The 144,179-nt window shown below is 42.1% G+C and overlaps 1 protein-coding gene across 2 annotated transcripts; it reads right to left on the bottom strand.

Moving 5' to 3' along the window:
• Positions 1-7,050: 7,050 nt before the first annotated feature.
• Eml4 (EMAP like 4) lies at positions 7,051-116,324 on the bottom strand. 2 transcript variants are annotated; one of them, XM_051162035.1, is made up of 24 exons: positions 116,071-116,324; positions 57,297-57,479; positions 51,975-52,104; positions 47,534-47,707; positions 45,602-45,730; positions 45,145-45,170; positions 44,934-44,966; positions 38,892-39,015; positions 37,520-37,669; positions 34,334-34,403; positions 32,520-32,630; positions 30,533-30,628; positions 28,034-28,168; positions 27,762-27,897; positions 24,818-24,969; positions 23,285-23,410; positions 23,077-23,208; positions 22,406-22,473; positions 18,490-18,578; positions 16,521-16,618; positions 11,884-11,971; positions 11,328-11,426; positions 8,336-8,466; positions 7,051-7,906 (listed from the first exon to the last, which is right to left on the bottom strand). In XM_051162035.1, the coding sequence occupies exons 1-24, from the start codon at positions 116,093-116,095 to the stop codon at positions 7,445-7,447; spliced, it is 2,967 nt and encodes a 988-aa protein (XP_051017992.1). In that variant the 5' UTR covers positions 116,096-116,324; the 3' UTR covers positions 7,051-7,444. The 2 variants fall into 2 exon arrangements, with proteins under 2 accessions (XP_051017992.1, XP_051018054.1); XM_051162097.1 differs by lacking the exon at positions 47,534-47,707.
• Between the last annotated feature and the right edge of the window lie 27,855 nt (positions 116,325-144,179).

Raw genomic sequence — 144,179 nt, forward strand, 5'->3', positions numbered from 1 at the left:
ATCCTCAGGGTCAGGGTGTATCTGTGAACTCTCCTGCGTTTTGTATCTGGCTTCCTGAGGGCCCCTTAGACAAATCCCGCTGTTTAAACTTGTTAATGTTTAATGAAAAAAAAAATGCAATTGACTACTACAATTTAATAAAGAAAGAAGACTCTTGTATCTTAACATGTTTTGGTTTTGCTGACTGAATGGCAGCTTTATGACCACAGCCACCTGCAGGCTCTCCTGGCGTTCCTAACAACCCATCCTGTTGCTTGTGCTTTCCAGAACAGATACTGCTGGGCTCTGAAGATGACAGGCTTTCCTGTGCTATGAGTCAAGATGGCTAATGTCATTCATCCTTGCCCACAGGGACCTGGCACTGCCTGAGCAGATGGGGGCAGATCCCCCAAATTCTCTTTCTCTCTCCTTTCTTGTGTGCCAGAAGCTGGGGCAGCGCAGGCAGGCAACACTCAACTCACCTCCCCCCACCACAGGCAATAATACTTTTACAGGAGCCAACTGGATTACTGCAGCCAGGACTAGGTCCTTTTCACTATGGCCAGCAGGCTTGTACACCACTTACTGATGGAGATCTGGGTGCTTTCTTCCTTCTGTGACCACCAGAGTGATTTCTATGGACAGCAGTGTCACTAGGCAAGCTGACATTATGGGATGGGGGACATGGTGGCATTGTGGTTAGGTTTTCCTGTTAGCCTTCTCATCTGTCCCCCTTCCTTCCAGCAGAGGGCTGGCTACTGGGGGTGTGGTGGAGGGCTCTGGGATTGTGTGACTTCTCCTACCGAGGGGGTTCTGGGCTCTGTTTAGAATTGATTCATCTTTTTAGTGGAAATGTCAAGGCCTAGCCAACATTTTTGCTAATGATTCTGGTGATGAGATGCATGGGGGCAGCAAACAGTCGGCTGCATGAAAATGGATTTTGGCTGCAAAGCACTCAGGAGAGTCTCTTTCCTGTGCCTCAGCAGCCTTATGAGGCAGCCCAGCCTTTCCGCTTCACGCTGAACAAAGGAAGATGGCTCGGCCGGGGTACTCAGGAAAGCTGGGCTGTGGTTGCTTCAGGACACAGTCACAAGAACAAGAAGTGCCAGTGCCTCTTGGAGAAACCAGGTTTGTGGAAGAGAGAGGACGGCGTATCCCACCAGTGGGGCACAGCGAAGGCCTGTCCTATTTGCCACAGGAAGGAACTGCTACAGGTAGGGAAAATCTGAACTGTCCCAAAATGTACAACTTTTTGAATAGCAAGATGATGCCACTAGGGGAAGACTCCATGCCTGACCTCACGAGACAGGCCATACTTAGGGTGCAGAGGCACTTAATATGTAAAACTTATCTTTCAGCTGTGTGTATAGATATATTTGAAACCTATACATGGATTTTATGTTGAGAGTCTCACCCATTGATATCTCATTATGTTTATGAATGTGTATGTAGATAAGGAAAAAAAAAAAAAAAAAAAAGAAAACAAAACAAAACAAAAAACCCTAGAGAAGCCGAACCTTCAAATACTTCTAGCCCCAAGCAAGTTAACTTGTACCAACTGGAATGGACCAGACACGGTCAGAGGGCCTAGTCTGCTACCTGTGACAACTCCCTGCCAGTGTCGCACCTCAGAAGTTTATTCCCAGGTCCCTTTGTGATCAATACCACAGCAAGAAGTTCATCCAGACACCGGTGATGCCAGAGCCAGCCAGGAAAGCTACAGATGCCACCCAGTTTCACCAGCTCATCTGGTGGGTAGAGCACTGAAGTGCACAAGGTCAGAGGTGGCACAGAGGGGTTTTGCTGCCAGCGTAGTTCGGCCAGTTGGTATAGAAAGCTTGCCTAGCATATATAACACTCGGTTTTACTCTAACACTGTGTAAGACAGGCATGGTGGGTGTATGCCTCTGAGCGCAGCACTTAGTAGGTAGAGGCAGGAGGATCTTTGTATTATTTTCAACTATACAGCAACTTTGAAAACAACCTGGACGACTTTGGACACTGTCTCCAGGGTTTTGTTTTAAGTCAGCCCCACCAATGCTGCATGTTCTTTTCAGAGATACAAAAGGGAGAAGTTCCCACGTATTATGTTTTAAGTTCGTTTTGAAATGATATTCACACACAGCTTAAAACGTGGACTCCTGTGACCCCTTTTCCTCATATGTAAAGTGGTGAAGCTTTACATACCTGCACATTAACAGGAAGCTGATGGTTACAACAATCCACAGAAATTACCCAACTTACTTCCTTTCACCAGTTCTGGGCCTAGATGCCATGTAATCTACATGCAGGTTTAAGCAGCCACCATCTCTCAAGATAAAGACTCCAGAGTCACCAAGGAGCCACCCTACTGTTTTTGGAGACAGGGTTTCTCTGTGTAGCCCTGGCTGTCCTGGAACTTACTTTGTAGACAAGGCCAGAAAACTCGGAAGTCCGCCTGCCTCTGCCTACCAAGTGCTGGATTAAAGGTGTGCAGCACCACAGTCCAGCTGGTGCTCCTCTATTGTAGCCCCAGATACCACTGCCCAGCCATCACTAGTCTGTCCTCTCACAGGGTCCTCTGTCTCTATCTGGCTAACCCATCTTAGTGTCTCAGGAGCAATGACCCATTTTGTAATCTGGAGGTAGGAGCATAGGGACTGGCTGCATGGACAGAGCCTTCAAATTGTGGCCACTGGCCATCTGTTTAAGTTTCTGAGCTCCTCTATTCCTTGTCTCTCAAACGGTGACAACAGAATTGGGGACTGCTGCAAGGGCTAATGGATTTATGATGCCATTGCCACAAGCTTCTATGGCACTCTCATGCTGTAGTCAACACTTGAGCCCGTTTCAGACCATTTCTTCGTGCGTTTAATTATTTTGAAGAGGGCATTGAGAGAACCAAGTGTTTCTGCTAGTCTCTAGTAAACTTTACACCTGAAGTTCAATAAGTCAGTCTGAAGGCCGTGGCTCATGAAGGGACACTGAAGACACTGTACTCTGTTGTCCTGGGACTATTTGCTTCTCTCTAGGGTCCTCTGGCTGAGACTTTGAAGGCTATGGGGACTGATGGGTGAGGCTACAACAGAACCTGAGGGGTCCTGTGGAGGGTGAACCTGGCAGCTCAGTGCTGCCCCTGCAGGAAGGGCTGCAGCTTGTTCTTGGAAAAGATCCCATGGCTCTTGGGCATGAGTTTGGGGTAATGCTGGACACAACTTCTGCAGAGCATATATGTCTGTGTGCCATGGACCCCCCTCCTTGGTTTCTCTCACTTCTTTCAGAGCCCGGCCCTCCTGGTTTAGAGCCTGCTTGTTCCTGTGTAGTCTTTCTCTGAGTCCCTGAGCCTGTAAGCATGCAGTCCTGGTATGACCCTTACTAAGTGGGTCTGGGCTGGTTATTCAGCCTTCCTGCCTTGCCTTGACTCCTCAGCTAAGACTCTATGGGAGCTGTGTGTGTGTGTGTGTCTGTCTGTCTGTCTGTCTGTCTGATGCTTGCCCTGCAGCAGGGCTTCCTTTGTCCCATAACGGCAGTTTTTGGCAGTGCACCACACATCTGTTCTCAGCTTTTCCTTAGTCCATCTATATTTGCTTTGAGCTGGGTATGGTGGTGCATGCTGAATCCTAGCACTCGGGAGACTGTGATAGACAATGCCAAGGCCAGTCCAGGCTCCATGACACTGTCCAAAAGCAAAACAAACCAACCATATACACACACCAACCCAGCAGTACCCCTCCACTGTGGCCTAAGCTGGGGCGGCTCCAGTAAACATGCTGCCTTAACAAAGCCAGTGTCCCAATTGATTTCCCTTCTAGTGTCTTTTCTAGATTTTCTAAAAATAATCTTTTAGCCATTTTTGATGTTTCAGTGAATTTTCCCCCCTTTTCTTTTCTCAGGCAGGGTCTCACTAATGTAGCCCTGGCTGGCCTTGAACTCACAGGGACTGACTGGGACTACCTCTGCTTCTCCAGTTCTGGGATTAAAGGTATGTGCCACCACACACGATTTAAAAAAAAAAAAAAAAAAAAATCTTACGCAGAAGCCTCTCGTGGCTGAGTCTGCGTGAACGGCTGTGCATGTGCAGTCATCAAAGTTGCAGTCACGAACCCCCCTCATTTCCATGGTTATAAACGCCATGGTCAACTTGTGGTGTGCCACTGCTAAGCCACAGGGGAGCAATGGGGGGATGCCTGGCATTGAGTACAAGGCCTTCAAAAGACTAAAGCCAAAAGGCAGCCAGGTCAGGCGGGTAACTAGGACCACTAGGACGAACCGGTGGTAAACATTAGTGAGAACACAGCTATAAAACAGAGAAGCGGCACTATTTCCTATTAATTGGGGCACCTGTCAGAAGTAATTCCCTCTAGTGGCATGAAGTCTCTTGCTACCAGGAGTTTGTCCACAACAGCAGTTAGCCTGTTGCTATACCTTCTGGTATCTGGATAGTTTAAGCACCAGAGTAAACCAACTTTAGAAACATGAAACAGCAAAATAACCGAGCATGGTGGAGCAACCCTCTGTTAACTTTCCAGGCTGAGGCAAGAGGACTGCCACAAGTTTAAGGGCAGCCTGGGATGCATAGCAAGTCTGTCTTCACAAACACAAAAAGGCAAAGGAAACTGTTATGAGAATTTTGTAAGAACGTTTTTGTTTTAACCCCCGGTGTGCAGATATAGGGCTGCTTTGAGCAGCTGACTATGACTTGCCTCAGGCTCTGGCAGGGGTGTGGTTTTGCCAGCTGCAGATAGTTTCTGTGATTGTGTGATGTTCGGAATTCTGGGGATTTTCCAGATGGCATATAAATGTTGGGGCCCTCAGAGATAGGCTGGGATGTTGTTTGTTTTTGGTTTTTCAAGACAGGGTTTCCCTGTGCAGCCCTGGCTGTCGCTGAACTCAGAGATCTGCCTGCCTCTGCCTCCCAAGTGCTCAATTGGTTGCTGGGAATTAACTCGGGACCCCTGGAAGAGCAGACAATGCTCTTAACCATCTCTCCAGTCCCCAACGTTGGCTGCTGTTGTTGGTTACGGTTTGCAAAGAATACACTGGATATCCTGACAGGGAACATTCAGCTTGCCCCGAGGAACCTGACGCCCCTAATCAGCAGGAAGTAGTCTAATGACAGCATCGCCTGTCCAACCCCTGGCTGTATTCAGGGATCGCTTTCCTTTCCTTGCTATGCTTTTTTTCTCTTATCTAGTGTTAGGGGGTTGAAAGGGTGGAAGAAAGAACCCACAAGGTAGTAAAAAGCAAGCTACAGTTAACGTTTTGATTATCTTATTTTTTAATCTTCAAATTTTTCTGCCATGACATCGGAATGCATGATAGAAATGGCTCATCTTCACATGAAACACTTGGGTTCATTTTCATTCACAAGTTTTTCTAAAAAACATTTACAATTTCATAATCCCACATCCTTCCAACCATTATCACAGATCTGACTGCCATGAAACAGTAGTTGCCAGCCTAGAGCTGACTGCTCTCTGCGCGTTAGTAGTGTCTTTGGAAACGACCACCCAAGAGTATCATGATTACAAATCTCACTGTGCGGCAACCCCAAAGGTGACAGAAACAGCCCCTGCTTGTAGAGAGCTGTGTCCTCCAGGCACGGAAAGAAGTGCACTTTCTTCTCCTTGACCTGTTTGCTCATGTCCTAGGATCCTTCTTTGTAAGGACTTGGTTTCCTCTCCACTGCTAGCTGCTGGGCAGAGATGCCTGAAGCTGAGTTCTCTGACAACTGGGTACAGAATGAACTGAAAAGGTCAGGTGGCTTGGAATCTCCTCTTTGGAAGAGAGCTACTTTGAGGTGAGTTTTTTGTTTTGTTTTTTTCCCCCTTGATTAAAAAAAAAAGTTGTAAACAAAAGGAGAGAGATATACACGGACATACACCTGGACACAAGAGACTTACACTGTGAACATTCTGGTATGTGCATCTTATTTAGAGACGCACAGCTCTTCACTTGTCCCTCCACACACACCCTTCCATACAGCATGTGAACATGAGTGTCCTAAATGTCCTTTGGAGTTCACCGGAGCTGTCATATTTCCAAGCGATGATGAAATACCTGATATGTGTTACTCCTGAGAAGATTTTAGAAGGGAATGACAGTTCTGATGCACTTTGGAATGGCACAGTCACGTAAACGTTTGCATACTTAAGACTTCTGAACTTACAAGTTTCTAAAAATAATTCAACAAAAAAGTATGAAAACAATGTAGCAAGGTAAAAAAAATAAACAGTTTTTGTAATCAAAGTATAAACAAACATAGGAAATGCACACTTATCAGTAATTTAAGTAAGAAACACAACTTAAGAAAAATAGTTAACTGACAAAACTTGGAAAAGCCCAACTTACCCATGTACACCAACACAGGTACTGCCCAAACCAAAGCTAGCCACACGGGTGCAAGGCTCACAGGAGGGGGGTAACGCCCCGACAGCACGTCTGCAAAGGTGCAACCTATAAGCATTGCTGCGACTGTCACACTTCTGTAAGAAAGACATCTTCGCCCTCTGTGGATTGCTTTGTATAAAAGTTACAACTAGACCAATGAATTTCAAGCACCAATTCAACCATTTACCTACTGTGTTTATACTTCTACTGAGGGCACAGACAGTGGGAAGGCTAGCACGGTTAGCAGGTCATCATGACAGTTCATCTTTTAAAGGCATGCGGTTTTTCTTTTCTTCCGTTCCCTGGAATGTTCAACATTAGAGAACGTTTAGGCCAGTAAAGGACTCCTTGGAGAATCGACCATCTCTCAGAATCATGGTTTAATATACATCAAAAGCTCTTCAACAAACCAAGGCTTGCTTCTGGGATAGTCATTTGTACACAAGACACTGAGGACTGTTCCTTGTTATAACTTAAACAAGGCAGCACCTGGAGAGTGGCCGACATAGCACACCTGGATGTCTCCGGGTAGTGTAAGAAAATGCAGAAATCAGGAAAAAGTGCTCTTGTGATACTGTCCCACTCAGCCTCAGCTCACAACCATAAATATAAGAAAATGCAGTATTACATGAAAAGGCAACACCAGTGCACTTGGCAATACTTAAGTTTTCCTTAATTAAAAAGCTCCCGTTAGACATCTGAGTGGGACAGTATCACAAGAGCACTTTTTCCTGATTTCTGCATCAAGAAGAAAATGGGAGTCTGAGCCAGTAGATGATGATGGTGTCTGCGATGCCTCCAGCTGTTCTGAGGAAATCACGTTCAGATAACGGGTTATTTTGATGGGTACAAGTGCAGTTTTGTTTCCAGTATTCATACCACACATGGTGATTTCTTGGACACACTCCCGTCAGTCTGCTCCTGCTTTTTAAGTTGGGTTAATGTTTCAGCATCTACCAAACAATGTTTTGGTTTGCTCCAGCTCACAGATGGCAGGTCAGACTGCTGAAGAACATCCAATCACGTGGGAAACAAATCTCCACCCCCAGGGCTTCCCCATCACGCCCGGCAGTGAGGAAGCACTGGAACCTGGGCTTCAGCACACGGGGGTTGCGCCTTGCTCATCTCCAGGCAGGCTGTCTGATGTCTGCTTCTCACCGAGCTCACTGGCAGGCTCTTCGTCAATCACCACACCTAGGTCTTCACTGCCCCTCTCACTCTGCTCCTCGCTGGGCTCTGCAGTCTGCCCCAGGCTGTTCTCTGCTAGTGTGGGGGAGCTGCTTACTCTGCTTTCTTCTTCCACCATCTCAGTTGAAGGTTGGGAAGCAGGCAGTGGAGGAGGGGTAGACTGCCTGGCATTTTCAGTGGAAGAGGTGGGGACTTTGGCTAAACTGGTGTCTGTTATGACCTCATTTTGAGGCAACGATAGCTTTTCCACAAGCTTCCACTGAATGATGCTCATATCTTTCCCACCAGTTGAAATTAGGTGACTGTCGTTATGAGTAAAACTGACGTTGGTCACATGGCTGCTGTGGGCACTGTATTTGTGACTGGGTGCCTATAAAATAAATCAGACGGGAAAATTAACTCCCCCTTCCATGCCTGCTTAGAGCAGTGGAGATTACATCAGCTATGAAAACAGCTTCATTTACATCACAGCCACAAGGCATCAGATCTGAGGACTAAAACAGGCACCGTTTTCCTTTTATTCTCTCTTTATGAAAAAGGACCGGGAGCCTGGGATGGTAGTGCACTCCTGTAATGGCAGAATCTGGGAGCCAAAGGCAGGAGGGATGCTGTGAATTCAAGGCCAAAAGACCCTGTTTCAGAAAGAAAACAGGAAGAGGATACTAAGAATTACCCATCCTATAGTGTGACTAAGGGAAAGCTGAGCAAGCCTGCGCAGCATACTCTTGAAAGCTGATAACCTACAGATAGCCCCAAGCAGAAGGGATGGTGGCCCTGGTGTCCACTGAGCTAAGCTAACCTTTGCTTTGGAGCAGGGATACTGGAACAGATGAACTTTACAGAAATCATCGGCCACAGCTATCACCCTCCTGTTGTGGGATCGCACCAGTGCGTTGATGTCTGTCCCATCAGACCCTTCTGGCCACACACCTGGAGAAACAGAGGTGTACAAAATTAGCCTGGAAATGTAACTGGTGCTACATAGACCCCAACACCTCAATCAGGAAGCAACAGGTGGTGCTAAGAAACTAGCCTCACCTTGACCTGCTTAAACAGCTCCTTAGGACAAGCTAATAGTTGCTTATAGAGGAGAGGAGGAACGCAGAGCCACTGTCTGCAGAGGGGGACCATATGCTCGCTTTTCAGGGTGGTGGCTTCAAGATAATATTCTGATGGAAGAGCCTAGGCCAGACGGTGGTCTAGTGTGCTATCCCACACACCTGAGTTCCACCAAATGTTCTTAGCTCTGGGCGTGGTCATCATGGTCTAAGTGGACAAGCATCCTTTAGGCCAGACTCAAACTGGAAATTTAGGGCTAAGGTGTTGGCCTCTAGGCTAAATCGTACTCTGAACTATTTTGTGTATTTGCTTCCACATGTGTATGCACCCCACATGTGTGCCAGGTGATCACAGATGTCAGAAGAGGGCATCTGATTCCCTGGAACAGAGCAGCCAATGTGAGCCACAGTGGGTGCTTGGGAATCAAACAGGAGGCGGCCTCTGTAGGAGCAGCCAGTGCTTTCAACTACCACTCCACCTTTCCAGACCTGGGTTTGGGCCCTACTCCTGCATGATGGCTCACAACCATCTCTAACGCCAGTTCCAGAGGATTCAATGTCTTCAGGCTCCCACAGACACAAACATGTATCTAAATATATGCAAGCAAAGAACCCTTTACACAGAGAATAAATCTTTAAAAACAAAACAAAACAAAGGCAGCCAGTCATGGTGTCGCATGCCTGTAATTCCAGCACTCAGGGAAGCAGAAGCAGGCGATCTCTGAGTTTGAGGCCGGCCTGGTTTACAAAGCAAGTCCAGGACAGCCAAGGCTGCACAGAGAAAACCTGTCTTGAAAAAAAACAAACAAAAAAAACCCAGAGCAGTCTTTTATGGAATTGGAAAGCTTACTGTTTTAGCTAGAACAGCTTGCCAGCAAGCTCCCAGAATCTGCCTGTGTTGGCCCCACAAAGCCAGGGTTACAGGCATGCTTATGACCATACCAGCTTTTGATGTAGGTGCTGGAAACTCAAGACTCGGGTCTTCATGCTTGCACACCAAGTGTGTGTACCCGCAAGCCGCCGCCTCGGCTCTGGTTCTTAGTAAAACTAAAGCTGAGATTGAGATAGGCTGGCTGCCAAGTCCTCCAGGGGCCTGTAGCCATTCCAGTGATGGGATCACAGCTTCCTGCTACTACACTTGGTCTTTATATGCTGGCTGCAAGTCTAAACTTGTGGCCTCAGGCTTGTATTGCAGGCACTTTGCCAAATAAGCCATCTTCTTAGCCCTATAACCCCAAATTTTACCTTTAAATACTATCTGCTAAAAACATCTTAATATTTTTTTTAAAAAGGCACTAGGGTGAATACCCATAAAGGGGGGAGAGGGAGAAACAGCACAGGACACAGGAATGCCACTCTGTAGTGTACACCCAAGAGAAATGAAACTTCGTAAAAAAAAAAAAAAAAAAAAATCTGTCCATGTATATAGAGTCATTATTTATAATAGCTGAGAGTGGGAACAGCCTACCTGATGAAAAGATGAACAAAATGCAGTCTATGGCATTCATATAAAAGGGTCAGAACCCATGCTATACCCTGGATGGTTCTTTTTTCCTTTTTCAATTATTTACTTATTTTTATGTATATAGGAGCTTTGCCCATATGGGGGTGTCAGATCCCCTGGAACTGGACTTATAGACAGCTGTGAGGTACCATGTTGGTGCTGGGAATCAAACCCAGGTCTTCTGGAAGAGGAGCCATCTCTTCAGTTACTGGATGATTCTTAACTATTAGGCCTCTGTCAATGGACCAATTTATATAAACTCTCCAGAAGAGGGAGCCTGACAGACAAAGCAGATGTGTCCTGGCTGCTGGGTTTGGGTAGAGCACTGGTTTTCAACCTTCCTAATGCTGTGACTCTTTTGGGGGTTGTGGTGACCCCAACCATAAAGTTACTCTCATTGCTACTTTATAATTTTGCTGTTATAAATCATAATGTAAATATCTGAATGTGACCCCAGTGAAAGGGCTGTTTGATTCCAAAGTGGTCATGACCCACTGGTTGAAAACCATTGGGGTCGAGTGTCTAATGGTAAAGGGTTTCTTTGAGGGTGAGGAAATGTTGCAAGATCTAAGCACAATAAATTTTATGACTGTGGGTATAGAAAATCCATTGATTTAGTTAGGCATGGTGGCACATGCCTGAAATCCCAGCACTCTAGGGGTGAGGGGGGCAGACGCAGGTGGATCTCTGTGAGTTTGAGGCCAGGCTGGTCTACAAATCAAATCTGGGACAGCCAAGGCTACACAGAGAAACCCTGTCTCGAAAACCAGTCACAAACAAAAGCAAAACCAAACATTGATTTGTACACTTTAGGTAGATTGTACAATATGTGAATGATCTCACAATATGTTAAAAAATGTCCTTTCTAATTTGAAAGCTTCAGATCCACTTGTGGGAAATACCAGAAGGTGTTTTTACCCTTTTGTGTCAACCCCTTTCCTTTGAAATCAAAAGTTTAGGGTTCGGCAGAGAACAAGTCTCATATTGGCTCAATCAGTACATTTAAATTTTCTGAATCTGAAATGAAAGATCTTACTATGTAGTCTTGGCTGGCCTCAAAGTCTTAGAGACACACCTACACCTGCACCTACCTATCTGCCTTCCAAAGGCTGAGGTTTAGCCGAGTGTGCCACCAAGCCTGGCTGTTACCTTTCCTTTATCGGTGTACCAGGTAAACATGATGCATAAGAAGCTGCACGCACTCTTGGCACTAGCTGCAGTGTTCTTACCGAAGACTTGGAAGCCTAGCACACAGGTGTATGTTGTCCAATCGATGTCCTTACAATCTGATCGGTTCCTGATTAGTTTGCAGCCATTTTCAATGTCCCCTTTAGAAATTTAGAAACAGGAAGTTTACTTGTATTTATAATCCATACACTGAAAAAACATTTAAGGTATATTTAAGAAGGAAAAGAAGTGTTTAGCAGGAACTTGCAGAATTATAGTGTTTCCCATGGGAGTTTAATCTTTTCTCCTAAAGCATAAAGGCTCACCTGTAACATTCTTCCCTGCCTCCAGGAAAAGTTGTTAAATGAGACCATTCAGGGTGGAATCAGTTTCACAAAAAGATCTCTCGTGGCAACATCTGCTCAGTTCTACACCACTAAATTAATGCATTGCTTTTTGGAGAAGAGCCCACCATATGTGAGACTCATTAGACTGGATAACAGATGCTGCTAAGCCAGAGGCCAGCATGCATGCCTCACAGTGTGCATGCATTCCATGTAGCCTGTTTGGCAGTGCCCAACACACACACCTGAGCCCACACATGACTGCCCAACTTACAGTAGAGTATCTCGTAGTCACCCGAGTTAGACATTATGTGCTTGTTGTCTGGGGACCAGTCAAGGTGTGTGATGTAGCTAGAATGCCCCTAAGGAAAGATTAATAAAGAGAACATTTAGAATTTCCAGTGACAATTTACTATTTTTCTAACAGTGCATCGTACCTGTGTGCCAGGAATCCTAAGGGACCCACAGCAGACTCTTCAGTTCATTTTACCCTGTCCTGCTAGAAGCTGAGGACGCAGGTTGACACAAGAATGTGATGAGAACGAGGGACGCAGGAGTTAGGGCAGGACCCAACGGGCACTACCAAAGTCTTGGAACCTGGGCGACATCTGCACACCAGCAACAAGTACCTATTACCTCTGCTAGGGACTTCAAGAAACACTCTGACACTCCCATCTCAGAAAACACTGTGCACTTACTCCCAGGCCTGCCTTTAACTTACTCATTGCATGTCCCTATTAGTGGGAAAGCAGCCTGTCACAGACTGTGGACATAAGATGTTTTCCTGGGCTGTATATGGTCCCTATAAATAGCCAGAATGGAACTCTCCTAGAGAAATTCTTGTCTCCAAAGAATGTTCTGGGTAGGGGAAAGTGACCCAACACTGCATTCCTGCAGAACAACTGGACCCGAGTTAATCATCTGACTTTTCAAAATTTTCCTTAAATAGGAAAATGGTAATATTTTGCTGCTTGGCTTTTACTAACACTGAGAATTAAACTAACAACAAAAACAACTAAACACCTGTTAGCTTTACATGTAAGCATTTGGTGAATCCCAATAAACCATTTCAGATAAGTCATGCAGATCTTAGGACTTACCAAAGCTGACACACACAAGCTCACTTGTTTGATATAGCCATATTTTGTACTTTTAGAATCAAAAGCTTCCTGCTTACATTGTTCTAAGTTAGTAAAGTCAATGTGTCTCAGATGCAGTTTTTAATAATTCACAGCTTCTTCCTTATCCCACTCTCATCGTAACACTTTTAAGGACTGTAGTGATAAACGCTGCCTGCCTGAGCAGGACAAGTTTCATGCACTTAATCCCAGCATTTCTAAGGCCACTGTGATCATCAAATGTTATAACTGCTGTTTGTCTTCTTAGTGAGTCGCGTGGTAACATACAGTATAGTAACACAGTGAGAACGCCGAGGGTTATAAACACTGCAGCCTGCCCTCTACAACAAATGAAGGAAACAGCATTCTAGATCTGCTATGACGGCAAGTCTAAGTCATTTACTCTCTATTTTCTTCATCTACAAATGGAGGACTGAGCTAATAATCAAGTTACCCCCTCCCCGCAGCCAGCTCTACATGGTAGTGCACATCTGTAATCCCAGTCCGCAGGAGGCTGAGGCAAGCCTGGGCCACACAATAAAATTCTGTCTCAAAACAAGAAAAGAACCCAAAACACAGATGGCTCAGTGGGTATAGAGGTGCTTGCCACATGACTTGTATTCCAGCACTGGAAGGCATGCAAGGCTGTCTCCTAACCTCCATGTGTGCACCATGGCACATGCATCCTCACATACGAATCCTGTACATAATAATAAAACAAGCTGCAGCCGACTAGAGTAAACGTCAGTGATCTAAAAAAGAAATCCTCATGGTGAAGTTTCTTCCTTTTTAAAAATTTGTTTGTGTGTGTGCACATGTTCGTGTGTATGCATATATACATGGGGACCACAAGAGAACCTCACACATCCTCAGTGGTCTGGAACTCACCAAATAGGCTAGGCTGGCTAGCAGTGAATTCCAGTGATCTGCCAGTTTCTGTTTCCCCTGTGCTGGATAATCCAGCACTACTGTGCCCAGCTCTTTTTTTTTTTTTTTTTTTTTCCTTGGCTTTTCAAGACAGGGTTTCTCTGTGTAGTCCTGGCTATCCTGGACTCGCTTTGTAGACCAGGTTGGCCTTGAACTGACAGAGGTCCACCTGCCTCAGCCTCCCCGAGTGCTGGGATTAAAGGTGAGCGCCATCACGGCCAGCTTTTTGTTTTTTAAACAAAGGTTCTGGGCTCCAACTGAGGTCCTCAAGTGTGCAAGGCAAACACTTTCCACCTGAGCTGTCTCTTACCCCTCAGTGGAACTTCTCATCTTATTTTTTGGATACTAATCCATTACAGACATTAAGTTGAAAAATTAATTAAAAGATGTAAATAATGATTTGTGATTGTTTTCAAAGTAAACAAAAACCATTTTTGTTAAGTTCCACAAGTAACTCAGATGCTTGTAGACTGTTTATAAATGGACTGTTTTGAGTGTATGGTACAAAACATGCAGAGCAGCAGTAAACAAATCTCAAAACACTAAGGTTTTGCTCATAGAAATTCAACATTCTGGTTTTCTTTTCTGAGATAGACTCATTATGTAGGCCTGGCTGGTCTCCAACTTGTTACAAACGCTCCTGCCCGTGCCTCCAGAATACTACGATTACAGGCAGTGCCACTAAGCTGAAAACTCCTAGTATGACTATCCAGAATGCTTCAAAATCTAACAATTTATAATCTCGCATGATAGGTGGGTCAAAACACAAGTGTACTAAACACACTGTATAAAATTGCCACTGGGCTAATGTGTATAAGAAACAAGTGAATTAGGGTTTTTACTTCAATCTTGGCCCCAAGATCTTACTGTGACTATACAAATATTCCCAAAGCCAAAAAAACTGAAATCTGAAACACTTCTAGGTCCCAAGCATTTTGAATAAGGAACATTCAATCTGTACATAATAAGTAAACTAAATTTGAACCCTATAGTACGTGTGTTTATAAGGACTAATTCTTTTGTTTATGCCACAGGTGAACAGTTTTATCGAGACTTTCAAGAGGTCTGTGCCACTATACCAACTCATCGTGCCATTTGCTGATTCTGAAGGGTCCCCGAACACACAAGGTAAGTGACTTCATTCTGTTTGAAAATACGCACCCTTACTGAGCATTTAGGTGCCAGGCACCAGCCTCAGTTCTTCATGTGCATTCACACTTTTTGTGTCTTTTGTGTGTGGTGCGTGTGCATGTGTTCCTGGGGGCCAGAGGACGACCCAGTGTCTGCCTTGTCCCTTGAAATAGGGCTGTCATGTAAGGTGGCCCTAGGCTGTAAGCTAGTGAATTCCAGTGGTTCTCCAGTCTCTACCTGACAGTGCTGAGTACCAGGCATGCAAATACCATGCCCAGCTTTTTATGAGGGTGCTGGAAAGTCAAACTCAGTCCTCATGCTTGCACAGTAAACACTTACTGAGCCATGTCCTCAGCCCTGCATTAGTTTCTTTTAATCCTGTGAAGTAGAAACTACTATTACCCTTACTTTATAGGTGAGTAGACTGAAACAGAAGGTTAGAGTAACCTGCTTAAGGCCACACTCGCGTACAAGTGAATAAAGAGCAGGTCAGGGCTCTGATGCAGCCTGTGTCCACACCCACCAAGGCTACACTACCTACTTTTCTTATCCCATGTGGGATTGAACCTGGGGCCTCAGACTTGCTGGCAAGCACTCTCTATTTGAGCTACAGCACCCCCTTCAGCTCTGCTTATTGTTGGTGGTGTGTTTGTTTGTTTCCTTTTTGGCTGTTATTTGTGAATCCCCAGCTGGCCTAGAACTTGTAGTGACCCTTGCATAGTTGTCTCTTGAGTGCTGGAGTTATAAACATGCCACCATGCCTGGCAACTGCACTTCCTGAGGACAAAGGAACACATCTTCCAGATGTTCCTGGTGTCCAAGGCCACTTCTCTAGTTGGAGCTGTTCCTACTGAGCGGTAAGCACATAGTTGGTCTACAGAGTTTAATTTTCATTTTTAAAAATGACCCAATACCTTTAGAATATGGAAATAGGTTTCTCCTGCCTGAAATGCAGACATCTCTTAAGTTATTCTACATTAGTGGCAGATAGGTGACATAGGACATTGCAGGGTATTAGGATGGGCAGAGATATGGGTCATTGAGGTGAAGTTTCCCATAGCTAGCCTGGTCTATACAGAGACCTGTATTAAAGGTTAAACAAACTGCCTTAATACTGGTTAGACAAATGCTGAGCTCACATGTAAAGGAGATAGACAACTTTCCAGCACACATAGGTGACTGTGTTCTACAGTTATGTAATCACAATTTTCTTTCTAAAAATGAATTATTTAATTTATGTATGTGTGTGGGTATGTACACTGCCCACAGAGGTCAGAAACACTGGCTCCCCTGGAGCTGGAGTGATAGGTGCTTGAAAGCAGCTCAATGTGGCGCTGGCAACCACACCCAGGTTCTCTGCAGGAGCACTCCTTCCCACTGAGCCACCTTTCCAGGTCCCCCACTCCACGGTTTTATTTGAGATAGGGTCTCATGTGGCCTAGGTTGGCCTCAAACTTACTATGAAGCTGGGGATGACCGTGAATACTGATCCTCCTGCCTCCGTACGCCAAGAGCTGGGCCCATAGGTGTGCTACCACGCCCAGGTCCTGGGGATTGAGGCAAGGGACTCAGGCATCCTAGTACAGACGACCTCAGTTTCCCCAGCACTAGATTAGAGTTTAAAGCAGTGAGCGGAGAGAACAACAGCTGCATCCCTGGGAACTGAATTCTTCTCTTAAGAGAAAACAATTTCGCAATCAGTGGATAACTTAGGTCACTCTACTTTGCTACTTACACTGCACTTTCCATATCTGCTGTATTTTCTTCCATTTTCTGAGACTGCGTAGAGGTAAATAAAGTTGTCATGAGATCCTACAGCCAGCAGAGTACCATCTAGAAATAAACAGGGAAGGTGCTGATTGGAAAATGTATCTGTTGCTACCTTATATTAAATGATATATTAAAAATGTTAAATTTAACTATTATTTAGTATTTTATAAACAAAGCCAATTACTTAGCATCCACTAAAATTAAATGTCGCCCTAGTCCAACACAAAATCCCTCCTTGGAGATACTTTAGTCTTGTTCCTTGTAGTCAGCTAAAAGCTAGTTTCAGAGAAAATTTCCTGTATTTACTGGTGGAAAGGGACAATGTTCACATAGTAAGTTAAGCTCACAGAGCCCTATAGTTGGGCAAGCACATCTACATTTGCTACTTACAAGGTGGGTTTTCTTAGGAAGGCGTAGATTGTATTCTCTGGTTCTATGGTATCTTTGATTGTACTACCACTATGCTAAGCACCTGATAATTGGTCAGAGTCCACTGATCTTTTTATTTTATTTTATTTTTTTGAGACAGGGTTTCTCTTGTAGTCCTGGCTATCCTTGACTCTTAGACCAGGCTGGCCTTGAACTCACAGAAATTCACCTGCCTCTGCCTCCCAAGTGCTGGGATTAAAGGCATGCACCACCATATCTGGCTGATCTTTTTATTTTTAAATGCTACATTTTGTAGGGGTTATTATTCCATCATTAAAAACAAATTAATACAAATAAAACAGAAAATACTGCTATTCCAAAATGACTCTTTCGTGGCAGGCAAGATGGGTCAGAAGGGAGGCGTTCACGCTGCCAAGCCTGATGGCTGCCCTCCCATCCTAGGAACCATCATGTGGTGGAAGAATAGAATCATTCAACAGAAGCTGCCCTCTGACACATGTGCACACACAAATACATGTTTTAACACATCACCACCACCAACAGAAATCAAACAAACTCTCTCTAGGTTTTGCATCTTGGTGCACATGCACTCCCCCCCCCTTATTCAGAGGATAATAATCTGTGCTTCTTTTGAATTAATGAAGACTCAATTTTTATTTTTAGTCTTCATTCACCAGCTATTAGAGTAGATATTCAGGGCTAAAGTAGTAGCTCAGTGATGAAGTGCTTGCCTTCCATGTACATGGAGACCTGGTTTCAACCCCTAGCATTACAAAAACAAACCCAACCAATCCAAAATGCTCAAATGTAAGAAATTCCAGGTGTGGTGGTACATGCATGCACATAATCTCAGTTCTTCCAAGGTTGAGGCAGAAGAAATGTGAGTTTCAGGCCAGCTCAGGAAAGACTATGCCTCAAAAAAGTCAAATACCTCTAGGAAAGAATGATAGAAATCAAGCCACATAAATAACAGCAAGTGGAATATTATGGAACCGTAACATTTGAATATACATACTCAAAGCTGAAGTTACACAAAATCCTTGTAATGGACTACTAAATATTTTATCTAATAACCAACAATTATGGTTATGTAACTCAAAACAGTGCTAGCTAGACTACAAAGGAGTGCGTGTCTGGATTCCAGTGTGCAGTCTACAATTCTGGGGCAACATCAAGGAGTGAACCCAAGGAATGTGTGGTAGGCAAGTGTTCCACCACTGAATTCCATTCTCCACTGCTTTTATCCTTTACATATACAAAGACAAGGTTGCTAACTAGATACAACATTCAGCTTAATATATAAGAATTCTGCTGTATGTAGTATGATTTGATTGTACTCTGTTTGTAACTGCAACTGCAGTTGTCATAGTTGATTCTAAATTTACACTTGCTTAATGCTGTTTGATTTTTGCAGATATTTAACCTAACATTCAGGGGACACTCCACACCTCATAACTCTTGAAAACAGAGAGGAGTGAATGTCAGCAAGAAAACACGTGATTTCAGTGAATAGTGGTTTCAGGTAGGGAGGGAAGTCTGCCTACCAGCTGAGTAGCGCATCACAGAGAGCTGTTCGTTCCCATCCGTGTGGATCGACACTAGATCTCTCGTTTCTGCATCCAGAACAAACCACCTGTTAGGAAAGAAAGAAGAAACTGCCTTCAGAGATTAACTTTTATAGGAAAATATCCTTGACTTCTCCTACATTTAAAAAATTTTAAACGTCAATATTAATCTTTTAACTATGACTGTGCTGCTTCTACTCAACGCTGAATTTATTTCTCAAAAGAAAGCTGCTAGGTAGACATGGGCCCAGCTGTGTTTTCCTGTCTACTTAGGAATTCAATGAATGTCAACTGCACCTGTGCTAAGCACTGTTCAGACAGAATAAGACGACAGGGTCAAGGGTTTTCAAGGTTTTACTAGAGCTGAAGGAGCAAGTGAGGCAATGGAAAAAGAATGAGTAAATGGTCTTCCCAAGGGTGGCCACAAATAGAACTCACAGGAAGACATGACTGACAGCAGCCATAAAGGAGCCTTTAAGGATGATGCATGATCAAGTGGACTGAGAGGCGAGGAGTATCAGCGCACAGCTAGGGAGGGAGGCGGGAACAGGGACACATTCATGAATGAATGTGAGTACTTGTGTGAGAGGCTGAGGTTTCTAGGTAACTAATTTAACTCATGAACTCTGTTATCTAACAGCCTCCACAGACACTTGAGTTTAAAGGCCAATCAGCAGGAAGCTGGCACACTGAAGCCATGTGGTCCATTTTTACTGAACATAGTTGGCGCAGCTCACAGTGCCCGCAGACGCAGGTTTGTTTGGAGCTGGGATTCCCCGGTCTTCAGGCTCCCACTGGAGTGCTGAGAACTGCGTCATTCAACAAGGGAGCAGGTGGTTACGACAACTAAGATTGCAGAGCTGCAGGGAATATCAGGCTTCCAGTTCCTCATTCGATTATCACAACTTTATCATGTCCTCATCTATTTAAAATTATTGATTTTAAAACTGGCAAACCCCTAATATTTCCTAGAAAAACTACATACAGCCTTTATCTCTTTGGAAGCTACCTTAGCAAGCAGCAAAACCCAGACCACTTTCTCATGTGTGGAAACCCATACTGGCTATGGATAGTAACTACTTAAAAATGAAAGACAAACACTAAATATTTTTCTTTTTTGAATATATAACAGACTAATTCTTCTATTTTTGGAATAGGACTTTTATTTTTTATTTTAATTTTTCCAATTTTTCCTGTGTTGAAGCCTTAAGATGATACACACTGGGTATCCACTGAAATAGGGTCTCTCGCTGGACCCAGGAGGTTGCAGATTCAACTATTCTAGCTAGCTAACTTGTTTCCCTCCTGAGTGCTAGGTTCAGGGGCTGGATGCCATGCCTGCCTAACTCCAGTCATGACCTTACATATCAAGAGCACTACCCACTGAGTCCTTTCCCCAGCCTGGAAGATAGTCAATGAAGTTAAAAGCATGACTTCCCTAAAGAACACAGTGGGAGTTCTCACCCTTGTCACTGCAGGGACTGCATTCTTTCAGAAGTTACCACCACGGCCAGAATCTCTGATCTTACTCATTTTTCACATTGTATTTAATCACTTCTCACTCTAGAGCATGTATGTTAGAACAAAGCTTCCATTTGGGAGTAATTTGTCATCACTATGAGGCTCCATGTGGCCTAAAGGACCTAATGGACTTTTCTCATAGACTAAGCTGACTTGCGAGCCAAGTACCAACAAGTAACACCATCTTTCATCATGATGACTCGTGTGTGTGTGTGTGTGTGTGTGTGTGTGTGTGTGTGTGTGTTTATGCGCGTGTCGCCTTAAACACTAGGATCACAGCAAGTGCCACCGTGCTAATATCTTTTGGATAAAGTGTGTCCTATGGGTCCTGCTTTTTCTTTTTTTAAAATGATCTTCTAGATTAAAACAAACAAACTAACAGGAATGCTGGGGCTTGAGAGACAAGTGGTAAAGGGTATGTGCTACTTTTCTAGAAGACCTATGTTTGGTTGTGCCAAGGCTAGGCAGCTCACAGTCATCTGTTACATAGCCACAGGGTACCTTTTCTGCCCTCCAAGGATGACTACACAAACATGGAATACATGCAGATATAGACATACAGATACGCACACACATGAAAATGAAAAGAAATGTTACTTTTGTAATTAGAAAATATAAAGCCAAGAAGAAGAAAAGCCCAAGTCAACTAATCATTTATCTGATAAGGAATTCCTTACATCTCAGTAATTCAGAAATGAAAATTGGATTTAAATATACATTTCGCTTAATCAATAAACAAAGAGCTAATGCAAATGTAAACCATGCTGATAAGTTACTTCACACTCAGTTGGGCGATGGTAATTAAACCAGGTAAGAAGATGCTGTAAACACAGGGAGAAACTGGAGCCCTTCTAGGTTGCTGGTTGAATTGTAAATGGTACCGTGGATATATAAAAGTTACCCAAAATATCAGACAGAATATATAACCTGGTGAGTCTGCTAGATAGACAGACACCCAAGAGGACTGAAAACATAACCACAACCAAACATTTCATTCCTCTTCCCGTGATGCTTTTCTTTCTTTGCTGTTCAGTACACACAGAGCAAAACCCCGTAGTTAGGGACGGACAAGCTAGGCACAGGCACACAAGAGACTGTTTATAGCTAGGCCAGAACCCAAAAGCTACAGAGAGGAGGAAGACACCAGGAAGAGAAGCAGAGACTCCAACTCAGCTCTCGGTTAAACTACGGGAGTTCTTTGATTTCTTTCCTTAACGCAACACTAATAATGCATATTGGTGACTCTGAGTTAGTCATTTAATGCACTTACACTTGGTGACATGATGCAGAATCTATACATGGACCCAGACACTTACCTAAACATTTTACTTGTCACTTTTCTGGCTCATGCACAATTTGGACATGTTTTACAATAAACTAGTTCCTAGCCCTAAGTGTGATGACCGCGCCCCCCCCCCAAGGTGTAAAAGTGAAGCAACTGTAATCGGAATGGCTAAAGTATTAACTTTTCGGTTTTAAACAGTAAAATTAAGTGTTTACAGACCAAAGAAAAATAAAAACAAATGGAACCAGGTGTGAAACAACATAGTTATGTTTAAAATGAGCAATGACAACTGCCCGAGGGTCTAAGTCATCTCTGTGTCTACACCACACAGAACAGAACAAACTGCCAACACTGCTAACGTGGTTACTATAGCCCTCTCTCTCATTTATGTGTATTCTACTTACAACTCCTTTAGAGTCAGGCACTGAGCCTGAGTGACTTCACAGCCACACAAATGTTAGAAAGTAATTTCAGTGGTTTTCTTTCTTTCTTTCTTTGGTTTTTCGAGACAGGGTTTCTCTGTGTAGCCCTGGCTGTCCTGGACTTGCTTTGTAGACCAGGCTGGCCTCAAACTCACAGAGATCCACCTGCCTCTGCCTCCCGAGTGCTGGGATTAAAGGTGTGCACCACCATGCCTGGCTAATTTCAGTGGTTTTCAACAGATTTTAATTTTTTTAAACATTTGTTTAATGTGAGGGGGTGGGGTGGGGCATGTGCCATGGCATGCATGTGGAGATCAGAGGACAACTTTCAGGAGAAGGTTTGTTTGATTCCAGGAGCTGAACTGTCAGAGTTGGTGGCAAGCACCTTTCCTGCTGAGCCATCTCCTAGCTAATCAATCAGAGCAAGAGCAATAACAAAACAAGGCTGTGTATCTATTTGACACCTTTACTCAAACAGTATGTCTTCATGATCTTCAAACCCCTCTAGACTTACATTTCATTTAGTGCTCAGTACAGGACACCACAAATACACACCACAGTACCAGTGCTATACATGAAATGATTTCCCCAGATGAGCTTGAAAACACTCAACAATAATTCAAACCCATCACTATTTCTGATCATTCGGTTCATTTAAAGACCCTACCTGCCTGAGTGTGTTCCGATGGCTACCACTGTTCCGCTTGGATGAAAGTCTGCACAGTGTCCTGGTTCCTAGAAGAGAAAAGGACACCCATTGGGGCTGAGGATAGAAACATCTTTCAAAATAACTTGTTTTATATAATCATGAAATTCTGGTCAGCTTTACTGTAGCCAATGCTATATGAACACAACTGGAAAAGGAATGCTGGGAGTGACTGGTAAGGGGAAAAAATAATTGGCTTGTGGCCAGGCAGTATAACAAGACAATACAGTACAGAGAACACCAAACATCTTAAGAAATACACAAAGAACGCAGACATTTCTTTCGGGCTAGAAAAGGCAGTATCTGGAATGCCATTCACGAAGAAGACAGTAGAGTCCATTGCAGCGTTTACTGAATCCAAATGCAACACCACAGAGGCCCAAATATTTCATAGTTAATGTTCCACAAATGCATGAAATGTTTATAACTTTATCATTGAAACTGAGAGAAAATTACATGGCTGTCTTCCTTCTTTAATGTGTGTTCACGCTACAACTGAGACCAAACATTTCCCTCTTACTTTCAGCCCCTTCACCAAACCATAAACATGTTTAAATCAATGCTTAATCCTTTTGTCTTCGCTGCTTTCAGCTGCTAGTGGGAGGAGTGTGCAAGGAGAAACTACCACTCACATCCACAAGCCTGGTCCATTCCAGCCTGTGCTCCACTGAGTTCCACATGCACACCTGCCTGTCCTGAGCACATGTCAAGAGCAAATCCTTGAAGGGATGTGTTGCGAGGCCCCACAGTTCATCTGTATGACCCTGGAAATTAGAAACATGTAAGAACCAAGAAATCACGTAGAAATCACATAGAAATCATTGGCATCGGCAGCTTTACCTGTACTTCTATTTGGAAGCCATCAATAAATGTTCCTCGTAAGATAAAGTTTCGAGATGTTCCTACTAAAAACTGTTCTGCCTTTCCTTCTGCAACAGCTCTGATTGTGCCGTACTGATCAGGGACCTGGAACAAAGCACGTGTGACGTTACAGTAAACAAGAGTCATAGGCAATAATTACCACCTGAGCAGTGCTGTGCTCACAGCTGTGCAGTCAGAGAGTAATAAGAGACTCTGGAGTCTGAAACAATGCAGTAGTCTCATCATATTGTAATTTAATGTTCAGTTACACTCTATTGCGCAGAGCCATAATGCATTATCATCACATTCTTTGCCTCGTTTATAGTGATTATCTTTGTAGTACAGCTCTGTCGCTACTACACAGGCTTCTCATAGTGAGCTCACTTGCAGCCCACCTCAGGAAAGTTTAAATTTATATTCTGTATGATTCCGAGAGCTAAAGAAGTGTGGGGGAAGGGAGCAAATTCTATCTGAGCTCATGAAGAACACAGTCTAGGCTTTGTTTCATGATCTTCTGGATGTATGACTCAGCCTAAGGCATTTATCTGTGACATGGGGCAATACATTCATTCCCTAGTCATTCTTGATTGTTACAAGGACCAAAAGATAAAAATCCCAGTAAATCAAAAAACACAACTGGCCCTTTTATCTGTGTAGACTCTGCATGCAAGAAGTACATCAATCATGGATGGAAAATACTGCCATGAAAAAACCCTTTATCACCGTGAGGTTGTAGTGCACACCTTTAATCCCAGCACTTGGGAGGCAGAGGCAGGTGGATCTCTGTGAGTCCAAGGCCAACCTGGTCTACAGAGCTCCAGAACAGCCTGGAAAAACCAACCAACTAACCGCCCTCCCCCCACACCCCATCTGCACTGCGTATGCGTGGACCCCACCCCCCATCATTAGTTCCCATACAATTGAGTAAAGCATTTCCACAGTATTCACACTGAATCAGGTATGGTAGGCGATATACTGATATTTTAAGTGTAGTACACAGAAATACTTGACTTCACAGGGCGAGGGACTTAGAGTACTCATAGATTCTGGCATCTCATGGGCAGATCAGAAACATTTCCCTTAGAGATAGAAGGGACTATTGGAATATAAAGTATTTAAAAGCCATTCGCAGGCCTCCTTATGAGGCCCAGCTCACTTACACACTATGACCGTTACACCAGTTACAAGAGTGACCTCACAGAATGACAGTGAAATGGTGCATCTCGTCTCATGAAGGGCTCCAAATGCCTCCGCCCATACAGTGTGTGCCTAATCTGCATCAGCCCGAGTTCAATTTCTTGCATTACAAAATAAACAATAAAACCCTCAAACTCCAAATTATTTTGTTTAGGACAATTACTCTGTGCCGTGGAAACTCTTCCCTGTGGGGGAGGGGAATGAATGGTAAAAGTGTGTATCAGTTTCCCAGAAACGCTATTTCAAAACGGACAAAATGCATGAGTAAAGGTTTTACTACTTTCAAGATTTTTAGGGTCCCATTTCTAGCCTTACCTCGATTTCTCTTTCAGGGTTCAAATCGTGATCCCACAGAATTATTTTTCTGTCTTTCCCGCCTCCGGTTAATAGCATCCCATTCCTCATCTGACAAAGTGTGAACACACTGCCATCGTGAGCTTTGATTTGTCTGTTGATCTGATACACACCTAATACAGTAAGGAAAATAAAAACACTAGCAATACCACATTTACTAGTGTACTTCTGGAGAACAGCTCCAGCAAACGACAGGGTGAGCACTCAGCGAGTTCAGCTTCATCATCAACAACCTATTCTCCGCATGTTATAGAAGTGTGGCAGGTAGAGAGACTTAGGGCTGAATTGAAGAACGGATAAGCAAAACATAGGTATGGATACTATGTCAAGGAGGAGGTAATGAAACGTGCTCTAACATGATAAACCTTGGAACCATGCTAAGAAGCCAGCTATAGTCAGGCATCATAAGGACATCGTAGTGGACATCCATAATCCCAAGAGAGAACTGCTGACTTTGAGGCCAGCCTGGGCTACACAGTGGGTTTTAAACCAGCCTGGACTATGTATTAAAATGTTGTATAAAATAAACAAAACAAAACAGAACCAAGCAAAAACCTAGTTATATAAAGCCACACATTTTACTCTATATCAATAAACTAGAATAGAGAGACCCAGGGAGATGGACGAGGCTGCTCATTGGTACAGAGTTCCTTTCTGGGAGATGCTGATGAAGTGCACAACTATGCAGATACAGTGAACACTACTGACTGTACTCTTTAAAGGCGCACACTTTATTTCATGTGAACTATGCATCAAACAAGGCTCTTAGTATTTCTAACTCATTTTTCTATTGGAGCTGTCATTAAGTGTGTAAAATTAGCTAAAATGAACAAGGTTTTGACATCCTTAGAATACGGTCAGCCAGTGGACTCCAAGTGCATTATGGTACAAAGATGTAATGGGATGGCACAGCAGGCAGGGAGCAAGGTAAGGACTGACTGACTGCTCAGATCAGCTGCCTCCACCTAAATATACCCCAGCTTTGAGTAACAGAATATGCTCAGTGGATGTCTGTCTACACGATTTATCTATCTTTGATCTGATTGCATCTAGGTGCTTAGGAGAGAACTGCTGACTCCCTTTAGGTCAACACAGAGACCAAGGGAGGAAGAGAGAGTAAACCCTATGAGCACCTGCACATCTTAGGTCTCCCTCCTCACATGTGGTCAAAGTAACCAGTAAGTGCAGTCTGAGAGAACAGGTAAGAAATTACAAAACTAGCCAGATGTGGTGGCGCACACCTTTAATCCCAGCACTGAGTTCAAAGCCAGCCTGGTCTACAGAGCTAGTCTCAGGACAGCCAGGGCTACACAGAGAGACACTTGTCTCAAAACGCATACATACACCAAAAATAAATTAAAAAATAATAAACATTTTTAAAAAAAGAAAGAAAGAAAAGGGAATTACAGAACCAGCCTGGCATACTTTTCCTCCCAGCACTTGGGAGGCAGAGGCTGTGGATCTCTGTGAATTCCAGGTCAGTCAAAGGCTACATAATGAGACCCTGTCTAACAAAAAACCCATTAAAAAGCAGGTGCAGTTTCATAATTTCCCATGAAAAATGCACAGAGTAAAGATTTTCTGTTCTTAATTCAGCCTCCCTATTTCTAAGCATGTCAAAGAGTCTTGTCAAAACGTATCTGACCCTCTCAGAACAGTGGTTGTTAGAAAACAGAAAGCAAGCTTAAAGAACAACTGCTTTGCCAGGAGCCACACTCCACACTGTGACTGAATCAGCCCCACTCCCTTCCTTTCATGCTGGGATGTGGTCACAAAGCCAAATAGTAACTAGGTTAAATTTTTTCCCCAGTGTTTCAAGTTTAAGCAAACTCCAAGTTTCGTTTATAAACCAAGACATTTATAGTTGAAAATCTTTCTCTTATGGACTTGTCTTTCTGTCAGTCTAGTTTAGGTCAAGCATTCTTTGAAATACTTGTTGAGAAAAATTATTGTCTTTGAGTTTAAAAACTTTATGTTGGGCCAGGTGTGGTGGCGCATGCCTTTAATCCCAGCACTCTGAAGGCAGAAGCAGGCGGATCCCTGAGTTCGAGACCAGCCTGGTCTACAAAGCAAGTCCAGGACAGCCAAGACCAACATAGAGAGACCCTGTCTTGAGAAAAACAAACAAACAAACACCAAAACAAAACGTCTAGGTTTAAGTATATGGCTAAGTCTACCCAAGTTTAACAGCAAATCCTTCCATTCTGTCTCATCTCTAACAGGAAGTTTCCATAGAAAGTAAGTTTACCTTGCTTGATGAGTCGAGACACCTGGAGGCTGTCTCTGTCTATTCAAGTACAACTCAAATGTCAGTGAGATACTGAGATTCAGACCACTCTTACCAACTAGGAACAGGGCCTATGCTGGGGACTCAGGTGAGTAGGCCAAGTGGCTGTGTTTCTTAGGCCTACAAATGAACCTGACAAAGATTTAGGAATGGATATTTTAAAAATGTCTTTGTACGTGTGTCTGGTTTGTGCCTGAGTGGGTGCAAATGTATGGAAAGAATGCCAAGGCCTATGAGTAGGGCTGGGAAGAGAGGGAACAGAACTATGGCTTACTCATTTCCCCTTTCCCTCTGTCCTTCTTAAAGGACATGAGATCTGCTCAGATACTTAGTCCCAACCAAGGGCAGAGTGAAACTTTATATATTTTAAGTTAGTATATATCTCTATGTGTGCTTGTGGGTACTCACTCTCTCCCTCTTACATTAAACTTCTGGAGGAAAAGGCTCTATATGATCACATGTAGATTCTATATTCATAATAATTTCATTAGAAAGGGTCTTTATGGAGAACATTAAAACAACAGGTAGGTTGGTAACGCTCTCACAACTCCAGTGCGCTCTGTCTCGTTAAGCATTGGCTGAGAACCATGCAGTGACTTTAACAGGAGAAGAATATACCTTTAGGTCCTTTCCCAGGTGGGGGCTCTACGGTCGTTTTGCTCCAGATAAGCATGACTCCACCTGAGTCTCCAGTGAGAACATCTCCATTCCCCAAGAATGCTAAACATTGAACGAATTTTGGTTTTTCATATTTCTACAATAAATGAGAATTTTTAGTTTTTCCCTTAAAATGGTGATTTTATGCTTACCCCAAAATTAAAAAGATTATTTATATATATATATATATATCTCCCCCAATCCCAATGATATTACAACATTCTGATCCTTACCCCAAAAATTCCCTGTTTTCTTGCTAATGAGTTGCCACTCCAGGTCCAGAAAAAAATATGAGATTTTCCACATGTTATTATAGTATTTGCATCTGTTGGGTGGAATTCCACAGCCAAAACCACTTCATTTGTTGTCTGTGAAAAAAAAAAAAAAAAAAAAAAAAAGACACTTTTAAATTTGATGTCCTTATACTATTATATAAATCTGATGCTATTTATTTATAAGAAACTTAGAAGATATTACAGCTTACTTTTTACCTCTTCAGGAAAGCACGCTATGGCCGTAAGAGGCAAGAGTAATGTGTTGGTTTTAAAATTTATGTTTATTTCCATGTGTATTGTATGTATGCCTGTGTGGAGGTGTCAGATTGCAGGCAGTTGTGAGTGGGTGCTGGGAATTGAACCTGGGTCCTCTAGAAGACCAGCCAGTGCTCTTAACCACTGAGGCATCTCTCCAGTCCCCAATGTATTATCTTAAAGCTCAAAACACCAGAGCTAGAAACAGCCCAGATCCCTTTCTAGTTACCTATCCTCTGCCTGTACTTAAAAAAAATCAAAGCTTGTCTGTTTCCCTTAAATGGAATTGCAAGCAATGTACTCCATTCATGTTTACAGTATTTTTTCAACATTACATTTGTGAGATACATTCATGTTCATTTTAAATGCTGTTAAATATTCCTTGGAAAAGGAAAGACAGACAGAGAGACCACATCTCCTGCTGACTGGGATTAGAGAAGTTGCACTTTTTTTTAGCCAAGTCACTGTAAATGGCACTGTTATCTGCATTCTAGTGAACAGATCACATCAATCAAGCAACAGGGGGTGTGTGTCAGGAAGTAGGCCTACGCTCAGCCTTGGCAGGTCATGCCAAATAGCTTTCCAAAATGGCTACAGCAACTTACCCACACAGCAGTAGTAGCAGCTCCACCCTGAACTTTGAACTTACACACAGTACAAAGTTACTTATCAGGCACTCAAATCTTTATGACTTAAGCAAGGAAAGCCCCTGTTAGAACGGCACACGGGCACCACACAGGGAGGAAGATGGTGCAGAGGAGGCCCCGGATCCAGCCCCAGAGCCACACCATTCTTGGCAAATGCTTTCATTTGTCTACAAATGAAATTAAAAAAAATTTTTTTGCTCCTTTCTACCCTAAACAGGAGCAAATACTTTGAAGTTAAGCTTTAGTTGCTTTACAGTTACCTACTCTGCAAATGGACATCTAAGAGTCTGGGGCGTCTGGATGAGAGAAAGGAGGGAAGAGACAAGAAAGACGACGACCTTGGTCTTGGGTGAACACGGCGTCCACACTGGGAGGCAACACTGGGTGGGACTAGGCGAGACAATCAGGAGACTGCCACACATGAACTGCGGTTTGCAGGAGAGGACATTCATGTACGACGCCTGGGAATCAGGGCTGGAGGTGCATTGTGTGGTGTCGAGTCAGACAGCAGTGCCCTCCCTCAGTGAGGGTCGGCAGCAGGGCGCTGCACAAGCAGCATGGCCGGCGGGAACCCAGACTTCACCTTGGTAGACCTTACTACAAAAGAGAAAACCTTACCTATTTCCTTTCACTGTAACTTCCCTACACAGCATAATTCACAGCAGTGTGAATTACACAGACCAGTAATGGCTGAAAGATCGGGTCTTTGTTTATATTTTTTAAGGTATGAGGTTTCTAACTGCCATATTCAAGTACAGTCAGATGTGCTCTGCTTATTTTAAAGTCGTATATACATAAAACAACAACGAAAACCCATTTTCTTAAGCCAAAAAGCTGAACACTTCCAATTTATCAAAAATAACCCTGACAAAAGAGAGACAAGGAGCAAAAATACACTCTTCCTTTCTTAGTTCTACCTGCTGCACCATCTCTCCAGCCTAGGGAACACATTCTTTTTCAATGTGTACTGTAGCTGTGGCGCTAACTTACAAGTCAGCCTGAGCCACACATGGGCTGGCACTATTATACAGCACTTATAAATTCTAATTCCTCTAAGTGTATGGCACTTTCTATAATCTTATATAAAAACCTCATTTTTGTTGTTGTTGTTGTTTTTTCGAGACAGGGTTTCTCTGTGTAGCCTTGGCTGTTCTGGACTTATTTTGTAGACCAGGCTGGCCTTGAACTCACAGCGATTCGCCTGCCTCTGCCTCCCCAGTACCGAACAAAAACCTCATTCTTTATATATCTTCAGTTATTAAGATTTACAAAGCCTTAAAGACTGAATTACAAACTCATTAAGAGGCAACAACCAAACAGAGACAGTTTTACCAGAGACTGGATGTGATTTTTCCTGAAATATGAAACGCCCCAGTCCACTGCTGCTTTATCTAACTGTGTTAATACCACAGAATCCTGATTAATTTGAAAAAACAAAAACCAACCCGACACATATGACCTGTGAATTTATTCCTATAGCCTGGATAGGCTCTAAGTCCAAATACTTGTCAAATAACGGACTCTAATACAACAGCCAAGGTTTATTTTGATTTACCTTTATCTCTGCTACTTTCGATTTTTTCTGCCAGTCCCATACAGTCAGCATATGTTCATTGGAGTCATCAATAACGCATAAATGAACACCTGAATCCTAAGTAAAAGTAAATTTGAAGAAAAATGCCATTATTAAAACTACTAATAGTAAGATAATGAAAAATTTGTCAAACTCCTTCTTTGAGACACAACTGACTATACTATTTACAAAAACTGCCTTTTCCTACATCCAGGTCTAGGTCTGAACTGGTTCCCACTCACCGGTTGGTCACTGGCTAGCATCTGACAACAGCCCCAGTTTTTGAGGCTCTCCCAGTCCCTTCATCATCTTATGCTTCCTTATTGCTGCTAGAAAATACTCAAGGCATTTCTCCATGCAGAAGCTGCGAAGAAGTACACGTAGTTTCATGCACTTTTGCCTGATGAACTTTGAATAGTTTGATAGAACATGCTAAAATTAAATGCTATTTTAAAGTTCACTGATTTCAGCTTTTGTGACACACTTGGTTTATATTAACATGGGTAAATAAGATATTGAAATAAATATTTTTCTGTCTTATTTTTTTGAAACCACCTTCATTCACATGGACTACACAGGTTTAAGAAAGAACTACGGATGATGTCAAACAATTTATTTCTAGTAGCACCTGTGGTATATGCCTCAAAATGTCTCTGGAACAAAGAAACGCTACAGTGAAGATGGAGGGCAACGGCCGCTTCTCTTCCTGTCCCGTCCCTGTCTCTACTGAAATGGTTATCAAGATGAAGGAAAGCCAGAGTGTGGCTATTCTAGACAGTCTCAGTATTAAACAATGGCACCAAATCCATGGCAGCAGTTCCTGCTATCAATGCTTTTGTTTCTGTATCTTCCCTTCTCTTGACTTGTCAGACCCTTGTCATTCACTGCCTTCAAACTAGCAAAGCTGATAAACGCAACTAGATTTTCTGCTTTTAAAATGTCTCTGCACAGGTTTGTACACGTGCACCACATGTGTGTCTGGTACCCGCTGAGGCCAGAAGAGGGAGCCAGACCCATTGGGACTGGAGTTAGAGATGGTTCTGAACCACCACATGGATCATGGAAACTGAGACCAGGTCCTCTGCAAGAGCAACCAGTGCTCTTAACCACTGAGCCATTTCTCCAAGTCACTACACACAAAATTAAGTTAATACATCATTAATTCAGAAGTAAAATAATTCAGGATTTTTACAGAATACAAAGATCTGATTGTTCCCTTTCTCTCATGTGACATCCAGAAAAGATTATTTTAATATAGAAATGAAGTATCATGTCTGAATTTCCTAGTTAGATGAACATCTCCATGATTAAAATTGAAATGAAAACACATCTTAGTGCTTATCTCAATCTGTACTGCACTCCTGTCTATATTCCTCTACGCATCTTCCCGCTCTACTCTGGCACTCCATCTCAGGACAAGGCCAAGGCAGTGGTCTGAATGAGAACGGCCATACAGCACAGGTTTGAACGCCTGGTCACCAGGGAGCAGCACTATGCGAGAAGTTCAGGAAGTGTGGCCTTGTTGGAGGAAGTGTGTCACTGGAGGTGGGCGTTGAGGTTTTAGAAGCCCATGCCAAGCCCAGAGTCTCTCTCAGCTGCCTGTGGAACCAGAGGTAGAATTCTCAGCTACCATGTCTGCCTGCATGCTGCCATGCTCCACACCAAGAGGACAATGGACTAAACTTCTGTAACTGTAAGCAGGCCCCAATGAAATATTCTCTTTTATAAGCATTTATTAAGTTATGGTCACGGTGTCTCTTCACAGCAATAGAACACTGACTAAGACAAACAAATTAAATATAAGTAAATATAGTATCTTGATCCTATCTAAATCAAATTTAATACTTCATTTTAACACTAGCTATGCTGAAAATAACTAGCATCTCATTTTTGTATGGATACACAATCATGCACATACAAAAAAAACAAGGCTTAGCTTGCTTACTTTAAAAAAATAACTGTAACTTACTGCTTTTGAAAAATCCAGGCATCCTACTCCACGCTCAAAAGTTCCAAGTCCAATAACGTGCAGAGTGGAAAGACTTACTGAATCCCACACTCTGACATGGGGTTGCAGAGGCTGCAAAACACAAGTGAAGACTAGCATATCCAGGTGGGTGCAGGTGTGTACAAGACTCCCATATAGCAGAAATCTGCCATATTTTTTGTTTGTTTGTTTTGAGACCAAGTCTCACTGTTTTGTAGTTCTGGCTGTCCCGGAACCTACTCTGTAGATCAGGCTAGCCTCAAACTCACAGAGACCCACCTGCTTCTGCCTCCTGAGGGCTGGGACTAAAGGCATGAGCCACCATGCCCAGGCCAACTTGCCATCTTAGTAAGACAAAAGCCATTTGACTCAGATATGTCTCCAGAGATTCTTGTATAGGTACTTCCCCCTTTCATACTATCAAAATAAGGACATATGATCATAGCAAATGATTTGCACATTTAATGTTGCACACATGATTCAGTGTATGCCATATGCAAAGTCACTTGATCCTCATAATCTGTGATGTCACTTTGGAGATTTGGAGACTGAGACACAGAGATTGAAACCAGCTTTTACAGCCACTAGAAGGTGGAATTAGAACTCAAAATATGTTCTGTGTACATTGCTATTTTTGAGACAGGATCTTAAAATTTTATCCAGGCTCATCTCAAACTCTTAAACTCAAGCAGTCCTCTTGCTCGAGGCCACCAGGAAGCAGGTACTACAGGTGTGGGTGACCATCCATACCTGATACCTCATTTTTAGTGTAGAACCTTTATTGTTGATATAATGTATCTTTAAAAAAAACCTGATTGTCTACTAAGTGCTATGGAAACAATCCTTGAAAGAATATGAAACTGGCTTGTAATCCTAGCAGAAGCAGGCAGATCTCTGTGAGTTTGAGGCCAGCCTGGTCTACAAAGCGAGTTGAGGACAGCCAGGGCTACACAGAGAAACCCTGTCTTGGAAGGGATCTTTGAAACCATCTAATATAACCCTCGCACTTTGGGCTTTTCTTTATAGAAGCTGATCCCAGAGAACGCCATGTACATATGGTAGTCATCAACACTCACTGCTGATCTCAGAAGTGAGATGTTACCTAAAACAGTTTAGTGAAACCAAACAGTAACTGAAACTCTTCATGGTAACCTAATACATAAAATCAAGAGTTCCCATCAGCTAAGAAGAATTTAGTTTAACAAGTTTACCTATTTTTTTTTTTTTAAATTATGTGTTCTGCCTACATGTACACCTGCATGCCAGAAGAGGGTACCAGATCTCATTATAGATGGTTGTGAGCCATCATGTAGTTGCTGGGAATTGAACTAAGGACCTCTGGAAGAGCATACAGTGTTTTTAGCCTCTGAGCCATCTCTCCAGCCCACAAATTTAACTTTTAACAAGCATGAGCCCCTCCATTTTCACATGTAAAAAGTTTCTCTAGAGAATGCTTATAAAGAAAACAGTAATTTGAATATATATATGGTTTTTTGAGACAGAGTTTCTCTGTGTTACAACCCCAGCCGTTCTAGACTTCATCTGTACCCTAGGCTAGCCTTGAATTCAGAGATCCACCTGCCTCTGCCTCCCCAGTGCTGGGATTAAAGGCGTGCACCACTACAGCCCAGCTTGACTCCTTTAAGACCTTCTAATTCTAATTCTAATATCTTTCCCCTGCTAATACTAGAGAACCTTTTATATAAACTTCCAGGGAATAAGATAACGTGAAGTAGCTAGTGACAGTCAGTCTTTCTAACAGCAGGCAGGTGCAGGGGCATAGAATGGCTGCTTACCCTTCCGTCCTTGTCCACTCCGGCTATCTGTCCAGTTGCGATCCTAATCTTGTCAGGATGTATAGCAAGGCTAAAAAGCAGTATTAACAGTAACTTTAAATACAGAAACATGTAAAACAGCATAAAGGTACCTTTGTATCAACATTTTTAAAGCAAATTGCTTTTAGTCTTAAAAACACCTGACCTATTTATTTTATTAGTAAATTAAGCAAACTTCTCTTTTTCTTTATTAATCTTAATAAATTAATGGTATATTGAATTTATAGAAAAATATTTATTCATAATTTTGTCTAGTTAAGAATGGAAACCATTTTCATCTTTTCAAATTCCTTTTTAATCTCTATACTTGTTTACATGGTTTTATGAAGTTCAGTATGGCCCAGTGTAATTTTCATCTATTAAAATGTAAGTATAGCGCAATCCTTATACAATCCTTATATGTTTACTAAATTAACAATTCTTTAGTATTTGGCATTTCTAACTTTTCTTCAAACAAAAAGCAGCAGTAAACATCTTCTAATATAATTCTACCGACCTGCAACTAGTTCTTAATGTTACGTTTTTGTAAATCTAACCCTGGGCAACAAATTGTAAATGAAAACAAAAAATAGTATAGTAACTGTGCTCTTACTCACCATGGTACACACATAATCAACCACAAAATGTGTGTGTGTGTGTGTGTGTGTGTGTGTGTGTGTGTGTGTGTGTGTGCGCGCGCATGCCTGTGCAGGTGTGTAAACCTACCCTGTGGAGGCTGGGGGACAATGATGTTGGGTGTCTCCCTCTATTATTCTCCATTTCACTAAATATTTGTAACTAAAAATTTTATTACATTTACTTCAGTGTGCAAGTTGACGCATGTGTGTCTAAGCACATGCAACAATGTAGAGATCAGACAAGAGGAGTTGGTGCTCTCCTCCCACCATAAGGTTCACATGGTCAGGTTCTTTGGCAAGATCCTTCTGAGCTATCTCCACAGCCTGATATGTATTTATTTAAAAGATATACTTACTTATGTATATGTGTGAGTGTGAGTGTGTGCGCCATGTGAATTAGGGTAGGGTCTGTCACTGAACCTGGAGCTTGATGTTTGGCTAGACTGGCTGGACAGCCAGCAGGAGGCTGCATGTCCCCATCCCACATCACTGGAGTCACAGGCATGTACTGTGCTCAGCTTTTACATGGGTGCTGGGGATTATAACTCGGGTCCATATCTGCATAGCAAATTTTAACACAGCCATTTCTCTAGCTCCTGTTTATTAAACAAACAAACAAACAAACAAAAACAAACAAGCAAACAAAAAACCCCACTGTCCTGATGCCTCTCTAGAACCCTCCTATATTATTAAACCAATTGGTTATTTATGGGGAGAAGGCATGCAGAGAACAGAGGCAGATGGTAGGAGTTAGTGCGCTCCTATCCTGCAGGTCATAGAGACTGAACTCAGCTTGTCACTTTGGCTCCCTTGCTGAAGCATCAGCTCAACTGAAAGAATTTTTGTTCCTGTTATATATTGCTTATTATTTTCCAGAAGAACAATATTTGTCACATGAGATAAAAATGTTCCAAATTTCTACAACTTCTCTATGTTAAGAATTGTGTCTTCTGAAATGTTTCAACAATCTGGCATAAATGGTATCAGGTTTCCATTTCTTAGAAGGCTAGAGTTTACCAATACTTCTCTGATATGTTTCCTTCTTAAATAATTTATATCCTGCATTGAGAGCAATTATGTTAAAAATAAAACTCTAGGGGCTGGAGATCATTCCTCAGTGATTTAAGAGCATTGGTTGTTCTTGCAGAGGATCCAGGTTCAAATCCCAGCACCCACATGGCAGTTGACAACTGTCTGCAACTCCAGTTCTAGGGATTCCATAGCCTCACACACGCACACATGCAGGCAAAGCACCAATGCACACGAAATATAAATAAATGATAAATAATTTTAAAAAATTGTAGCACATTAACATTTTGCTGCATTTAACTCTGCTCTTTCAAACAAAAAAAATTAAAATTTAAAAAAATAGAGGAAGTCTTTTTCCTACCTTTTCCTTCACATTGACCTCTGGCACCACTTAAAGGAACTACACAGCTTCTTTCATCAGAAACTGTAGGAAATACTTTACATATGTAGAAGCCAAAATAACATTTTGCACCACATTTTCCTCCTACACGCCTGTTTTTTAACACATTCAGTGCTTCTTCCTTCCCTGTTACTGCTGTTTCTAAGACAGAGGCTCAGCAAGCTGAGCTCCACACACACTGCAGCTATGTGCAACACTCACAGCTGCGATGTGAGGTGCTTCTAACTCCTACTCTTGGAGCATTATATGGATCTGTACATGTGTAATTTTGCAAGTATGAAGGGATTTAATCGTTCTGAAGGCTGACTATCATCTATGTACTGTCCTAGCACTCATAAGAAAAATTCTTTTCCAGTTGTGAGAACAGTGTTCAGAAGCTAAGCCTATAACTGTGACAACAGTGACTCTAGTAACACTTAGTGAGTGAACCCAGGCCAAGCCAAGAGTTTAAGAAGAGCATTGCTGGGCTGGGCGGTGGTGGCACACTCCTTTAATCTCAGCACTCAGGGAGGCAGAGGCAGACAGATTCCTGTGAGTTCAAGGCCACCCGGTCTACAAAGCGAGTCCAGAACAGCCAAGGCTAACACAGATAAACCCTGTCTTGGGTGGGTGGGTGGGTGGGTGGGTGGGAACCGCTGCTATTATAGCCTGACACCACACAGGATACTTAGGATCCCATTTGACTTATGGCTTCTCTCTCTCTGAAGGGAAAACCCAAAGCCCACAACTTATCACATAGAACGAGCTCTCAATAAATACTAAGTAAAGTATGAAAAACTACTTTCAGGAATTCATGGAGCCCAGTCTATTCTATGTGCATTTCATACGACAGACCAGAGGAAAGAGACTAAGAAGGACCTGAGGCAGCAGGGGAGAGTACAACTGAGGTTTAGAGCAGTGTATGCTATTGCTATTGATACCACAGTATGTTGAAGAACGTTAATGACTTCTTTACTTTAAAAAAATATATTCCATAGAATACCCATAACATCTTTACTTATATTCTAAGCTTCCCAGTAGTAAATTTCAGTACAACTCAAATAACAACAACTAAATGAAAGTAGGCAAGCACAAAATTGGCACATGGTAACTGATACCAACCATTTCACACAGTCTGTATGACCCAGGTAGTGTCGCTGAGTCCTCTCCTCATAATTAAATAGTACCACTACTGATGCGATGAAATAAACTATCTCCCCTGTAGGAAGCAGGTAAACATTTGCTCGGCAGTCCTTTCCTCGATAACCATATCTTAAATGAAAAGTCAAGGTTTTAAAGCAAATATTCAAGAGTCTTAAGGGGACCACCAGGACACAGTGGAGAGAGAACTGGACTAGAGCCAGGACACTCACTCACATCTGCCTCTCCCGCCCAACCCTAAGTCTCTTACTCTATTTGTCTTAATGCCCACATTCCTTGGACAAATACACCCTGAGCTCCTAGTATGTACCACGCACAGTGCTAAACACACAGCTCTGACAAATCAGCTGTGGGGCTTGTGTGACAGTATGCTAGGAGGACGCATACATGGAGACCCTACTTAAGCAGCAGGAAGCGAGACCTAAGGCGGCCCATCCAGGAAGGTGATGTGTATGCTGGGACTTCAATGATAAGAGCTAGCTAACCAGTTTGCTATACAGAACGGCAACAAAACCTGGGCCAAACTCCAGGACGGCTGAGCTTTTTCAAGCTAATTTATATTTGCCCAATGTAAGGAACTTAAAGAGTGTGGGGGACGGAAGCATAGAACAGAGACAGAGAACTGAGTTTACACAGCTGGTCTCTTTCCGTTTCACTGAGTTCTTCAGCGGCTACAGATGAGATTTTCCAGGTTGAATTAGGAAAGCTCAGTATTAAACTCTCTGAGCCCGGCAGAGAAGTAGTCAGCTTCAGAATTACAACCATCCTTGCCAATCTGAGCTCTTAATGATTCATGATAGTCATGAGGTAGTGCTCGTGAAAAGCTAAGGCAGGAAGACTCTTGTGACGTAGCCACCCTAGGCTACACACTGAGTCCAAGGTTGTGTAGGGAGACACAGCAAAACCACATGTCTCAGAACAAACAAAAGGATTCGCCATATAGAATATATAATTTCATAGGTTACAAAATGCCAAATCAGTGCTTTAAGTTACAGCAGCCCTGTGAGGCAGGTGTTAACCCTTTTTATGAGATCACTGAAGTTCACAAGGACAAGAGCAGAGCCAGCCCTCAGACACTGTCCTCCCAGGTCCAGCCTGGAACCTCTCCTGCCACACCACTGCTACTGGCTGCAGAGCTCATGGAATGCTGCTGTCCCAGATGTATTAATTCTGATGATTTTAAATTTCTATTATTAGCAAAATATATCCAACATGTTTTAGAGATACTGACTCCTTTCAAATTTCTCAAGTGGTTCCTAAGGTAGTAATGTTTTATTCCTCCTGGCTTAGGAAAAAGCAAGCGGACTTGCTCTCTCATGTCTGAGGAGGATACGCCCACTCCAGTCTGAGCTTTTCAGGAGGCAGTTCCGTTCTGATGTCATCATAGTTGTCAACATCCGAAGGAATGAACATTGTGATTGGCCGACCTCGCATGAACATTTTAATATATTCTCCTTCTGTTGAAACATAAGACAAAAATTAAATCACATGCATTTACCATGTAATTGTAGGAAATTATTGATACAATGAAAACATGGTGAGATTAGCTGTTAAAGTTTTCCATTATGTGTTTTTAAAAACATATTATAGAGCACATGTAGAAAAAACAGTGACACTATAAGTATCTAGTCGAAAACAGTGAAAGAAAAAAAACCAAAACAAACAGCAAATCTGTGGCCATTTGTTTAGTTGGGAATAACTGTTTTCATCCAAATATAATTTACCTGTCTAAGCTGACATATTTCTATAAGAATCCAGAAAAACTCAAGTGAAAAATGCAAACCTCTGTAAGCGAGGTTTCTGAACTCACAAGGAAGAGAGAAATTTCTTGGACAGACAACAAGCAGGTCTATCATACCACTTAATCAACCTAAACAGACCTGGCAAAGTAAAGCGCCTCTGCCAAGGAAGCAACCCACGAAGGAAAAACCAACCATGGAGTAGGGACTATATCTGCAAATCATGTATGTAATGAAGTGGTTAATCTCTAAACATATAATGCCAGATCAATAACAAAAAACAAACCAAGGCAACCCCCTTAAAATGTATTTAAAATTGGGTTAAGTACTTTGAAACATTTCCCAAAAAACAAGCAAACAAAACAAACAAAAACCCCAAAATAGTCAAGAAGCAATTAAAAAAAAAACATGCAACATTAATAGTAATAATTCAAGGAGAGGTGATTGAAAACCACACTACGCCATTTGAGACCTTTTAGAATGATTCGCAAAACAAACAACAAAGTATAGACAAAGACATGGAAAAACAGGGTCAGCATAGATGCTGCTGCTAGGGATGCCAACGATGCTGCCGCAACGGAAAAGCAGGGTGGAGGCTCTTCAGGGACAATTCAAACAGAATCCCTGCGTCAGCTGGCAACCCTACTACTGGATATTTTCCAAAAGAATGTAAATCAAGACCTTGAACAGATAACAACACTAACTCTCATGTTCACAGTAGCACTATTCCTAGCTGCCATGATCTGCTAACGGCCCAGACACACACTTACATATAAACACGTAGTACATACATGGAAGCAAGCCAGTCGCAGAAAGACAGCTACCCCTCAATTCACAGGACATATCTAAAGCAGTCAAACCCATGGATGGGAGGAGTGATAGTTACGTAGGGGTTACAGGAAAAGGGAAACGTATGACAAAGTTTCAGTCAAGCAAGAAGAATAAAATCCAGACGTGGTGGGGCACGCCTTTAATCTCAAGCACTTGGGAGGCAGAGGCAGGCGGATCGATGAGAGTTCGAGGCCGGTCTGGTCTACAGAGGACATTCTGGGGCAGTCAGGGCAATCTGGACTACATAACTGAGTTCCAGGCCTGCATACTGAGACCTTGTCTCAAAAACACAAAACAAGAACAGCAGGAAAACCCCACAGATGGGACTGTTGATTCCTCACACAAGTCCCACCTATCTCTGTCCTTAGCAACCTGGAAAGTCACTACTGTGAAATGGGTGCCAAAGCTAAAAGGGAAGGAGGAGGCTGGGCACAACAGCACAAGAGTGTCAAGTGCTTACTAACTTGTCTGGTACTGAGGCTGATCTTAGTATTTGGGTTAATGACCCAAGTTACCTCAGAAAGACAGTGTATAATCCAATATGCAAAGTTCAGTAGTTTATAGAATGTAAACTATGAAGACAAATTTCTTGTGGTCTGTCTGCCTGTAACCATTACTTCAAATTAAAAAGCCATGCTTATTATGGGTGAGAAGTTCAAGTTATTTTTATTATTATTACTCACAGTGTGCTCAGCCTCAGGGTTTGATCTTAGAGCCGGGTAAGACCTCCCACACTATGGTTTTAATACCACATGATACATGTCATTATTACTTCTGAATCTAAGAGTGGGCCTTGCTTCCTGATGATTTTTAGCATAGCTGAACTTTGATAACTAAATAACTACCAGCTGTAAACGTCTTCCTTCTAGAACCATCTTTTGGGAGTGGGGTTATATCTACTCTTAAGGTATTTTAATATTTAAACATATTAGGGGTAGTTCAGCAATACAACACTTGACTGGCAAATGCAAAGCCCTGGGTTTGATCCACAGCATCTCAAAACACAAAAGCCAGACATGGTGGCATATGCCTCCAATCCCAGCACTTGGAAGGCAGAGGCAGCAAGATAGGGCTATGAGTCTGAGACCAGTCTGGTTCACACAGCAGGTTTCAAGCCAGCTAAGGTGACATAGTGAGACCCTACCTCAAAAAGATGCCATCAGTAACTACTGTAAAGACAAGCTTATCAGCTGCACTCATTTCATTTATTTGTGAGATACCTATTTCTCCAGCAGGCAATGTTATGAACACTGTTTATTGTGTACACTGACATGACTGTCCATGGTATGGTTAAGGGGAAGGTTTTTAAATTGTAGACATGAGAGAAAGATCTGAAAAACTCCACAGCACAGAGAGTGGGAAAACAGATTAGACATGATCTTGGCTATCTCTGAGAGAGGGGAGGATAGCAGGGGACAAGCTGCAGAAAAAACACAGTGAGAGAAGCAGAACGGAGCAGAGAGAACATGGTGAGAAGGCTGAGCAGCTGGGAGGAGAGGGGAGGAGCGGAGAGGGCTGTAGAAATGTGTTACCAGCATGCACTTTGATATTCTAATAGGTGGGAGCTGAGGGAAATGACCTGGGTTGGTAGAAGGAAACTAGTTTCACAAGTTCCTGAGGAATGCTGGCTTTCCTCTAACCACCAGAAATCCTCCTAAGGTCTAAGTGGAGCTCATTGGACTGGACTGCCTTTCAGAGTTGGGGAAACTGGGAATTTCATTTGGACTAACACTCAGAATCTCCCAGTTTGCTTAAAACATGTTCCTCAGGGCTGGAAATGCAGCTCAGCGCATGCAGAGCTGTAGTCCACATTAGACAACACAGTGCTTGCCTAGCATAAGAAGCCTGGGGTTTGATCCCAGCACTGCACAACAAAAGAAAACGAACCACAATTACAACCGGCTTTCAGTCAGTAAGTTACAAACTGTAAGAACTGTACCAAAACCTGGCTGCTCCCATAGAACAATAAGCAGCCCATAGGAAAGCTTACGTTCTAACTGCTACAAGCACTTTACCTCTGCTGTGCCTGTAACAAAATCCAGAACAAGAGGCTGCAAGTAAAGAGGGTTTTGTGTGGGGTGAAGAGCGAAGCCAGCAGGAGCTTCTTGTTTCCCACTGCCAATCAGGATGGCTGCCTCCTGTGCTTAGCTGCTGATCAGAACATGTAGCTCCAAGCTCTCCTCTTACTTTTCTGTGCCTAAAGGCACAGGGCTTTACGTAGTTTTTCTGCTATTGCTCACCTACATGTATTAAACAGATTTCTTCCCATGCCAAAACAGATGGGCTAGAACCAGAAATGGTTGTCATTGGCCAAAATCAATCAATCAAGCACTCAATCACAATTAAAAAAAAAAAAAAAAAAAAAAAAGTCCAGCTGGGTGGTGGTGGGACACGCCTTTAATCCCAGCACTTGGGAGGCAGAGGCAGGCAGATCTCTGTGAGTTTGAAGCCAGCCTGGTCTACAAAGTAAGTCCAGGATAGTCAAGGCTACACAGAGAAACCCTGTCTCAAAAAACAAAACAAAACAACAACAACAAAAAACACCCAAAAAGCCCAAAAACTATTTTAGCACTATTAGAATATAAAAAAATATGCTGTAATATATCATGCAAAATGAATATCAAACTTTAAAAATATTTACAACTTATAGCAAATAAAGACTACTTTTTCATATATTTGAGTATAAGGCTTTTATATACTGAGAGAGAGAGAGAGAGAGAGAGAGAGAGAGAGAGAGAGAGAGAGAGAGAGAGAAGGAGGGAAGGAGGGAGGGAGGGAGGGAGGGAGGGAGGGAGGGAGGGAGGGAAGGAGGCTGAGACTGACTTGGAGAAGTGAAGTAATAGGCTCAATGTCAGTTTCTAGACTCCAGAAACCCTGAGTTTAAATATGCTGCACATCTGTATGTGGGTTAAGGGATTTGTTTTATTTTTCTAAGTTTTTTTTTTTTTAATTTTTCTAAGTTTTAAGGACAATTCAAGTGTAACTGCTCAAAACTAAATTCTAGCTCTTCTGCACACGTGCACTTCTCCATGTCTGCTCTCTCAGCAGGTCACTTAACTAATTCTCTCAAGCTAGTCTCCATAATGTCCTACCTCCCACGCTCTACATCTGTTCAACAATTTAGAACCTTTTCTCCAACCCAGGGGGATGGAACTAACTATGTAACTGACTGAACAAGAGTCTTGATGGCCTGGGCTCCATGGTTAAGAGCACTCAGTGTTCCAAAGGTCCTGAGTTCAATTGCCAACACCTACATGGCAACTTACTGCTGCCTGGTGCCGTCTTCTAGTGTGCAGATATACCAAACACATAATAAATAAAGTCTTGCCAGGTCCATTCTAGTGATTATTCTCCAGAAAGAATAAACTAAAGAGCAAAGAAATGTACTCAAATTGTACAATTAATGTTCATGTGGTCAACATTTGATGCCATCAATTCCCATCCTTAAGGAAATAACCTCTTTCTGCCTCCCCCTAAGCAGCCGGTCAGTGCTGCTCCCTGCACCTCTACCACTCATGCAATGACACTATTTCACCTGCTTGCCTGAATGACTCTGAAGTTTGTGGCAACACAACCACTCTTACAGACTAATGTTAAGTTCCCCTCCCCCTCCATACACATTAGACACAGATATACAGCCCTTTCTCAATTGCCCTGGGAGGGTCCTGTTAGGTTTACGTGCTTCTCCAGTGCACTTGGTATAAGCACACATCTCTGGGCACAGCTCTGTGTATACTGATCCACTCTGAACAGTTATGTGAAGAAAGCTTTGCTGTGATTAGTACTCTCAGGTCACGACAGTATTCAGGGACGCTGTCTGTCATGAGGCTACCATACAGACGGGCTTGGGCCCAAGGCTGTCCACATTCATTGCTCTATCTATCAGGGCCTCTATTCAACAAAGTTTGGCTAGAACCAAAATTGTGTTTGTAAATAAATTCATTATTTCTCTTGAGTATGTAGTCTACACTATTGTACTGCAAAAATCTCAGTTCTACTTAAAGAAGATAATTGTCACATTACAATCTTATTTAGTTATAATTTCTGTGTATAAATTTATGACCTGAGAATATAACCAATAAATATCTTTTTCTTACTAGAATGAAAGAAAGTAAAAATCCACAGAAATTAAGTTAATTTGATAACAAAAACGTAAGCACATTTTAGCCAATTAATAGTCCAGAAAACAAAGACAGTTATGACACAATAAATGAGCTGCAGAAGCATGCGCAGAAAAGGCAATGCTTTGTCTTTAACAGCATGCTTCAATTAACTCTGCAAGCAATCTGAGGAGAATGTAAAACTGATACATAAAACTTACTTATTTTGCAATTAAATATACATATACAGAGTTATCTTGTTTTGGTCAGAACAAGCCAACAGCAAGTAGTCAGAAATAACAATTAATAAAAAGGGAAAATTTAACAGGAAATGCTTTGCTAGACTCACTATATGAGTCTTGGCAACAAGAAATAAGTGATTATTTGCAACCAAGCTGGCAAGACAGAAAACTGAGTTAAAATTTATCAATCTTTTAAATGGCTTTTCTAAGTATAATTTTTAGAGGAAATATATTTTTGACCTCATGTTGCTATATTTATTTTTATTGTTCAACTTAATTCTTCAGATCTCACAGAAGATAGTTTTGTTTGTTTGTTTTTTTAAAGCAGTTACACTTACTAGTTCAAATTAGCATGGTATTTCCTTAGTTAAGAGAAAAGTCAGAGTAATGCTGATGAAAAGCCAAATGAAAGATCTGAGAAGGAGTGACTCAGGAGGTGACCCACTGCAGGGTTTATCCTTACCTTGGCTGTTTTTTTCACGGGTTGACATTTTTGCTGGTTGAGACAAAAATGACATATCTTACAATAAAAACCGAACATTTTCTTAAATAACTATAGTAAATATGTCTCTTTGATTACTATGAACTAATAAATTATATTGAATAAAATTAAGTCATATTCTTATGAACAGCAATAGTTTTTAAATACAAGTATTTTTTTAAAATTAATTTACCTTGATTGATGATGACATCTTTGTGCCTAAAAAAAGAAAGCAAAGAATACATTTATTTTATATGGCTCAGCATTAGAATCACCTGAAAGAATTTTAAATTTTTGATGCCTAGCCTATACCCTAGATAAATCTCTACAAGTAAAATTCAGGAAGTATTTTTTTCAGCTTCTCAGTGGTCTCAACTAATAATATATACTATTTTATAAACAACAATGTCTTCAAAACAGTGAAAGCATAAAAAAAGACTACAATACTTAAATCTTAGAATATTGAGATACTGGAAAAAATTAATAGGAAGACAAAGCTTTTCAATAAAGACTTAAAATATATACTGACAAGAAAAAATAATCAACTGAAATAGACTAAAGATTCAAATCAGGCCTGTCATTCATTACACACAACAGAATAGAAACACAACTATTACTTTTTGTACATGACAAAGTATAACTTAACTTACTTGTCTGTATTTTTTATAACTTTTGATATTATTTTTGATGTTGAAACGGTTTTCAATAATTTATTACGAATATCATCTGAATTTTCCCAGGAGTTATGCGACTTTTCAGCTGTTGGAGGACGTTTTATGCTGGAAAAAGCACATTAATTTCTTAGAGGACCGATCTGAGAAGCAGCGACATGTAATTGACAGTTTTAATAGAAAATGAAAGGCATGGTTAACACCCTTACAGCGGATCCACGGTGAGAAGGGTTAGTTGAAAGGATCTGGCTGGATGAGTGGAGGAGGTAAGCAAGGCAATTGGGAAGTCTGTGACACACTGTTGTTCAAAAGATCCACTAGAACAAGCATTATCTGAAAAAAGAAATCTCTACCATCTGCTGTTAATGAAATAAAATGCTTTAATCTGTATGTAATACTGCTCATAATTTGTAGGTATAAAATATAAATTATAAGCCACCAAAAATATGACTGTACCTTTCATTCTGTCTGTAATTATGTTCATGTAGTTAATTTATACATGGTACACATTTCTAAATAAACGGTGACACTAAAACTGAAACACTTGTTACAGTTTTAGAGTCTTTTATCCAGGGTCAGAAATAAGCAATATTTGATACAATAGAAAGTTACTGGCATTATCAGTAAGGATTCTCTGCATTTAAACTGAAATGTTATGGTTTATACATGATTTTCTGGCTGCATTGCTAACCACCCTGAAACTCATCCAGCCTGCAATACTTCTGCAATAGAGCATCCAAAGAGCAATTCAGAAGGGCAAGCACATTTCCAGGAGACCTTAAGCTGAAAAGGAGACTCTGGGACAAAGAAGACACCAAGTCAATCAGAACCTTAAAGAGACCGCGAGCCTTCCCTGCACGCAATAAGAAGTTGCGAAACATTAATAAGCTACATTAAAAACCTTCACAGGAGACCAGGCAGAAGAGCCACAAACTGGTAGACAGCACAAGAATTTAATTTGCATGAGGCGCAGAGACAAAGCATTCTGTAAATGGTAAACATGCATTAGTCAAGTGAAGGACACTTTGGTTTTTCAAACTTGTTACAGACTTGAATCAAAACACTAAGGTACCTAAAGAGAAATATATTGCAATCTTTTAGGGGTGAATGTTATTTACTTTGCTGAAATTCTAACCAGTTCTGAGATGATTTAACAGTTTCCTCAAATTCCTCTGCAGAACTATGATAATAAAATACCTAAGGAATGCTAAAGCTGGAGTTGTGTTTCTAAATAGGCCAATTTAATTAAACTGGTATCAGCATTTGTTACAAAGTAGCCGTAGCAGTGAGCCCCAGCATGCAGGTCTATACCCCCAATTTAGGCTCACACACATTTCTTTGTTAGAATGTTTTTCCATTCTCCCCATCTCATCACTTTAAAGCACTAATTACTATTATGGAAACAGAGAAAAGCTCTCAAATAAGCCTTTTAGCACAGAAAAGACCAGGTGAAATGAATTTATTTCCATATTCAAGCAAGAACATATCCTCCCAAGACCCAAAGCTGAAATTGAGATGCAGCCACAAGAACCATTTATTTAAAGGGGCCTTGCAAGTTGAGGTTGTAATGATGCCAAAATGAGGTGAGGATAACTAATATGACAATTTCTATCCATGGCTGTAAATTTATGTACAACGACATAAAAACTTTAAAAATTCTATAATTTTATTATAAAAAATGTTGTCTGGGTTGTTTATACCTCTTTACAAATTGTCTGTAACTTATTTTCTTTAACAATTGTAACTGAAAAATTATGGCTTTAAATCTTTATTCCCAGATGTTTTAAAACACAGATTATAGCAATGAAGAAGTTTTCTCTTGAAATCCATGGATAGCCAATTCTTTCCATTCACAGAATTTAGGTATCTTTACAACCGTTCCCTAGCTCTGTACTTGGGGACGGTTAAAACCTTTTGGTAGGAGCAGAACTCTTGCTCTCTGGAGTTTGCCTGTTTATTTGGAGAGGCTGTGAGGAGGGCTGGGGAGAAGGTGACGCTCGGATTTGTGGGCTCTGATCATTAGAATGAGATTCCTCTTTTTTTTCTCTCTGTCCTTGTGGCTTTTCTTTCTTTTTTTCTGTACCACTGTAAAATAAAGTATAACATGGAACAACACATATTTAAACAAACTTTAAAATCAAAATAATAAAGTGATTATAATCCAATATCCTAAATCATATAACTAATACAATTTATATTATTTTTATTCAATTTAAAAAAATCTTAAAAAATAAAAATCTTTGGGGCTGGAGAGATGGCTCAGCGGTTAACAGCACTGACTGCTCTTTCAGAGGACCCAGGTTCAAATCCCAGCACCCACATGGCAGGTCACAACTGTCTGTAACTTCAAGATCTGACACCCTCACACAGACATACATAAAGGCAAAACAACAAATGCATATAAAATAGAATAAATAATTAAAAAAAAAAAAAAAACTTTTGCCAGGCAGTGGTAGCACACACCTTTAAGACCAACACTCAGGAGGTAGAGGCAGGTGGATCTCTGTGAGTTCGAGGACAGCCTGGTCTACAGAGAGAGAGAGAGTTCCAGGATAGCCAAGGCCATACAGAGAAATCCTGTCTCGAAAAACAACAATAACAAAAAAATACTTAATAAAGAGTTAAATTTTCAAAATCTAAGGCACTAATGCATCCTATGAAGATTGCCTTTTGGACAGAAGTGACCGCTAATGAATTCTGTAATTTCGGCAGATTTTGATGGGACATAGAAACTCTCTTGACTGACTTCAACTTATCCAAATTAGAGCATTAAGGGCACTTTGCATTACTTGTTGAAACAGTAACAGATGGCACACTAAGTGCTCATGTTTAACAGACTAGTGCCGAGCTCCTCCGCTCTGCCAACTGAGGCTTCTCTCTGGGGGAGAAGAGAAGGGTGGACTGTGGTATTGAGCATCAATTCAGGTCTCACATATGCTAGCTAAGCACTCTCTTGATGAGCTACACCCCAAGTCCCCATCAAGAGTTTTAATCTTCCTGAAAATGTATGGTTATTTTATATCTGTTAACACTAAGTTGTTACTTTAATTATAAAAGGTAAGTATAAAAAAACCTAAACCATACATAAAAAGAAAACTGCAGTTTTGTAAAAACCAAGTTTAATGCTTTGGAATGACTATAAGAAAAGTTACTATAAAGGCTGTGAGGGGCTGGAGAGATGGCTCAGCTGTTAAGAGTGCCTGTTGTTCTTCCAGAGGACCAGAGTTCAATTTTTAGCATCCATATCAGGTGGTTAAAAACACCATTCCAACTCTAGTGGGATTCAACGAACTTGAACACAAATATACACACTCTCTCACATACACGTATGTATACACATAGGTGAAAATATTTTTAAAAGTATACTCTTGGGGCTGGAGAGATGGCTCAGAGGTTAAGAGCACTGCCTGCTCTTCCAAAGGTCTTGAGTTCAATTCCCAGCAACCACATGGTGGCTCACAGCCATATATAATGTGATCTGATCTGGCATGTACATACATACACAGGCAGAGCACTGTATACACAATAAATAAATACATAAATAATCTTTTTTTTAAAAGTAAGCTCTTTTTAAAAAAATGCTACTAAATAAAGGTGAAACAATTTTTAAAGTCACTCTATTGTTTTGTCGGTTTTACATTTCTTATTCTAATTTTAAAACTAAGAATTATGAAGTTACCTATACGTACATTTCCTATAAGACAGTCAACAAATTTGATCAGAGATGCATTCTTTGAAAAGAGGAAGGACTGTTCTGACAAATGACTACATACGAACATATGTGGTGGTGCAGCCTGGTCTACAAAGGGAGTTCCAGGACAGCCAGGGCTGTTATACATTAAAACCCTGTCTCAACCAAACCAAAACCAAGCCCCAGCATACAGTCTCAACTGCATCAGTAACACTGAGCGGTAATAGAGGATGGACTCAAGACTTTTGTTCCAATACTGAAAAGGCCAAAAACTGTAAATGCTCTATAGTTCTTAAGCAAAACACATTTAAATTTTGTAATGTCTGTCACAAATATACATATACAACACATGCACACACACATAGTCGGCATCACTCCACTATCACACCGTAATAGTCAAAAATGCAGCAAGATCATTCTGACTTTGACATTTCTAAATCTGATTCATTTTTGGTATCTTTGTACCTGCCCCTGATTACTGACTCTATGTTCACTTTTTAAAGGAGTGTGTGCTAAAAAACAAATTCTCACCAGCAAAGTATCAGATTAAACCTTAAAATTAAAAATCTGGGCCTGGAGACGGTGAGTGGGTAAAGTGGCTGCTGTGTTCAGTGTGAGGATGTTGAGTTTGGAGCTCTAGCTCCCATGAAAAAGCCATGCACGGCAGTAGTCACCTGTAACACAGCACTGGAGGTGGGGGCAGGGATGGACGGGTCCCAGTGTCTTGGGGGCCATCCAATCTAGGCAAAACTGCAACTACAGGTTCAGTAAGAAGCCCTGCCTCAAAAGCTAAGGCAAGGAATGATAAATACCAACCATCTATCCACATATGCAGATAGAGAAGTGCATACATGTATACATGCATGCATATATACCAAACCAAAAGAAAAAAGAAAAACAGAGGAAGGAAGGAAGGAAGGAAGGAAGGAAGGAAGGAAGGAAGGTAGGTAGATTTTATTTCTTTTGTATTGGTCTTCAAACTATCCTTTATGGGTTTTGGGTTTTCCTTTTGGGTTACTTAGAAGCTAATCCAGTGGCCCTGCAAAATAATAGAATGAAATCAGATGGTCCTAGGTCATTGTTACTATTGTGCTGAGCAGTACAATGTGACAGTACAGCAGCTATTTAAGAAAACCAGCTGAAGCCGGGTGGTGGTGGCACATGCCTTTAGTCCCAGCACTCGGGAGGCAGAGGCAGGAGGATCTCTGTGAGTTCAAAGCCAGCCTGGTCTATCTACAGATAGAGTTCCAGGACAGCCAGGGCTATACAGAGAAACCCTATGTTGAAAAACAAAAACAAAAAAACAAACAAGCAACTCCCCCACCGTTCCCCCCCCCAAACAAAAGAAAAAGAAAAAAAGCCAGCTGAAACTAACTGTTGCTGAATAAAATACGGATGCATGGATGTCAGCTGCATGCGGTGGTATGCAGCTTTAATCCAGCACTCAGGGAGGTGGTGGCGGCAGACAGATTTCTGTGAGTTTGAGGTCAGCCTGGTCTACAGAGTGAGGCAGGACAGCCAAGGCTACACAGAGAAACCATGTCTCAACCCTCCCACCACCAAAAGGAAGATGCTTATTAAAAATTATATAAAAGGGCTAGAGAGACAAGCACTTAAGAGCCCTTGCTGCTCTTGCACATGACCTGGGTTTGGTTTTCAGCACCCACATGGCAACTCACAATCACCAGGAACTCCAGTTACAAGGGGTTCCAAGATCCTCTTCTAGTCGGTACTGCGGATGTACTCACCCAAAGACAAAACATAATTCAACAATTTTGAAAAAACCATATTATAAATTTTTACTATGAATGCTTTATTATAATGTTCTCTCCTGAAAAATGAAGCAGAGGTAATTTTAGCATTCTTTGAAAGGGGAGATAAATCTAGATTCTGTAATGACATTAGCCTCTGGAAGAGATTTTTAAAGAACTGAAGACCTTGTTACTTCACCATTGTGTAGTCAGCTGTGGTTCCACCTCTGCGCTCCACACTATGAGCCACTCCCTCACTGGCGTTAGTTTACATCAGCATACATCGTCTACTTTTTAAACCATTTTCCCTCTATACATCATCAAACAACTGAACCTGTTCTATGTAGCAGATTTCCTATAACCTTTCCAAACTCCATGTGCTAGCATTTTTAAAAAGAAGTTGACAAACATCATTTAAGCACTATCACTGGGACGGTGAATTATGTTGAATTAACTGATGAGCACATGGAATCCAAGTCTATAATGTACTGGAACATGTATAAGTAACTCCAGCATCCTTCTGCCCCTACTAGCCCTCAACATGCAGACAGATGCACACCACTATTAGAATACTCTATTTTGGCCTTTAAAATGTTATATATCAAATATGTTACTTGTTAAGAAAATTTATATACTTTCATGAAATATATCAGTAAATTCTTGCTGAAAAACAAACAACAGTAACAACAAATTTTCAGGAAATAAAATGGCTCTCTCTCTTAAGAGCAAAAAGCTTCTTGAATAAAAATTGGTAAGTGTGATTAATTTAGTAAGCACAGTATACTCAGGCGAGGTGCCTCATGTACACCGACTCCCATAGGCCTCTACTTGTAATTCTTTATATGAGTCGCATAATTTACCACGCACAGTTGTGCACTGTCAGAGCCGCCAACCCATGACAATCAGGTACCTTTTAGCAGCAGAAGAAAGAGTTTCTTTTCTTGCTATTGATACAGGGCTGGTGTGATTCTGTTTTCTATTTATACCACTTCCATTGGTTATACAGGACATGGAAATAGCTTCTCGAAGGCTTGGCTGGCCTAAAATAGTCAAGAAAAAAAAAAAAAAAAACTGTAACAAATTTCAAAATATTCCTTAAAGAGCACAGTTTTAAAAATTGAGTCTATTAGTGTTTAGAAAGAGTGAGTGGATGGCTCCACTCTGAGCATTCATTGACTGGCACTACTGTCTTGAGATTTAATATCATGTATGTAGACCAACAGGAAAGCTATACTGAGTTGCTGGGATGCTAGGACCATACACTTAGCTCATGACACAACCATAGACTTTAAATTCCCAATATCATACATGTCAAATTTTAGAGGGCTATTCTATATAAACAAAGTTTAACTGTATAAAGTAACTTACAGTAAGTGGTATGGAATAAATGTCTGGTGGGTAGGCAGGCAGGCAGTTGTGGTCAGAAGAGTCAAAGCCACAGACTAAATAGGCCTATTTACTACGAGCCAGGTTTATTTAACAACTGAGAATAGAGCACAGCTACGGACTCAAGCAAAATGAACTGTTTAACTAAGACAATCTCATGTTAGTCTTTCTTTACAAAAACATACAATTAAAGTTGTACACGTGTGGACTAAAATATTCAGCATTCAGGAGTATTTCAAACCTGGTGATTTAACAGCTTTTCGTAGTGCCCGGGGACTAACCTGTACCTTAACTACCTAAGGAGTGTCAGTGCCCCAGATCCTACCACAGATGGACAAGCCAGAAGAAAGGGGAGAGCAGCTGCATTCAGTTTTTGAAGCTTCTTGGGAAGGTACTTAGTAAGAGAACTCCCCCCTCAAATTATAGTAATTTTTGCTATAACATCTAGCACTAGTATGCTACACAGGTGACTTCTTGTATGGGCGACATTTTAAAATTACTATGGTGAAATACTTTAGCACTTAAAAATGTTCTGATCACTAGCATTTACCATATTTGCAAGGCTGTGATGGGCAAAATGTTGGTCAGGGGAAAAGGTAAAAATGGCCCGAAGCGGAAAACCTCTGATGGTCAAACTCTTATTTACCTGAGGCTCACTGTCATGTGCTCAATGACTCTACAACCTCTTCCAGCAATACACCCCTATCAAATTTTATCTTCTCTATTTGCAATTATTTTGGAACGTTTCCCTTTTCCTTGCCTCACAGTAAGACATACCATCCGTCCCTTTAACTCCTAGCCACTGTTTCTGGACTCTTACATAGGAACAGCCCCGTTGCTTGGTCTAAGACAATAGCCACCAACGTATTTCTAGACACTGAAGTCTCAGAGCTGCTGTCTGGATAGAAGAAATCCTCTCATTTTCTGACACAATTCTCCCTGACTTTAGTTTAATGCTCCCATAAAGAGATTCACACCTTACCACCTTGACTAATGCAACTTACCTATTAACGACCTATGACAACCCTCGCCATCCCCCACGTTCTAAGGGATAGGAACTAAATGACTGTCTATGGCTTTACAACATCCTAAATTCTACATAACAAGGCCTGAGCTCCTATTACATTTCAATATTTTTTCTGGGTTCTTCTATTTCTCAAGAGGTGACTAGTGTTTTATATCTTTGGTTTGTCAAGTTTCCTTGGTTTGAAAACACTGACTGCTACCTTTAGATGAATGTGGTTTTACTTCTAAACTATTCTGTGCTAATAGCTTATCTTTGTATAATGCCAACAGGCTGCACCGTCAAACAATGTTCACTGGGTCATGCCCTCCCCACGAGGTCCTAATAGGTTTCCCAGGTACTGGCTGTGGCGTAATTTGTCTTCCTGGCAGCTAAAATTGCCCTAGTGTTCTCTGGACTTTCCTTCATGCTCCAAAGTACAGGTAATCTTCTTTTGGCAACAATTCAGCTGTAACTAGTACATATGCTATGAATATATGTGATCAAAAGGAAAGAATCTTTGCTGCAGAAGGTATATGAGAACTTAAATAACTGGCCACCTTAAAAACAAACAAACAAAAACTCTATTGGGTAAACTGCCCACCTTGGTTAAGTGTCTAGAATAAAATACACAAGAAAAATATGGGCTAAGTTTTTTAGTACATGGAATAAGATAAACTAAGAGAAAAGAAGTAAATATGCTTCAGTAGCTAGTTAGCGGTGCTTCTGATTTTGGCATTTAGATGACAGAATTCTGATTAAGTCACTTAGATGTACATACATCATTACTACTTACTGCTAGCAATACTTGAAGCCAAGTTATGCTCACCATATCACTACTCTCTACCCACACAATGTGACAGCTATCCTCAGCAGCAGTGACGGCGGCCCTCTTAACCAGTGTCATAAAAAAGGCTCTTACTCTACTCATCCAGAGGTTTACTCTGATTTCTAAGGAAAAAGTGTCTTAAGAAGAAAATAGTGCAGCATAAGTTGGTCACTGTCCCATCAATAGCTTATGGGAAAGTGACTACAGAAACACTCCTTATCTGACGGCATTCTGCTTTTATCTGAAACCACAATCTTCATGTACTCAAGGCCCCTCCTGCATTAGCTGCAATATTACTTAAAATACCTCACACAATGTAGATGCCATGTAAGTTCAGACTATACTCTATTGTTCAAGGGAATGTAACACAAAAATCTATAGATGTTTAACATATGTGCAGGAAATAGGTTTAACATATTTCCTCCCTGAATATTTCTGAATGCTGGCTGGCTGAATCTACAGATATGAAAACCTACAGATGCAGTACTGACTGTACTTAGTTTTAAAAGAAACTAAAAACTTGACATAGTAGATCAGAGTTGTCCACAGTACAAGAAATAATTTTACTTTTTAATTAAATTTTAATAGTATTTTAACAGCTGTTTTATGAAAAATTTCAATTTGAAAACATTTTGCTTAAAACATTTATTCAGATTTTCATATCATTAATATGTATTAATTCTACTAATTAAAAACTGACACCTGATTTTAGTTGCTGTGATGATATACTATATACAAATCCCAAGAGAAATAGAAACCTGCTTAGAGTTTTTACTAACAGAACTTCTCATCGTGTCTGATTACCAGTATGGGAAAATGTAATTAGACAAAATCTCCCCTAATGAGAAAAAAGTGATTAATCTAACTGAGAAATGTGCCTGGGATCACAGGCGTGTATCACCACTCCTGTGGCTAAGACTTGATTTTTAAATGAGGATTTTGAAAGCTGGGCATGGTGGTGCACAGCTTTAATCCCAGCACTCAGGAGGCAGAGACAGGAGATCTCTGTGAGTTCAAGGCCAGTCTGGTCTACAAAGAGAGTCCAGGGCTCTGTTACACAGAGAAACCCTATCTATCTCGAACCCACCCCCAATCAATTCTTAAGCAAATAATTTGTTGCTGTCTCAACTGCAGCAGTCTTCAAAGTTGATTCTCAAAAGATATAAAATGAAAGAAAAATTTTAAAAAGTAAAAACATTATGCAAAGACGTTCCTACCAGGCCATCCCTCCAGGCCGTCTTTTGGATTTTTAAAGATAGGGCTTCTCCTTGGCTGTCCTGGAACTAGCTCTGTAGACTAGGCTGGCCTAGAACTCACAGAGATTCCTCTGCCTCTGGCTCCTGAGTACTGGGACTATAGGTGTGCGCCACCACGCCTAGTCTATACAGCACCTTAAAACGTAAGAAGTATACAATAGGGCTGGGTTTACATATAGCTTAGCAGTATAATATTTGCTTAGGATGCATGAGGCCTTCAGTTACATCCTTAGCACCATAAATAAATGAATAATATTAAACCTGGCCTTCAATTTAGCATCCTTTTATAGTTACTAGCATCTTTTCCTTTTGAGCAATTTTTTAAAAGTCGCTATTTGTTTGTTTGTTTGTTTTGAGACAGGGTCTTTCTGTATAGCCTTGGCTGTCCTGGACTCTCTTTGTAGACCACGCTGGCCTCAAACTCACAGCGATCTGCCTGCCTCTGCCTCCCAAGTGCTGGGATTAAAGATGTGCGCCACCACTGCCTGACAAAGTCTTTGTTCTTAATTCTACAATTTTCCTCAATTATATTTCTCAAAATACTAGATTTTCAATACTACCGTTCCACTAAAATTGCTTTTATAGAGGTTTCTAGTATTTTCACAGACATCAAACTCCAAGTGTTACTTCTCAATCTATTTTTAGTTGCCCTCTCTATTATAGCTGACAACTTACATCACTGATGCTATGTTGGGCTCTCTTGTTTTATATTCCTTTCTATTACACCAACTTTCATCTATGAGTTAGAGTCCCAAATCTCAATAGCTACCAGCAGCAAGAATACCACACCTGCATTTCAACTACCTCCGAATGCCCACTCATTCAATAGCACGTAGATTATACACCACACACAGATGCCACATACTGGATTCATAATTTTGAACTCCCAGCTGTGCTGTGAATATCTGGAGTAATGTGGCACTTGGATCTATATCTTGCTCTAGTCTTCCTGACTTAGTTATCTGGCTAAAGCAGTACAAACCTCCCTTTTCCAAACACTACTTGATTAATTTGAAATAATTAGAAATTCTTGGTGGCTGAGGAGCAACAACAACAAAAAAGGCTACATCTATTTTAAATGGGCGCAGCAGCCTCCTAAGGACTGTTTTCTTCAACTCTGAAAACAATAACTGATGTTAAAATCCACACTATGCTGAGGTTGACAATAATTTAACTACTGACCACAGAAGGCTTAGGGTGAAGCTAGTTAAATTACAATGATTTTAATCATGTTTCTGTAATAAATACATTGAATACCTAGCTTTATTTAAGAGAGGAAGCTCAAAAAGGTTCAGTTCTTACCCTCGGCAAATTTATTATCTGGTTAGAAATATTATGGTGGAAGAGCCTGTAAGTGAAGTCAGTGGTATTACAGAGTTCGCAATTAAAATAATAAAGAATGGGCTAGACGTGGTGGCACCCGCCTTTAATCCCAGCACTTGGGAGGCAGAGGCAGGTGGATCTCTCTGAGTTCGAGGCCAGCCTGGTCTACTGAGTGAGTCTAGGACAGCCAAGGCTACACAGAGACACCTTGTCTCAAAAACCAACAACCAAACAAACAAATGAATAAGGAAAGACAGGCAGGCAGGCAGGCAGGAAGGAAGGATGAATGAACTTACTTTTAAAATTTGGGAGGATAAAGGAACCTGTTATAGTCACAATTGATCCAAGAAAACAAATTGTTTTGTATTTCTAACTTCAATTTTTAGAAGAAAAGGCCAGAAAATACAAACTCTTCTTTGCCACCCACATAGTTACCTTTACTTGGCACAGACTTTTTCACTGAGGCTACATGATCTTCAGAGATTGCAAGACGCCTCAAAACATCAGCCAAAGCTGCCTTTAGCACAGTGATTTCATCTTCTTGTTGCTGAACTCGGGACTCAAGAGCTGAGAGGCGGTCTTGAACATCAGAGGTACTTGCAGCAGAAATACTATCATCTAAAAAAGAAAATATTGACTATTTTAAAACCTGACTGCTCGAGAAAGAATTTCCTTCTGGTAAGAAAACTATACCAACTTTAATTTAAAAAAAAAAAGGAAAACAAACCAACAATAATTGTGCCTTGTTTGTAATGGCTTTCCCCCTTCCGGTGATAACACCTTAGTTTTCTAACTAAATGTTCCCTACAAACATTATTTTATAGACACAAGAATAGTTTTTAAGAGCAAACTATCCAAGTCCTGCCTTTTATTATCTATCCGTTATCATGATCCGTCCTCTATCTCTAGGAAAACAAGACAGCAAACCCTCAAACCCAGGCCCCACCACTGACCGGAAGGCCTCATTCCCTTATTTTTACCATAGGTAGCACTCTTCTGCCACCAATTAAAAACATGGACTTAACTAAAGAGTTTGCTGTTCTTCCTCTCTCCTAACAGTCCAATTTCTTTTTAAGAGTAACGGCTGGGTGTGGTGGCACATGCTGTCATCTCTGCACTCTAGAGGCAGGAGGATTGGCTCAACTTCAAGCCAGCCTGGGATTTATCACCAGACCTACAGAATAGAAGAGAACCAACTTCCACAAATTTCTTCTGACCTCCACACATACTGTAGCACAGTGCATACTTCTGCCACAAATACATAAATAAATGTAAAATTAAAATAAACAAAGCAGTAGCAACAACAGGAATAAAATAAATCAAAACCAATAAGGAAAAATAAAAGATGCTGTTTGCTCTATAAAGCTGCTATATAGGTATACAACAACAAAGATTATTTTAAATAAGCTTTAACTATAACATTATTAAATGCTTCCAAAGCTACTTAACTTTAGAGCCCACTAATTTGCTGGGTCAGTTAGAATAGAAAGATCAAATGCTACTAATTAATTCCAATATAAGCAGAAAAATGCTGGGAGAAACACTGACTTAATAGACACATTTGACCTACTACTTGGATCAGAGTACAACTTAAACTAAGTAAGCCATCAGACACTAGGGCAGGGTGTGCCATTTTCCACAAGCTGAAACAATATACATGGATTTTCTTAAACAGTTAATTCCAAGACTGAGTTACACACTACCATGACCTCTTCAGCATTTTCAAACCAAACCTATGTAGCACTCAACATTCACCCTGAGACCACATGGACCACCTGACCTCGCAGGGGCAGGTGATCCCTTTGCCTTGAGTGGGATTTCAGTGACAATCTTGAAGAGACAACAGTACTGGGGGAAATGCTGGGTTTTGTCTTTATCTTGGGCTTCAAGTTCTAGTTCTATATTAATTACATTTATTTTAGTTCTATGAAACTTCCTTTCTGAAGAAAGCATAACAATAAAGTACAGAGGGTAAAAATTGAGAGCCTTGTCACATCTGTTACATGAAACAGCAGGTATGTCACAATCTGGGGTGGTTTAACCAAGGATTGGTAAGAATAACTCCTGTCATCTCATAATTTTTATGTCTTCTTAACTTTTTTTCCCTAACATATTACTGTGACCATATTATTGTGACCTTCTCATACAGGCACAGAATGTACTTTGACCACATTTGCACGCACTACCCTCTTATCCTCTCCAGCCCCTGCTGCTTCCTTCCCTCCTTCCCTTGGTGTGTGTGTGTAACTGAGTTTCATTAGGGCTAGTCACAGAAGTGTTTACAGGATCATAGGCACTGTAAATTTTTATTTATACATGCATGTGTATAATTTATATACACACAGCCGGTTGTGGTGGTCCTTACCCTTGGCAAATGTATTATATAGTTAGAAATACCATGGTGAAAAAGCCTGTAAGAGAAGTCAGTGGCATTACACAGAGTTTCCAATTAAAACAATAAATAAAGAATAAGGCACACCTTTAATCCCAGGACTCAGAGAGGCACAGGCAGGTGGATCTGTGAGTTCAAGGTCAACCTGGTCTACAAAGCAAGTCATGGAGGCTATACAGAGAAACCCTATCTCGAAACACCAACCCCTCCTGCAAACACACACACAGAGACATGTGTGGTAGGCTCATCCCTGCCTGCGTATGTACAGTCCAGAGGCTGACATTAAGTACTTTGCTCTGTCACTCTGCATGGTAATTCTTGTTTCTCAACTGACCCTGGACGTCACTGACTGGCCTGGCATCCCCCAGCCCTGCGCCTCCAGCATTGGGCTATACACATACCCCGCTGTACCCCGCTTTCATACAGATACTTGGGATCCGAACTCAGGTCCTCATCCGTGTGCTACAGAGCCATCCCCTAGCTAAGCAGCTTTATACTGCTGTTTCCTTTATTTTTTTACCCATTCCCCAGCACCCCCCTCACCCCTTTTACACCCTATTCCCCTCCCCTAGACCTGTGACAGATCCCGAGGAGACCTGATAATCTGTGGCCATGTGGGGTGGGGGAGGAGGTCCCTGAACTTTCGTGAAATTACCTTTTTAGGTGCGCGTGGGTTTCCCTAGAGCAAAGCCTGGGGAACTATGGAAATCGCAGCAGAGACAATTTTTAAATGAAAATTTAAGAAAGGAAAACAACTCTTAGTATCCCAGCAGTTCAAAAGGAGAATGAGGACTATAAAGAAAAGATAGTGAACTTATCAATAGACACTATTTAACACAAAGGGGAAAGTGTAAACATAGCACCGGGACTAATATTTTGTGTTCCTGGTGTCTCAGTTGGTAAACATTAAAGGTCTTGTGGCTGGGGGAGGGGGAGGGGTAGATCTGACTAGTAGCTAGACTTCCAAAGCTGTTAAGTTAAATTTTACAGTCATTTAAAATGGGTATATTGAAACCCTGCAATCATATGCAAAAATATATAAATAAAGCAGATTAAAATACCAAGGCAAAAATCTAAAAATGTCAGTAACATAAAATGTTTATATACCCAAAGTAGGAACTACTTCATAAGCAAGAAAAAGAAAGGAACAACTACTCATACCAGCTTAACTACATGGAATTCAGAATGCATACACACAATAGACACTCCTAACAGACAGGGCAATCACTAGGAAAGGATCAGCATCGCAGATAAACAATTCCTACAAATCACATTTTTTGTTTTGTTTTGTTTTTTAAGGTGTCGTCGCCCCCAGACTCACACAGGGTTTCTCTGTGCAGCCCTGGCTGTCCTAGACTCACTCTGTAGACAGGCTGGCCTTGAACTCGTAGAGATCCTCCTGCCTTTGCCTCGGGGACTGGGATTCAAGGGGTGAGCCACCACACCCTGCTACAAATCAGTTCTTAAAAGCAGTACAGAGAAAACTGACAAAAGCCTGAATATCTCACGGAAAAGGAAGCATTACAAACGTTGAATAGAAAAACGGGATGAGGCTTTAGTACATCGTTAAACTTGGCAAGGAAAGCTGCAACCACACAGAATGCTGTTTATGCAGGTGTGTCCAGGGTAGGGAAACCTTTTTCTTTTCTATAGAAGTTATTATTTTGTGCATATTTATGCAGGGTGGGAGTGACTTCTCTACAGAAGTTAAGGTGAGATGAATAGATCACACTGATTTACTCACTTTTTGGTGGAAAGCAATGGAACTATTTTTGGAAATTAAATTCCAAAACAGATAAACATGAAGTTGTATTCCCAAAGAGTTGTGAGGTTTTACAGCATGCAAACAAGAAAATTGCAAGGTTTTAATAATATAATCCTAAACTCTATTACATGACAATCTATTTTTTTTTAAAGCCCATCTATAAAAGGTTCCTGATGTAAACAGGCAGGTTGACTTCAAACTCAGAGATCTGGGCCACCATTCCTGACGCTACGAAGTTCTCATCAGACAGAACAGCAATGGCAGATTCCACAGGAACATTAGAAATGTCCAGAGTGAGAAGCCATTACAACACATATTGTTTACAGTTAGAGAACTATACTAACTCAAATGACAGTCAGTAGCAGCTAATCAAATAAGTCACTATACTCTGGCATGTCACACAGATCTTAAAAAAGAGTGCATTTATAATCACAAACGTATGTAATAGGAAGGAACAGACTACAGAGGAAGAACTGCAGCACAGCGTCAATGTCGTAATCGTACCATGGTTCAGTTGTTAAGTACACACACACATGGAAATGCTAAGATCAAGCAAGTCTCTGGGAAATAGGACCTCAGAGAAATTTTCTTTAACTTTAGACTTTTCTAGCCTCCCCCCCAAGACAAAACTGTAAGCAAAAAAAATTTTTTTGTTTGTTTTTGGTGTTTGGACACAGAAACGGTTTCTCTATGTAGCCTTGACTGTCCTGAACTCTGTAGACCAGGCTGGCCTGGAACTCAGAGATCTGCCAATCTCTGCCTCTGGTGCTGGGGCTAAAACTTGAGGGCATGCACACACACTGTTTTGGAGAGGGCATGAGGTCTTCCTGCTCACTGATAAGGACTAGAGAGACCAGGAATGCTAAGCACTTGGGCTGTCTCTACCCACAAGGCTGGGAGTAGAGGATGCTAACAGCCAGGCCACACCTCAATCCCCCAGATCAGTATGTTTATCCCAGACTTTCTTCCACAGACTTTCATCTTAAGCATTGTCTCTTAGCCAATAAAACCCATCCTTGAGTGGGTGGGTGGGGTGGGGGATATGTCACTTTATAGCCTGCTGACCAGTCAGAAACCACACCAGATCCTATGCCCTCAAGCTACAGAACTCATCTTCATGTGAGAAGCCTCAAGTATTTTTCAGAAGGTTTTGATATAGTCTTGATGTATTGTGAACATGGAATTGAGATAATTGTTTGTCAACAAACTTTTTTCCAAAATTGTACTATACTTAAATATGTCTAAAATATGCTCCCTGGTGTCAGACTCTAGAAGTTTGAACCCACATCAGCTAACTGAGTTGTGCTGAGCGAGATTTCCTTCTTGCCTTGAAAGACTCCTTGGTCTGCTGGCAGTGATGCTTGTAGGGACCTCTTAATTTTTTAAATAAGAGAGCAAAGTAAAATTATGCTATAATATAAGCCTATTTAATATCATATCTAAATTTTCAGTTCAAGTTCAGTTAACTTACAGACATTTTAGTCACTAAGTGTAAATATGGTAGTCAAAAGCATTATTACCAGTAATGAGAGGAACAGAATCATTACAAAGTACTCAAAGCTCTTCAAATATTACTTCTTAAAGACACAATAAAATCTACAATTAATTCGTCACATTAGTGAATTAGGTAGCTCTTTTTTTTCTACTTGCTGAGCCATTTCATCAGCCCTCAGCTAAGTAACTTACCCTTATTGTTTGACTATTAATTGGAACTGGTTGTCACTAAATATGACTGCCTGAGTGGAAGCGACTTAAGTCCTTATCGAGACGTCAATGCCACTACATATTCTGCAATAACTAAGATTAATTCTAGGAAATAACTGTAAAACGATGCATATATAAAAACACAAATGCACATATGGAGATATGCATGCTCATGCAGGAATTAACATTTTCTACTATCTTAGTATTCTGCGTCCAAAGTAAAATTCTTCTTAACTAAACCATATATTTAATTTTTAAAAATTCAGGTGCTTTAGATTTGTAATAAAGAGCATTTAAATGTAAATGACCTGTTTAGCAATGTGAAATAATGCTAAATATTTAGCCATATGAAAGCAAGACTCCTTTCTGACTTAGGAAATAAAATAATAAAAGAAATACTTTGTGGTGGTTCCCCCATAGGCTCATATTCATATATTTGAATGCTTAGTTATCAGAGAGTGACACTATTTGAAAAGATTAGGAGGTGTGGTCTTGTTGGGAGGATCAGTTACTTTCCCAGCACCTTACTCCCCACCATGCCTAACATGAACTAAGCCTCTGAAACTGTAAGCCAAGCCCTCATTAAGCGCTTTCTTTCATGAGTGTTGCCATGGTCGTGGTGCCTCTTCACAGCAACAGAACACTGGCTAAGATATGTTTGTTTTCTACTTTTAAAAAGTAAGCTTTTTTTTTTTTCCTTGTAAGCTACTGTCACTAAAAAGTCATCTGGCATATATCACAAGAAACTGTGTTTGGGCTGGAGGAATGGCTCAGAGGTTAAGAGCATCTGCTCTTCTTCCACTGGACCTGGGTTCAATCCCCAACACCCACACGGGAGATCACAACTGCCTGTAACTCGAGTTCCATGGGATCCAGAATCTTCACGTCGGCATACATGCAGGCAAAACATGAATGCACATGAAATTAAAAAATGTTTTTAAAGAAACTGTGTTTAAGAAAATGAAAAAAAAAAAAAAGTCATTTTACTGCTGTATCCAAGGATGTTGCCTAGTTTCAAAAAAGAACTGTATACTCATTAATTTAATACAAAATTTAAAACAGATGTACAGATAATTGTTTCTATGAGGGTTTTTGGTAGGACTTGAATGAAGGATGAATTACACAATCTGATTATTTAGGAGGAAATATTAATTAGTGTCCATTAAAAGCTAGTGCTTTAGCCCTTTCTCCTCAAGAATAATTTATTACAAACCTAACCATATTTCATAGGAGAAGAAAATCAAGTAGTGTAAAACCCACTTTGACCTCTGCACACATCTGTTCTGAGTCCTCAGTCCTTATTTAGATAAACACTTAAGCCATTATTGTCACGTATACTGAAGAGTGGGGAGAAGAATGGATCTCAATCTGTCCCCACCTCCAGCCTCTTACAGACCGCTCTCATCTGCGCACAGGAACCACACACTGAAGCGGACCGGCAAGCTGTCTTCCGCTCTTAACACGTCTGCTGTTTCCTGCCGCCTTCCCAGACACTCCAAGCAAACCCCAGCTCAGAATCTCACGGCATACTTGACATTCTGAGGAAATCCTCTGCACCCAGATGGCCTACCACAAAGCACTTCTATGTTGGCACACATAAAACATGGTTAGGAGAAAGCCATCCTCCAGTCCCTCTGCTCTCCGAGCTAAAGGTTTTCTACTTATTTATAAAGTGACATAGAAAAGCTCAAGGAAGTAAGCAAACGGTGATGTGCGTCCTAAGGCATTTGTTTTATGCTTCAACTGCTCAACTACTGCTTCAAATCCAAAGTTTTTCTCCTCCTGAAACAGCAACATAATACCATTTCTATAAATAAGTTTAGAAGGGCCAAAGTGAGCATTTTTTTTCCTTGTAGGAACTAAAGATAAACAATGTGTGTGCAAAGTGGCAAGTCCTATTTCCTTTTTCCTTTGGCTTTTGTTTAAAATGAAACCCTTTTGAAGTATAAAGAATAATCACTTTTAATTAATTTTAAAACATGAAATATTTACATCATATTTGATATCTTATAACCATAGACATAATCTAAAGCAACCTAAAGTAAACACAAGCAATATGACTATGTAAATACATCCACACTATTTAATAGCTGAAACTTAAACCAAACTGAGCACTAACAGCCAGGAACACAGGAGACTGCATCAGGATAAACGAGGCTGTAAGCAGAAAGAAGAGGAATGGGGGAAGCAGCAAGCATTATGGGAAAGAAAGTGGAGCCCCTAAAACAGACAAGAAGATTCCATTAAATAGTTCTGTTTTGATTAACAACTGTTACAGATCAGAGAACAGGGTTACTAGAGAGACTAACAGGCCTCAAGTGAGATGAGGAGTATGGAGTCTGTCTGAAACATTACAGATGAAGAAGCCTTCACGTTCTTGCTAAGGATTCATGAGGAGCTGGGAAGCAGCTGTGTGATTATACTTTAAGCGCCCCATTTCAGCCTCATTCTACAGTTCTTTATACTAAATGACAACAGCCCCACGAGGTTAAGGCTGTCCTGTTTTATAAGAATTGCTTTCTACCCAGGACAAACGTCTTTCTCTTGTGCTTTATGGCACAACCAACTCTTTTTTCTCCATCACACTTGAGTAGATAGAGCAATTCTTTTTTCTCAGATAAATCTGACTTTAGGCCAAAAAGCTGTGGTTCCTAGTCTTAGCTCAGTTTCCATGTTCAAGAACCATGTACTTAGCTGGGCACAGTGGTGCACACCTGTAATCCCAGCACTTGGGAGGCAGAGGCAGGCAGATCTCTGCGTTCAGGGCCAGCCTGGTCTACAAAGGGAGTCCAGGACAGGCAAGGCTACACAGAGAAACCCTGTCTCCGAAAGCCAGAGCAAACTATCTACTTTATCATTACAGGTGAACATCCCTCCTAAGAGATCTATTCAAACTCTTTCAAGTATTTGAATGCTATATCTAAAAATTGCCTAAGATGCCAAAGAAGGGGGCTGGAGATATGGTTTAGCGGCAGCGAGTACTTGCCTAGCACAAATGTGGCCTTGGATAGATTTCAGGATCAGAAAAAAAAGAAGAGGGGGGAGCAGAGGACAGAGTGGGGAAGGGGAGGAAGGGGAATGGGGGAGAGGGGCAAGAGGAGGGGAGAGCTGGTGGGAGAGGAGGAGGAGAGTGAGAAGGGCAAGACAGGAAACAGAAGAAAGGGGACAAGGAGAGGGAGGGAGGAGAGGTGGAGAAGGTGCAGAAAACAACTGTGACGGTTCATTTTCTTTGTCAAGGTCACTAGATTTAGAACCACCTGGGAGACAAAAGCCTCTGGGAGAGGATGTTTCTAAACTGGGTTGACACAGGAAGACCATCCTTACATGCAGGTGGTGCTTTCATGGGTTAGGGTTCAAGACTGAATAAAATGGAAAAAGTAGACTTTAGTCTGCTTGTCTCTGCTTCCTGACTGTAGATGCAATGAGAGCAGCGGCTTCAAGCACTGCCATCAGGCCTTTCCTACCATGATGAAATGAGGAACCCAAATAAACCCTGTTTCTCAAGCTGCTTGACAGTTATTTTGCCCCAGCAGTGAGAACAGTAACTAACAGAAGAACCTAAGGCACCTCAATCCCCAGCAACCTCTTCACTAGAAATTAGAAATGAACGGCTACTTGACCCTGAAGCAGTAGAAAGGTATGGTCTCTTGTGGGAAGAACTGTAAGCTTTGTCACAGGGGAAAGCAGTCGTGGCGGGCTTTGCCCTTGGACACACCACGGATACTCCCTGAGATTGACCTTGAGATAGGCTGAGTAGAGGCGTCCTGGACCTGGAATTCAGGAAACGGGGAGGCGGTGGGGGGAGGTGAGTATCAGCTAATGAAAGGTCAGCAAAAGAAAAGAATAACACATTTACTTAATTTAATGTAAAAGGGAACCTTCATACTGAAGACTCAAAGGCCCAAAGAAAATTATTTTTTATTGAGGAATACACCATGCCCCAAGCTACTGGATAAAAGCCGGATGAGCTAAATGCAGCACAGCCTGTCATTCAGATTCTTCCCGGCCTCGGTGGCATTCCTTCCTTCCAGGGATATACCAGGATCCATTCTGGAAGGAGAATCTACTATGAAGCATGATTGGTCAGAATTTACTAATGGCCAGCCCTTATACAGAATGGTGGGAAAAGTTAAAGTAATTAGAAGCATTACAGCCTGCTTTGGAGAAAGGGGTTTATCCTAATTTGCTTTTTGTTGCTGTGAGAAAATACTGACCACAACTAACCCAGGGAGGAAAGGTTTTTTTCAGCTCACAAGTTACAGTCCATCAAGGGAAACCAAGGCAAGAACTCACACAGAGAGCATCGAGGATCGCTGCCTACACGTCCCCTGGCTTGCTCAGCTAACCTTTCTCCACAGTCCATGCCCCTCTGCCACGGATGGTGCTTACAATTGGGCTGAGCCCTCCTTCTTCCCTTAGCAATTAAGAAAATGACCGGTACACAAGCTCATCGGATAGAAGCAACCCCTCAATTGAGAGTCCCTCTCGAGTCTGTCAGCTGAAGGTCAACTATGACAAGGGTTCAGTTCCCACCTTGAGGAAGACAAGTTCCTATTTCTCGGACGGACAGTGACAGACAGACAGACAGACAGACAGACACACACACACAGTTTTTTGTTTTGTTTATTTTTGTGGTTTTTCGAGTCAGGGTTTCTCTGTGTAGCCTTGACTGTCCTAGATTCACTTTGTAGACCAGGCTGGCCTTGAACTCAGAGATCCACCCACCTCTGCCTCCCAAGTTCTGGGATTAAAGGTGTGCACTACCACTGCCTGGCCTTCATGTTCTTATATGAAGGGGCATGAGAGGATGATAGAAGGTTAGAGATGTTGGCTGTAAGGTCCCTTTAATGTCTTTTAGTTCAGAGTTCTTAGCATGTCAAAATACTTGAGGGTATCATTTTCTGAACCTCAACTACTCTCTCTCCTTACTTTCAGTATTTTCAGTTTGCAGCTGTTTCTTTTGTTTTTCTAGACAGGATTTCTCTGCATAACAGCCTTGGCTGCCCTGGAACTTACTTTGTAGATCAGGCTGGCTTCAAACTCAAACTCAAAAAGATCCGCTCTGCCTCCTGAGTTCTGGGATTAAAGGTGTGTGCCACCATGCCTGGCTCAGTATGCAGTAGTTTTAATCTACGGATGTGGAATCCACTCACCACTATCTGTGCTTCAACATCTTTCCTTTATTCTTAGATTAAAGTCTCTTTATGGGGCCTCTGCTGCATGCCCTTTCCTGTCAGCACAAACCACTTGTCTGTTCGTTCTCTAACCCTGTAAATATGCTAGTCTCCATCTGAACAAACTTATAATCAGCCTTGCTTAGCACCCTCCACACCCTTACCCACTTTGTTTTGTAGCTGCCCCCGCCCTCGGTTTTTGTTTTCTTACCCATTTTCTTCTTCCTTTCCCATCCTCAGTCAGACTCTGTTAATTCTGCCTTTGTTTCCTAGTCCTCCTTCAGATTGAATTTCTTTTTCGGTATCCTTGTAATCTGTGGTGTTGTTTCTTCTTTCCTATATCTACATTATCTGCTAGTTCCCTGGCCTTCCCTATGGAATAAACTTGGCCCTATTCTGCTGTCATTTAAAGTCCTCCTGACCAAAAAATATAATAATAATAATAATAATAATAATAACAACAACAACAACAACAACAACAACATCATCCTCCTGACTCCAGTTATCAGTGGGGTGCCAATATTATTCCTGAATGTAAGTCTTCAGGTCTTCAGATCTTAAGCCATGATCTAAAGGTACTTCTGCTGCAGTGAACTCAAAGCCCTCATGTCCAAGCCAGCCCGCCCATCATCATTCTGATTCTCTATGCTGTTTCTTATCCTCTCTCCCTTACCTGGAGCATGCCACCTAACCATTTACTTAGCCAACCATGTAGCTAGCCTTTGGGGGGGGGGCGGGTAGGACAGCCTTAAGAGGCTCGTGCTACTTTTTAAAACAGGTAAAATATTCTTGTTCTCTTTTTAAGGGGGAGGGGACCACTGGGGAGACAGCTCGGTTGGCAAGGTGCTTGCTGTGCAAGAATGAAGACCTCAGTTTGCATCTCCAGCAGTCATGACATCTATAAACTGGGGCTGGGAAGATGGAGGGAGAGGATCTCTGAGACTTTCTGGGCAGTCAATCCAGCTAAATGAACAAGCCCTAGGTTCAGTGAGAGACCCTTTCTAAATTTAAAACAAGTAGAGGGCTGGGGAAAGAAGGCTGAGTGGTCAAGAACAACGGCTGCTTTTGCAAGGACCAGGGTTCAATTGCCAGCACCCATGTGGTAGCTGTAACTTTAATCTCAGGGAATATGACTGCCTTTTCTGGCCTCTATGGACTGGGCAGCACGCAAGTGCTGCACAGACACACATACAGGCAAAACACTCATACACATAAAACAAAATAAAGGTTAAAAAAATGTTAAGAAGGCGGTGGAGAATGATAGAAGCCCTTAAAATCAACCTTTGGCTTATGCACACACATAACGTGTATGAACATAAAACCGATAGAAAAATAATCACTTTAGCACAAGGTTCAAGAAAAGCCTGCTTTCTTTTTAAATAGATTCCTTTTCTTGAATTCCATGGAAAATTTTTGGCAATCTGTTAAAAGAATAAATTTTTTTATTTTTTTAATGGTCACATACTTCTTCATCCTCTTAAGATTATTTTAGGTGTATTAACAAGCTTGGATATATAGTGTACAGCATGACATTGATATGCACATATGCTACAAAGTATCAAGGTATGTATATCACTTCACATACATTCTTCAATTAAGACACTTAAATATGTTCTTGGGGATGGCGAGATGGCTCAGCAGATAAATGTGCTTGCCACACAAACCAGGTAACCTGAATGCAGTCCCTGGAACCCACGAAAAGGTAGAAGAAAACCAACTTCATGAAGTTATCTTCTGAGCCCATGCACTTGAACACACACAAATTTGGAAGAAAAACAAAACAAAACAAAAAACCCAAAAATCAAACACTTGTCCTCAGTAAATTTCCGAGTATACAACACACTGTCACTAATTTTACAAACTATGATGTAAATAAAACACAATGAATCTTCCTTGGAACCACCACTTTCTACCTGAAATTGTGTCCTTTAGCCTACATCTCCCCAGTCTCTACCACTATAGCCCGACTTCCAAGTCCTGGGTAAACACCATTTCTCGTGTATGAATTCAATGGTTTTAGGTTCCACATCAAGTGAAATCATATAAAATTGCCTTTATGTGTCTGGCTTTTTTCACTTAACACAATGCCCTCTCCAGGCTCATCCGTGTGCTGAAAATGGCAATACTTTCTGAAGAATGAAGTATCACAGTTTTGTTTTGTTTTGTTTTAAATCCAGTCACCTGTTGGTAGACACTTAAAATTGATCTCATATCTTGTCTACTGTGAATGGCGCTAAAACAAACATGGAAGTGTAGCAAACTTTGACAATACTGAATTTCATATCTTTTGAATATGTACCTAGGGGGACTGCAAGACTATATAGTAATACTATTTTAAAATCTTTAAGGAACTTTCATACTTTTGTCCATAATGGCTTTAAAAGCTATCAGGTTTTTGTTGTCTTTATTATGTGTCTTCTTAAATATATAATGGTAGCCAATCAAAGGTCAAGAAGTATACACATACATATGCATATATATATATACATAATTACATATACACATATAATAAAGATTCAGACCTTAGGAGTATACAGAATAGTCAGTAGATAAAATTTACTTTAATTTTTGTATGGCTATCAGACAAAACAAAATTCGTAAACTGTTTCCAATCCACCCACAAATATGTCCCAAAGCGGCACCACAGCCACAGGAGATAATAGCACATAACTACACAATTCAATTATAGCTCATTTGTTAATGTAACATTATTCTTTAAAAACAAAACAAATTTTTAGACTTTTGCATACTATTTACACATTTTGTATTTGGTAGCTAATTTGCCTATCACCATGTTAAATCTCAGGCTACACGATATCACACATGGCCGGGCATAGTGGCACACACCTTTAATCCCAGCACTCGGGAGGCAGATGGATCGCCGTGAGTTTGAGGCAAGCCTGGTCTACAAAGTGAGTCAAGGACAGCGAAGACTAACATAGAGAGACCCTGTCTCGGGAAAAAAAAAAAAAAAAGGAAGGAAGAAAGAAAGAAAGAGAAAAAAAAAGATATCACACATATAAGAAATATGTAAATACTGCCTATAAACCAACAAAAAATTATCAGCCCAATAGGAAACAAAGAAAAGATGGTAATAGGCCAACTTCTGTATTTATAGGAGGGAAACATGGGTCAGCTCACTGTTAAATAGGCACATAAAATTAAAACAAGATTATAATAAAGCATACTTAAAGGCCCAGTAGCACCAAAACCTGCTGAGATTCGGGCCACCTGCAATTCTCTATCTTCTGAGGGGAAGCACGTATTTACAAACCACTGCAAAGAAGGATCCAGCAAGATTTACTCAATTTAAAGCTACATTTATTCTATAATCCAGCAATTCCACTCATAAAAATGGACCAAGAATTTTAACATGCATTCTCTAAATCAGATAAGCAAATTATAACAAACTCAGGAGTTATGTAACCCATATGGACTGGTATACAACTGTAGAAAATGACAGACACACTCAAAAGTCCTATGAAATTCAGACCATTTTCTCAAGTGAGGAGTGTGGTTGTAATAGCTGATAACAGAGCTTGTACAGTCTAAATGTAGTTCCAGTAATCAAGCAATGTAGTTCACATTAACCGCTCATTCTCGCTGGAGAGACAGCTCAGCCGTTGAGAGCACATGCTGCTTTTGCAACAGGATCCAGGTTCAATTCCCAAAACCCACCTAATGGGTCACAACTACCTACAGCTTCAGTTCCGGGGATATGTTGACCTCGTTTGGCCTCCATCGGCTGCTGCATGCATGCATCTCACACACACTCACATGCACGCACACATTTTTTTGTTTTGTTTTGTTTTGTTTCTTCTTTTTTTTTGAGACAGGGTTCTGTAGGCTTAGATTTTTCAAAAACCTATTTTATTTAAGGTTCTTCAAAGCTTCTACCCCCATCAATCAGAGGTAGAAGAGAACAAAGGTAAATAGGGGTTTGTTTGTTTATTTTTTGCTTTTTAAAAAGATTAAGCAGTTCTCGTTTATTAAGATTCTTGCTTTCTTCAATTGCCCTTTACTTAAAAAGAAACTCTTTAGCTGGCAGTGGTGGCGCACGCCTTTAATCCCAGCACTTGGGAGGCAGAGGCAGTCCAGCTTGAGGCAGGACCTCTGACTGAGCCTGTCTTACACTAACTTAACTAGTCTGACATGCCCCGAGGCTTGTTCTGTCTCCACCCTGTCAGTGCTAGAATTACTGGCTCCTGGGCTCTGGGATCAAACTCAGGTGTGTGCTGGCACAGCAATAATCACTAACTGAACCCCAGGCTCACAGACACAATTTTATACAGTACAGTGCCATCCTAAGACAAATACTGAAAAAATGTTATTAAGATGCAGGAATACATAAAACAATAACCTGCCTGACTGGGGCACTGAATAATATATACTTACAGAAGTAACATTTGTCTTGTGAACACATCTGGTGACTGGATAGAAAGGAGTTCTAAACAGAAAATTTCAAAACAATACTCCGAAAATAACCTCAAATATTAAGATGATACTCTCAATATCTTACGATAAAATATGGATCATACATATAAAATATGTCCTGTATAATCTGTTTAATATATTTCCGCTTCTCTCTTTAAAATGGTAATTCCAGTGAGGCAGGAGAGATGCTCAGTGGTCAAAGCACTGACTGTTCTTGCAGAGGACCTGGGTTTCATTCCCAGCACCCACATGGCAGCTCACAGCTATCTGTAACTGCAGTTCCGTGAGAGCAGACAGCCTCTGCTGGCCTCTGCATGCACAAGATGCTTGTTGTGTACAGACATGGATGCAGGCAAAACACACATACACAATAAATAAATAAATAAATAGTAAACCAGTTACATGAAAATCTTAAATAATTATCAAAAGGGTAGAGTCAAATACTTACTATATCAAACGCCTACTAGCGCAGGTGGGCATGGTGGCACAGGCCTGTTACAGCAACCTGCAAACCACATACCAGAGACAGAAGGTGGGAAATCTAAGCTGCTACTACACAAGGAGTCTTTTGCATGTGCATCTGACTTTCAAGGAGCGTCAAAATAGTGTAGCATGCTTACGAAGGAGGCTTGTGAGTTTGACCTAGGCTATGTGAAGAAAACATATGCACACATGCATGCATGTACACACGTACCACAGGATGGGGAGCACTAAAAGCCAACACCAAAAACAACTCTAGGATAGAGTACCACAATGACTGAAGAAAGCATGCGTATACATACATACATACATACACACACACACACACACACACACACACACACACACACACACACACACACAACTTTACGGTGCATTACTGAGTGTCTGAGAAGAAAAGATTACTGTTTGCCCGTAGCTTAAGTCTCTAGTGTCTACCAAGACCAATGCACAGTTCTCCTAGTAAGAACACCAGCAACCACACTATGCAGCAACAGAAGAAAGTCACACAACTCAAGCTTCAATATTCCGAAGAGAAAGTATGTAGCTTTCCTGGAAGGGGGAAGAGTCCAACTTATTATTTGATCACTTTTAATATCCAAGTCTTGTAATAATCAGAAACAACCTGAAGCACACCGTATTTTATAGGCATATCTTTAGGTCTTAAAATTTGAAGAGACAGAGGGAATTACTGTTAGTTCAGATACTTTTAAACTATTTGTGCACCAACACAAGGATCCACCCGGCAAAGAGAAAACAGAAAGAAGGTGAGCTGCTACCACAAGCAGGCTGTGTGCATGTTCTCCGAGTATGCTGTGGTTAGCAGGCTCGTGCCCAGGCACCGCCATCTTCAGAAGATTCTCTACCAACCTGTACTACAACATTTAAAGGAAAAGTTCCTACAATTAGGAGAACTACTGATCAAGTTAAATAGTCTAGACACAAAACCATTAGGAGATGAATTAGACATCAGGAAAGGAAGTGAAAACATAGCGTTTTGTTTTACATTATGCCCAACTTGGAAAGCCATTTTTAAAAAAACTTCAACTTCTCAGAACTGAGCCAAGCAAGAAAGTGAGCAGAAAAGCTCAAAAAAGTCCAAACTAAAACTGCAAAGCACCAAAGGACAAAACACACTCATTTTCTTTTCTTTCTTTTGTTTTTTTGAGACAGAGTTTCTCTGTGTAACAGCCCTGGCTGTCCTAGACTCACTTTATAGACCAAGCTGGTCTTGAACTCACAGAGATCCAGCTGCCTCTGCCACCATACCTGGCTCAAAACCACTCATGTTCAAGAAGGTGGCTCTGGTCCTTTTAAGTAGCTTCTTAACTAAATGTTGTAGAACTTGACCCACACCGAAGTTTTCTAACTAGCAGCCAAGAACAAATTAGAAAGTGATCCAGGTACAGAAGACAACAAACTTACAACTAACTCACGCATGTGCACGCACATGTGTACACACACACACACAATTTTTATTTGTTTCATGAGACCAGGTCTCATACAGCCCAAGCTGCTGGCCTTGAACTCCTGACGGTCCTGCCTCAACCTATGAGTGCTGAGATGGCCTGGTCTATGTGATGCTGGGGTTAAAGCCAGTGCACATGTGTGCCGGGCAAGCACAGTACTCACTGCGTAGAGAGCATCTTGTGTGTGGATACACTATCTGTCCATTAAAAAGCCAGGGGCCCAGAGCTGAGTCAGGAAATACAAGGTGCGAGATCCAGCAGGAAGAGAGGATTGTGGGATAGAGCTAGGTGCAAAAGATTTGTCCAGGAAGATGTGAGGAGGACAGATACCTGAGCAAAGGTAAGTAGCCACATGGCAAAATGTAGATTAGTGTAAATGGGTTATTTTAAGTTATGAGCTAGTCAGAGAAAAGCCTAGCTATATGGATCATGTACTTGTAAATATAATTTGAATCTCCTGAGTGATTATTTTGGAAGCTTGGGGCTGGGAGGAAAAACACCCACAACACCACTGAGATAAACTCCCAGCCTCAAAGAATTGTAATTCTAAAGACACTGAAGTTCAGGAGCACAGGTCCAAGGCTATTCGGTATACACGCAAACAAAACTAAGACATGTTAATCAGTCTGGAGGTGTTTATTAACTGCCTTTTAAAAGCTACGTATGTGAAAACTAGTCATATGTGATTACAGCACATTATTTTACATTAGAGGATACACATACACACACACAAATTTCATTGCATTTATTTATTAAAAAATTGGCTGTGGGCTGGAGAGATGGCTCAGAGGTTAAGAGCACTGTCGGCTCTTCCAAAGGTCCTGAGTTCAATTCCCAGGAACCATATGGTGGTTCACAACCATCTGTAATGAGACCTGGTGCCCTCTTCTGGCATGTAGGCATACACCCTGAAAGAATACTGCATCCATAATACATAAACAAAAATTTTTATAAAAATTGTCTGTGTCTGAAAACTACTACATAAATTAACACGAGAGAAGGTATTATACATCCACTTAAAAAATGATTGTATTGCCAGGTGATGGTAGTGGCAGTGACCTACAGAGTGAACTCTAGGGAAGCCAGGGCTACACAGAGAAACCTGCCTCAAAAACAAAATAAAAAATAAAAAATAAAAAAAAGAAAGAAAGAAAAGAAAAAAGAAAAAACAAACAAACAAAAACCCCAAAAAGATCTTATTATAAAATGCAACCAAAAATAATGTTGTCACGTTTCTACTATTTTTAAATAACTGTATTGAAAACCAATAGATATATGGTAAATAAGTACTTAATGTTGTATGCATTATCCTACTTCACTTTAAAAATGTGTAAATATTAAATAGAACCATATAAACATGTCAGCAGGAAACTGGTTTCAATCTAAAAAATAAAAAAAATTAACTTATCTGAAACTGCAGATGCAGAAACTTACAGGCTGACTGGGTGTGGCAGTACCATCTATAGTCCTAGTTACTTACAGGCTGACTGGGTGTGGCGGTACCATCTATAGTCATAGTTACTCTTGTGGCTAAAACAGAAGGGAGGAGGGTAGGGAGGAGCTGGTAGGATAAGAAACTAATCACAGTACTACCCAATCTCACAAGCAACCATTACAATCCACTTAAAATTTTTTATAAACCAACAACACATCACAAATATATAGTATACTTACTAAAAATTTGCATATCCTAAATGTAGTTGTGATGAAATACCAAGCAATCTCAAATTCATCCTAAAAAATAAATGGTTGCTAATGTTTAAGTGCCAGTGTCACGGGAAGGGAGGAGTACTCTAAGGGGTTAGTCAGTTTCAGACTGAGTAAGAGAAGAACCTTAACCGGCTACAGAGACGTTAGTTTTGTTTTGTTTTGCTATTCTGATGCATCGTTTACTATTAGACTAGGCTGGGAAAATGCTGTATGATGGATGTATATGTCTGCACAAGTGTATAAATAACTTGTGACATCCATTTTTGTTGTTTGTGTATGTGGTTTCAGGGCTGATCACTTTATATTGTATGCATGTATGTAACATTAATAATAAAAGGCTATTAATTTGAGAGTTAGAGGTATGGAAGAATCGGAGAAAGGGTACCTTTGAGGGGATGGAGGGAGGAAATGATGTAATTTTATTAATTAAACATACAGTAAAGGGCTAGAGAAATGGCTCAGCTGTTAAGAACACTGTTCTTCCAGAAGACTCATGTTCAATTCTCAGCACCTACGTATTAGCTCACAACCACCTGTAACTCTAGTTCCAAGGAATCCGACATCCTCTTCTGGCCTCCATGGACACCGGGATGTGGTATACTGACATACATGCAGGCAAAACTCCCACACACATAAAATAAAAAAAACTCTGCGGCAGGAGAGTGGTTGTGCATAACTGTTCACTTTCTGCCTGTGGTCACAATACTATGGCTGTTTAATTTGGGTCTTTATTCTGTGGAGGCGTCTGTTGGTCAGTTAGCGGTTTACTTAGTTGACTGTTGCAGCTTACTTAAATGGTTCAGTAGAGAAAATGTCACACAGAGACACAATGATATAACAAACACAGCAAAATACTATGAAATATGAATCTGAGCTAAGGATATTTAGAAATTATTTGTACCATTTCAACTTTTCTCTCCATATATACATTTTATATTATTTCAAAATAAAATTAGAACGGGGTAATAACCTTTCCTAGAAAAATTTCCATACACAAACTATAGAATACATGAAGTTTAAAATTTTTCTCTCCAGTTCTAGGACATACCAAATGCTTACCGAAAATCTAATAAAAATACTAAGCCTGATATAAAACAAGGGTAAGATGTAGCGTCTATGCTCAAGGAGTCTGCATTCTAGTTAAGAGTGTATTCTTATGAGGTATGCCACTGAGACCACCCAGGAGAGATTGCCAAACGACTGAAGAGACAGTAAGTGCTGGGAAGTTGAAGTAGGTCAAGACTGTGATATGTAAGGAACGATCCTCCTAAAAGGTAAAAGATCTGACCTGAATCTTGAAGCCTAGAAACTGGCTAGTCAAAAAGGATAAAGACATTCCAAAGTTGTAGGATAACCGAGTAAGTCAATGGAGAGTGAAGACTAAATACACAATCTGCTAACACAGGACAAGGAAACACTTGGCTGGAAAAAAGGGGGCTGGGCTAAGTTACAGAGCCCTCTGTCTGAATACTACCCTCCCTGTCCCCCCAGCCTCGAACCCCACATACACAACAGGATTTCATGCTATAGCTATTAGCCAACTGAGAAATGATTCTACCGTATTACAAGTCAGCTCTCTGTTTCTACGTATAATCTGACCAACTCAGGTATTCTGACAATTCCTTAGAAAACCTTCCTATTGCACTAACAGGTCTACTGGTTTCTCCACTGAGCCACCCTGATGCAGCCCCACTCTGTGCATAGCTGAAAATCAATGCCAGGTTAGGCAAGCCAGGAAGCTGACTCAGCACCAACTGTGTACATATTCCCTACAGAGAATTATTCTACACCTATAATTACTATTAGTCAAACTGAAACTGGTTTACTTTTAGTTATATCTTTTACATACCAAATACAAAAATGTAAACTTTTACTGATAAATGTCCAAGTGTATAAGACAAAGTTATTAGTGTTTACTTGTCAACACTGAAGTTTTCATTAAACATTTTAACTCAGAATCACGTGTCAGTGATCACATCTGGAAGTGGTTTCTCCTTGCTCATAAGCCAAACTTTAACTAAATGCATTCTACAAGCTCAGATTTATGAATGTCAAGATGTAATCTAAGAAGCCAATTTTGTAAATTTAGGATGAGTCATCTTTTAAAAGCTCTTCATTTAATTTTCAATGCCCCTTTCACTTAGCTGAAGAATTAAATTACCTCAGCACCTAATAAACAAAAAGAAAACTGACATTTAAAGTTCTTTTGACAGCCAGGCATGGTGGGACATACCTGTAAGCCACAGTAACTGAAGTCTGAAACAAGAGGGTCACAATTTGAGGCCAACAAGGACTATAGTGAGACCCTGTCTCAAAAATATTTACGTACAGAGCTGGAGCCAAGTTTCCCTGCTCTTACAGAGGGACCAGAGGTCTGGCACTCACTCAGGACAGCTCATAACCACCTGCAACTCCAGCTCCAGGGATCGGACACGCCTCTCTGCTCTCTGTGGGTGCCCAGTATAGATACATAATTTTAAAAATCATGTATAATAAACTGACAACTTCTCACAAATAATGAGGTGAATATTTATGATTTCTAAGAACACATGGACTAGGTCTGGTAGTACCTACCTATAATCCTAGCAGATTATGGCCAGAGATTTTAAGCTAACAGCCAGCCTGAGCTACACTGTGAAATAATCTCTCAACATGTCTGTGCTGTATGTATACATACATACACAGACACACACACACACACACACACACACACACACACAGACTGTAAGAAGTATAAAATTAAAGTCCTATAATCTTAAATTTTTATACGTTCCTGATAAAAATAACATTTACCTGCGTTTGTTTCTAATTTGTAACTACACCAAGTAAAACTAGTTTATTCTTTAAAAGTGTTACAAGAAGTCTACACGTTTATTACCCCAACAGAGGACAGCTACAGCCAGCACTTCGGCTATAAGTAACTGCCCAAAAGCCAACTCTAATCATATCATTTGTTTATATAAACTAAGTATATTTTTTACATTTTTAAGTAAATGAAAAGCATTCAAAGAACAGTATTTAATGACTCAAGAAAATTATGAGAGATTGTTTTGTAAGGACATATACCCATTGTTTTTATTTTTTTATATATAAATTTTTACTTCATTTTAGGTGGGGCTGTTGTGCCTGAATGTATGTCTATGTATAATGTGTCTGCAGAGATCAGAAGAGGGTATTGGATTTTGGAACTGGAGTTAGAAGTGGCTTCAAATCACCATGTAAGTGTTGGGAATTGAACCCAGGTCTTCTGGAAGAACAGACAGTGCTCTGAACCACTAAGCCATCTCTTCAGCCTATTTTAGGTATTTTCTATGGCTGTCTTACATAAATAGCAAAACCCATATGCTCTAATTGGTCCTTTACCAAGAGAGCTGACAAACCCCTGATATACAGTGAGATTAAACCAATGGCAGTAAGATCAAAATTGCCAGGTTCAAAATTGTCTGTGATACCAATTTGGTTATACAGCTAGTCTAAAGTCATCAAGTAGCTATATAAATAATTTCTAGTTTTTAAAAATACTGTTTATAAAGAGATAAATATATGCAAAGTACTTTAGCATAGTACTATCTATATACAGGGTTAAACAGCCCTAATGTTAGATGGTCTTACAATTTCCTTATTACAAGCACTAATCAAATCAAACCAGCTAAACTGTCACCTCACATACTCATCTGTTTGTGTTAACATGAAATAGCTTTTTTCGATGCTTTTAAACACACACTGATGTTATGCTGCTGTCACCACAGCCCGTTCCTATCTTTCCCCGGGAAAACTATCCTCTGACCCGCATCTGCCCTCTTTCCCCACTTACCCACTCCTCCAACAGTCTCTGGCCACTATCACTCTCTCTACTACTGTGACTCAGTCTTCCCTAGATTCCACATGTACGGTCATTCAGTTCTTGTCTCTGAGCCTGGCTTAGTCCACTTAGTGTAGTCTAATGGCCTACAGGACTAGCCCTGTTGCCCCAAATTATAGGCGCCTTCCTCCTTTAAAGCCAAATGATACTTTATTATATACACACATGTTACATTAAAAAAAAATCCACGCATGAATAGGCACCTCACTTATTTCTATGCTTCAACTACTGTGAATAATGCTTCATCAATTTCAATTCTTTTGAACATATATATCAAAAGAATGTGATGTCACACATACTACTTGTTCTTCAACAATTTTTTTAAGGTTTCAGTCTTCAACTTTATGGGCCAATTTTAACTGGGAGCTGGGGAGATGGCTGTGAGTAAAAGTGCTCACTGCTCACCATCAAGCCTGACCACCTGAGTTCAATCCTCAGAGCCCATAGGTGGAGGGAGAGCCTACTCCTCAAACTTGGCCTCTGACCTCCACACATGTACCTTGCACATGCACACATGCAAATACACATAATTAATTAATATAAAAATATACAAGCCATATCCCATTGCCATGTGGCTGCTCTACGCAGCAACAAAGGCTGTGATTTGTTTCATTCACCAAGATGATCCTGAGAAGAGAGCAGGCAGTCTGCAATGCTCAGAGGCCACAGCAAAAAACCTGAATAAATTATGCTTGCCATTTCCCTCTCTTCTCTCTTAGAAATTTTAGTCTGTTATTTTATGTACTATGTTTTTCTCACCAAAAATTCAATGAAAGACATGCCAAGGCTATCATATGAATGTCTGTAAATCAAGCCAAAAAGAAAAAGACTTAAAACATTCCTTCAGATATGAATTTAGAATTGTTATGATGTTTAGAGCCAAACAGCTAAACTTGAGGATTACTGTCTCTACAAAGAAAGTTTATGAGCATGAAATAATTATCAAGCTTTCCGAAACTCTCTCTTCAGCTACAGCAGGAGGGAAGTGAGTCGGGGGAGATTACTTTTGATCATAATGACCAACGGGTAAGAATTTGTTGTATTTGTTGAATAAATTAAACATTTCCCAAACCACAAATCAGCATTTATTTATACAAGCATTCAAATTCAGCCATGTACTATAGCTTATCAGTCATATGCATTGCAAAGGTCAGAAACGGTGACCCCTGAGCTGTACCCACGTCTACTCATTAGTGAGAGCTCTACTTTACATTTCAGCAACCTAATTTACTTAGATGTTGTTCATCTGTTAAAGACTCATACTCTGTTTCATAGTGTCTTTTGAGACTTGCATAAATGGTAATTAGTGCAATACCGCTAGAAAACCAACTGTTTCCCCTTAATGCTCCCAGTCATATATCCACCATCTAGCTGGGAAATAACAGAACAGGGATTACGGTAAAGCACAATTTTGATCTTTTCCTACTTGTCCTCTCTCCCAATAGGACAGATGGCCACTTTCAAACCGTCACTATGGATGCCCTGATCAGTGTTCCTTTACAAAGAAACTTCTTGACAGAACCATGCATTAGAGCAAAGAGACAGTGCTCTAAGAGACATCATTTCCTCTTCTGCTGAGTGAACTGGCAGCTGGTCAGCGGCCACCTTTCACACAGTAGATCTGAAGAGCACTCCACTCCTAGGCTCCTACTTCAGCACACATGGTTACTCTTGGTGTCCTGTTACAGCTTTCCTCCTTGTAATTAGATCTTAACTGACTTAATTATTCATCATTATCCACAAACCAATTTCCCACTGTCCAAATTACAGACAAGAGTTAATGCTAGGCTGGTTACTAACTAGCTTTTCTAGCACCAGCAGCCTGAGCAACTTCAAGGTCCCAGGGAACAGCTAACTCTCTTCTACTTAAGGCACGGGCAGCTGGCCACAATTCCATTTCCACTTACTACCCTCCTGAATAATTCACCTCAGTGACCACTAAGCTAACACACACACACGCACACGCACACACACACAGCTTCTCATCTGAAATGTTTAGCCTTAGTCTGGGAAAACAGATTGCTTTTGTGTCTTTTAACTCCTCCCCACCTCATCACACTTTAGCCTTTTCTCTTTGCCCAGGAAACCTTCATCCCGCCCACAAGCTCCTTCCCTTTCTGGCTCTGGTTTTGCCTAGGGTCTCTGTTACTTGCAGAAGGCAGGTCTACATTCTCTTTCTACTGCTGGCCACACTAAGTGGAATGCTAATTAAAGTTCCCTATAGAAAAGCCTCATGGTCTAGACTTGTTGGTGGCTGCAACAGATTTACCAATTCTATCATCAAAGTTTGAACCTCAGAAAAAGGAGGCATCTTCTTTATGCTGTGTCCACTGTTTGTTAGAGCCTAGTGAGAAGAAGCTAAAATGGCTGAAACTCCTAACTTTAAATATCTATTATGAATGTCATCAATACAAAACTTCAGTGAACTAAATACACAATAAGCGTTAGACACTTTAAAAAAAATATTTATTTATTTATTAAGTATACAGTGTTTTGCTTGAATGTGTGCCTGCATACCAGAAGAGGGCACCAGATCTCATTATAGATGGTTGTGAGCCACCATGTGGTGGCTGGGAATTGAACTCAGGACCTTTGGAAGAGCAGGCAGTGCTCTTAACCTCTGAGCCATCTCTCCAGCCCATGTTAGACACTTTTTTAAAAAAGTCCTTTAGAAACTTGTCCTGAGACTAGGTCTCATGTAACCCAAGCTGGTCTTGAACTTGCTATGTAGTAGAAAATGACATTGAATGTCTGATCTTCCTGCCTCCACCTCCTGAGATCTGGGATGATAGTACCCACACCTGTCTATTCAGTGTGCTGCTGAGGAATCGAACTGAGGGCCTCGGGATGCTGGGCAAGCAAGCACTCCACCTGCTCAGCCCCCCAGGTATAAACAAGTCATTAGGATCCCGCCAATCACTTATATGAATAGTAAGGCTCAGAGGCTTATTTGTCCAGTTTTCCAAAGAAACAAGGAACAACTCTCAGATTCTATGATTCCAAAACTGCTAGCCAACTGTAATATTCACTTCTAATCCATGAAAACAAAATACATCAAGTTTACTTAAAGCATGCTATGGTAGTATAGCCAAATTTAAACAGTTACCAAAGGCACACGTTTGTCTGCCAATAAATAAATGTGACATTTGGTTAATGAAGTACTGGGTTTTACAGAGAAAAACGGTTATTGAAAAATGATTAACTTTAATAGCACCTGGTACAATAAAGACTGGAGAAAAACAAGCCCCAATAACCTGATGCTCCATTTCCATCCAGGCTTCCTGTAGTAAATATGTTATGTTGTAATAAAGCTCCTTGAAAAATGAGTCATCTGGAACCAAACATAATCAACAAGATAATGATTAACCAAAACTGGCACAAACCCTAAAAGAGTAATAAAATTAAAATTCAGCCCTTTTAGAGAACGCTGTTTAAATGCTGCTATCTCAAAAATGCAAGACAACTAGGTTTATGGAATATGCTTACATGTTTATATAATAGTCCTGGCATAAGTATATGCAGAGTTATATTTAAAAATCTTGTCTTAAATCTTATATTTAATCATACCACCACAAAACATAATGAAAGGATTTTCTTTTCAGGTCTATAGTTCTGATTTCTATACAAAATGCTGTAAAAGCTGGGCGTGGTGGCGCACGTCTTTAATCCCAGCACTCGGGAGGCAGAGGCAAGCGGATCGCTGTGAGATCGAGGCCAGCCTGGTCTACAAAGTCAGTCCAGCACAGCCAAGGCTACACAGAGACACCCTGTCTCAAAAAAACAAAAACAAAATGCTGTAAAATTTACAGAGAATCTGGAGACATGGCTCAGGGGTTAAGAGCATTTACTGCTTTTGTTAAAAACTGAGGTTCAGTTCCCAGCACCCACACGGTAGCATACAGCAAGCACCTGTAATTCCAGTCCTGGGGCACCTGGTGCCTTTTTCTGGCCTCCTCGGGTAGCAGGCATGCATACAGTACATACATGCAGACAAAACACTCATACCAATGAAATGAAATAAATCATGAAAGTTTAATAAAATTAATACATTTATGTAATTTTAGCATGGTATAATAACTTAGCATTCTACCTTAGGCACCATATTTCTGTAAGTATTATATCCTTAAAAATATAATACATCACCGGGCACAGTGGTGCACACCTGTAATCCCAACACCCTGGAAGGCAGAGGCAGGTGGATCTCTGTGAGTTTGAGGCCAGCCTGGTCTACAAAGTGAGTCCAAGACAGCGAAAGCTACCCAGAGAAACCCTATCTCAAAAAAAAGAAAGAAAGAAAGAAAGAAAGAAAGGGCGAACGAACATCATCTTTCACACAGCAATACATTAGTGATGACTATGCAGGCCATACCTGCTCATGTCTTGTCTAACAGCATAGCAGAGTGATCATAAACCCTCTTCTGAGCAGAAAGGAATACGTTATTCCAAGGTCACAAAACCAGGTCTATAAATCTGTCATCAAACACACAGTTACTATAGCCAACAATCTTGCTGATCATGTAAGGAGAAAGACTCATGTTCCTGGGAAAGACTGGGTTGAGGATTTAGCTCAGAGGCAGAGTGCTTGTCTAGCACATGCAAGTTTGGAGGGATAAATAGAGGAAGGATCATTTTATAGGAAATAAAGCAAAGTCTTTAATAATAATAAGCTTAACCAAGGATATTGGTAATTAAGACAAAAACAAAAAACTTTAGCCCTTATCATACAGTGAATAAAATGAATACTACTAGCCCTAATGAGTGAACAATAACTTTTACTTCATCAGCCACGCATGCTGATGCACATCTGTAATCCTAGTCTTTCAAGGTCTGAGGCAGGAGGATTGCTTGTTTCAAACAGCCTGAGTTCCACAGCAGAACTGTATCTCAAAAACAATTTTTAAAAAAATTTAAAAATTAGAGTTCATTAAAATTAAAAGTCCCTACTCAATCAAAAGTTATCACAGAGAAAATAACCAGGAAAGTCCCAAGGAGAGGAAATTGCCACAGCACATAGTATACCAAAGAATTTGTCTGTCCCTCAGCACTTGTTCCATAAGTCAGTAATAGTGATATAGTGAGAAGTGTAAGGTAGAAAATAAAAAAAGCTGTATTGAATTTAGTTATTTTGTTTGTGTGCCTCAATATGCCGAGAGAGAGAGAGAGAGAGAGAGAGAGAGAGAGAGAGAAACTAGGGTGGAGGTCAGAGGACACCTGGCGGCAGGGGTAGGTTCTCTTCCTCCCCAGCGTGGTGTCTTAGAATCAGCCTCAGGTTGTCAGGCTTGGCAGCAGGTGCCTTTGCTTACTGAGCCACCTCACCAGCCCAAGAAAGAGATTTCTGTCTTTCTTTTTCTTTTCCTTTCTTTTCTCTTTTTTGTTTTTTTCAAAACAGAGTTTCCCTGTATAGTTCTAACTGCCCTGGACCCACTTCATAGTTCAGACTAGCCTTGAACTCAGAGATCCTCCTGCTGAGGATTCGGTGCTGAGATTAAAGGTGTGTGCCACCAAGCCTGGCTTGAAAGCAGTTTCTAAAACTATGAATGCCATTTGCCTTATTTAAAATGACTTGATTTACTTTATCAAAATTACAACATAAATTCCAGTTTTAAGCAAATCAGTAACATCAGAAATGAAAAGTTTAATAATGATGATTTTGTATATTTATGTGTGTAAAATAAATAATAAATGTAATTTGAAATAAGCAACACACAAATTACATTAAAATGTTAAAATAGAAATTCAACATCTTACAATATATATATAATATGAAAGCATGTGATTCAACAAATAACCAAAGTGAAAACATTATTTAAAGCAAAATATATACATCTCTTTAAGAACTCAAGCCAGGTGCTAGAGAGATGGCTCAGAGATTAAGAGCGCTGTCGTTCTTCCAGAGGTCTTAAATTCAATTCCCAGCAACCACATGGTGGCTCACAACCATCAATAATGAGATGTGGTACCCTCTTCTGGCATGCAGGCCTACATGTAGGTAGAACACTGCATATGTAATAAATAAATAAATCTTTAAAAGAAAAAGAACAAACAACAACAACAACAACAACAAAACAAAAAACAAAAACAACCTCAAGCCAGGCAGTGGTGGTACATGCCTGTAGTCCCAGAACTCGGGAGGTAAAGGCAGGTGGATCTCCGTGAGTTTGAGGCTCACCTGGTCTACACAGCAAGTCTAGGACAGCCAAGACTACACAGAGTAACCCTGTCTCAAACAAACAAACAAACAAACAAACAAAAAACCCAAAATCTCGAAATAGAAAAATGCAACAATTTAATTTAAATCATTTTAGTTCTAATTATGATGTTACACAGGAGCTAAGAAATAAAATTAGAACAGCAATTCCCTTTCTTTCTTTCTTTCTCTTCCTCCTCCTTTTTTGTTTGTTTTTTGTGACAGGGTTTCTCTGTGTAGCCGTAGTTGTCCTGGACTAATTGTACACCAGGCTAGTCTCAAATGCAGAGATCGGCCTGCCTCTGCCCCTGCCCCTCCTGGGATTATAGGCATGTGTCACCATGCCCAGTTACAACAGCAATTTCTTTCTTAAGTTTTTCTAGTCAGTCTAAACAATTACACATCAGATATAATTATGTTCTCCCTTTTTATTCTTCTTCAAACCTATTACTAACTTTCCTTCAGTAAAATAAATTTATTTTATATAATTTATAAGTCAGGATGTAAGGTTTCATCATGACATTTCAAATACATGTCAATGTATTTTGTTTCTGACTCCTTCCCTCCCAAAATACCCTTTCCCACACCTTCTTGGTATTGCCGACAGTGTCCCCTTCTATTTGAGTACAACTAACCGTGCATGTGTTATGTAACATTTATTATGAAGCACACTGCTCTACACAGTGTAGTCAGCCAAGCTAACACGGCAGTTCCCACATCCTCCAAGTTAGTACCTCAGACCCTAAGGGGCCTCCTACAACACCCTCCGTCCGTCAGCATCACCCACCACTATTAGCAAAACCATGACGATGCACCAAGAACAGTAGGGTCTCTAGACAGGAGCAGGAAAGAAAAACTGAAGTTAATAATAGCAGCCAGTGGTTTTCATTTCTGCCAGTCTTTCATTTCTGGGTTTCTGGGTTCTAGTAGAAGCCAATTATTCTACAAAAATATACTCATATCTGAATGTTTGTTTTCAGATGGTCCTCCTAGTTTCCACTGACCTTACAGTTGCTGTAATGACATGAGAAGGCCTCTGACATAAGAACCTAGTACTTAGCCAGGCGTGATGGCGCACACCTGTAATTCCCAGCATTCAGGAGGCAGAGGCAGGTGGATCACTGTGAGTTCAAGGCCAGTCTGGTCTACAAAGCGAGTTCAGGATAGCCAGGGCTATTACACAGAGAAACCCTGTCTCAAAAAACGAAAAGAAAAAACAAAAAGAAAGAGAGAAAAGATAAAAAGAAAGAAAAAGAACCTAGTATTTCAGCATAAAGACTGGTCAAGAAGAGTAACTCTTGCTAACATTCACAAGTAGATAATGAAAAGAATGCAAAATGAAGTTAGTAAGCAGCGTAGACACAACTCCCTTAGGTGGTCATGCCTGCATTATCCTCTCCCTTCAGCTGGGAAACTGCCCACTCATCATCCTTTAAGGGAAGCACCGGCTCCAAATGAGAAAGAACTATTCTTTCCTACATGAACCTGGCCTTTCAATACTGTGAATACTAACAGTGTGGGATGGAGATCTGACAGAAGGAGAACCAAGATCCTGCCCCAGCATTTCTCAAATCCACACTGAAAGGACATTTTAAGGATGTGGTTGCAGGCTGAGCGGTGGTGGCACATACCTTTAAGGCTAGCAGGCAGGTAGATCTCTGTGAGTTCCAAACCAGTCTGGTCTGCAAAGCAAGTCCAGGACAGCCAGGGCTACACAGAGTAACCCACCCTGCCTTGAAAAAAAATGGGGGGGGGGGTAGTTGTAGAGCTACAGTAGCCGAGGACTCTGTTTTGTGTTCTTGTTCGCTGAGCCTCCAGGAGAAGGCTATTTTGAAGAGTAATTTCCAATAATTGTTGTAAAGCTTAAAAGAAACCAATATCAAGAGACTTTGTAAGTTTATCCATCTTATTCAGCAAATGATCACTTTGGTCTTCAGCTAAAAACAATGCATGTTCACACATATAAAGAAGAAAGGAAGGTAATAAAATGCAACATAAGACAGGATTGCAACCATTAAACAAATTTACAAAGCCCGGTCAGCAAACAGTTGCTGCACAGCCCAATCAAACCTGCCAATCACTTTTTTTGTATCTTGTGAGCTTAGAATAGTTTTTGAATTTGGGGGGGTTCCCTCTCTCCCCAAAGAGGGTTTCTCTTTGTAGCCTTGGCTATCCTGAACTCATTGTGTAGACTAGCCTCAAACTCAGAGTTCCACCTGCCTCTGCTTCCCAGAGTGCTGGGATCTGTAGAGTCATGAGCCACCACACCCAGTTGTTGATTTTTTTAAAAATGTCTCGAATCAGTGGATATTATGCAACATGGGAAATTTTATAAATTTCAAGTTTCAATGTTTATAACATTTTATTGGTAAATAAGCACATTCACTTGTTTATGTATTTCCAGGATTACTTTCATAATAAACAGAATGGAGTATCTGCCTTTACAGAGAGTCTGGCAATCACTAAGCACGACCACAAGTATGCACACCTTTATACTGAGAACAGCTGAAGTAGAAAGGGAGAGCCCTGAGTAGTCTGATCTATCTTTTCAGTGTATGAGATGCATTTGCTGTACAGCTACTTTACCTAAGTCTTTCTCAAAGTTATAGATAGTATCATGAAGCTGATGATGCTGAAAACCACAGGTCGCTCATTATCAGCCCTTCCTGCTCATCTGTTTTCTTTGAGGTGAGTACCATGAAGCCCAAGCTAGCCCTGAACTCACTATGCTAGGATCACAGGCATGCAATCCACAGCAGGTTCATGCAATGCTGAGGATCAAACCCAAGGTTTTGTTGCAAGCTAGGCAAGAAGTCTACCGACTGAGCTAAATTTCCCCAGTCCTGTTTAACTTTGTCCGTCGCAGCCATCCATCAAGCACACCGACAGACTCTTCAGAAACGGTTCCAAAGTCTGCAACCACCATTTTTACCACAACTAGCCAAGCCACAGTCACCCTCACCTTGTAGCTGAAGAGAGCTCTCACCATGACTGACTGAACGGAGACAGCTAAGACATGGACTGAAGGGACTTCACAGTTCCGAGGAACAGATGCTTGACAGCAGAACAGAATAAATCTAAATCACACACTTAAATCTAAAATTTAAGTTGTTATTATTTTTCTTTTTTCTTTTTTTTTTTTAGGCAGGGTTTCTCTGTAGCCTTGGCTGATGCCAGCCTAGTCTACAGAATGAGTTCCAGGACAGCCAGAGCCACACAGAGAAACCTTGTCTCAAAATCAAACAAATTAAAACGTAACAGAACTGAAACCTTTATAATACAGCTCTAGTAAGATAAAATTGGTATTTGTTTAAAGATAAACAGAGGTCAATAGACTAGATGCACATATATGTGGCCTATTGGCAATAAAAGTGCCAGGCCACCTCCATAGAAAGTGAGGAGGGTCAATCTTTCCAACAAATGGTGCTGGATCAAAGGTATATCTGTGGGCAAATAAATAAACCTTGACCTTTATTTCATATTACTATAAAAATTTACTACAAAGGAATTACAACTTTAAAAATAAGAGCTAAGTGCTGGGTGTGGTGGCGTTCGCCTTTAATTCCAGCACTCAGGGGGCAGAGGCAGGCGGATCTCTGTGAGTTAGGAGGCCAGCTGGTCTACAAAGCGAGTCCCAGGATAGCCAAGGCTACACAGAGAAACCCTGTCTTGAAAAACAAAAACAAAACAAAACAGAACAAAGCAAAAAAGAGCTAAAACTATATCCCTTCTAGAGAAAAGAATAATAATAAGGAGCTGGGGGAGATCACTCGGTGGGTACACTCACTGCTGTGAAGGCTCACTGGCCAGCCACCTGCCTACAGGGGAGCCCCAGTTCAGTGACAGACCCTGTCTCCAAAAGTAATGGGGAAAATACCCAACACTACCCTGCGCACACAGACACACACACACGAAGACCAGAGACTCGAGAGGTGGGAGGAAGGTTCTTGCAAAGGACCCCAGTTCAATTCCCAGCACCCACAGGTGGCTCACAATTGCCTACAGAGAGAATCAAACGCTTCCAGCCTCCTAGGGCAACTGCCCTCAAAAGTACATGCTCACATACAGACACACAAACAAATCCACAGGGACAAAACAGAGACCACAACTGAGGTGGTTACCGCTTTATTCATAAAAGTTCCAAACTGGTAATAACTAGAGCACACGACAGGAGCATGGGCACACACATACACAAAATACATATCCCTTTACATGGACCTAGGGGTTGAACTCAGGTTGCCAGGCTTGTGAGCTTTCACCAGCTAAGCCATTTTGCCAGCCCTGAGTTTAAATGTTTGAGAGTCAGAATACTCTGCAGTGCTGCTTCTTGTTTTCTTTCTTTTTTAAACTAAAACCAAATATGACAAAGAGATGCCCAAAGGCGTTCTGAAACAAGAGTCTGTACGATACAAGAATTTACTGTTAAGAACATACTTTAAATTGGGCATGGTGGCACATGCCTTTAATCCTAGCACTTGGGAGGCAGAGACAGGCAGATCTCTGTGAGGTCCAGGCCAAGCTGGTCTAGAAAGCAAGTCTAAGGCAACCTGGACTACCCAGTTAAACCCTGTCTCAAAAAACAAAACAAAACAAAAACAAACAAACAAACAAAAACCAAACCAAAAGACAACAAAAAACAGAAAAGAAAGAAAGCACTTTATTAAATACAAACATACCAAATTCCCAAAGCATCAGAATAAATCCAATTTTAAATAAATCAAATGAAATGTGACAGAAACACACAATTGCCTTTTGCAGGTTTACAAAAGATGTCATAACAAGAGGGAGACCAGCTTAAAATACAGGGAAAGGGGAAAAAAAAAAAAAAAGTCTTAAGTATACTTTCACAAAAACTGGTCCTGAGCACCCAAGGGCAACCTGGGCTAAGAAGTCTCAAAAACAATTTTAAAATGTCTCTCTTCTCTGGTATTTTTCAAGTTTGTGCAGATTTAAGGCATTATAAATGTTTCCTACAGGGGAAAAAAGTACACCACAGCCAGTACATCTTTAGCATTACTTTGGTGATTAAACTATTTGAAAACTATAAGCACATAAAAAGAAAGAAAGAAAGAAAGAAAAACAAAAAAAGAAAAGAGAAAAATCAAAGCAACATGATTCCACCAGCAGGGCTGTGGTGGCCCACGCCTTTATCCCAGCCCTGGGGAGGCAGAGGCAGGTGGCTCTCTGAGCTCAATGCCAGCCTGGCCTACAGAGTGAGTTCCAGGACAACCGGGGCTACACAGAGAAACCTTGTCCACAAACAAACAAACAAACAAAAACAAAACCTACAACAACAAACAAACAAAACAAAATATGATTCCACCAAAAGTTACAAACTCTGGAAACTGACCTGAAAAACACTAAAGTAAATGTAATTTTTGACAAAGAATTCGGAAGAATGATGAATTGAAAGAGAGAACATAAGTAAGCAGCCGAGTGAACTACAGGAGGCAGAGCACGAAGACTACAATGAGAAACTAAACAAAGAAACAGAGGTTCTGAAAGTAAGTCACATAACTGTTACACACTACTAGTGTGGACGACAAAACAGATGGGAGAATGTGGTCTGTACAAACAGGAGCCCTGCAGGGTCTACAACTGCACAGGCATCACCCTGCCCCCTCTGTGGAAGTCCTCTTTATGCCCCATCTCCTAACCTTGAAAGCCCAGGATGCCAACAGAACAGTAAGCAAACCAGCATCTTATGCCTCTTCCTACAAGGTCTCTTTTCCCATTGTCCCAACATTGCTGGAGCAACCCAAGTGCCCGAAATCTCTCCAGCTCCCTCCCCAAGGAGACTTCCCGTCTCACTCTTCCTTTCTGCCAACTGAGTGGGTCTTCACCCAAGCCTCAGAATCCACCTTATACAGAAGATGGGTAACATAAAGTAAGTGACTGAGGGTAGAGATGACTGAAAACTGGGGCTAGAGACAACTATAAAATGATAGAGGCAGTGCAGGTGTTGGAGCTCTTGCAGAAGAGAGCAAACCCTCAAAATGCAACTTACTATTAATAGTCCTGCGTGTTGGTGCAAGTCATGTGAGTCCCCTTAAAAGGGAGTAAAAATGCCAGTCTCCTGGGATCACTACAACATAAATAAAGTCTCCAGAGAATTTAAAAACACCTCAGTGGAGCTGAGCATGACAGGCCAGGCTTGAGAGCCCACTCAACCTGAGTTAAACGTGGAGACCAGTCTCAAAGCAGAGCAAACGACAAGAGACATGTCGGTGGAAAGACCACTAATATATTCATAAAAAGAAGAGGCTTAGTAATAAAGCATTACCAGAAGAGGATGTTGGATCCCCTGGAACTTGGGTGCAGGGAATCCAAACCAGGTCCTCTGGGAAAGCAGCACTCTTAACCAGTGAGTCATCACTCCAGCAGAAAAGTGAAGGGCTTAAATAGCGAACATGAAGCACTAGGTTTATATGTGTGTGTGTGTGTGTGTGTGTGTGTGTGTGTGTGTACACACATGCATGCACATATTCACCATATGTTTAAATACTCAATTTTATAACTCAACCACTACTGGACATAAAGTATAAGACATCAACTGTGATTTTAACAAACCATAATTGTATCCATAGATGCCATTGAGGGAGAAGTATTAAACTACCCTATGTCACACGGATTTAACAGACATTTACAGAGTATTCCAAACTACCTTAGAATATATATTCTCTTGATCAAATTGTGGTGGTCTGAACGAGATGCCCCCTTCGACTCCAATGTTTGTGTGGATTCAAGAGGTGTGGCCTCGCTAGAGAAGCAGGATGCTGGGGCAGGCTCTGAGGTTATAAGCACACAGCAGTGCAGCTCACGCTCTCTGCTTTGTGTTTGAGTTTGACGAGGTGGGACTCTGAGCTGTGCCAGTACCTGTCTGCCTATTGCCACACTTCCCTGTGGCACTGACGGCTTCTTGCCCATCCAGAACCTTGAGCCCAAGGCAACCCTTTCTTCTCTAAGTGTCCGTGGCCATGCTGTTTCACTACAGCAACAGAGAAGAAACTAACACACAAGTCATAGAGCTTTACTCAAAACAGATTGTCTTAGGGCATGAAACAAGTCCAATGGGGACGGGGCGTTTGCAATACTCCATCTTATCATATAATAAAATTAAACTGGAAATCAACAGCAAACACAACCATGAAATGGGAAATTGAACAACACACTTTTAAATGAGCAGTAAGTCACTGAAGAAAATGGGGGTGGGGGGCAGTTTAAATCATGGAGTCATATGTATAGGAACAAAAAGAACAAACAAAACAAAATGTATAGGACAATTCAAATGAATCTGTGGGATGCCACAAAAGCAATCTAAAATGGAAGTTTGCAGCTATAAGTACCCAAGACAGATGAGGGAGATGCTATCTAACAATATATCTCAAGGTCTTAAACAGCAAAAAGAAACTAAACTCAAAATCAGCAGAAGAAAATAAAGATCAAAGTAGAAAGGAACCAAGACCAAAAAGTAACAGTCTAAGAAACAACAGTCTTTGAGAAGATAAGCAAGAGTCACAAACCCTTAGCCAAAGTAAGGAAGTGGAAGAGGGAGGACACAGCAAGATCAGAGAAGAGAATGGGCTCATACAACAGACAGAACTGGAATCCAGATAGCACTAGAGAATATTTTTTTTAATTATATTACAATAAACAGGAAAATTTAGAAGACCCGTAGCGGCCGGGGAGACTGAAGCAGTGATTAAACGTTCCTCAACAAAGAGAAGCTCAGGCTTGAGCGAGGCGCTGCTAAATTCCTCTAACTGTTAAAGAGAAAGGGATACAAAGAGGAAAGAAGGAAAATTGTCCCCACTAGCAGACCATATATCTAAAAGAAATTAAAGGCCCCAACAAAATAAAGTCAGCAATGTAGCAGGACAAAAAACAACATAAAAAAACTAATAAGTTGTGTATATACTAACCAGGAGCTCATCAAGAAGGAAGTCTTAAGAAAAATCCCATTCACATTAAGTGTGTGTGTGTGTATGTACACACACATATATACTCCAGGAATAAACCTAACCAAGGTGAAAGACCACTAAAATGAGAAGTAGTAAGCACCAGGGAAAGAATGAGAAGATAAGACTAGAAGATGGAATGACATCCAATGCTAACACTGAAAATGTTAAAATGGCCACAGTACCAAAATTGGTATGGGTTCAATGCAATACCATCAAAGAGAGTAGGCAAGAAAAAGAAACTTATTTGGAAACACAAAAGACCCGAAGAGCTAACGCAGAGTACCCAGTCATGCAGAGCACTGTGGGTTCTCTCTCAGATGTGGCATCTTAAATGCAAAATGAAACAAACACCCTCTGAAAGAAGAAAGGGACTAATGGAGAGTGGAGAGCGGGCTGGAGAAGTAAAGAAGCCAAAGAATACAATAAGTGGATCTAAATAAACATAATATATGTGCCCATGGAAACATACAGAAAAAAAATTATTATTCTGTAAAACTCAGGAGTTAATAAACAATTACCCAAAATAAAAACAAACCCTTAGTAAATGTAACCCTTGCTAATATCTCTGTAGCTTTTTGTCTATTAAAATATCAAGTTATTAGTGCTTCCTTAGCAGTTCCAAAAATCCTATGCTAGTTCAGTACGAGAATTAGCATCCACTTTATCTTTTGTTTTAATTATTTGAGACGTCTTCTCTCTATATATCCCTGGCTGGCCTCAAACTTAACATGTAGACCAGACTAGCCTTGAACTCATGAAGATTCATCTGACCCTGCCTCCCAAAGGCTGAGATAAAGGTGTGTGCCACCATCATGGCCACCTCATAAATTTATTCTACAGAGATGGATCGGAAAACTTCTATGAAGAGAATAAAAACGTCAAGCCATTCCAATTCTGTCCCAACTATTTCATTCTACCAATGTCACATGAAAGCAACTATTAGCAGCCCCTAAATAGATAAGTATGCCTGTGTTTCAATAATAATCTATGTAAAATATAATAATCTATGTGAAATCTGAATTTCACATAATTTTTATGTCACAAAATACTACTCTTGATTTCTACTTTCAGCCACTTAAAAATGTAGAAACCACTCTTGAACACAGAACAAAAGAGCTGAGAATGTAGTTCATTGGTACAGTGCTTGTCTAGACATACCTTGCCTTGGGTTCCATCCAGCACAATACACACACACACCCGCACGCACTCGCGCACACACATGCCTGCACCAGGTATGGCCTGCACCAAGTAGTAGCAGTTTGCTGACTCCTAACATGAATTGCTTTTCCCTCATTACAACTTAGTGAAGTGTGAGTATCTATTCATCCAACAGCTGCTTTACAACTACAACACAGGTTTACCATTTCACACAGGGAAGAAAATAAGAGTTGATAAAAATGAAAAGCTCAAGGCAAGCCTTCAACTCTCTTATTCCAGTTTTCCATGTTGGTTGAAATAGGCAGTAAATGTGAGCAGTTACTAGTCAAGGTGCAGTATGTTGGGTGCAATAAAAATTCAATCAAGGAAGGCATAGTGGCACATGCCTCAGGTGCCAGCACTTGCAGGATAAAGCAGGATTCACCAGGAGGCTAGCGCAGGCTACAAGTAATGAGATGGCTCAGTGCTGCCAAGCCTGCTGATCTGAGCTCAATCCCAGACGAAACAAGACGGAAAGAGAATCAACTCCCACAAGTTGTCCTCAGACTTTCCACCTCTGTACCATGATGCCTGCATGGACACAGACACACAAGCACAAATAAAACAAATGTAATGAAAATGAATGGGGGGTAAAGGTTTGGCTCCGTGACTAAGAGTGTTTATGTTCTTGCAGGGGACTCAGAATAGTTCTCTAGTGCCGTGCTAGGCAGCTCATAGCCACCTGTGGCTCCAGCTCCAGGGGGGTCTCCCTCCTTCTGGCCTCCCCAGGCACCTGAATGCACCTGCACATGCTCCCACACAGGCACACATACATACAAATAATTAAAAACAAACAAGCATTCAATTAATAAACAAACAAATACACTGTACTAAAATAGACAATTCTACCAAACATAATGTACATTCCTATCTTTAAGAAACACAGCAGCATCAAGCTATGTGAACAGAAGTAACTAAATGACAGTAAAATGACACATGCTCAACAAATAAAGGTACAGACTGATTTCTGTAAAACCAACTGCACATATAGTCAGAACAGATGAAAGGAAGGGGTGGTGCTTAACCAGTTCCTGATAAACAGGGATTAGCAAGAGAAATGGAAACTATCAAATGACTAACAGGTAAGAAACAAGATGGCAAGAAAAGAAAAAGGGGATCAAGAGAAGTGGTAAGAGTGGGCACTGCACTAAGGGCCACCTATGAGCACAGGTGTAGAAGGAACATGGTGGCAAAAAAGAAAGCAGCAGCAGTCGGCAGCAAGGCTGGCTGGTAAGCACAGACTGTGCTCAGGGCAATCTGAAGACCTAGCTAAGAGTTCATGTCCTAACAGCACTGAGTACAAGCTCTTAAACTGGAGAGCAACAATAATCTTGACATGGTAAGAGAGGAAAAAAACTAATGGCCCGATGTGGCTTTAAAACAGAACAGGGCCGGGCTGGAGAAATAGCTCAGTGGTTAAGAACACTGGCTGCTCTTCGAAAGGTCCTGAGTTCAATTCCCAGCAACCACATGGTGGCTCACAACCATCTATAATAAAATGTGATGCCCTTCTAATGTGCAGGTGTACACGCAGGCAGAACACTGTATACATAATAAGTAAATAAATCTTAAAAACAAAGCAAAACAAAAAACAGAACAGGGTCAAATTTAGAGAGTAGTCATTACCACACTGCCTGAAAGCCGGATCAATAGTTTTCAGTCTACTGAAATAACTCCTTTAGGTTGCTAAAACATAATTACACCGCTGAACGTCTCATCCAAAACAAACACCAAAACCAAATATAGCAGCATTATATGGATGCACTATTAGATAACAGTCAACAGACAAAACTGCTTTAAATACCAAAGTAGGTGTTAAAATCCGGAAAGAGCCAGAAGGTGGAAATGGTGACCTCATCCTGGTCACACAGCCCACTGTTTGCCTCTATCATCACCACCACCCACAAACAGCTGTTTCAGGATCTCAACAGCATCACAGGAATTCTTAGCAAGTGGATAGGGGTCCTGAATCCAGATTGATCAACAATCTACAGCAATTAACCTGAAAACAAGAATTCACAATCAAAACAAAATACACGTTCAAATACATAAAGGTGGTTTAGCAAACTAGGACTCTTTTAGCAATGCACACCACACACACACACACACACACACACACACACACACACACACACACACACACACACACACACACACACCCTCTCCTAACATCAGGTGCTAGCAACGCTCTAGCAGGGGTCTCGGTGTTGTCATCCACTGGAGCTGGTTTTGAGCACCGGGGCTTCAACAGTCCCCAATAGCTAGGATTCTAGAAATGCCACCGAGCCCAAAAGCTGCCTGCTTTGCACGTGCCAAGTGACTTTTCTGTAAGTTCATCTGCCACAACCAGACTCTAACATGTATTCTAAGAAACTATTTATAGCTGCATTATAACTGATAATGTGGACATAACATAGATATGCACTGTCTTCCTAATACAATTTTAATGAAAATGGTTGCTATCTAATCCCCTCTGGTATCAGCTTCATGAAAACAAGGGTTTTGTTTTGTTCACTGATACAGTCCCAGTCGAAAATGCCTGGAATGAAGCATTGGCTTGATAGTTACTAAATTATTAGATGAGGTAATTGTTGAATTATTAGATTTCTCACTCTCGGGCTATAGCTAATATTAATTACCAAAAACTATCAACAGATCACACTGGACATCCCTTATCCAAAATGCTTGGTACCAGAAGGATTTAAAAAAAAAAATGGGTATAAGAAATTAATAATCACTTTTTTAAATTTTTAATTTTTTTTTATTAATTTATTCTTGTTACATCTCAATGTTTATCCCATCCCTTGTATCCTCCCATTCCTCCTCCCCCCCATTTTCCCATTATTCCCCTCCCCTATGACTGTTCCTGAGGGGGATTACCTCCCCCTGTATATGCTCATAGGGTATCAAGTCTCGTCCTGGGTTCACTTTGTATACCAGGCTGGCCTCGAACTCAGGGAGATCCACCTTCCTCTGGCTCCCTAGGGCTGGGATTAAAGGTGTGCACCAGAATGCCCGGCAAGTTTAGATTTTTTTTGTACTTTCAAGAGCTCATTTTTTAAGACTACATTTTAAGATGAATAATGAAATGATTGGATCCATTTGTTAACCACAAATTACAACCTGCATTTCCCCACTTTTGTATTAAATAAAACCATGTGAGAAAAACCTAAAAAAAAAAAAAATCTTACACACTCAGTGAATCTCAGTTATTCTTTCTTTCTTTCTTTCTTTCTTTTTTTTTTTTTTTTTTTAGTTTTTTGAGACAGGGTCTCTCTGTGTAACAGCTTTGGCTGTCCTGGGACTCACTCTGCAGTCCAGACTGGCCTCGAACTCACAGAGATCCACCTGCCTCTGCCTCCCAAGTGCTGGGATGAAAGGCGTGCGCCACCACTGCCCAGCCAAGGATTTTGTTTTTTGTTTTCAGACTTTGGAATACTTCACTGACTGGACTGAGCATCCAAAATCTCAGAACCCAAAGTGTACCTAACCCTGCAAAGTGTGTGCACTGTTCTAAGTTTTGGAATGTTTGCAATGTTTAAGATTTCTGCACTGCACATACTTCGTTTCTTTTTTGTTTGCTTTGTTTTTTGAGACAAGGTTTCTCTGTGTCACCCTGGCTGTCTTGGACTTGCTTTGTAGACCAGGCTGGTCTCAAGCTCACAGAGATCCGTCTGCCTCTGCCTCCTGAGCGCTGGGGTTACAGGCGTGTGCCACCTCGCCTGGATAGGTGCTTCATTTCTACAATGACCATCATGTGAGTTCAGTTTTAAGCGGCTGGAGAGATGGCTCAACTGTTAAAGGCGGGGATCACAACCAAAAATAAGGTTTTAAGCTTCAGTGTATGTTTTAGATTGAAATTAAGATGATTTGGGTCCTTTAGAAAGTTACTGCAATTATCAATAAAGTTCATGACTCCCCCTGGACTGCCCTCCTGTCTTGACCTCCTCCGTGCTGAGATAACAGGCATTCAAACACCATATTCAGAAACGATAACTGCTTAAAGCAAACATACCACACAGATCACAGGATCATACTCGAAAACAAAGGAAAAGCAAGTATCACAGAAAATCATCACTGCTAAGGTAACACTGAGGCAGAAGCCACAGAGTTCAGTAACAGCTTAAAATGCCGCCAGACGGGCACAGCTGACGACAGCCCCAGTAGATTGAAAACGGCAACTAAAAGTGAGCTGTTCTGTCCTTTTCTCATGAAAAGTAAACATTCCTCTGCACTCTATCTCAGAAGATACTGTGCCATGGCCTCTGTTTTCCCGCTGAAACAAGGATCTGAATTTGAGGAAATGCCCCACGGCAGAGGCCTAAGGTTCCCAATATACTTCACCAAAATGATTGCTACCATTCTCTTTTAAAAGTCCACATTATAAACCCATAAGGGCTTTGTTTATAGCTGGAGTGCTGAGCACATACCAAGCATTCAGTAAATATTTCCTGACTTAATATTGCCTGAATCCTCCACAGAATTATACGCCTTATGAGAGCAGGGATTTCAAGCGGCTCACTTGCAGATTCCCACTACACTCAGTGAGGATGGGATCTACACAGCAAGGAAAGCCTTTGTACTACAGAGCATGTGTAGGATTTGGACTCACGGTACTATGTTGCCTGCTAAAGACTCACTCCATAATCTTACCTTTACTGCATTAATTAACCAAGGAAAGTCATTTCAAAGAAACCAAGTTTCAGTATAATCATTAAATCCCATTCAGTCATGATTAATATTTTAAAGTAAATACTACCTTTCTATAATCTAGTCTAAACTTTGTTCCCTGGTATCTGATCTCAGTCCACATTGTTAAGATTCTGAAGTGGGAAATTATTCATTGCCCGCACACAAACATACCTGTACCAATCATAACTGAGGACTGAAAAAATAAGCTGAATGCCAACAAGTATGAGCAGCACTCAAAGCTATGCCCCAACTAATCTGAAAACAGGGTATCCTTCAAAGTGTGTGTGTGTGTGTGTGTGTGTGTGTTTAAAGCAAACCTCCCACTCACTCATCAATAGAAGTCAGCTGCAATACTTTCCTGGAACAAATGACTCAATGAAAAATGCAGACAAACTCTGTCATTTGCTCTCAAGTATCACTTAGAAAACCAGTATAGTATAGCCACTTCAAAGTCAGCATGCAAAAGTAAACATTAGAGAAAAATACTTGAAAATAATACTGAATAGTTCTCCTTTAAAACAGGAGTCACTATAACTTTAGGAAGTCAGAAGAAGCACATTTCTCCCAGCTGTTCTCAACCTTTGGTGGCCGCACATCAGATACCCTGTATATCATTTACGTTATGACTCACAAAGGCAGGAAAATTAGTTGTGAAATGACACAAAAGTCCCTAATACTTCAACTCTTTAATACAGTTCCTCATGTTGTGGTGACCTCCAACCATAAAATTTCATTGCTACTTCATAACTGTATCTGATTCTGATATCCAGGATTTCAGATATGCAACTTCTGTGAGTCTTTCAACGCCCTAAAGGGATCGTGAGCCACAGGTTGAGAACCATTGCTCTAGAGAAATGTATTCTTTCAGAATATATAATACAGAATAATCTGACCTTTGATATCCCAATAGCTCACTCATAAAGATTCAACTGATAATCTTCAAAGGAAATTCAAAGCCAGTGTAACAACTCAGCAAGCAAAAATACTTAGGTTGCAAGCCTGCTGGTCTGAGTTCAATCCCTGGAACTCAAAGTGAAATGAGAGAACCAACTCTTGAAGTGTCTTCTAACCTCCAATCTGATCTCCATATATGCAACATGGCATGTGTGTATTCCCTCTCCCATACACACAAATAGTAACACACACACAATAATAAGCGTAAAGAAAAAGAATACAGTATAAATGGTCTGTAAATTTTTACTATGAACATATAAGTACACATTTCAACACATCTATGCATTTTACTAAAGATCTCATTATTACAAATATAAGGGTGTTTATTTTGTTAGACCTACAATTTAAAATCATACACCATCAATTTTGGGATTTCCTTTTTTTGAAGTTCAAAACAATCCTTAAGATACATCCCAACAGATTTTGCTACCTGAACCCCAACCTACTACAGATTTAAAATTGGAAATTAAAAAGCAAAAAGGAGCTGATGAGACAGTGCAGCTGACCATCCAAGTTCCATCCCAGGTACTCACACGGCAGACGAGAGCAAACTCCTGCAAGTTGTACTTAGATGTACACAAATACATATGCTCACTGAATAAACAAATAAATATATTTACAAATTTTAAAGCTAAAGAAAAAACTAATCAGAAACACTGATCCAATAGCAAAACACATCTCTAGAGTACAGTATACCATATATGTATATTTTTTAAATACCCTAACTTACGGGAAAAATGGTTGATTTCAGGAGTAGAACATATAAAAGATATGTTGATAACTGTATGGGGTACTTTTCTGTTGCTGTGATAAAATACCACAAGCAAAGCACCTTACAGAAGAAAGGGCACAGTCCCAGCGGGCACCTGAGCTGTGCAGCAGGGTGGGAAGCACGGCAGAGACAGGAAGCAGAGAGCCTGACATGTCATGAGGCTTTTAACCCCAGTGACATACCTCCTCCAACATCAGTACCTCTTAAATCTTCCCAAACAGTGCTACCAACTGGGGGCCAAATGTTCAACTATTTGACCCTCTCAGGGCACTCACATTCAAACCACTGCAGGGACATTTTTTAACATCTGAAAGCAAGGGACACTGCTACGGTCAGAATTCAGAAGGCAGTTTGAAGATGTTCCCAGTTGGTTACTTTTTTGTTTTTTAAAATAGAAAGGAAAATAAATGTGGTAGAGTAAAATACAGCAAGTACATTAAAATCCGTGAGTTTCATTTTAAAGGATATACAGAAAACAAAGAAACATGTTACATAACACCAAAAGATATATCATCAACACTGTGTTAAGCTCTATAAAAGAAGAGGCAGTTTCTTTAACAAACTATGGGGGGGGGAAATATATATATATATGTATGTACAATAAAGAGATCTAGCAATGAAATGTAATATATGGTGTTTAACTATAAACCATTGTAAAATGGCACTCAAGCACAGGCAGCAGTGGCGGAGCAGGCCTATAACCTAAGCATCTGGCACCTGAGAAGGAGTTCCTTGAGTCTGAGTGTAGCTTGGACTACATAGCTTGTTCCAGACCAGCCAGGAAAGGAACTCATCTCAAAGACACAAAATAAACTGAAAATACCAACAGTCAGGCAGTCACAGACCTGTATATATCCAATATCAAGAAACTACCATTCAACGTTAGCTATTTTTTAAGACATTTAAACTCAAATAAGATTTTCAAATAAAAAGAGCAGAACAGAACACCCGCACTACGTGACAAGCAACAAGACCATGCATAATAATTTAATCATCTTAATACATTTATTGTGTGAAGTACACAACTCCACAAAAGCTCCAGAAGGAACCACTGTATTACCACAATAACCATGTCTAACACTGATAACAGCCACCTCGCCACTTCAGTCATCAAGTTTAATTGTGTTTGAGACATACAACCTACGATGACAAAATGTCTACACGATGGAACACAGTACACTGAAGGTTCAATGTATACTTGCTAAAAAAAAGATAAAGCCAGGCAGTGGTGGCGCACACCTTTAATCTCAGCACTCCGGAGGCAGAGGCAGGTGGATTGCTATGAGTTCGAGGCCAGCCTGGTCTACAAAGGGAGTCCAGGACAACCAAGGCTACACAGAGAAACTTTGTCTCAAAACAAACAAACAACAACAACAACAACAAAAAACCCCAAACAAACAAACAAAAAAGATAACCACAGAAATTTAAGGAGGAAAATTGATTGATTTTTCTGTTTACATGTATTTTCTTCACCCAATCAACCCTCACATATTAGCTAACCACAGCTAGTTCAAAGATAAGTGTTCACCGTTTAAATATAGAAATGAGATAGTAAGAGCTACACATCCGGAATGCCTTCCCACTGACAGCAAATTTTTCCAGACTAATTTATATGTATGATCTAAAGTATCACACATCAAAACTGACTACTCAAAATGGTGTGACTCAAACTATCACCTAAATCTGATTTGCATTATATACACACATATGCATGTGGTCATGGATGTCCCCCCTCAGCTTATGCTGAGATCTTACCCCACAGTACTTCAAAATGTGACTGTACTTGAAGATAAGATTCATAAAGATGTAATTAGCTAAGTCTATAAAGATGGGACCTTATCAGCATATTGAGTGTCCTTATAAGAAACAGTAATTTACAGGTGTGTGTAGAGATACCAGGGATCCACAGGCACAATGAAAAGACCAAGTGCAGCTAGCTGTTTGCTACCAAAGAGGGGGGCACAAACAAAAAGTAAACCTCCCAGTGCCTTAATCTTGGTTGGATCTCTAACTTCCAGAACACGGAAAAAATTAATTTCCGTGAAGCTGCCCAGTGCACAGAAGTGTGTGATGGCAGCTCTGACAGACTAATAGGCATGTACACAGAACTAAGATAACTGAAAATGAAATGGTGTTATTTGGTAAAAAGGACCAGTTTTCATTAAAGCTGGTTTATCAATCTTTTTATTTAAAAAAGAAAGGAAGGAAGGAAGGCGGGCAACACAGCCAGCAGCTAGGGAGATGGTTTAGTGAGTGAAATGCCTGCCACATACACATGGGGATGTAGCTGGATTTTTGCTACTTCGTAGGTTCTTCTTTTTCCCCACGCTTTATCACCCTTGTTTCACCCCCTATTACTAGATAGGAGAGAAAGGATAATGTAATTTCTTTCTTCTTGTTTCTTCTTTGAGCACAACTACTAACTACAACCAACAACTCTGCCTCCTCATAAGGACCAACAACCAGCAACAATGCCTCTTGGGGCCCGAGCATTTATATATCCTCTGAAAAATTCCCAGAATTCCAAACATCACACAACTGCAGAAACTATCTGCAGCTGGCAAAACCACAGCTCTGCTGGAGCACAAGGCAAATCATAGTCAGCGCTGCGAACAATCCAAAGCAGCTCCATATCCCCACACCTGGGATTAAAACAAAGATATATTCTTACTTTTTTAATTTTTATTTTTTTTAATTATTACATTTTTGTGTTTTTTTTTTTAAAACCAAAATTCTAAAGTTGTCACTACATGAGGATCTGAGTTCAGATGCCTAGCACTCATGTAAAAGTTAGACGTGGTACACACCTGCAAACCAATGCTGGCCTAGGGGTGAGGGAAAGACTACAGAAAGGCCGCTGGAGCCCACTGGCTAGCCTAGCTCAATGAGCTACCGAAACAAAGAGGCCCAGGTTCAGTGAGAAATCCCACCTCAAAAATTAAGGCAAGGAAGTTGGCTTGGTGAATAAGATGCTTGCCACTAAGCCTGAAAACCTGAGCTCAACTCCTGAAATCTACATAATGAAAGGAGAAAATTAACTTCCGTAAGTTGTCCTCTGACCTCCACAAGTGCACAATGGCCTGTGTAGGTAGGTACATAGGTAGATAAATGTGAAAAGGTCAAAGTAAGGAGGAAAACAACAGAAAAAGGCACCCTATGCTGACCTCTAGCTGCCACATACAACTAATACACAAACACAGGTGTAGACAAGCACATACATGTACACATGTACATACATGTACACACACACACACACACACACACACACACGCAAAAGCACACACGCACAGTTGTTAATCATGGAAGTCCCTGAGATACCCTATAATCTTGTCTGTTTCCCCCTAGAACTAAATAGCAAAACCCTATTGCTGAAGATACTACACACATCTTATCTGCGGGACATAAAGAGAATAAGCTGACTGGGCTGGACACCTCCTCGATGCTGGCTAACCTTCAGAGTGCTAGACATGTGATGCACCCTGCCAGGGGAGAACTGTCATCAGCAGCCTGACTTACCTGTGGACCTGTGTGCCTCAGGACCACTGGCCAGGACTGGCTCAACGGTGTCAAGTCTATTATAGGGGCAAGTAACTGCTTTCTGACTGGATTTGACGCTGCCCCACAGGAGGGAATCCATGTCTATTTGGCCTCATGGCTGGGAAGGTCATATAGGCCTAGGAGAAGCTGATACTGTTTCCCTGAACAACCACGTTGAACTCATCAATTTACCTTCTAAATAGCTACACTTACACCCACATATCTGTGCTGCTGTTCACTTTGTCCCAACAGTTTTTCATGAATATCCAGGCATGAATGAGACATCTATTTAACTTCTCTAAGGCACAGGAACATTGCAGAAGCAGAGGCAGAAAGAACGTAAGAGATGGAAGAATTGGGAGAGCAATGTGGAATGCTGACTCCTAGGCATGGCATGGCTGTATCCCTCTCTTAAACTCATAGCAGCTGTCATTTCCCACACAAGATTGGGCCCATGAACACCTTACCATAGAAAGCACATGAGTCCCCTCCCTCTCTGAGGATTCATATGCTTTCATGGTCGTAGAGGAGAGACACAGTGGTAAGGTGTCTATGCTCCTGTGAATTTTAATTAAATTCATTAAGTACACCCCCATCCTCACTGCCAGCCCCCACACAAAGATATGAAAATAGAAGGGAGACTACTTGGGAAAAGGAAGTGGATTATGAGAAGTGGAAAGAGTGGGGGAGGTCTGGGAATATGATCAAAATATACTACTGTACAATGTATGGAAATGTCATAATAAAGCCAATTATTATGTGTAATTAACATAGGCTAGTAAAGCCACTTAAAAATACCCAGGAATGGTGATGCATGTCTCTAATTCCAATACTCAGGAGGATCATGAATTTCAAGATCAGCCTAAGTACACATGAGTCCCTGTCTCAAAACAAACTTTGTCAGTCCTAAAGTCATTGAGAAACAGTAAAGGAAGTCTGTGAAGGAGATGTTCAGGCAGGACTAGCCCAGCAGAGGATGTCAAAGTCCTGCGCAGGTGTCCTGTCTGCACAAAGGAGTTACACCACGAGCTGGTGAGGAAATAGGGATGGGAGATTGCTGAAACAAACAAGGCCAGATTCCTCACAATGTGAAAAATTGCTTACAAATATGTAGAGAACACTAAAACGAACCCTGTGCAGCTATAAAACAGAGGTGGAAACTCGTCTTAGCTCCACATACACACTATCTGACTATTCTGCGAGAGTGACAGCCACGCACACAGCTAGTACAGAGAGAGGGCTGGCCTCTAAACACAGTCTCCACAGAAAGAATTAAGTCTCCTTGAAAAGATGGCCAACCCAGGGCTGGAGCAGAAAGAACAGAGGCGAACCTGAGTCATCTTATTGTAAGAAAGCAAAAACGTGTTAGAAAAAAACAGAATCCAGCTTGAATGAGTACCCACTGACCAAACCGTGGCAATACGAACCTCAAAATGAACAGCAACGTATTATAGCCCACTGAAGAAAAATAGGACATTCTAGTAGCTAAAAACATAAACACACTAATACTGTGAAGGGCTAAGAAGCAGAACTTCTATATCTTCAAAGCTTCTCTTACAAAATACTGATTAGGGCCGGGTGTGGTGGCACACTCCTGTAATCCCAGGCAGAGGCAAGTGAATCTCTGAGTTCAAGCCCAGCCTGGTCAACAAAGTGAGTCCAGGACAGCCAAGGCTACACGGAAAACCCTGTCTCGAAAAACCAAAACTAAAACAAACAAATAAACAAAAAATATTGATTAACTACGAATTAACAAGAAAAGTAATCTTACAGTGAGAAGACCTCAGCCAAATAACCAATAGAAGATAGCACCTGTTAAGAGGCAATGACACAGAGTTTCAATTTTGTGGTGTTTCTGCCCAAAATATGTAACTTGAATCTAATGGAGGGGGAACAAGGTTAGGACAGTCTACAAAATAGCTGGTCTACACAATCCTGAAGTATGACACTCATGAAGCCCATGAGAAGACTAGGGGTCTGAAGCTGACTGAAGAGACACTGCAGCTGCGATATCAAGGGGTTACATTAGACAAAAACAGCTGGAGAACTGGATAGCTGTGACGCACTAAGATGGATTCCCCAGGATTGTTGGTTGTACTGTGGCTATATGGAGCAACGCTCTTGCTCATAGGAAATAAACACAAAATGTTAGGAGGGCAATGGCCATCAGCTCAGAAATTTGTGTGGTGCCTACAGTGGTCAGAAGAGGGTGTCAGGGCCCTGGAACTGGAGTTACAGGCGACTGTGAGCTGCCATGTGGACGCTGGCAATCAAACCCAGGTCTTCTGCAAGAGGAACCAGTATTCTTAATGGCTAAGCAGTCTCTTCAGTCCTAATGTCTCAGTTTTTGAAACACCCATAGGGCTAAGCAAACATGCAGTGTTTGTCTGCTGAGTCTGAACCTCAGTGAACTCTAGCCCAGAGGTACATTCTCCTTTTCTTTTCTTTTTTCTTTTTGGTTTGTTTGTTTGTTTGTTTTGGTTTTTCGAGACAAGGTTTCTCTGTATAGCCTTGGCTGTCCTAGACTCACTTTGTAGACCAGGCTGGGCTTGAACTCACAGTGATCCGCCCCTCTGCCTTCCAAGTGCTGGGATTGAAGGCGTGCGCCATGACGCCAGCTTGAGGCACATTCTCAAAGCGAGGCCTAGGGATACAAAGAAGCCACATGATACACACACGCAACATTCTCACCTGCAGCATTATCTCAAGGGTTTACTCTGGAACTTTCTGAGAGACCATATTTTTTAAATGCTATACACTGTAGAACATAGTGCAAATTTCATACAATTTTTTTCAAGTCTGTATTGGAAAGTGCCAAGGTCACAGAAACCACAAGAACAGCAGTAATAAAATTAAAAACAAAACAAAACCCACCCATATGGCTATTACCACATTCACTCACTGCTAATGTTGTTTGTAGATCTATATGCGTTTGTTGTTTACATTTATATATGTGTGTATTTTTTACCCATAAAACATGTAAATGGTTTTCAAGCGAACCATTTAAAAGTTAACCACAGTAGGCATGGTGGAGCACACCTGTTCCCAGCACTCAGAGGCTGAGGCAGAACGATGGCGTGTGGGCTACACAGTGAGCTCCAGCTCAGCTCAGCACATGAGTACACTGCCTTCATGCACACCAGAAGAGGGCATCAGATCTCAATATAAATGGTTATGAGCCACCATGTGGGTGGGAATTGAACTCAGGACCTCTGGAAGAACAGTCAGTGCTCTTAACCGGGGAGCCATCTCTCCAGCCCCTCTTTGGCCTCCTTTAATATGAAAAATTTCCAAAGACTACAAAGTGTAACACATATGTGCATGCGTGTGTGTGTGTGTGTGTGTGTGTGTGTGTGTGTGTGTGTGTGTGTATACTTTAAAAAGTTTCTTCTGAGCTGGGCATGGTGGTACATGCTTTTAATCCGAGTAGGACACTGAAGAGTAGATAGATTCTATTTAGAATTATCAAATTAGTAAGTAAGACAGACAATTCCATTTACAAAGCTAAAACAGGAAATGAAGAAATGGCTTGTACATACACTATCCTTGCAGAGGACCCCAGCTTGGTCCTCACCACCCATATTAAGGCTCACAACCACCTCTATCTCCAGCACCACCAGGAGATCTGATGCTGTCTTCTGGCCTCTCAGTCACCTGCACTCACAGGCACATACCTTCTCTACCCAACTACACACACACACACACACACACACACACACACACACACACACACACACACACACAGACACACACCTCTGAAAATTTAAAATCTTTTTTTAAAAGCTAATACAATAGATGGTAAATCTAAATCCTCTTACAAGTCAAATAGCACACCCTATCAACCAATTTTACAAAACCACATTATAATGTGCCAAGTTTCACTTCACTTAGATCCATAAGTTTTCCAAGAGATAGCACACTGTCCGTTCTAACTTCCAGCGCTCACCCACTTGCATATATATCAGCATTCCTATCTCCTCTCTCACAGACACAAAAACTTTTACCCACAAAAGTTTATACTACAATCTAAGTCAAACACACACAACTGAAATTTAAAGTTTTGCCCCTTATCATATGGAGCACTGGTGTTTTATAATTTTTTCCTCCTGCCTTAGTCTTTTTAAATGTTGGTTCTGACCATTAAGAAACTGATTTCAGAATCAATTAATAGGTCATGCACAAGACTTGCACTTCAAAGCATCATCCCAGAACCTGGGCCAGAATTCTTTATCGGACTTATTCAAATTTAATATAATACAAGTATGGAATAACAACTGTATGACTTATGGTAGCAGAAAAATTAACTACAGAATAAGAAAAGGTAATAAACACTGGGTATTGTGGTGAACATCTTTAATCCAAACACTCAGGAAGCAGAGGCAAAGGCGTCTCCAAGTTCCAGGCCCACCTGGTGTACAAAATGAATTCCAGGAATACACAGAGAAACCCTGTCTGGAAAAACAAACAAACAAACAAAAACAAAAAAAGAAAAAGAAAAAAAAAAGCAGGAGAGGAAGAGGAAAAGGTAAAAAGGCTAAGGATGTAGCTCAGTGGTAGATCACCTGCCTTCTATGCATGTGACCCTAGGCCAATCTCCCAGTACTAAGAAGAAAAAAAGGAGGGAAAAAAAAAGACAAAGACAGGGAAGCTGGATGTAATGGCATACACCTATAATCCCAGCATCTAGGAGGTGAAAGCAGGTACAGCAGGAGTTCAAGGCCAGCCTCAGGTATATTGCAAGTTTGAGTTGAGGCCAGCCTGAGCAGCATGAGACTGTCTCAAATCAATCAAACGAACAGATAGCAAGATAAGGAGTGATATGAACTGCAAGTCTTCTAACATATTTTTAATATGGGGAGGGGGGCTGGGGGATGGCAAGAAACCAATTGCTGCCCTGTGACTGCAAGACTGGGTGATAAAGCCTACATTTGTATAACATATAATTTCAATGTTGCACTTACGATACGGCTAGTGACTTAGCATCCTTGTCTACGATTCAAAAACCTGCTGCAGAGCCTTAATTGCTATTCAATGTAAAAAGCAAATACAGTGTTTTCCTTATCTAAACACTCAGCAACCAAAGGCAAAGCCTGAATTTCAAGTGTTTAAACTTCACAAAGCTGCCATTTTGTAAGAAGCACAGTAGAGTGCTTTACAGATTGATTCTACAAAAACTGATTAAGAAATTTCAACAAAGCCTGGCAAGATGGTACACGCCTTTAATCCCAGCACTCTGGGAAGCAGAGGTAGGTAGATCCCTGTGAGTTCACGGCCAGCCTGGTCTACAAACCCGAGTGCAGGATACTCAAAGCTACACAGAGAAACCCTGTCTCGAAAAACAGAGAGAGAGAGAGAGAGAGAGAGAGAGAGAGAGAGAGAGAGAGAGAGAGAGAATGAATCAGAGAAAGAGTGTGTCAATCAGAGAGAGAGAGAGAGTTCAATAGTCAATCATTCTAAAAGGAAAAATTGATTTTGAAGAGAAAGATTCCAGATTTGGTCGTTTCATATTTGAGATCTGAAGAATTACAAGTGGGGCAGGCATGAGTGGCACATGCCCACATTGCCCACACTAGAAAGGCTAAGGAGAGAACCCCAGCGCATGGACAGTCCTGGCTATGCAGCAAGACCCTGTCTCAGAAAGAGAGAGGGAAAGAACATCGGGCACCATCAGATAAAGTGAGTTCAAGGTTTTCATTTGTTTGTTTCTTTTGTTTTGATTTTTGGGTTGTTCGAGACACGGTTTCCCTGACTTGTTCTGGACTTTACTTTGTAGCCCAGGTTGGTCTCTAACACACAGAGATCCGCCTGCCTCTGCCTCTCAAGTGCTGGGATTAAAGGCATGTACCGCCGCCGCCGCCACCCGGCATTGTTTTGTTTTTTAAAGGGTTATGTGCCAATGGGAAGAAATGAGAAGGAAACACTGTATAATTTTTAGCATTAAAATTCTGGGCATAAGAAAAGACTTACAATATATCCACCTGTTATCTTCAGTTACATACATGTAGGATATATAAAATATAACATCCTCCTATTTCACCACTGTTTTACTGTCTAAAATGAACACAAATTCTGAGTTAACCCTTTCTCAAAAGAAAGAGCCTGTCTACATTCATATAGCTTTAGGAAAAAAGCTCAGACTCTGTGAAACTCAATTCCATCTAAAAAAGAGTAACAATTTACCCTAAGACCACCATACGGATTTTAAAGGACAACATGCTGTGGTGCTGTACCTACATTTGAGTGGTTATTACTCACATCATGTTATACATACCTACCTTCTTGCATGTATTAATGTGTTTGCTGTATGCATGTTCAAGTATAAACAGATGCAAGTGTGTGTAGGTGCATATGGAGGCCTGATGCTGACGTTAAGAGTCTTTCTCCATCACTTGCCACTGCACCCAGAACTCCACAGTATGGATGGTGGAATTACAGGTTCACTGACACACCCATGCAGGGTTTAGACGGGTGCTGGGGATCTAAACTCCTGTCCAGCAAGCAATTTATCTGCTGAACCTCTCCCCAATGAGCCCTTCAATACAACGAGTAAGAATAAAGTTTAGGGAAACTCTAATGGTTACATGAAAAAAAGTGGCTTACTGAATATTTAAAGGATGTTTGAAGCTAGATTAATATTTAAAAATCAGCCAGGCATGGTGACATGTGCCAGTAGTCCCACTTACTGGAGCGGCTCAGGTAAAAGGGTGGCCTGAGCCCAAGAGTTCACAGCCAGCCAAGACAACATAGCATGGCTTTGTCTTACAAATGTATTTAAAAGATTAAAAAGGGTATAGTGGCACACTCTTATAATTCCAGTAACTCTGGAGCTAGAAATAGGAAACCAACAGTTCAAGGCCAGCCTCAGCTATGAAGTGAGTTCAAGCCCAGCCTAAGCTATCTTAGAACCTCCTCAGTAATATAAAAATGAAATCCTGCACTGTTCCTCTAAAGAAAGCAAGGTTTTTGTTGTTGTTGTTTTGTTTTGTTGGTTTTTCGAGACAGGGTTTCTCTGTGTAGCCCTGGCTGTCCTGGACTCTCATTGTAGAACAGGCTGGCCTCAAACTCACAGGGATCCACCTGCCTCTGCCTCCTGAGTGCTGTGATTAAAGGTGTGTGCCACCACTGCCCGGCAGAGAGCAAGGGTTAAGCTGAGGATGTAGGTCAGTTGGTAGACTGCTTGTCTACCAACTACCAAGGAGCAGCCTATAAACTGATGCTCACTAGGTCCACACAGGAGGGATCAAGGTCACAGCAACTTTTGAACCAGCCTGGAATACATGAGAAAAATGTTATTTCTCACACATAATAACCTTCACATATTACAATTTGAATTTTATATTGGAAACTGGCATTATTACATTTATACTTTCTTTAAAATGTAAACATTCACTTTCAGGCTAATCCCAAGATAAACATATTAAAATTAAAACTTTTATCATAAAAAAGATTCTATCCCATGGGGTGTAATCTAGCATTTGGGATGTTGAGGGAGTGTCAATCACAGTTTAAGCCAGCCTGGGCTCTATAGTTAAGACCCTGCCTCAAGGGCAGGGCTGAAACCAACTACCACCAAACAACACAAAACAATAACAAAAACTGACTTAAAACCTGAAATAGTCCAGGACAACCAAGGCTACACTGAGAAACCCTGTCTTGGGGGGCAAGGGGGGAGGGAAGCTGAAATAAGAAAAAGACGCTATCATTAAATATAGAATGTATCCAACCCCTGCATTACAAAGTCAGTAAGATCAGTAAGAAAAACTGTATTTATTAGTTTCCCACATCTTTGTTTTGTTTTGCTTTTTTCTTTGAGACAGGGTTTCTCTATTTAGCCTTAGTTGTTCTGGAACTCACTTTGTAGACCAGGCTGGCCTAGAACTCACAGAGATCCACCTGCCTCTGCCTCCCGAGTGCTGGCATTAAAGGTGTGAGCCACCATGCCCGGCCAGTTTCCCACTTTTTCAAACACACCTGAAGTTTAAGATACATGACGTATGTATACCCATATTGGGTGTGGAAGTTACACACCAAAATAACACGGGGTAACTTAAAAACTGTCTCTCAAGTGCTGCCTTTTTAAATGACACTACTGTATGTTCTGAAAGATGCTATACCCAGGACAAATTCCAGGGTACACGCACCTGCCAGCCAGACTACCTGGGATTCATCAGCTGCAGAGGGTTAAGGGACCCTTTAGATGCCTTTATTTACAACAAGTGTAGTATAAGAAAATGTAGAACTTCAACGTGGCATCAAAACAGCCAACCAGCTAACATTCCTATCTGTTTCCCAAAAACCACTACATAGGTGTCTTAGGAAATGTACGCTCTGCAGCGTTTTCCCTATCTAAACACCCCGACCACAGGCACGGTTTGGACTGTGAGTCTTTCGGATTTACAAGATGATTCAGTATTGGATTCCCTTAAGTAACCAGCTTTAAAGAATCACTCTGCTGATAAAAGCACTGAAATGTTTTGCTTATGAAAATGTAGTCTAACAATTTCCCGAGAACCCCTCTAGAACGTGAAAGGAGATACAAGCATCCATTTCCTTGAGAAAAACACTTTCAGTATCTGTTACCCCAGAAGAATTTCACATGTTTTAAATTCTTTAGTTGAAAAAAGAAGTTTTTACACATAAGTGCTTTCTTTTACACTAATGGCTCTCTTGATAAAATGAAGATCAATGTAACTCTAAGCTCCAGATTAATGAACTGCAGGGAACAGAAACAAGCAATTTGGCAAGAGCTGAGCAGAGCTCTGCTTAAAGGCTACTAGTAAAATATACCAGCTCCCCTCCCCCACCCCAACCCTTTAAGGTTTCAATTAAGATGGGGCCTAGTTTTACTCTTAAAAGGCGGCAGAAAGAGAAAGCACAACTTCTGCTAGAAGTCCCTTCATCAGGGGCAGCTCCAGATCAGAGACAAGAGCCAGTCCTTCCTTCAGTGACACAGGCACGTCTTTAATATACCATAAAAACTGGGATTTGTGGGAGGCAGAGGCAGGCGGATCGCTGTGAGTTCAAGGCCAGCCCGGTCTACAAAGTGAGTCCAGGATGGCCAAGGCTACATAGAGGAACCCTGTCTCGAAAAACCAAAAAAAAACAAAAAAAACAAAAAACAAAAAACAAAAAAACAAACCCTGGGATTTGTTTTCCCAACTGCAACTCTCCCAACTGCAATTGCCTTCCTGCTGTCTCTCCTGGATTAGCTAAGGGATAAAGTTGTCTAACAAGGCATATAGACTTTCAAAATTAACTTAAGTGCTCCAATCGGTGAAAAAGGCACTTTCAAAACATAGAGGCTTCTGCAAGCCCTCCAGAGTTCCTCAGAACTAATGGGGAGTAAAGACCCCATTACATACAGAGATTATCAAGCCCCCCCCCTCCCCGCAAGATAACCAATTACTTGTTGCCAAGAGCACAGTCTGCATGTTAATGGCCATGCAGGCCAGACTTCCAGCCAACATCAACTGGGAAATGAACCCACTCACAAAACTAAAGAACCACCAATGAAAGGTTAAGGCCTCTCTAAAAGGAGCCCAGGAATGAAGAAGTAACTTCACTATTTAAGGAATTATAATACATCAAAGGTTAGATAATAGACAACAGGTGTCTTTGGAGCCACAACGCACTGCTCCTATTTCAGTAATTCCATTCTCGAAGCAGTATAACAATGAAAATTTTTTCCCTCAATAAAGTCGAGACCAAAATTGTGGCTCTTACTATTTAGCAACTGTTAAGAGCCTGATGCTCTTCGACTTACTTTCTTATTTTACTTTTTTAAAACCCATCTAATCCCAGCCTTGTGTGGGCAGATTAAAAATGTGGCTTAGGGCCAGATGGTTTACTGATCCATGAACATTAACTAGAGATTTATTATGGAGAAATGAGAAAGAAAAGCGTCTACCGCCACTTAAAACATTCACAATACAAATGAAACCCAGCACCAGGTATCACAGAACGGCAGTTTCAGCCAAAGTAGAATCGATTCTCTCACCAGAACACTTAAAAGCTCAATCTTTACAGTAACTGGATTCCAGCGGCCTCAAAGAACAGTAATCCCAGACACAGGTGCTGGCTACCCTGGCGTTCTGCTCCTCGGTCACTAAATTCACCACCTGTATTCTGGCCCAATGGAACCCTGAGAAGACGCTTCAGCCAAACGAATAACCTATCCCTTTTTCTCCACTCCACAAAGACAACATATTCCAAAAATGGAGAATCCTTTCTTTCCCGATCGAGGCCCCTCTCTCCTAGAGGTTCACTGGGCAGGACTACTTCTTTCCAGCATGCATGGAGAGCACACTTCTGCTTTCACTCTTAAAGAGGGTCCCCCAACACAGATGCACCTCTTCCTGTGTTGACTAAATGACGTGCTCTCTCTCCACCACTGCAAAATCTTCAGTGAAGTGGAGACAAGTTGTCAGTTACTGAAGGCTACTTATTAAATCTCCAACTGTAAGGACTGACGAGGGGGTGACTCCAGTCCAAAAGCAGGACTGGGGGACTCCTACTCTCTGCGGAAAGGCTGCCTCAATCCTGCCTAGAATTCCGTAAGTAGAGAGAGAAACCCTCAGGGAGAGAGTCTGTATTTGTTGAGGGGTACCCCGACTTTAATGGGGGACGGAGAAAAGAACGCGGCAGTTGCAGGAGGGTCGCCGAGACGAAGGATGACCACCACCCCCACCGCACTGAAGGGGTCTCTGGGAAGAAAGGAGGGTCCGGAGGCGAGGGATGCATGGGGGAGGGGCCGCCCGTCCCGGAGGCGGCCGCCGCGGGGCTGCAGCCTCCCGGGGACCATGTGCCGGGAGCGGCGGCCACCCGGAGGGGCAGCCGGGAAGCAGGGCCCGCGGTGCGCGCGCAGGAAGCCGGGGGTCCCGGGTTACGCACGAGGGGCGCGAGGCCGCCGCCGGACTCACCGAGGCTGCCGGCGAAACCGTCCATCTTGCGGGGATCGCGCCGGGCTCGGGGCTCAGCGGGGCGGGCGCTTCATTCAGCGCAGCGACCGAGCGACGGCCGCGGAGCCTAGACGCGCTCGTCCTCAGCGTCGCCCGGCGCAGCTCCTGACTCCCGCCTCCGCCGTCCGCCGGTCAGTCCGTCAGCCCGAGGGTCAGTCGGTCAATCAGGTTGAGAGCCGCGCCGCCCGCCGCCTACCCGGCCTCTCTGTCTTCTCTCTCTCTCCCCGCAGTGAGCGCCGCGCCCCGCCCCCGCGCCCGCGCGCAACCACGGCCCCGCCCCGCGCACACCGTCACGCTTCCGATCTCGCCCCCACGTGACGGAACTGGGCGGGGCTTCGTGCGGCACGCCCCCCCTTTGCCCCGCCTCCACAGCCACCGAGGTTACTGAAGTTGAGAAACTAGTGGCTGTACTTGCGTTCTAGACCAGGTTGGGGGCCCGTGTCCTCCAACCCGAAACTGGGTCTGAGTGGGTGGGGCTCATGGGTATCCTGCTGATTGGGAAGCTGAAGTGCATGGTGGGATTCTCTCCCTTCTGGGGAGCCCATGGAGTCCCGTTCTGGAGTTCTCCGGAAGGGAGATGATAATTCGAGGCAAACACGCGGGAGGAGGGGCTCGTCTTCCTGGGGTTCCACTCTCATCTAGCCAGGTGAGGAGTAATAAATAGGGGCAAGCCTTCTTGACCAGCTTGAGGCCGACATTGCCACAACCGCAGGTTCCAGTACAGAGCACAAGCAAGCAATGTTAGTGCTGGATGAAAAGAGTTCATGTTATCCAATTCCTCTTATGAGAAAAGACACTGGGTCTTAAATGCGTACGTCATGGAGCCTGGCAGATGTTGCACCTAAAAGGCCGCCTTCCATACTCTCCTTTTGTTCTTCCTGTCTGGGTGCGAAGCCACCTGTTACATAGCAAGCCACAGGATAGCCTATCAGGAGACTATAGCACAGATTATTATCTTTTAAATAAACCTGAGTTCTAAGCCAGAGTCTATGGAGTCACCTAATTTAGGCCTCGCTTCGTTTGCAACCTAAAGGGCTAGACTTGTAACCAAAACATGTTCCTTCTTCCTCTTCAATTGCCTAAGCCTACCCTCTTTTTTTTTTTTTTTTTTTTTAACTTATGTTCGTTAGTGTGGGAGTGTCAGATCTTGGAGTTACAGACAGTTGTGAGCTGCCATGTGGGTACTGGGAATTGAACCTGGGGCCTTTGGAAGAGCAGACAGTGCTCTTAACCACGGAACCATCTCTCCAGCCCTACCCTCCTTTCTTACAAAGACATCTCTGAGTTCTACACCAGCCTGGTCTCCTGAGTGAGCTCCAGGACTGCTAGCCAGGGCTACAACAGAGAAACCCTGTATCAAAGAGAGAGAGACAGAGAGAGAGAGAGAGAATATGTTGATAAATGTTGCTGCAGGTGGCTGGGCGTGGTAGCACATGCCTTTGACCCCAGCACTCTGGAGGCCAGCCTGGTCTACAAAGTAAGTCCAAGACAGCCAAGGCTACACAGAGAAACCCTGCCTCAAAAAACAAAAATAAATAAATAAATAAATAAATCCCAGGCTGCTTAATGGCAAATATATTGCTTTATTACACTTCTAAGGACCTTGAAGTTATGGGCTGACTGCTCTAATGAAACTATGGTAAGCAGGACATTGCCTCTTTAGTCTGCAAGCAAAGGGACCTGCTTCTTGGATCCACCAGGAAAGCTTTAGGATTTTAACTTACATCTATGAAAGACATAAAGTAAAAGTGGGGACCTCGTTAATCTTATTAGCACAATCCAGTGTTTTGCACTCTGGAAACCATGTAACCCTTCTTACATTTCAGTTGAAATTTGTTTTCAAGTCAGGTTTGGCGGCGCATGCCTTTAATCCCAGCACTTGGGAGGCAGAGGCAAGCGGATCTCTGTGAGTTCGAGGCCAGCCAGGTCTACAGAATGAGTCCAGGACAGCCAAGGCTACACAGAGAAACCTTGTCTCAAAAAAAAAAAAAAAAAAAAAAAAAAAGTAAATATCACAGCAAACCTAAGAGGTCAGTGTTGTAAACAGAACATAGCAAGGCTGAGATATGGCCATCAGTAATGTGCTTTCCACAGGTATGAACAGTGTAATGGTGTACACGTATAATCCCAGTTCTGGCAAGGCAGAGACAAATTGATCCCCAGGCCTTGCTAGCCAGTCAGCCTCCACAGAGAGCTCCAGGCCATCCAGAGGCCCTGTCTCATGAACAGAACTCATGAGGAGCTAAACCTGAGGCTGACCTCTGGCACACACATGACAGGCACACGCAAAAGAAGACAGGACTTTGGCTTTAAAAATACATATGAATTTAAAAAGGAGGAAAGTAATTCAAGTTTTCATCTAGCATAGTGGACCATTTTTTTAAGTAACTGATACAACGCCTTCTGATTAATTTTATTTCATATGACTCACATTTTCAAGAGAAATGCACAGTATATCATGCTTTTAAAAGTCTACAGCCCTGCATTACTGCCTATGCTCCTGACAGGAAACATTGTCTGTTTTGGCTTGACATCAATGAAAACCAAATTCTCCACTTACAATGTACTTATCTAACAACTGCAAGGATCTTCCCCTAGATCAGCTTCTGGTTTTGTGTGTTGCAATCCTTGCTTCTCCCACACTCCTCACATTTTGCCAGTGCCAGTCATATGTCCATATGGTGTTCTAACCTCTAGCCCTGAAACTCTGTGACAGGATGCCAGGTGAGTCAGTGCAGTGGGCCACAGGAGCACTCCCAGAATCTATTGCTAAACAAAAGTAGCCTGCAGTGACTCAATGCAAATGGCCTCGGTCTGTGTAGAATATATCACTAAACCTAGATGCCCCCCAAAATCTACTTCCTGCAGTACTGCTTGCTGGAATGAAATAAGTGACAAAGGGAGGGCTGGGATGGAAAGATACACCTCCCTACACACTTAGTACAAGCTCACATTGTAGGGCATGGTGCACTGCCCCCTAATCTCAGCACCCTGGAGGGCTGAGTCAGGAATATCAGAAGTTCAAGGTTATCTTCAGATATATAGCAAGTCTGAAGCCAACCTGGCCTAAATGAAAGCCTGTAACCCTATCTCCAAAACCAAAACAGGAAAAGCAGGGGCAAGGGGTAAAGAAATCCAAAGCTCAAGCATTCTGAATTTCATGATAAATCTGCCCATGTTAGTTATTTTCACCCAAGTAATCCAGACTTATTCTAACTAGTAAAACCAACCAAAGGAGTAAAAGAAGAAAGAGGGGAAAAAAAAAAAAAAAAAAAGGCTGAGACAGGAAAAATGAAAAACTCAAGAGTGAGGACAAATAAGGAGGAGATGGCTCAATGGGTAGGGTAAAATGTTTGCTGTGTAAGCCTGAAGACTTGAGTTCAAGTCCTTAGAACCCACATTAAAAACTAGTACTAGCCAGGCATGGTGGCGCACACCTTTAATCCCAGCACTTGGGAGGCAGAGGCAGGTGGATCTATGTGAGTTCCAGGCCAGCCTGGTCTACAAAGCAAGTATAGGATAGCCAAGGCTATACAGAGAAACTCTGTCTAAAAAAACAAAAACAAAAAAACCTAGTACTCCCCCCCCCCCCCCCCCCCGGCCATGTGGCCCAGGCCTTTAGTCCGAGCACTCAGAAGGCAGAGGCAGGCGGATCTCTGAGTAAGAGAGAAAGAAGTGTGCATACACCTTACATCCCAGCATTTGTGGCCTAGAAGCAGGCAAATCTCTGTGAGTTCAAAGCCAGCCAGGCTGACTCAGTAAGATCCCTTCTCAAAAAACAAAGGTGAATAGACAGGTAAGCAGTAGACTGGGTTGGGCTGAGACAGTGGCTGTTGGACCACATGCACAGAGCCCTGGTGTCCATCCCCAGAACCACAGAAACCGAGCAGGGTCATGCAGGACCAGAATCCCAGGACTTGGTAGGTGGAGATAGAAAGACCAAGAACACAGCGTCACCATTGGCTGGATAGTAAACCGGAGGCCATGGTGAGCTATGTGATATGCCATCTTAACCACAAGCCAAGCAACCAACAACCAATGCATAAAGACTCCAGAAGCATACAGACAGGGTATGGAATCCCTCAGGGGGATTCCTTCATAGGTAGCCTGTAATTGTCACCTTTCTGTGACCTAGAGCTGCTGAGAAGTTAGAGGGTGGCAAGCCAGGTAAAGCCCCCAGGACAGGGTCCAGTATGCTGGCTGCACCATCAGCTGCTGTGGTTACAGAAGCAGTCACACTCTATTTTGCTCACCAGTACATACTCCAGTATATTCAGTAGCTGTGCAGCAAATGTTTACTAAGTAATGCATAAACACGGATGAACTGAAACTACTCAATCTGAACTCACTATTTCTCTTTCTTTCTTTCTTTGGTTGGTTTGGTTTTCGAGACAGAGTTTCTCTGTGTACTCCTGCCTGTCCTGGGCTTGATTTGCAGACCAGGCTGGCCCCGAACACACAGAGATTCGCTTGCCTCTGCCTCCCGAGTGCTGGGATTAAAGGAAGGTGCCGCCACACCTGGCCTTGAGCTCACTATTTCAACATCTAATGCCCAGCTGCTTTAAAGCAACTGGTATCACTTTGTTTTATTTCATTAGGTTTTGTTTTTGTTGTTGTTGTTTTCTGAGACAGGGTTTCTCTGTGTTATCTTGGCTGTGCTGGACTCAACTTTGTAGACCACGCTGACCTCGAACTCACAGCTATCTGCCTGCCTCAGCCTCCTGAGTGCTGGAATTAAAGGCGTGCTTTTGTCTGCTTTATATTTCTCCCACAAGATATTTGAATCTGTATAGCAGCTATAACAAAGCTAAGTATTTAATACTCGTCTTTGAAAATGAGCGTGCAGCAAGGTATTATCATTAAACATGAAACACACACAGCTCCACAGAGTTTCCTTGCTGGTCTTTGTTTTACTCTCTCTAGATGACCTTCAAAAGTAACTAGGCCGGGGGTGGGGGGTGGGGGGGGGTTGTGCCTCCTTGGGAGGCAGAGGCAGGTGGATCCCTGCGAGTTCGAGGCCAGCCTAGTCTACAAAGGGAGTCCAGGATTGCCAACGCTACACAGAGAAACCCTGTCTCGAAAAACAAAAACAAACAAACAAACAAAAAACAACAACAAAAAAACCTAGAAATGTTTTGTCTGCTTTTCGCTCTTAAGTGTCAAGAGAAATTAAGTTTTGTAAAAGAATATTGTCTTTTCAGTCCCCTTGAGTTTTACTGCTTGAATTTTATTTATTTATTCTTTTTGTTTTGTTTTGTTTTTCGAGACAGGGTTTCTCTCTGTAGCCTTGGCCATCCTGGACTCACTTTGTAGACCAGCCTGGCCTCGAACTCACAGCAATCCGCCTGCCTCTGCCTCCCGAGTGCTGGGATTAAAGGCGTGCGCCACCACGCCCGGCTGAATTTTATTTATTTATTTTTTTTTTAATTTAAATTCTACTCGGTGATGTTAGTGCACACCTTTAATTCCAGCACTTGGGAGGCAGAGGCAGGCAGATTTGTGAGTTCGAGGCCAGCCTGGTCTACAGAGTGAATTCCAGGACAGCCAGGGCTACAAAGAGAAACCCTGCCAATAATAATAATAATAATAATAATAATAATAATAATAATAATAATAATTATTATTATTATTATTATTATTATTATTATTATTATTATTATTATTACTTTTTTATTTTTATTTTTATACTTCCTCAATGATTAGTACACTAGTGTTAACTTCAGTATTATCTTTCACCTAAACTTCCCAGTCCTACTGTCTTTCCAAAGGAAGAGATTAGCCATGTTGAAAAGTCTTGGTGAGAGCTGAAATCTATCCTCACACAGGGAACTTGTTTCAGGGATTGTGAGTGAATGACTGGACTCCAGCTGAGCCTAATTTGGGCAGTCTCTGACTAGCTCAGAGAAGAGAACCACCTGGGGCTATGGAACCGTCTCCCAGGGGTGACTTAAAAGTTAGGCCATAGAGTAGGGTCTAAACTTGTTGAACCAATAACCAAACTTGTTCCTTACAGAATCGGCTTTAAAGTTTCCTTTTATGTGCTTGGGCTTCATCATATTTAATAGATGTTGGGGCAAGCCTTAGAGATAATAGCTAATAATTTTCAAGTGTCCATCACACACATCGACTCTTTGCCCCTTAGGGAATTCACAAGCAGCCTTTTACAAAATTAAAATTCTGCAGGGAAATACCTTTAGACAGCAATGTTAGGCTGGAAAGCAGCCAACTAGGGGAATTTAACTCTCAAAGATAATAACACAGGAAGCTCTCTACTTGCAAATAAAATATTTTCAAAGGGTCATTTGTAAGTCGGTTGTTTGAAATTAGGAGCAATGCTGTAGGTGATGGTTAGTTTGTTACTTTGCCCCCCGAAACATGTAGCATACTGATCCTAACCTGCCTGTGCTAAAACCACGGTGATGACAACTTCACTTAACATCTTGAACCAGGCAGGTCTGAAGTTGAATGTTGTCCGTTGTAGGCATCTGTGGGATGATGTCGCAACCTAAATGCAACATGTAACACCATTTAAACTTCCAAAGTGATGACTTACAGATGCCCCACGACATGGATCTTATTATCCCGACTCTTAGAACCAGAAAAGGAATCTGAAGAGTATGAACTAGAAAGGGGCGGGGGTGGGGGTGGGATCAAGGTTTGAAACCGTATTGTTTACATCTGACCACGTTTCACGTTTTTTCTTTTTTTTTCCTTCAAGTCTTTTGCCTTCTAGTCTCTTTGGGGTTTTCTATGAAAGCCCTGGTGAGGCGCCTATCTGTGGAAGGAATGTGACTTGGCCCCTGGTGAAAGCAGTTTTTGGTGGGCTTTTTTGAGACACCACGGTTAACTTTGTGATGGACAGAGAGGAGCCATCGGGGTCCAGAATTAAGAACAAGGACAGTGGGGGAGGGAGGGCGGGGGTGGGGTGGGGACGACTCCAGCCTGGCTATTGAGGGGGGGGGTGATGTGGGGGAGGGGGGAGGAGACTGCAGGCTTGGACCATGAGGGGCTTCTATGGGGAGAGGATGTGCATACAGGCTGGGAAATGCCTAGCGATTCATCCTGTAGAACTGAGACATTCCTTTTAACCTCCTTTCCCTCTTGCTTAGAGTAGTCAGGTGGTAAGAAGGAAGACACTTCTGTTTAATAAATTCATAATAAAACCTAATTGTTAAGGAGCAGAGCCAACACCTATCAGCAATACAGTGTGAGAAAACAGTGGTGTGATCATAAAAACGCTTTGTGGAAATTAACCTGTGGGTGGATAAACGGGTGGAGGGAGCGAAAGTGTGGAATGCAATTAGGATTGCAGTAGGGCTTGCAGAGGAGTTGTGGTAGGACATCCGGTAGAAAATAAGGTGAAGGAAAACAATACCGGAAGCCCTTGCTGACCTGAGTGACTGGTGTCCCCTGGAACCAAGGAAGAGGAACAAGTAAAGGAGGGCCCACAGTTTCCTGGCGATGGGGAGAATGAATGGTGGCAGCATTAAGCAAAAACCGGAAGTTAGAGATGGGAGATAAGTGGGGCAAAAATATCTCGTGATTGATTAATTTCCTTCTGTGGGACGCCAAGGGAAGTCAGGGGTTATCTTTGGCAGCCAGGACCCAGACACATGACCTAAGCCATTTGGATAGTGCAAGCTAGCTCTTGCCCCACGCCACCCCACGCCCTGAGACAGGGCTTCTCTGTGTAGTCTTGGCTGTCCTGGACTCTCTCTGTAGACCAGACTGGCCTCGAACTCACAGAGATCTGCCTGCCTCTGCTTCCCTGAGTGCTGGGATCAAAGGTGTGCGCCACCGTGTCTGGCGCAAGCTAGGTCTTTAAACCTGGAGAGAATGACACAAAAGCTAGTGGTCAGGCATCATGCTTAATAGGGGGTGAGAAAGTGGGGGAGTCTTCCATGATAAGGTTGGTGGTCAGGGGTAACAGCAAATACCAGAGCAGTGTCCTCATCCTCGTCTGTCTGTAGGTTAAGTTGCTCATGCTCTCTGTGCCCTAGACTTCCTGGGTTTGTTGCCAGTTTCCTGTGGCTGTTCTTCCAACTTTCCTGCCAAGAGGCAGGCTACTCGATACCCTCTCTGTGAATTTACTCTCTGCTTGAGTGAGCCCGCGTGGGTTTCTGTTGTTTGTACAGGAGAACCCTTGAGTGGTACAAATGCTACCTTCAGTTTTAAACAGACAGCGCTTGGCTCCTCACCAAATGTCCAAATGGAAGTCTCCAGTGCACGGCTTGAAATGTGGGATGATTCAAATTTAGGGTGGGAGCTGGAGCTAAGTCCTAAGCAATCATTAAGAGAAAAGCTGTTTGGGGGCCTGGATACAGGCTGGATGTAGAAGCCGCAGGAGCTCCAGTGTTGGGCAAGCAAGAGCAGGCATTAGGAGAGAGTCACATGGCAAGGAGACAAGCCCCAGGGCTCCTGTTAGCCATCTCTCTTTTACTTTAAAAAAAAAATTTATTTATTATTTTGTATACAATGTTCTGCCTGCATGCACACCCGCATTACAGATGGTCGGGAACCAAGATGTGGTTGCCGGGAATTGAACTCAGGACCTTTGGAAGAGCAGGTGGTGCTCTTAGTCACTGAGCCATCTCTCCAGCCCTAGATTTATTTATTTAATGTATATGGATACTTTGTCTGCATTACATCTACACACAAGAAAATGGTGTCAGACAGTTGTGAGCTGCCATGTGGGGGCTGGGAATTGAACTCAGGACCTCGGGAAGAGCAACGAGTGCTCTTAACCACTGAGCCATCTTTCTGGCCCTCTGTTAGATATCTCTAATTGAGAATCTTCAGAATATCCAGTAGTTTATGGTCTTCCTAACACCAAATTATTTTTCCTTTCCCTCACTCCTTCCCTCTTTCTTCTCCCTGCACCTTTTTCTCTTTCTTGCATATGTGTGCATATGTGTCTCTGCATGTTCATTGGGGTTAAACCTGTGTGTGGGTGTGGAAGTCAGAGCTCTAACTTGGGTGTCTGGCTTTTTTACCCAGAGCTCTGGGGTCCTCCTGATTCTGAGCCATCTCCACATCCCCAAACATCAAACTTTAAGTTGAAGAACTAATAAAACCAAATATAGTCTCAAACTATTTAATGAATTCTTACAAAACAGGCACACTTAGAAATTTGCCTGTGCCAGGTTGGAGAGATGGCTCAGAGGTTAAGAGCACTGGCCTGCTCTTCCAAAGGTCCTGAGTTCAATTCCCAGGAACCACATGGTGATTCACAACTATCTATAATGAGATGTGGTGTCCTCTTCTGGCGTGTAGGCATACACCCTGGAAGAATACTATACCCATAATAAATAAATAAAATTTTAAAAAAGAAAAGAAATAGCCTGTGCCAAGCTGGCTGGGGTGGTGCACACCTGTGATCCAAGCACTTGGGAGGCAAAGGCAGGTGGATCTCTGTGAGTTCAAGACCAGCCTGGTCTACAGAATGAATCCTGGACAGCCAGGGCTACACAGAGAAACCCTGTCTCAAAAAAGAAAAAAAGAAAAAAGGGCAGGGCAATGGTGGCTCATGCCTTTAATCCCAGCACTTGAGAGGCAGAGACAAGTGGGTCTACAGAGTGAGTTCTAGGACAGCCAGAGCTGTTATACAGAGAAACCCTGTCTCAAAAAACAAAAACAAACAAAACAACAACACAAAAAAAGAAAGAAAATAAAATAAAAAACTTCCTATGCCATAAATAATAACATAATAACCATAATTTATTTTATATTACTGTACATCTTTCTCCAAGTATCAGAAGCCTATGAGTAAAGCTCTCGCCTTTGAAAACAAAATTCTTTTTCTTTCTTTCTTTCTTTCTTTCTTTCTCTCTTTTGTTTGTTTGTTTTTGTTTTTTAAGACAGAGTTTCTCTGTGTAGCCCTGGCTGTCCTGGACTCACTTTGTAGACCAGGCTGGCCTCGAACTCACAGAGATCCGCTTGCCTCTGCCTCCCAAGTGCTGGGATTAAAGGCATGCGCCACCACCACCTGGCTTGAAAACAAATTTCAACTGAAAGGTAAGAAGGGTTACATGGTTTCCAGAGTGCAAAACACTGGATTGTGCTAATAAGATTAACAAGGTCCCCACTTTTACTTTATGTCTTTCATAGATGTAAGTTAAAATCCTAAAGCTTTCCTGGTGGATCCAAGAAGCAGGTCCATTTGCTTGCAGACTAAAGAGGCAATGTCCTGCTTACCATAGTTTCATTAGAGCAGTCAGCCCATAACTTCAAGGTCCTTAGAAGTGTAATAAAGCAATACATTTGCCATTAAGCAGCCTGGGATTTATTTATTTATTTTTGTTTTTCGAGACAGGGTTTCTCTGTGTCCTGGACTCACTTTGTAGACCAGGCTAGCCTTGAACTCACAGTCATCTGCCTCCTGGAGTACTGGGATTAAAGTCATGTGTCATTATACCTGGCTTGAAAATATTTTTTTAATATCACAAAACCAGGTTTTTAAACAATTATATGAGGCCAGGAGGCGGCAGTGGCGGCAGTGGTGTACACCTTTAATCCCAGCACCCAGGAGGCAGAGGCAAGCAGATCTCTGAGTTCTAGGCCAGCTTGGTCTACAGAGTGAGTTCTAGGACATCCAAGGCTACACAGAGAAACCCGTCTTGAAGATCATAATTAAACAAGTTCTCTATATAAGTTGTTTATATATGCAGGAAAATGTTGCCATTTTATTAAGTGAAAAAAATCACAAAATAGTACTGTTGTACAGTCTTGATATTTCAAGGAGATGGTCATTTATATGTGGATCTACATATGAAAGAGAAAAAAAATCTCCTGATGTGTTTATAATGGTTGCTTCTGGGTTCTGAGCTTTTGGAGGGTATTTTATTCTTACACTGTTTCCTATTTTGATAAGGTATATATGTGACTTTGATTCTGTGTTAAAAATAAGCCAAAGGGGCCGGATGTGGCGGCTCACACCTTTAATCCCAGCACTTGGGAGGCAGAGGCAGGCAGATCTCTGTGAGTTTGAGGCCAGCCTGGTCTACAAAGAGAGTTCCAGGCCAGCCTGGGCTACACAGGGAAATCCGGTCTCCAACCCTCAACTCTACCCCACCCCTGAAAACCCAACCAACACAAACAAAAAAAGCAAAAGGAAATGTCCGCGTGAGTTTGTGTTCTGTCTTGATTCAGTTATGAACCAGGTTCTTAGGCATGACAGTACACGCGTGCCATTCCAGCATCTGGGAAGCAGAGGCAGGACCATCCGGAATTGAAGCTCATCCTCAGCTGTGTAATAGTTTGAATTCAGCCTGGTGCTAGTTAAGACTTGATCTCACAAAACAAACAGCAAAACAAAGCACCGTCAAGGACAAAAACATGACCCAGAGATATTAACGGAAGCCCTTGTCCAGCCTTCCTTCTGCTGTGGGGGTGGGGGTTGGCATGTTGTATACCAAGGGCATAAATTGCAAAACTCAGCTCTAAAGTCCCTTCTAGAGGATTATATCTGCTGAGTCAGCGAAGTCAGAAAAAAAGCTGCTTTCTCTCAAGTATGGTAATTGCATAGATTTTTTTTTTTTTTTACTAATAGTCTCCCCCTCCCATTTGTGAGCAGGGTTGATAACAGGCCAATGTGTAATAACTACATAGTTCTGTATCCCAGAGACTTTTGGGGACCCTAAACTGTTGATTGTTGTCTTCTCATTAAAGGACACACTTGAGCGAGAGGGAGGACAGTGGCGTGAGAGGGAATACAAGTCCATAAGCTTTCATAGCCCAGCGCACAGCACCAGACTGGCCCTAGAAGTGGTCTACGTGCCACTTCATGTTTTTCACATGATGATATTTATTCTTTGTCTTTTTTGGGGGGGGGTGGAGACGTTTCAAGGCAGTTTCTCTGGCTGTCCTGGACTAACTTTGTAGACCAGGCTGGCCTCAAACTCACAGCGATCCGCCTGCCTCTGTTCCCCGCCCCCCCCCCCCGCACCCCTGAGTGCTGGGATTAAAGGCGTGTGTGTGCCACCACCGCCCAGCGATATTTATTCTTTTTGAAGCTATGTTTTCTAAGAGATTTATCTTCATGTCACTTTAAAATCATATGTGTCTGTGTGTGGGCATGTGCATGTGGATGTAAGTGCCTGTGGCATCCAGAAGAGGCTTAGATTCCTGGGGATAGAGTTACAGGTGGCTGTGAGGCAGCTGATGTAGGCTCTGGGAACCAACTTCAAGTCTTCTGCTAGAGCAGTGGTCCTCAGCCTGTGGGTCCCAACTCTTCGGGGTCTCAAACCTTTCCACAGGGGTTGGGGGTCAGATATGTGCACTGTGCTTTATGACAGTAGCAATATTACAGTTACGAGCTAGCAATGAAAATACTCTTGTGCTTGGGGGTCACCACAGCATGAGGAGCTCCATTAAAGGGCCACAGCATTAGGAAAGTGGAGAACTTCTGCACTACAGCACGACAGGCTTTTAATGCTCGAGCCATCTCTTCAGCCCTAACATTTATTCCTTATAGGAACAATGAGCCAGGCATGGTGGCGCACGCTTGTAATCCCAGGCAGAGGCAGGTGGATCATTGTGGGTTCGAGGCCAGCCTGAACTACAAAGCAAGTCCAGGCCAGCCAAGATAACACAGAGAAACCCTGTCTTGAAAAACTAAAAAAAAAAAAAAAGAAAAGAAAAGAAAGGAAAGGAAAAGAAAAAAGAAAAAACAAAAGAAAGAAAGAAACAGTGATAATACTGCTGCTGTCTTAGTATTCTATTGCCATTTAGTGTAAGGCCCATGGCAACGGTGCCTACTATGTATAAAACATTAATCTAGAAGGAGGATATATACTTTCGGAAGTAAACTTCTTGGGCTGGGTGTGGTAGCATATGTTTTAAGTCTCAGCACTCAAGAGGCAGAGGCAGTTAGATCTCTGTTAAATCTCAGGCCATCCAGAGCTACATAGTGAGACCCTAATCTCCAAAACTACAAAAAAGTAAACTTTTTTTCCCCCGAGGTAGAGTTTCTCTGTGTGGCCTTGGCTGTCGTGGACTTGCTTTGTAGACCAGGCTGACCTCAAACTCACAGCAATCCACCTGCCTGTGCCTCCTGAAAAAGTAAACTTCTTTATTTAGAGGCTAGGCTCTCATGTAGCCCAAACTGGCCTGGAAGTTTATAGGTAGCTGAGGGTGGCCTTGAATGTCTGACCCTCCGTCCTCTAATTCCCAAACCCTGGGATGGCAAGCCTGCACCACCACAACTCACACACAGGCCCCTGGGGTGCTGGGGATCAAACCAGGACTTTATACATGCTGCCATGCACGGTCTGCCCAGCCCCTAGGGCACAGCCTTGAGGGAGTTGGAGAGATTCCTATGCTTCCAAAGGAAGATTTCGCATCCCCTCTTCACTAAGGAGAAAGGGGAACTTTAAGAATAAGCACCGAGCCGGGCGTGGTGGCGCATGCCTTTAATCCCAGCACTCGGGAGGCAGAGGCAGGCGGATCGCTGTGAGTTCGAGGCCAGCCTGGTCTACAAAGTGAGTCCAGCATGGCCAAGGCTACACAGAGAAACCCTGTCTCGAAAAGCCAAAAAAAAAAAAAAAAAAAAAAAAAAAAAAGCACCATGGGCTGGAGAGATGGCTCAGGGGTTAAGGGCACTGTCTGTTCCTCCAGAGGTCCTGAGTTTAATTCCCAGCAACCACATGATGGCTCATAGATAGCTATAGTGTTATCTGATGCCCTCTTCTGGCGGGCAGGTGTATGTGCAGGTAGAGCACTGTATACATAATAACAATAATAATAAAAAAATCTTTTTTGTTTTTTGTTTGTTTTGTTTTTTGAGATAGGGTCTCTCTGTGTTAGCCTTAGCTGTCCTAGACTCACTTTGTAGACTAGGCTGGCCTCAAACTCACAGCAATTCACCTGCCTCTGCCTCCCGAGTCCACCCTGACAGAGGCAGTCATCACACACCTCTGTCTATGGGGCGTTTCAGACAAATGGAACCAATTCTACAGCAGCACATTTGAGTTATTTCCAACCTTTGCCCACTATGAATAACAGTGCTATGAACATTAGTTCTTGCAAGTACATGTCTCTATAGTTGTGCAGTTGCTGGGTCATCTGGTAATAGTCCTATGATTAACAGTTTGAGGAACACCCAGGCATCTTTTACTTTCTTCCTTCCTTCCTTTCTTCCTTTTTTTCTTCCTTCCTTCCTTCCTTCCTTCCTTTCTTTCTCTCTCTTTTTTGAGACAGGGTTTCTTTGTGTAGTCCTGGACTTGCCTTGTAGACCAGGCTAGCCTCGAATTTAGAGTGATCCACCTGCCTGTGCCTCTCAAGTGCTGGTATTAAAAGTGTGAGCCACCACACCTGGGGTTTTTTTGTTTGGTTTTGTTTTTTTCTGATAAGGTTCTCTATGTAGCCCCTAGCTGTCCTGGAGCTTGTTCTGTAGACCAGGCTGACCTTGAACTTGCCACACAGGGAAGATGACTGTGAGTTCCTTAACTCCCTGTTTCCTCCTCCTGACTACTGGGGTACAGGTGTGAATCTGGGTGCTTGACTCTTCACCTGCATTTATCACTTCTGCTTCAGACTTTCCTGACTCATCGGTCCCCTTTACTGTGGCTCCATTTTTAAGCCTATCAGACAATGCTTAGTTTGACTTTATTTTCACTGCAAGTATCCATCACTCATTCCAGTTAGGCTCAAGAACAAGAGTATTAAGAAAGATAGATGATCACTGTGAGTTCGAGGCCAGCCTGGTCTACAAAGTGAGCCCAGGACAGCAGAGGCTAACACAGAGAGACCCTGTCTCGAAAACCAAAAAAAAAAAAAAAAAACAAAAAAAGATAGTGGAAGCTTCTAAGAGGGCACATGTTGTAGCTCAGTGGTAAAAGGCTTGTCTGGAATGTTCGGGCCTCTGGATTTAATACCCAGCACTGCAAACAGAGAAGGTAATGAAGGCATTTTTTAGAAACCCATCAAAGGAAACCAAGATGAGCTACCTTCAGAAAAACTAGTGTTAGCTGGGTGTGGTGGCGCACGCCTTCAATCCCGGCATTCGGGAGGCAGAGGCAGGCAGATCGCTGTGAGTTTGAGGCCAGCCTGGCCTACAAAGTGAGTCCAGTACAGTCAAGATAACATAGAGAAACCCTGTCTTGAAAACACACACACACACACACACACACACACACACACACACACACACACACAAAACTAGCATTGGAAGCTAATTCTCAGGTGAGAGCCACTCAGAGGTAGTTCTGCAGAATTCAAGTAAGACACACAGAGCGTCGCTGATTTCATCGGGAAAGTACCGCTGGGACACAGCCCTCCTGCTCTCCTGCTAGCTGTGAGGAATAGCATGACTGCTCTAGGGTCCAGGCTTTAAGAGAATTACTGATTGTTCCAGTATAGTCGCCCCTCATCCTCAGTCACCTCATCTTCTTCATCTTCCTGATGCTTCTTTCTCTTTTTAGGAGGAAAAAAAAAAACACCCAAATACCAAACAAAACAACCCCCCCCCAAAAAAAAAAGCAAAACGAGTTAATGGGCTAACAAACATGACAAACCTGAGTTTGATTCATGCCAGTGCACACAGAAGAAAAAGGGGCTCCTGAAAACGGCCATGTGACCTTCACGCACATGCTATGGTACAGCACCTCCACACACCCACCCTCTTCCTACACAAATATAAAAAGCCGTTTATTTAGTAGAATATGTATGGAGCATGCGTATAAAGAGCACAGCAGGCATGATAATGACAGAACTATCATTTGCCCCTAGTGTGTCTTGAGACCCAGGCACAGACCATAAGAAGAGGCAGTCTGTGGCCTGGCTGCTCTGGAGTCGGGTCATGTCTCTAGTTCTATCAGCCATGAACTCAGGCTGGGGTCGCTATGCTATAAAACACAGCTGCTGTGTGTACAGAGGCAAAAGTTAGAGCAGCGTCCACTAGATGATATTCCTGGAAGAGACTGGGACAGGAGGCCATGGTGGCTGAGTCGCTCTGTTGTCCTGATAGTCTCATATAGCCCGGGCTGGCCTCGAGCTCACTACATGGCTGAGGATGGCGCAGTGCTAGGATTGAAGTTGTGCAGCACTATGCTAGGTTTGGTTTCTTCTTTGTTGATATTTAAGTGAAAATGAGTCACTGCCTTTGCAATCCGCTTCTGACTTCGGTCTTAGCAGTTTTGCTGGGACATAGCTTCTTTGTTTGTTTGTTTGTTTCGAGACAGGGTTTCTCTATGTAGCCTTGGCTGTCCTGGACTCACTTTGTAGACCAGGCTGGCCTCGAACTGACAGCAATCCACCTGCCTCTGCCTCCCAAGTGCTGGGAGTGTGCGTCACCACTCCTGGCTGACATAGCTTCTTAAAGTCAATCCTCAACTTTATGGACTGTGATCAGAGGCAAGTCAAGCCCTTTTCCTATCCCAGCCCAGTCTACACATGGCTCAGCTCCCTCCCTGTGATCCAAGTTGGACGAAACATCCTTAGCAAAGGCAAGTTGCCCACTTGGCTATTGTGAACAGCAAAGTATAGAAATAGAAACTAGTCCCAGCTGGGCCTGGTGGCACATGCCTTTATTCCCAGCACTCGGGAGGCAGAGGCAGGTGGATTGCTATGAGTTCGAGGCCAGCCTGGTCTACAAAGCGAGTCCAGGACAGCCAAGGCTACACAAAGAGACTCTATCTCGAAAAACCAAAAAAAAAAAAAAAAAAAAAGAAAGAAAGAAAGAAAGAAAAAGAAAAAGAAAAAAGGAGCTCCTCCCCTGCGGAGCTCCCCCCCTGTGGAGCTCCCCCCATGCTCTGTTGCCATGGAGGCTTTTCCATCCCCTCTTCACTTCACCCCCACCCTACTCCCAGAGTCACAGCAAAGTACAGCTGGAACAGGACAGGAAGTTCCACGAGCCAAAAGTCCAGCTTCAGGATAGGTGACAGACTGGGCTGCAGAACTGTCTTTCTCTAAGAACATAATCCAGAGATACGAGGCCACTCTCAGGGGGAAAGGCAGGCTTTAGAATGTTAGGCTAAGAAGTGGCTTTAGAAATAAAAGTACCAGCCGGGCTGCGGTGGCGCACACCTTTAATCCCAGCACTCAAGAGGCAGAGGCAGGTGAGTTCGAGGCCAGCCTGGTCTACAAAGCAAGTTCAGGATAATCAAGGCTACACAGAGAAACTCTGCCTCGAAAAACCAACCAACCAACCAAACAAACAAAGAAAAAAGGACACACTCTTATCATTAATAAAACAACTTTCCAGAATATTATGTTATGAATACATGTTTTTATTTTTTTCCTTTAGCAGTGAAAAAAAAAAAATGAATCCATTGAGCTTTATGAAAGTCTTCCCTGTGGAAAGCTGTCCTGATTTCTAAAGACCCTAAGTTCATACTCGACATTACTTGGTTTCTTTTTCTTTTGTTCCTTTGAGTTTTAAGAAATACACTTCCCTGTGGCTAATGTGGAGTGTGCATTTCCCAGATTGTTTGGACACACTCCAAAAGAAATATCTCAGTCATATCTTTAAAGAAATAGGCATTTAGGACACGTGTCTAAAAGCTAACGTTGCTAAGAGGGGAGGAATGGGAGCCATGGTAGAGGGCAGCGACAAGTTTCATATTTTACAAGTAAACTTCCGAGCAGACCTCTGAGCCTAGCATTTTAGGAATAGGAGTTGACCAAGTCAGTCACGCAAGACTCAGACCCGGAGTAAGCAGAAAAAGTAAGGTTATTTCCGTGAGTTTTGCAGTGCTACCTAATTGGCAATGCATTGTTCCCAAACGAGCTGAAACACGAAACACGAAGCACGATCATTTGCTTGCTTTATGGCTGCCTGCTGGCCTGCATTGTGCCTTTGCTCTGCAGCAGCGCCTTGGAGCACAAGGACGCAGAAGTGACAGTGCAGACTGAGAGTGAGCCAAGGAGTACTCTGAAGGCAAGCACTGGCAGCATCACGGGAGGACTTTCTCCGTGTGGCTGGCTAGCCTTAGCTGCATCCCCTGGACAGGCTGGCTCGAGGTCATTTGGACAGTCATGGTGTCCTTTCGGTTACTTACTATTTAAATTCCTAAATATCTTCCAAAGAAGCTGCGTTCTCATCCATAAAACAGATGTAAAATGTGACAGGATGAGGATTGGGGGTTTCAATGAAGTGTGAAATTACAGGTTTTGGAGAAGTCCAACGTTCTGAGGTGGTGGAACCCACCTTTAATCTCATCATTGGGAGACAGAGGCAGGGAGGCCTCTGTGAATTTGAGGCCACTCTGGTCTTCATAGCAAGTTTTAGATCAACCAGAGCTACATAGTGAGACTGTGTCTTAAAAAAAAAAAAAAAAAAGAGGGGAGGTATGGACTCAGTTGAGTATGGTAGTTGGTACATGCCTGTAACCCTGTATTTGGGAAGCTGAAATTGGTGCATCCAAGACCATCCTGGGCTACACAGTGAGACCCTATCACAAAACGAAACAACAAACAACAAACACAACCAGGAAGTGTGTACACTCAGGGAGGGGCCCGCTGGAGTTGGAGTGAGTCTCTGCTCTCTTCTTTGTAGCCACGCAATGTTGACAAGTCAATCAACCGCTGTGTGCCTCAGTTTCCCTATCTGTAATGACAGTGATTAAACAGCCCTTGTTTCAGTAGTATTACTCTATGAGTTACATTTGCTCACCTAGTAATGGGGAATATGAGCTAGGATTAGACTGTCGTGGAACAAGTTTGGTTTACCCTGCTGCTCGCGTGCTCGTGTTGCTGCTCGGTAAAGGGTTTTATAGATGTAAGATAAATGACGTGTGTGCTTGTTATATAAGTAAAGGAGGAACTGATTTTGGCTGGTGATCAACCCTGGGATTCTACATTATCCTCAGATGAGTTGGGGCATATTTAGATAAATCAGAGTGGCTATGGTATGAACTACTGCCCCACTTTAAATTTAGACATCTGGGCTAGAGGGATGACTTGGTGGTTAAGAGCACTTGCTGCTCTTCCATAAGATTCAGGTGTAGTTCCCAGCACCCACATAGATGTTCAAAAACATCTGTGACTCCAGTTATAAGGGATCAGATGCTCTATTCTAGCCTCATTACCAAGCATGCATGCAGTGTCACATACATACATACATACATACGTACATACATACATGGAAGCAAACCATTCACATGCATAAAATTAAATAAGTAAGTATTTAAAGCCTTTAAAGAAATAAAACGTGACAGGCGTGGTGGCACACGCCTTTAATCCCAGCACTTGGGAGGCAGAGGCAAGTGGATCGTGAGTTTGAGGCCAGCCTGGTCTACAAAGCAAGTCTAGGACAGCCAAGTTTACACAGAGAAACCCTGTCTCAAAAAACCACACACACACACACACACACACACACACACACACACACACACACACACGGCTGGAGAGATGGCTCAGAGGTTGAGGGCACTGACTGCTCCTCCAGAGGTCCTGAGTTCAATTCCCAGTAACCACATGGTGGCTCACAACCATCTATAATGTGATTTGATGATGTCCTTTTCTGGCCTGCAAGTGTATGTGGAACCAGAGCACTGTATACATGATAATAAATAAAGAAATCTTAAAAAAAAAAAAAAAAAAAAGAAAAGAAAACGTATGCTGGAGCTGGTGGTGGTAGTGGTGGTCCATGTCTTTAGTCCCAGCACTCAGGAGGCAGAGGCAGGCAGATGGGCGGATCTCTGTGAGTTCAAGGAGGTCTGGTCTACAAAGTGAGTCCAGGACAGCCAAGGCTATACAAAGGAACCCTGTCTTGAAAAATCAAAAAAGAAAAGAAAAGAAAAGAAATAACACACACACACACACACACACACACACACACACACACACACACACAGACACACACTCCTATAATATATTAAGAGAAAGAAAATCCCAGTAGAGCATATGGTTTAGGGTAGAAACCAATGAAGAGACACCATCACCAAGGCAACTCATAAAGAACCTAATTGGGGCTTAGCCCATTATCATCCTGGTGGGGAGTACAGTAGCACACAGGCAGACATGGTGCTGAGCAGTACCTGAGGGCTTTACATCTGGATCCGCAGGTAGCGGGCAGAGAGCCACTGGGCCTAGCACGAGCTTTTTGAAAGCCCAAATCCCACTCTGAGTGACACACTTCCTCCAACAAAGCCATACCTACTCCAACAAGACCATCCCTCCTAGGCCTTCAAATCTTTTCAAGCAGTTCACCCACCCACCGACTGGGAAGTAAGTATGCAACTACATGAGCCTATGGGGGCCCTTCTCATTCAAACCAGCATAGCATGTGTGCAGATTATTATGAGTATTACTAACACTTAACTAACCATTTTCGGTGTGTTGGGCAACAGTTTAAGCGCTTTGCGTGCATTAATACCTACTCTCCATATAAAGGAGATGAGCTAGAACCTGCGTTGGATCCGTTTTGTTCCCGTCTCCATTTGTTAATCATCATGCTAAGTGAGTTGTGTACAGAGGAAGCTATGTGCAGTAGGATGGCAATGCAGTTCGGTTGGTAGAGAACTCTCCTCCTGGGCACAAAGCCTTTGGCTTAATCCACAGTGCCTTGTAAACCTTGTAAATCGGGAATAGAGGTGCACATCTGCCATCCACCATAGGGAGGTAGCAGCAGGAGGATCAAAACTGGCCTGAGATCCAGGAGACACCATCGCAAAAGCAACCCAGAAAACCCAATAATATATGTGTACAGAAAAGCAAGAAAGCAAGCATGCACACAAGGAAGGAGAGAAGCAAGCAAGCAAGCAGCCTGAAAACACCTGGAAATGTTGTTTTTTGCCCACTTGGTATTGAGCCTTGGCCTTTAAATACTGAATCTAACTGCTCGCCCGCCCAAAAGTTTAATTCTTCGTGACTATCTTGATTGAGTTATGTGGTGACAATACAAATATAAATCCACATTGGGTGTGGTGGCGCATACCTGTAATCCCAGCACTTGGGGGGGGGGGTAGAGGCAGGCAGCCAGTGTGAGTTCGGAGCCAGCCTGGTCTACAACGTGAGTCCAGGACATCAAGAGCTACACAGAGATATCTTGTCTCCAAAAACCCAAAATAAATAAACAAATCCACACAGTTGCTTTCGGAATGAAAAATGATTGTAAAGTAAATTAAGTCATTTGGCTTAATAAGGACTTACTTGACAAGGAGAAATATTTAATGCTTTACAAATATCAAACAACCGAATCATAAACATCTCTGTTTTGCTGATGAGAAGATAGTTTCTTATCACCTGGCTGGCAAGACATACAGCTGGGGTTTGGACTCAGTGTGGCACTAGAGTCTGGGTCTCCGTGCATATATTATACATGTACATGTGTGTGCATTGAGCCCCCAAAAGTTGACACACATTTTCAAATGCCAGATCAAGCCATAGGAATGCTTGACTAGTACGTAGTTAAAGCAGTCTTTGGAATCACAGACACACGGACATGACTTCAGCATCTACTAGTCAGAGTGGTCTGGGGTTAGCTCGTTAGTCACTCCCATCTGATGACCCTCGATATAAAAATTGGAGGCACTACTGATCTCTATCTCACAAGAGTGTAGTGAAGATGAAGAGTAATGGTACAGATAATGTGCTTAGTTTCAGTTTTGGTTTTTTGAGTCAAGAGTCAAGAGCTCTATATTATGTAGCTCTGGCTATCTTAGAATCATTATGTAGACTAGGCTGGCCTCAAACTCACAGAGATTCATCTGCCGCTGCTGAGAGAGAGAGAGAGAGAGAGAGAGAGAGAGAGAGAGAGAGAGAGAGAGAGAGAGAGAGAGAGAGAGAGAGCGCACACTGGGATTAAAAGTGTGTTCCCCCACACCTGGCTAGAAACCATTTTATTGAAAGAAGCAAATCAAAGCCAGGAGTGGTGATGCACATCTTTAATCCAGAGGCAGAAGCAGATGGATCCCTATGAGTTCAAGGTTAGCCTGGTCTACAAAGTGAGTCCAGGATAGCCATCTATACACAGAGAAACCCTGTCTTGAAAACCCCGCAACTTCCCCCTCCCCAAAAGAAGTAAATCAATGTTAATGTTTGCCTCTTGGGTGTGCTGGGGCTGTACCTTAGTAGTAGTACCTTGCTTGGTACATGGGACCTTAAAGTGCTCAGGGCTGCCTTCTGTCCTACTGAGGTTCTGAACAAAATGAAATGGAACAAGCATCAGATGAGGACCAGTGCCCCCCCCAAAATGGTTTAGGTTCGATGCTGCCCTGTATACTGTTTCATATTAAGCAGGGGAGAATTAGGGTTCTTCCTGCTGAAACCCAGAGGTGCATAGGTTTCACCAGAGCAGCGCACTTCTCAGGGAGGATTGGGAGCACCCCTGTAGGTGTGACACAATCTTAGGAGCGGAGTTGATCCTAAGACATACAGCTTGTCCTCCTGAACTTGATAATCAAATAGATGACACTGTACCCAGGGATGTAAAGGGACAGCAGGGTCCAGGAGTGACACAGTGCTTTTCACATGGAAAATACATTCTCTGCAAAGAAAGACAACACAGGGGCTGGAGAGATGTCTTACCGGTTAAGAGCACTGCCTGCCTGCCTGCTTTTCCAAAGGTCCTGAGTTCAATTCCCAGCAACCACATGGTGACTCACAACCATCTATAATGAGATCCTGCACCCTCTTCTGGCATGCAGGCATACATGCAGGTAAAACATTGTATACATAATAAAGAAATCTTTTTTAAATTGTAATAATTTTTAAAAAAGAAAGACAACACAGACATTAAGGAAGAGAGGAGCCCTTTGATGTTTATGGGGTGGTGTTTGGATGGAAAGTGAGATGCAGAGAGATGCATACAGCAAGATCTCATGTTAAGTTTTGAGAAGACATACACGGTTATATTAATAAAGACAAGATACACAAGCATTAGCCACTTTTAGCTATGCTTTTGGAATATATTGAAGAAGAGGAAACTTTAATTTTCCTTTGCCTATCCCGTTTTTGTTCACTGTTTTATTATTTACCCAACGTGTGTATTACTTTTATTTCTAAAAATACTGCTAAGGGTTATTGAGACTGAGAGACTGAGAACCACTACTGAAGAAATTAAAAAAAAAAAAAAATAGCTCTGAAAAAAAAAAAGGAAGAAAAGAAAAGAAAAAAGAAAGGTATAATAAGTGGTATTTTAAAAATACCAGCAAAATAGCGTGAAAAAGGGTCTCTCTCTAGCCTTGGGAGTCCTAATGAGCTATAATCACAGAGACGCCAGACTAGTCAAAATTGGAAGAAAGAGCTGTAATCACAGGAAAAGAACTGCATAACTTGAGGATCCCAGAAAAGGCAGCAGTAATGACAGTAGGGCTGACTTCAAGAAAAGGAGAAACAGGAGCAGCTGTGGTGGCGCCTGGAGTGGGTGGGGGTGGAGGATAACGTGAAGTGACATTGGAGAGCACTAACTGCCACCCAGGACCCAAGGACGCCAGGGGAAGGAGGATGGAAGACCTAATGTGTACAACCAATGGGACTCAATCCAGGAGAAAACGCTGAAGTGATTGTGACTCCTGAGGCGCGGTGTTGGAGAAGCTGAAAGCGTGATGGAGCACCTTCCTGAAGCCCAGGTAGTCGCCGGCAAGGAGGTCAGGTCACTTGCTGCCTTGGACAAGCATTCCACCGTCCTGTCCTGTCCCTTGTGTTTGCCGAAGCTCCAGCAGGGAACTCATTACAAGGCATGCATGTGGCCTAATTACTTGTCCCACTGTGTCACCAACCAGAACAGACCCTGTAAGAGAATTCCAAAGTACAGTGAACTCAGGCTGCAATCTTGCGCAGATCACAAAACAGATACTTTGGGCCCCAAATTCCTGAACCGGCTCTGTTTTACAACAAACGTCACGTTCCAAGCCTGCGTTTGAAGTGCTTAAAACTGCCCAAATGAAGTCTCTCTCCTGGTTCTCAGCAGTTAAGCGCCCAAGAACAAAAGATGTCTCTTAAGCTTCCCTACTCTGGAAACGAAAGCAGCCATTATACAATAAAGCGCGGAGGAGCTCCAAGCCTGAGGAGCCCCTGCTCACACGGGCAGAGACAGAGAAAGTAGAAAGAAAAGAAAAGAAAAGAAAAGGAAAGGAAAGGAAAAAAAATCTTTCAGGCAGGAAAATGAGAGTGAGGGTTAGTCAGTAGCTAGACGGCTCCTACGTCCATGAGGTTGTAGCTTTATCTTGACAACACGGCCTTTCCTGGAAGAGACTTGAGCAGCGAATTTATCATTTTATAATTTGTGGTTTAAATCTGAGCCATACATCAAGCCGCTGTATCGGTCTGAGGCACTTTAGACTCCTTCCAAATCCCCAGGAGACAGAAAGACCACTGCAAACTTGAGGCCCCAAACTCCTCCGGGTTTAACTGTGGGCGCACAAATGGCAGGGTTTTTGCACTGGTTTTCTTAGGAAACGTATGGAACCCGGGACTCGTCTTTGTTTGTTTTAGACTTGGGTAGGGAGCCGACTGCGATCGTTGGAGCCTGGAGAGGGGGAGGGGCCGCTCCTATCTGGTGACAGCGGGTTTTCATATATTCCAGGGTCCCCCAGGGAAAAAAGAAGATGGAAGCGGGGGGTGGGAATGGGTGGAGAAGTGGGAAGCAAGGGGGAAGGGAGGGGTGCCAGAGATAACTGCTGACTTCACAGATTTCCACCGGGGCCTGCCCTGCCTACCTCTGTTGACATCAAAGCTTTCCCAGCGCCTTTGCGTGCCTGCTCAGTCGGCCCTGCCTGCCTGCCACCCGAGGAAGAACTGGCGGCTAGCCCTGCAACAGAGCGGAGGACAGAATTTCTGCAACGACTCTCTCATCAAAAACACCCGCTCCCCCTCCCCCTTTCCACTTCCGTGCAATAATAGCCCTTCAGGCCGGGGGTTCAATCGCCCGCCTTGGACAAAGACAGTTTTTACAGGGAGGTCTCCAGGAACGTGGGCAGCTTCCCAAGGTGTCTCACGGGTTCTGGGCAGCGCTGTCTGTCTGTGGGCCGATGGGTGTGTCTTTTTTGCAATCCTGTTGGGGCGCCTGGATTTGGGAAGTCTTGGCTTCTTTCCCCAGAGCCGATGCAGGGCATCGGATTATTGCTGGCAGCTGAGCTCTCGCGCCTGCTGCCGTTCCCCTGTCTTTCTCTGCTCCCCCTGCTGGGATTTACATGTTTTCATTCCATTCTCGAGTTTTCCCTACTCTGCAACGGGCTGACCTCTCCTCAGAGAGGAAGCAAAGGAAATAAGTTGACCACCCTTGCTTACTCTCCCTATGACCTCCCTCCCTCCCCCCCCCCCCCCCCCCTCCACCCCCACCTCAAAGCTGGGAACCCGGGACGAAAAGGAATCAACAACATCCTCGCTGCGGGAAAAGCAGTTGCCACTGGGTCCGCATGTTAAAACCAAGTGGGACAGGTTTGAAAGGCGGAAGATACTTCACAAACAATGTGGGAAAGCATACATTAACCGTCTTCTGCTCATCAACGTGAATTTGAAGATAAACCCAGGACGGGCGCGGTTCCTTGGAAAGCAGTTGGAAGTCTCTCTATCCTGAGCAGCGGGTGTATGTACACAGCATAGGGTGCATGCTTTGCTTACAGGCCTCTCAACCTGTTAAAAAGACCTGTAACAGGCTCTAGTGTTGCTGCTTAAAGGATGCCGACATTTTCTGCCTTTTGAGTTGATCACTGTGGACTTTTTTAGCTGGCCTTGGGGGCTGATTGTTTCTGCTGTGGCTAGCTATAAACTTGGGCTGCAGGGCGCTTTGGAAAACAACATGCTACTAGAAATCTCACATTTCAGACAAGAAATTGGCCTGTGAGGTGCTATAAACTCTACCTGCAACACCAGGGGGTGTAAAAAACAGAAATGAGACCTAGTAATGCTAGTTACGGAGTGGTGAGATGGCCCGAGCCTGATGATCTGAGTTGGTTCCTTAGACCCACACAATACAAGGAGAGAACCAATGGCAGCAAATTGTCCTCTGACCTCCACACACACATGTACACATACAGAAACATGTAATAAAAAGATAAAATTTCACTATCTAATAATCCCTTAAGAATTAGTAACCTGAGTTGGGCACGCCTGTGTGCAACCACGCCCTGCTGGTAGCACACACTTTTAATTCTGGCACTTGGGTAGCAAAGGCAGTGAGATCTCTGAGTTTGAGGCCGGCTTGGTCTACAAAGCAAGTCCAGGACAGACAAGGCTACACAGTGAAACCCTATCTTGAGCCACCCCTCCAGGCCCGCCCACCCCCGCAAAAAAAAAAAAAAAAAAAAAAAAAAAAAAAAAAAAGAAAGAAAGAAAAGAAAGAAGAAGAAGAAGAAGAAAAAGAATTAGTGCTTGTCTCAGTTTTTAACAAATACATGTTTGAGGACCCAGATCCAATTAAGCACACCACCGTAATCCTGGCACTCATGAGGTAAAAGCAGGATGAAGAGTTTGACTCTGCTTGGGCTGTAGCGCAAGATACTATGTTTATTTAAAAAAAAAGAAAGAAAAGAAAGAAAGAAAGAAGGAAAGAAAATCCAAGTAAGAGTGTTCCTTTAAGCTGGGCTTACTACAAGTGGTGCACTGACACTCCAGTGGTCAAGGTAAGGCAACACCATGCTTGGCTTCCTAGCCACAGGTGGGCTTGTCCTAGTCGCTCAACACCTTTGAAGCAGATGCAGATGCTTTTTGGAGAACCATCTCAATTCAGCTTGCTGTCATTCTTGGGGTCCCCTTCCAAGATGAACTGGCATGCTATCTGGGCTGGACCCAAGTCAGCTCTGCCTACGTGGGAGTGCAGCCTCTCTCCTGTCGACTGTCTGATGGCCAAAGCTTCCTTCAGGCTCTCACCTCTCAGTCAACACCTGCAAATCTCTGTGGCACTGGCTCGCTCACAGGCCTTAATCTTCAGCTCTTGCACGTAGCCAAGACAATTCTTTTTATAAAGAGACATTAGGCGGTATTAAGTTTCTCTTCCTTGAATCTCTGGCTTTGACTCTTATCACTGCCTTTCTATTTCATTTACTTCATCTCTCAAATGACCTAGGAGCTCAGGAAGACAAGAGAAATCTGCCTCCATGATCTATAAACACTGCAGACAAGCATTACCGTGTTATAACCACGTTAAAGTCATTATTGTTATTGCTTGCTTTTCTGAGACAGAATTTCTCCGTGTAGCTTTGGCTGTTCTGGACTCACTCCGTAGACCAGGCTGGCCTCAAACTCACAGAGATCCACCTGCCTCTGCCTCTCAAGTGCTGGGATTTACAGGCGTGTGCCACCACCGCCCAGCTTCTACGTTAGAGATGTTTTTAAAGGGATGATGGATGTCTTCCAAGCCTTCTGTCCCCTTCATCATATAGTCACCTCAAACCTAACAGGGTAAGAAACCTGATGCTTAAGAAATAAAATTACATTTGTTTGGTAGTTGGAAGTGATAATATCCCTTGAGTTGTTAGAAAAGCATGTGGCAATTTCCCTTCATCTCAGAGGGAAGGAGCCACTTGCAGGTATCTCCCTTCCTGGATGGTTAACTGCAACAGCGCTTTACCAACTTCGTAGAAGCAACGTATTTTACACCATATCGATTTTTACATTGGCATAAAATAAAATACAAACACACAGAGAATGAAAAAAGAAACCTGATGCTTGAGATCTTGGCTGTTCTGGCTTATATCCTAGTCGTGGTCAGATTTTCCGAACACTCGTTCCTTCTTTTCTGGATTACTTATAGAATTGCCTGGAGGGCAAAGGCACAAAGGATGTAGGAAATTGAATAAAATGCTGACTGAACCAGTTGTATACGGTCAGAGTCAGAGGTCTTGGCTGTGAGCAACAGAAAGCAACCTGAGTTAAGCAGTGTGTTGAAAACACGCTTGGACAACTCAGGAAGGTTAGAACGCATTCGGAAAACTCCGGGACTGTAGGGCTGGGGTGTAGATCGGCCAGCGCAGCACTTGCCTACCATGGACAAGGCTTCGGCTCAACCCGGTGCTGCAGGCCTGCTTGTAACCCCAGCACTCTGGAGGTGAAGGAATGAGGATGAGAAGTCAAGGAGTTGGAGATGTGGCTCAGCGGGTAGATCTCGTGTCTAGCACATATACAGCTCTGGATTCAAAGCTCAGCATGGACCAAACTGGGTGTGGTGATTCATGTCTATAATCCCAGCA

This window comes from Acomys russatus, chromosome 1 (assembly GCF_903995435.1).
Source record: "Acomys russatus chromosome 1, mAcoRus1.1, whole genome shotgun sequence".
Lineage (NCBI taxonomy): Eukaryota > Metazoa > Chordata > Mammalia > Rodentia > Muridae > Acomys > Acomys russatus.

What these genes read in the sequence shown, in the direction of transcription:
- Eml4 (XM_051162035.1), bottom strand. Translation starts at nt 116,095, where the DNA reads ATGGACGGTTTCGCCGGCAGCCTCG. An exon ending in AGATGTCATCATCAATCAAG is followed by an intron (nt 44,967 to 45,144) that starts GTAAATTAATTT and finishes TGTCTCAACCAG; the next exon opens with CAAAAATGTCAACCCGTGAA. An exon ending in GCTAGGCTTCCAAGTCTTCG is followed by an intron (nt 8,467 to 11,327) that starts GTAAGAACACTG and finishes CTGTTTCTCCAG; the next exon opens with GTGTGTGGCCAGAAGGGTCT.